The following is a 144,179-nucleotide window of genomic DNA, read 5'->3' on the forward strand; positions in this document are numbered from 1 at the left end:
ATATATCATGTCGTAATTTAACGACCTTTACATGATCAACGCCAATGCGCTGGCTAATCATAGTGTGCCCAGTCAATGGCATGTCGTAAGCTATATGGTAAAGGGCCCGCATGCAGGCGCACATACACACACATACACTACACCTATTGTACCTGTACATATATGTATATGTGCTTAAGCAATTTGGTCACAACACTTCACCACTTCGGCAGGACATTGCTTATTTTGCAGGGAGCACGACGCTCGCGCAGGGGTATGCAGTTCATAATGGTTTCATTGGAACTCATCATATGCTGGCTGCCAACAGTCCAACAAAGCTGGCAGCCTTACTCTACAGTGGTTTATTTTTGAATAGTTTGTTGTTACGTTTTTGAGATGTGAAAATATAATTTGGTCGCATAGACGTCGTCTTGTTTTAGAGACAGCTGTCCTCTTTTTGAGATATTTAGACTAATTTCAATTGAACTTTCGCCGCTCTCAGTGAGCATTCGATGATTGGAAGCTGATTGGGATTTTGTGAAATAATAGCTACATTCAAAGTTTTAACCCATAACGGAATCTTCTTCTTCTTTACTGGCGTAGACACCGCTTACGCGGCTATAGCCAAATTTACAACAGCACGACAGTCGTTCTTCCTTTTTGCTGTTTGGCGCCAATTAGAGATTTCAAGTGTAACCAGGTCCTTCTACAACTGATCTCTCCAACGGAGTAGAGGTCTTCCTCCTCGGTTGTTGAAGCGAGCTGTACACTTTTATAGAAGATTGTATCTTCTCTATTCAGATCTGCAGCTCGAATTATTTTCTCCAGCAGCAGGTTGAAGAAGTCGCACGATAGGGCGTCGCCTTTTCTGAAACTTTGTTTTGGTATCGAATGGCTCGCAGAGATCCTTTCCGATCCTGACGGAGCTTTGGGTATTGGTCATCGACAGTTTACGCAGCGGTATTAGTTTTGCGGGGATACCAAATTCAGGCAGAGCGGCATAAAGGCAGCTCCTTTTCATACTGTCAAAAGAAGCTTAGAAATCGACGTGGAGTTCCGTTAGGAATTATCTCCATCGTAAACTTTTCCAGATTTTGAATTTTATAAAGATTCTCATTTCCCCTTACAGGATTTTCGTAGCGAAAAGCTAATATTCTATAATTAATTTGAGTAAACTATTAATGCACTTCTGGTGGCTTTACAGCGGCTTTTAGTGATGTCATACTATGCGTTAAGGACAAAGATGGGTCTTACAAATGGATAAAAACGAGCTCATAGCATTTATATACAAACCCTCTAGATTTAGTTAATTAAATAACCCGTAGATGTCTCAGTGATGGCGCAGAGGACCATGACTTCACAAAAGATTTCGTTTGTGTCTCTATTCTAGAGCCTCGAAAATCATTGAAGTCAGACTCCTGTTGAATTATTGTTCAATCCCAAGACTCCCAAAGACTCGAATCAGAATACATTAGGGGAAATCATTAGAGTATTAGAGTTGTATTTGTCTTTTTATTGTCCTCTTATCGATAGCCTCTATAATCAATTATTATCGAGTCCATAATAACACTCTATTTTTTCATTGTTTAGAAATTTAAGAGCTAGAGGTCGACGTTAAGCGAAAACTTCAGCGTAACCTGGGTTTTGACGTTGGGTCATCGCTAAGGGACATTAAGAACTGCCAAAGCATAAAGATTCATAAATCTCTCGAACGATTCGCTACTCTGCTCCTTGAAATCAGTCATAGCCGATCATCTGTTGCATAAGTTAGGACGTGTTCGAGACCAAACTCATTCCAAAGTAGAAATAATTGTCTAAGAACGCCGTTCCGTCGTGGTGTCTTAAGCTCCTATATAATTGATCATTGCACCCTCATACATCGGCAATGTGTTTTCAGTCTATCGGAAATTTGTTAAGGCGGTTAATATCAATTTCGCCTATATGTTCTGGTTCTCCACAGTCAAGACTGCCGCGATGTTTTGACTTCAGTCACGCAAAAGCTAGACAATGAAGGAGAAAGTGCTTAAATGTTTCCACTTAACCTTCTTCAGTACAACTTTGTTAACTTGCATTCGATAGAATTTACAGCGCTACGGTATGAATGTCTATTAGAGAATGCCCAGTAAAAATTCTTACGATCTCGGGAAGATGAACTTTGCTAAAAGCAATAAATTCAGTAGATCTCCTGCGTGATACTCTAGGCCAAAAAGATTTCGCATTTGCACAATAGTAGGTCATCAACCAATGGCTGTTAAACTCATGTAAGGTCGAAAGGTTCAGTTGCGGTCTATCCGCGTGGGGATCTATCTTATTGCCACACAGATGTGAGCGGTTCAAAGGTATCCTCTCTTGCTAGCTCATCTAATTGCGATATGACCACAAAGATACTTCCTCACTAAGATTTTGCAAAAAAATTAGCGAGCTCACCCGGCAAGTATTGCCGCTCTGTTGTCGCAATGAATGCTTACTTCCCTGAAGGAGATTGCACTTCGGAGCAATACGTTTACTGTTGCCATAATAGCAGTCACTTTAGTCTAGAAAGCACTACAATGCACCGGTAGTCTAAGCATAAGCCTGACGGAGAGCTATTCACAGAAAATTTCCGTCAACCTTCCCACCTTTGAACCATCTGTGAAAAGGCTCACTGCGCTTTTTCTCCAGCGACTTCTATTTGCAAATATTGCCTTTATCGGTAAGTGAGCAAAGAAAAAGCCACCAGCAGTGGCCTCTGCCACTTGTAATTCGGGATTTTTCATCATGTCTTGATTGGAAGATAAGTTTCTTGTAGTCGCAATGCTTTTTCTCCAGTAACATCAATGTTTAAATAATTTAAGATTTGCATCCTTTAATAAAGGATGGGCCACTCGATTTCTTATACAGATTATCTAGAACTGAAGATTTGGCTATAAATAGTTTAATTAACCTAGAAATCAGTCATTGATAGTTTACTTGTCCACAGTAAACGGAGTCTTCATGCCATTAGGTAAGGTAAGGTTGGGTTAATCTGGTAGGCCAATAAGCCAAGTTTAGATCAGTTTTGGTCCTTTGCGATACCAGATGAAGCTTAGTTTCTAGGTCTATGAGAAGTAATCATCCTTTAAGATGCCTGCACTTGACGCAAATTTTAACAGACTCTACGGCTTCACTATCGAGACTTCTTCCAATGTATCATACAGTGGAGACCGCAGATGCTTACAGCGTAGTCTTGCCAATGCGGGACAAGTGCACAAGAGATGCTCCATTGTTTCCCTTGGTGCCTTGCTCTAGACATTTTCTGCAGTCTTTTCGATCTGTCAGCCCCATCCTGCGGGCGTGTGTCGCCACCAGTTATATTCCGATCATGTTCCTACAGTCTCTTCTATCGAGAGATGACGTTAGAATTGCCAGTATTATTTATTCATTGGAAATACAGACTATAATCTATACTTGGGTGCTATAAGCTAAAAGTTAATCATGTGATATTCTAAATTTTAAATAAATTTATTCGTACATTAACATATGCAGAACCACTGTGCGCAGCAGCTAACCGAATTATTTCTGCTGCCACATACTGTTGCACTCAATGAGATATTTGATGTTTTTGTTCTTGTTGCCAGCAACGTAGGTGCACTATGGTTTACGCGGATCGTGCAAGAATCGTGTTAATGCCATGGTTAGTCCGTCCTGTCGCTGGTTGTTATTGTTGCAAGCTCATTGACGTTTCGCCGTACGTTGCATGTGTGCAATTGCAGTTGTTTAGTTGTATTCTTTTATTATATGTTTTTTTAATGTTTTTTTTGTAATTTTCATAAGAGCAGCCTGTGCTGTTGTTGCTTGCTGGTGATTTCGCCTTGGCGGGCAATGAAAGTGTGCCCTTGAGGGCGTGTCAACAGTCGTGCCAGGCATATTGACGACCACCGCAACAACAACAACAGCAGCAACAACTTGCCATGCAGTCAATGATGATAAGTATTGTTTCTAGTTGTTGTTGGCTGCTGGCTGTTGGCTGTTGTGGCGCACGTAGTGGTTTTTGGCGCGCATGCGTTTCACATTAATGCGATTGGAATGCACATGCTGCAACAACACACACATACCTACGACCGTATGTGATATATAATGTTTCTATGTATGTTTGTATGTGCATATGTGTGTGTGTTTGTGTGTGGCTAGTGAAATTGGAATGTCTCGTTTAGCTTTTATTTTTCGATACTCGTGCGCTGCCGCTTATAAATCTCGACATTTGTTGCTGGATAATCGCTTTTTTTTATTATTATTTTTCCATTGTTGTTATTGTTTTTTTTATTGTTGTCGTTGCTGCCGCGGCTATTAATGATAATCATGATGATTCGTTCCGCTCCTCCAAGTGCTTTTAATGGAGTTTACGTGATTTAGATGATGAGTTGTGAGCGCTTTTCGCGGAACTAATGCACAACAACAGCAGCAACAAGCACTAACAACGCAATTTTATTATAACGCCTTCGCTGCGGCAATCGCCATGTGTTTTTTTTAGCAAATTGTCAGCATATCCCCACCTGGACACAACACTTTTCGGCTCAGCCGCTTTTCAACGCTCCTCAATGCTCCCCAACAACTATTCATGCCTGTCTTCATGCGCTGCTTTATGGCAAAAAATGAAAGTGCTTCGTTGTTGTTGTAAGCTGTATGCAACCTAATTAAGCATTGCAGATTTCCTAATTCACCTGCATGTCAGTTGCAGACTGGTTCCACGTTCACCAAGGCAGCCACAAGCCACAAGTCAACTGTTCGTAAGACCAGCAGCAATCAATATTGCTCAGCAACATATCGGAGGTAGTAAGTACGTACTACATATGTACTATGTATGTATACATATATGTATAGAGTAGTATGTAGTTGCAATAAAATACATTGTATGCTGGCTGTCGTCATCAAAAGCGGTGCTCTCCGATCACCAAGGCAATAAATGTTGCAAATAGAGACATAAATAGTTGACAGCCAACAAGTGTGCAATGTAATTGACTAAATTATGCCAACAACAACATAACAACATTAACAGTGGTATGCTTGTATAATCGCATGTGTGTATGTATGTATGTATGCACCTATTTGCTCTATGCGCTGGTGACAAATTGTCTGGGCAATAATGAAAATAGCGACGATGGTGTCATGATTTCTCGAAACAGCTTTTTCTGTGCATAAATTTTGAAACATGTTGTTGTTTTTACAATTTGTTAAGCTTTTTCCTACTTAAGTTGGATAATATTTTTACTTTGAGGGGTATCTAAATACCTCGATTTAAAAATATGGGTATGGGTAAAATTCAACATTTTTGCCGGCTTTTGATCAATTTTTTAATTTTTTAATTGTTTGTCGCCTTGAAAGTAATCCCACTTGCGAGAACGATTTTTTCAGTACTCGAAAAACTTTTCAAAAGCACTTTTTGGGATTGCCTTCAGCTCCTTCAGCGAATTGTTTTTATCTCTTCGATCAACTGAAAATGATTTCCACGGAACGGCAGTTTCAATTTGGGGAACAAGAAAAACTCACACGAAGCCAAATCTGGTGAATACGGTGGTTGTTCGATGGTATTCATTGCGTTTTTGGCATTAAATTTGCTTACAATCGTAGCTCGATGCGTTGATGCATTATCATCGTGTAAAATCCATGAATTGATCTTCCACAATTCGTCACAAATGTCTCAATATGACCAATGAGACCTCCTTATTGACCGTCTGTCCTCGTTTTTTGCTCTATTCCGATGATTATTTACCTGTTTGGAAGTCAAACTCATAAACTCATGTCTCATCGGCAGTTCTAATGCTCTTCATGAATGCAGGATCGGAATTCGGACTATCGAGCATGTCCACGAGACCTGCTTACGGTACTCTTTTTGAAAAAAGTTCAGCTTTATCGGGACGAGTCGAGCAAGAACGCGTTTCATACCAAAACTATACACCAAAATCATTCGAAGAGACTCGCCAGAGATGTCAAACTCTTTCTAACACTTGCCTGATTTATTTTTTTTTATCAGTTGAAGAGGTCGAAGGTAGTCCAAAAGAGGTGTGTCTTCAATGACCACTCGTAGGATTGTGTTTTCGACGAAGAATCACCGTAAGCCGTTTCCAACATTCGCAACGATTCTGCACATAAAATTTGGTTATGAGGAAATAACCCTAGTATAAATAATTTAGATTAGTTTATACTCTAATTTCATACGTCTCTTTAACTGCCAAGTTCCTAGATAAGGTGGCAGAAGTAGAAGAGGTGTTCCAGCATCTCTCTCATGCCTATTTCCCTGTGTTTTCTATAATTTTCCTCCTTACTGTTGCCCCCATCCCGCTCGCATATTATGTCAGTAAGTTGTCACCTGTGAGTCGACCAACAACCGTCATCCAGTGTTTTCGAGACTTTGTCAATAAAAAGGGTGTATGTTTTCTTCGGTGCCGTTGCATATGATTTTGTAAATTTATAAATAATTTGATTTCAAAAATTTTCAAGAAAACATATTAAGTTCTATACCTATGATCCATTTTTAGTAAGTCAATAGTATGAACCTTTTTCTTATGTCCAAAATTTTCAGTCAAAACCCTTAAAAAAACGTTCTTTTTTAATCAAATATCAGACATATCGTTTCATTGAGTCTTTTTATAGCTCTGTCGTAAACGAAGCCCAAACCCCTCTAAGACTAAAATATGCTCAAACTGTATTTTTGCCTGTAGTTCATAAATTCTACAACACTGTCAATTTTGAGCATACATATGTACCTACTATATATTTCAATTTCAACCATTTGGTCTAAGCTTGTTTAAAATGTTTCAAAATAAATTAATAAATATTCCTTAATATTTTTAAACCCATTCTTACAAGTCAGGTACTTCTCAAACCGCATTGCATTATGTATTTAAATTCAAGTGCGAATTCACGAAAACGAAATTGCATTAAGAGCCCTCAAAAATAATGAAATAATACAAATAAAAAAATAAAATATTTCAATGTCATCACGAGGGGCTTGGAGTTTCGTAATTAGAAGCGAGTAGGAAGCAAAGACAAACAGCAAAGGCAGCTGAAAATATACATTTAATATACTTTATACTATACGCACATAAACACAATTAAGACGAGGGCAGTTAGATAAACCTATAAATTTTTGGTAAAAAATGTGTTTCGAAAACTAAATAATAGTTTCTCGAAATATTCAGCTCTTAGTTTTAGTGCCGAGCTTATGATTCGCATAACTTATTCAATGTTGCAAATAGAAAATACTCTTAGAGGTTAAGTAATATAACTGATCCCAAGTATAAATTGTACTTCGATCGGTTATGGTTATTCCTTTGTGAAGCTAGAAAACGTCAAAAATAATTAGATTTTAAGTGTCGGTTAAAGCCCCTTTTACCCATAAAAATCGGCTAGGCTTTACTTTGTTTTTCCGTATAAAATGCAAAGCAATCAATAAAGAGTTGAAATCTTTTTACCACGTTTTCCTCCAAGAGGCTTCTTCTACTGGCATTCGATATGATTTTTAACATCAATAGAACAATGTTCTTATATGACCCCTACAATGCGTTCCCTTAACACTTATGCACTCGTTGGTTCTCTGGTAACTGACATTCAGTCAGAAGGATCTTTCAATCATACAAGTACCGATAGTTATGCAGTGCTCACCAAGCTCCCGTTAGTCCCAGCTGTCCAATAGTAACCCGCAAGAGGACAGCGAAGCTCCAACTCGTTCCTATTCCAACAACAGCGAGGTTAATGGACTTTTACTTGTCAACTCATCAGCTTTTCAGTGGCTTGCCATTCCGCTATGACTTGGTAACCAAACTAGTTCTTTCCCTTAGGGATTCCTTATTAATCTTCGAACGCATGGTCATTGAGTTCAAGGCTAATACTGCCGCTCTACAATCGAAGCGCATAGTCACTTCCCTTTGTTATTTAATAAGCTAAAGCTAAATGAGCTTTCGAAGAAGGTAGAAGTGGGGTTTGATGTGTATCGTATATATAGAATTATCGAGTCTCATTAGGACAAATATTTAGTTAATGGAGATGAGATCTTATAAAAAATACATGTCCAGATTAAAGTAGACACAAGAAGGAATCAACGCTTGGCTCTTAGTTTTTGGACTTCCAAAAATGCATACAAATTAAGATCGAACATTATCAAACCGTGCATTTAAGTGGTACACTTGCTTCGATATTGGTTCTGGGTTAGGTTAGGTTAGTCTGGTTGGCCAATGAGCCACGCATAGACTAATTTTGGTCCTTTGCGATACCAGACGGAGTTACTAGGTCCATGAGGAATAGTCGTCCTTTAGGATGCCTTCGCTTACACGAATTTTAACAGACTCTGTGGCCTCACTATCGATAGCTCCTTCAATGTATCATACCGTGGACTCCAGATGTTTACAGCGTAGTCTTGCCGATTTGGTTTTAAAGTTAAGGCTTATTGACTCCTTAGTCTTTAAAAAACCGGTATTTGCTGGGCTAAGATGTCACATGTTCCAAGCAACGTCCAAAGTAAGACTCAAATATAGAGCGGTAGACATGAGGAGTGTTGTAATTCTAATTACTACTATGTGGATGGCAATAAAAATCACGAATTATTCAAACGACCCTTTTATATATAATACTCGTATGTATAAGTATATGGTATAAATGAGGCTAAAAGCTTGGACAAAAAAAAACGAACGAAAACCTCGACAAAGGGGATTTTTTCAGAGTTATTAAAATATTTCGCTGCACTAATTTGCGTATTTGCCTTTGAAATGCTTGTAAAGCGGAAGAATTAAAAACAAAATCTACACAAATCCTCAGTTCTCATGCCGCCGACGCAACAACATTTGCAACCCTAAATAAATTTGCAACTTACTGCCTTTTCTAACTGTTAGCACAAAGTCTCATTGTTGTTATCTTTTCCCTTTTTCATTTTAATTCGCAGAACGCCAACAGCAACAACACAGACGTACAAACGCCTGCAGTCAGAGCACCGAGCAAGGGCAAGGACAGCAGCGTCACCATTCGCCTGCACCCGCCAGCTGCGAAGCTGTTACGCTTCGAGTGGCAAATCCTATAGACAACTCGACGACGCGTCAACGTCGCACGCGCGAAGACAACGTGAGTGGGCGGAATCAGTTTGCTAATCGTGTGTTGTGCCGAACGCCGCCGCCGGTCTACGATTCACTGCCAGCTACACCACCGCCCTCGTACACGCCGCACAGCACGGGTGTGGCTGCGGGTGTTGTTGGCGTGCCCACAGCTGAAGGCCGAGCCGTAGTCGGCGCTGACGTGCCCCACAGAGCGGAAGTCTGGCAGCAATGTCAAGCTTTCAGCGCCCCTCATTGTGGCAATAATGTCGCAGATTATGTCGAAGTTTTACTGCCGGCCGGTGGTGTTGGATATCAGCAGCCGCTGGGGCAGCAACGAGCGCAGCAGCAATTAGTGCAACTTGTCGAGAATGTGGCACCAACACTTGGCCAGCAGCAAGAGCAACAGCCTGAGCCAGGGTTTGAAGCACAAGTACAAGTTGGAGAACAACAGCAGCAGCAACTACAGCTACAACAACAACAACAGCAACACTTGCGTCGCCGTAGACGTCTGCATTTGCTGCAGCAACAGCGTTTATCGAATATCAACGCGACGAGTACGGACAGCACGAGCAGCGGCAGCAACTGCAGCCTCAGTAATAGAAACAATAACAACAACAGCAACAATTATCATTTCTACAGCGCCAATCCGATTGTTGGTGTCAGTGGCCCTGGCGTCGGCGGCGGCGGTAGCAGCAGTGATAGTGAAACCTACGCTCGCTTGCCAATCGGAAGCGAACGACGACGTCAGCGTCGCCAACAGCGCATTGGTCGTGGCTTAAGGGGTATGTACGGCATTAAATTTAGTTGCAAAAATTACCTTGGAAATATTTGATAGTTGAAGGATAGTTTAATACATACAAACGAGGTATTCCTTTTTGAACCCGAGATAGTCATTCATAAGATGAGTTTTTGCAGACCTATCCGAACTCAGTTAAAAAGTAATTATGAAAGAAATGCATTCTGTGGCTTTAAAGACACTAGTTGCAGATTAAAACTGGTTCAAAAGCTTGCTAGGTCTATTGAACTTTTCTTGTCCGCTCATAAAGACTATGGATACTAAAGGATGATCAATATCGAGGTTCAATTTTTTTTAAGAAAAAACACAGAAACTTCAATTTTAGTGGAGCTATTATCATTCGAAAGAACATTATTTCGAATATATTTTTTTAAGATTATTTCTCTCAAATGCCGGCCGATGGTTCATTCGTTGAATCCAATTTCCGATGATTCCTTCGAGCATTTGAAACGGTAACTCACGAATTACACGCGTGATGGTTTCCTCTAAGGCCTGAATCGAAGCGAGTTTGTCCGCATAGACTTTAAACTTTACATATCTCTAAAGAAAAAAGTTTAACGGTGTGATATCACACGATCTTGGAGAACAATTGACCGACCTAAAACGTGAAATTATCTGCTCACCGAAGTGTTCGCTCAATAAATGCATTAGTTGTTGCGATGTGTGTTAAGTGGCGCCTTCGGATAGAAACCAAAAGTCGCCGAGGCATCAAATAGTCGGTTATCATGGCGCGATAATGGTAACCATTCACGATTACGTTCTCCCCGGTATCATTTTGAAGAAATATGGCCAATGATTCCACTGGCCCACAAACCACACCAAGCCTTTGTTTTTGTTTTCTGCATGAAATGTCAGCTCTTGATTATCTTCAGGTTGCTCTTCGTCCGAAATCCAGCAATTTTGCTTGTTTACATACCCATTGGATCACATTCTTGCGTTATATCCTTCTGGGATTACGAAATAACTATATTTGGAAGAGCAAACATGAAAATTGCTAAGCGATCTCATATAACATTTTCTCTGTTATGATAGTTGTTCAATAATATTTTATAGGAACTCAGAGGTATTTCATATGTAGACGGAGCTTATATCGAATATTGGATTAGACCTTTGTTGATTTATAGAAAATCCTAGAGGACTTAAACCTGTAGATTCCACGAGTCAATGTAATTATTACATCTTGTCTAGAGCGATGTTCAATTCAGTCAACTCCTACACCAAAAATTACTTTCGAGCGCATTGAGACATAGTGTTTCAAAACTTTTAGGATCCACCATTTAAGAGCTTTCACAATTATTAAAGTTGTGTAGAAGAAGGTGAGAGTAAAAGCTCAAGCGCTTTCTCCCTCAAAGTCCTGCTTTAGCAAGCCTGAGTTTGAAACTTCTCGGCAGTCGTACCTTCGTCGAACTGAAATATAAAGCTGAGACTGATATTAGCCACCCAAACGAATCTGTGATAGGCCCCAAGCACTTTGGTGATTTCTGACTGTCTTTATAATCAATACACAAAAGTTTTAGATATCCCATTGCATCGGCGTTCTTAGCTGTTCAAGTGTGACCGACCTTTTCACCTATCCTAACCTAATCTAACCTGACCTTACATTCACATTAAAACTAACCATCTATCGAATTCGACTTGAAACATTAATGTATTTTTTAGGAACATAAAGTAAGGTTAGGAATTATGAAACAATTTTGATCTAAAAGTTTATAAAACTTTATTAATTATGATCCCATTAATTAAAAAATGTTTTTCATTAAACATTACAGATGCCTATTGTCCCGACTTGCTTCACGCTTGTTCCTTAATCCTACATCAGCAGAACGAACCCACACTTGAACCCAACGAGACCAGCAACGACAGTTCCGTAAGCAATTTCACAGCTACGCCACCACGTCGCACACACAGTCGTTGCTCTACAGAATATGTGGAAATAGATGAAATCCGTCCGGTGGCACGCGATCGAGAGGGCGAACGATTTAGAGATCTACAACCCAGCAATTGGCAACCGCAGGTGGAACGTGCTATTAGCACACCTGAACTCCGACAATGCGCCTATAATGAGGGAGTTGTAGGCGTGTCATTAAACGTGGAGGACACTGCAGGCAGGGAAAACGTCGAGTACCAAAGATTAGCAACGAACTCAACGCAACGGGACATGGGTCAGAACTTAAGCTTACGCCGGCCGCGTATCTCACTGACTTGGGTATTAAGAGAACAGCAACAACAACAGCAGCAACAGCAACAGGAGACACAAAACGAAATACAAACGCCCCTGAATGGCGATGACGAGCCGACTACAACAAATTGCAAGCAGCTCGGCAATGGCTCAGTAGAGACACCAAATAATAATAACGGTTGTGCAAACGGTTTGCTAACGACAAAACAACGCACCGAAGTGGTGCCAACACAGTTGACCACCACCTGCACGACGAATACAGCTACTACCACAACAACAACGACAACGAAACGTTATCGCCTCAAACAGCTGCCTGGCAGCACGGATCCACTCAATGGGTACGCGACCACACCCACCGCACATATGCCAGCCAATGCATTGGCACCGCAGAAATTCTTCAGCAATCAAAATTTATTGGAATATCGAGATAAAACTCGCGCTCCATCACGCGAACTGCTCTTCGTCTGTACGCCACAGCGTTTGCCGAAAAGTTACGACAACAGCGAAGCGCTCTCGTTGGCCAAAAAGCGCAATGAGATACGTAAGCGGCTCGCAGCGAAGATGGCAACACTGCAGGCGAATGGCAGAGCCAATGCGGACGGTGCTGAGGCCAATCAATTGGTCAAAAATGGCTGTGGTGCAACGGTAGCAGTAGGTGGCGTGCTCACGCCCAACGGTATTGTGCTCGAAAAAGATGAACTAAAGTCGCTGAAGGGTACATACTCCGAACCGAGTTTGATCGCCGCCTCGGAAGGGCAACACCGTCGTCATCGGCATCGCAAACGGCGTGAACGTAATCGTGGACCAAAGTTCGGCTATGAGATAAGCAATGTGGATGAGTTTCTGTCGAAGTGTTCGCTGGCAGCGCCCGGCAACATACCAGTGGTGCTCTCTGCCGCAAGCACGTTGTACCAAACGCGTCCGGGTCAGCATCAAATTGAAATTCCACTACCGCTTGGCATGGTCGTAAATGCGGTATTCAAAAATCAAAACTGGTTATATGTACAAACGCCACATGCCGAGGAGGGCTATGTCGTCTACTCGTGTTGTCTGCCGCTCGGCATACTGCCACCGAATGTACGCAGTGGCGCCGCGGTTACCAATAAGCCAGCACCTTGCTGGGAGTCCAACGGTGATATATTTCCACGTCCCGGCGGCAATATGACCGACTCCGAGAAGGAGATACGTCTGCGTGGTGGCACACGTTCCGATGGTGCACGTACGCCACGCGGCAAGCGCGGCGATGCCGTCGGCACCGATGTGGATACGGCGAATGGCAATGCCACGCCCATTATTTCCACAACTGCCTCCACGTGCGGCGAACATCAGGTGGATCGGCTCTATTTGCGTGCGGCCTCACAGCCGCGTCTAGTCGAGAAAGCGTACGCGCAACTCAAGTCCACGAAGCAGGCGTTGGCGCTGCGTAATGCCGGCAATGATGAATACGTCACGCTTCAGCAACAACAACAACATCAACAGCAGCAGCACAAGTCAAAGTTGCACGTGCAGAAACACATGCAACAACAACAGCAACAGCTGCAGCAGCTGCAACACAAGCCGCTCATCAACGGCTCGTACATAACGAACGGCCACAACGGCCAGCATCTTCATCCAAAGAATACCAACAATGCGGCGGCGTTGAGTGTGGCCTCAAATGCCACGCCCAGCGTCACCAGCATGTCACACAGCGCCAGCTTTGCGGCCAACTCAACCGCAAATGGCAGCGTGAAGCACACCAAGTTACAACAACACGCCAGCGTGCTGCACATTGCGAGTCGCAAGCAGCATGGCTTGCGTCAGACGCTCGTCGCCATCAACACCGACTACTCCACCGAGAGCATTGTGCTGCACAAGGGCGAAATTGTGACGCTCTGTGAGTGTCGTGAGTCCAAAGATCATCGCCAGTGGTTCTATGTGCGCACGCGCGACGGTCGCGAGGGTTACATACCCGCCGAGGTGGCCGGTCATGGCTACCTGTAGATCCGCTAAGGGTCTTCAACAACAACACCTACTAATCAGTAACAAAAAAAAACGAAACTTAAATGATTTTTCTAGTTATAAGTTGCACACACACACACATTCCAGTCGCTTAGTTTGTAGCAGCTAAACAAACATATTACTTAAATATAATATTAAAAATAATCTAACAATTTATAATAATGATAATGAAACGAAATATTTGTCTGGTGCCCGGAATGGGAGTGGTATGTATATGAAATACATTTAATTATGCTTAAAAAGTGTTAAACTCTTATGTAATTTAAGTATAGAAACGTTGTTTGTATGTATGTGTATGAACTTAAGATTAATTGCAATGAAAACTGTTTACAAAAATTAAATAAATTATCACTCCATCATCATAACAATTCAAAATCAGTTTACGAAGTTTTTCATTACACCTGGGAGGTAAATCGTGGCACGAGGGGTGTTATAATATGCCTTAGAAGTTGTTTTAGTAATGCCGACTTTTTAAGTGGCAAACAAAAACTCAGCCGGTTATGACCGAATAAATGCGGCAGCCTTTAAAGCGCTCTAGGAAACGAAACCAACATGATCATCAAGTTCTTTAGTGGTATACTTAGACTTTTAAATTTGCTTTCTCGATGAAAATTTGCTGACATAAATTTGATACCGAAGCCTGGTAAACCTGGGCATGTGGTCAATTTATATCGACCGATTAGTCTACTGATAATTATTTCGAAAATATTTGAAAGAATATTATTGCGAAGACTTTTACCTCTGTTGGAGGAGAAACAACTCATTATGGATCACCAGTGTAGCTTCAGAAAGTTACAGGGCACAATTGAGCAATACCACAGCGTTCTTGTGCTTGTGCTCTACATTATCTTCATGACTGTCCTTCCAATGATTAACTCTGACTCCACAATTACGGCAATCTATGCGGATTACACTACACGGCTAACGTCGGGTAGCAATTCTACTGCTGCCTCCAGGCAACTGCAAACGCAATTGACCGTTCTAGAATCGCGGCTTGCCAAAAGGGGCACTGGCAATAATACTGAATCACAAAATTCCTTTTGACAGGAACGCCCGCAGAATGGGGTTGATGGATCGATAATACTGCAGAAATGTCTAATGCAAGAAACCAGCGAAACAATGGGGCAACTCTTGTGCACTTATCCAGCATTGGCAAGACTACGCTGTAAACATCTGGGGTCCCCATGGTATGATACCCTGCAGGAGATAACGATGATGAGGCCGCAGAGTCTTTTAAAATTCGCGTCAAGCGCAGGCATCCCAAAAGTTGACTGCTTCTCACGGACCCAGCAAATGAACTCCATCTGGTATCACAAAGGACCTAAACTGGTCTTTCCGTGGCTTATTGGCCTACCAGAATAACGTAACCTAACCTTATACAAGTGGTGGTCAGGCACGAAATATGTCCTCAAGTGGGCTTGTATGGTCAGTTGCTACCAACAAGCAGAAGTATAAAATTTCTGCTAATCAGATATTGAGAAAAAGGCCTTTAAAGAGATTTAAAAAAGAAGAAACAAATGCGCAGTGAAATCAGAGAGCATTTGGATGTTATACACTATGGCTCCTCTTCTACGATCCTCAAAAAAATTTAATATGAAATCTCATATTGGCAGTCCGTCGATTGAAGATTTACGAGATACTTGATACAAAAGATATCTTAAAAGACGGCGTGTGTCATATCTTGAATAAAATATTGGGTAGTAGATAGCTGTTACCACGTAAGCGGTTTCCAAACGGTAGGAGCAACTATGAGACCGCTTCACATTAACATTTGACGTGGTTTAAACAGAATCCTTAGGAGTTTCTTCACGATTTCTTGACTGTCGACGAAACGTGAATCAACTGTTACACACTAGAGACGAAGGAACAGTCGAATCAGTGGACTTCACGTGGTAAACTGTAACAATTAAGTCGAAGACTATCCATCGACGGACACAAAACGAATACCATGTTCTGGAACAACCTGCCTCTTTCCAGAAGATGTATTTTTCAGAGGGATTAAAGAAGTTGGAATATTAGTAGATGACGTAGATTCTGCTAAAATGGGGCTAGTTTGGGAATTAAATCGCAATTTTTCCAAAACATTCATTTTTTAGTACATCTCGTAATATATGTAATATTCAAACTTTTATGAGATTTTTCTAAAGTAGATATAACCCACTTGTGTGAAATGAATGTACTTGGTGTTCTGAAAGAAGTAAAGGACAGATGTTTACAGCGTAGATCCAGAAGTTTTTGTTATAAAAATTGCATGCTTCTGAATGTTCTTGGCAATTTGAATAATAATCTGTTAGCAAAAGAAAGGTTCGTAAATTTAAATTGGTACAAGGGCCTTACTTAGCCAATCCTGTTGAACATGGTACATGAAATATTTTGAACCGCTTCCCAGGCTACAGTACGATACTAAAAGTGAAGAACAATGCTTTGTTAAAGCCTATAAAACGAAATTGATATCATCCACATATGTATGTATATCCAAAGCTTTATACCCGCAATAGGGTATATTAAATTTGGCATGAAATCTGTAATACCCAGAAGGGAACGTCAGAGATCCTACAAACTAGTATATGTATGTACATTAGGGTGATTCAAAAAAAAATTTTATTTTTTTTTTCAATTGGTACTAGCAAAAATAGGCTCCTAGACACCTCTAAGAAAGCCTCTCCAAATATGAGTTTTTTATTGTAACGGGAAGGTCCTCCGCCTAACGGTTTTCTATTTTTTCTTATTATCAGATAGAAAAATTTATATCTCGCTTCCAACTACTTGAAAAAATATCTTGTTAATTAGGTTTTGTAGGAAATTGAATGCTCTAAAATATGGTCTCTTATGATTTTTTCGTAAACCCAACCGTTTAAAAGATATTAAAGGTTGAAATTTGATTATTTTTGGGAAAATTTTTTATTTCTTAAGAATTTTATAACTCAATGAAAAAAAATTATTACGAATAGATTTTTGGAGAGGCTTTCTTAGAGGTATTTTTCAGAGTACAAAACGAAAAAAAAAATTTTTTTTTGATCCACCTTAATATGCATTGATGTTTGACGATGAATATCTCGTAAACGCTTAACTTAATCGAAATATCATAGTAGACCATTTTTATAGAGCAGTAAATTTCCTACAAAACTATGTGTTTCATCATTCATAATAATTTTTTTTCATTGAGTTATAAAATTAATAAGAAATAAAGAATTTTTCCAAAAATAGTCAAATTTCAACCGTTAATATCTCTTAAACGGTTGGGTTTACGAAAAAATCATTAGAGACCATATTTTAGAGCATTCAATTTCCTACAAAACCTAATTAACAAGATATTTTTTCAAGTAGTTGGAAGCGAGATATAAATTTTTTGATAATAAGAAAAAATAGAAAACCGTTAGGCGGAGGACCTTCCCGTTACAATTAAAAACTCATATTTGGAGAGGCTTTCTTAGAGGTGTCTAGGAACCTATTTTTGCGAGTACCAATTGAAAAAAAAAAAAAATTTTTTTTTGAATCACCCTAATGTACATATATATGCATATAGGGTATAACTACCAACCAAAATGGTTTTATTTTTTTTTTATTATGCAGATAATTTTATGCCATTTATGAACAAAATGTTGCTCAAATTGTCATCAAGGCTCCGTTTCTATAGCTCCATTTTCGATGACCCGGTGCAGCATTTCGGCTATAGTACGTAGAATGTTGTCTTCGAGCTCCTCCCATTTTACTCGGCCATGCAATTGCTATTCTTGAACCAATTTGGTTTGATGACGAAGCCATTAAAATGGGCCTCATAGAGAGGATGATTTTTCGATCAACTTTTTTTTCACGGACGAGAATTTGTGTAATAATCTTGAAGCGTTGTACCAAAGTTAAACCTGACATTGGGGATGTTCGAGTCTCAATCACTGCGGCAGTATAGCAAGGCATCATATTCGACGCAAAAATGTTGCAATATAAGTATCAGCTGAGTATCTGCAGAAAAACAACACTGTCGCAATATTGCTGCAGTTATTTGCTTGCTCGAACATTCCCATTATGATATGGCAAACTTCACAGAATACACGACAAAATTGTACACAAATTCGTATGCAAACTTACCCGCTACGAACTGCCACAATCAAGTCATCCCTATGGGTAACTCATGATTAACGTAATAAGCTGAGCCGATTTAGTCATGCCCTCAGTTTCTGAGATTTCGATCTGAAATTTTGCACAAGTCCATCTCTTTACAAAAAACTGATTATTTGTTAGAATCGTAGAATCGACGATATTGGAACACTATAGGATATACAAGTAGCTGTCATATATTCTATGTGATCAAAATCAAGCCCTTATATGCAAAACTTTTGAGTTTGACGAGATATCTTCATAAAATTTGGCATGGATTATTGCTTAAGACAACGGTACAATCTCCGATAAATTTGTTCAGAGCGGTCCACGCTACCATATAGCTGTCATACAAGCATACAAACCTCTCAACCCCAAGATAAATCTCTTTTTACACCCTTTTAAACCATAATAGATGCACCGTTGAAGAGTATGATAGTTTCGGAGCAGCCGAAGTTAACGTTTTTTCTTTTTTTTTAATCTTTTTTTAAGTGGTCAAAGCGCTCTAACTCATCATATCTACAAAAAATTAGACAAATTTGCATTTATTTAAAAATATTTATTAATTTACAATAAACATATTCTCTATTGTACAATATGTATCTACGAGTACTAATTCGCAATAAACACAATTATTTCGCACACAAATTTATTTATTATAATATAGAAAATATAGTGGGCGCAATGGGGCTTCAATCAGAAAATGCTGCAATATGGCTGCTAAATGTTGTTCAATATTCACACCAAAGTGCTGATTGCTGGTTTTACACTCTTATTCTTCTTCTTCTTCTTCTTTTTCTTCTTATGAATTGTAAATTATTTAATATGCTTTGCATTCTCTTATTGCGTCTCACTCGAATGTTTTTTGTTCTTCTAAGTTACATACATACATATATGTATTTATAGGTATGAAATAACTTAATTTTTTAATATGTAGAAGTATATACCTTACAAAAAATGATTAAATATAAGTTTATTTTTAAAATTTGGCGCATGACAATAATTATGATTTTTTTTTTACTTTGTAAAACTTATGCTAGGGGATTAAAATTTTTACAAATATTGCCCATATTCGTTAAAAATAATATAAATTGTTGGAAATGTTTCACATATGTATTTTTTGTTATTTTTGTATATGTATATTTGTAGGTTTTATAAATTTTAATAAAAATTTGTATATATTTTTCATTTAACACACTAATCATTTAAATTTCAACAAGAATTTTAATACTTTAAACCTGATTGTATGTGTTTTATGTTTTCTATGCCGAATATTTTATAAATGGATTGTTTGAAGTTTCGTTTTGTTCGTTAAAATTGCTTTCAATTTTCAGTTTTATTTTTGTAGTTTAATTTTAATTTTTTTTTTAATTAATTTTTTTTTGTCTAAAACTGTCGAAAATTGCTGTATATCTAGTTTCTATTATTGCTGCCGCTCACTCATTAAATTGCGTACGTATGTATTTATATATAGTCAGCTAAAATGCAGAACAACATATCACCAAAAACACCAAAAAGATCGAAATTGAGTTCTTCACTACATCATATTACATATGTATGTATATGTATGCATCACATTTTACGCTTTCGATATCAGATATAACCAATATATGTATACCATTTCTCATAACTGTGTTATATCCAAAACTCAAAATTTCAATGAGTGCATGATAACCAATATATTACCATTTTATAACCAAAACACGCCTGTAAACTTATGAAAAGTGCTGTCACGTTATTTTGCATTTTAGTTGACGATATGTATGTATGTATATGTATAATTCCTTGTATGCACTTGTATATATTCTTTAAATCTGACAGATATGTGGTGTTATATTTCAATAATTTATATAAACATTACACTATATTATTGTTTATAATTTTTTCCTTCTTTTTTTTTTTTGTTTTGTTGGGAAGAGGTACTCATTATATAACTGACAACATTTATGTACTATATATGTGTTCACAATACAAGTAAGTATATTAATTTTTATAATTATTGCGTTTCGTTTCAAAAGATTGAGCAAAGTATTTCGATTCCAGTTAATATATTATACGAGCAGTTGAGTGTTTTAAATAATTTCAAAAATATTTAGCAAGGAAAATATTGTGAAATTAATGCATACAAATGTTAGTTAAAAAAGTTAAAAGTTTTGAAAATTTTTTTCTGTTAATTTGGTAGGTTGATTAAATGCTTAATTAAGCCAATCAGAAAGCATGATTTAATTGTATAAGCTTGTGTTACTGGAGAGCCGGGCTGCCACTTATGAACACAATTTTTTAATCCATAATGACAAAAAAAATGTTTGTTTTTTTATGAAATTTTTTAATCTATAATGACAAAGAATTTTTTTTGTTTTTTTTTTAATTTTTTTCATGATTTCCTCGCTTATATTTCGTTGATTTCTGCTGTTACACAATTTTTTCGTATTCAATTACAACACAAAAATACATTTTCATTGGCGCGAATTTTCGAAAATTATATTACAGCTAATTTTGACAATTGAATCACAAAAATTGAGCAAAACAGCTGATTTTGACATTATGAGTTAAAACAATTATGACAAATTTCTTTTTTGGCTTCGACACAACTTTATATAATTGAATCATGATCAGAAATTTTTATTTATGTTCGGCTTATTCTTTTATCCAATTTTAATTTTATATTGATTTTGCTGTTTTTTTTTTTAATTTCAATTACATTAAACAGCATTTTTTGTAAACTTTTCAATTTTATTTTAACACCATATAATTTTAATTTTACTTGTTTTGAAAAGAATGCGATTTTTTTTTAAATTTGAATTATTTTATTTCTATTTTGTTTTCCAAATTGTGAATTTCATTGTTTTTACTCTAATTTTTTTTCAAAAGATTTTAGTTTTTAATTACTTTATTTTTTATCTAATTTTGAGTGCAATTATAAATATTGCTGATTTATTTAATTTTGTTTTTTAATTTAACTAATTTTGAACTTTATTTAAATTTTTGATGCTTTTCGAAAATAATTTTTAGGTACAATTTTTTTTCGAATTTACATACATATATTTAACTTTTTGATGCTTTTTGAAATTGTTTTGAGTTTAATTTTTTTTTCGAATCTTAAATTTCCGAATTATTTTAAAAGCTTGTACGTTTTCTTTTAGAAATATTATTGCAAGAAATTTGGTGTAAATTTCATAATTTTTTCAATATTTTTTGGTCATGTACACATTGTATATAATTTGATAATATATACTATAAGTATATGTATGTATGTATGTATGTATGTAAAACAACACACTATCACTAACTATAAAAATATCAACCACACAACAGATGCCGAGGCGAGCATACACACACACCTTACTTTGAAAGATGCATAAGTCTGTTTTTGTTTTCTTAAATTAAAATTGCTAAAATTAATTATTATGTTATATAGAAGGAGCAATAAGCAAAAATTTAAAAAATAGAGACAATAAAAATTTTAAATAAATAAAAATAAACAAAAAATAATTAATAAAAAATTATATATAAAAAGAAAATTATTAAAAAATTTTAAAATATACATATAAACACATTAAAAAATAACATTTAAAAAAATGTAAAACAAATCTAAATAAATTCATAATAATAAAAAGTAACGAATATATTTGTTGCATATACTTTTAGTTACTTTTTCTTTTTCTTAATTTTTAGTTTTTTATAGTTCATTTATATATTTATTTATTTTTTACTTTTAATTTTATTACTTATAATAAAATATTTTGTATAGATTTTGTATTTTTTGTACATATTTTTTAAAATACATATACATATAGAAGAAACAATAAAAAATTAACATCTAATAAAATTAAAAATAGCAAATACTTAAATATTATAAAAATAAATAAAAAAATTTAAAATACAAAATAAATATGTTAAATATGAAAAATATATAAAATATTTTATATAGTTTCATAATAAAAAAAAATAAATAAATAAATAAAAAATTACTAAAAAAAATAACTAAAAACTGGAAATAAATTAAATTTTTGCCTCATATTATAAGCATTTCGCTAATTAGTTGTTCGCTGCATTTTATGGTTTTATATTAGAAATAAAAATATATTTTTTTAATGCTTTAAAAACAATAAAAAGAACTAAAATATAAATAATAAAAAAAAATATAAAAAATAAAAAAAAATAAAAATTTTAAAATACAAAAAAAAATAAAATATAAAAATTACAAAAATTTAGATTATAAAAAATAAATAAGTAATAATTTTATTATTTATATATTTTTTATTTTTATTTTGAAACTGCATAAACTATTTTATATAAATTTTTATATTTTTTTTATTCAAAATATTTATTTTGTATTTTAAATTTTTTTATTTATTTTTATAATACTTTTTATTTTAAGTATTTGTTATTTTTAATTTTAATTTTTAAGGTTTTAATTTTTTATTGTTTCTTCTATACATTTTAAAAAATATGTAAAATATAATAAATTTTAAAATGCAAATAAAATAAAAATAAATAAAAGAAATTATGATATAAATAAACTATAAAAAATTAAAAATAATAAAAAAGTAACTAAAAATATATTTTTTAAAATGTATGAAAAACAATTAAAACAATTTAAATATATAATAGTAAATAAAAAACAAAAAAAAATTAAAATAAATTAAAAAATAAAAATATTTTATATATTGTCAAAAAAATAAAACAAAAAAATAAAAAATAATAATAATTTTTGTCTCAAATTATAAACACTTCGCTAATCAGTTTTTCGCTGCTTTTACTTTTTTTATATTGGAAATAAAAGCTTTAAAAAATATACAAATATTATTCGAGCGTAGAAATATATAAATATAAAGGCGTAATAATATACTCAGCAGTTCCAGATACGTAAATATACAAGTGAATAAATAGGCAAACTAAAAATATCTACATATGTATAAATATGTATGACAGGCGGTGTGATTCGCACATTCACATGTGAAAGCGTACAAACATGAGAGCGTGAATCTTGCATATCCTGAGCGTGGTGAACTCAAAAATTGCCAAAAGAAAGGATTTCATATTGACACAACAACAAGGAAAGCGCTGACAATAACGCAATCAATATAAAAGCAGTAAAAAATCACTAAAATTCATGCATGAATTATTTTTTTCAAAATATGTATTGCTTGCTTGCTTGCAGCTATTACGAATGCACGTACAAGAACTACAAAAAAAAATAATAATAAAATTTCCTTCGCAGTCCTGAGCTATGACAATTTTTAGAGTTCACGTTGCATAAATTACATACATACTTGTATTTCTAGCAAACTTCTTAGCAAATATAATTGCACGCATTCATACACAGCATTTAAAAAATATTTTGTATGTATGTATGCGTGCACAAACAATTTCTACCGTTACGCGTATTTATATAATTTATATAGCTTGACTTGTATTGGAACTGGGTGAGGCAGTCGATGCATTGTCGCAAATGCTATCACTTGTCGTATCCTCCGCACTTGCCAGATATTGCTTGGTAAGCGCAGCCAGAGACGTTGAGGCTGCTTCTTCTTCGGCCGCTTCCTCGAACGCTGTCAGCGCATTGCCATTTGGAGCGTTTGGCTTTTCTAACAGTTGATTCATTGCCTTCAAGTTGCTCGGCTTTTCTTCGTCACTGTTTATATTGAGCGTCGTGTCGTTCATGCGATGATAGTGCGGCTTCTGCGACGTACTCGGCCGCGAGTAATCCAAATGATCGTATTCATCTAAGAATGTAAGTTAATATTTATTATTTATTTATATTTTCAAAAAAACGTAGTGAATAAGACACTAAACAATTAACAAAACGGAGTTATTTAAGAGGTATTTAAAGAACAATGCATTGGTGTGTGTGAACGAAGCGAATAAGCGGTGCTAACTACTTGTAAAACGCTGAATTTGTTGCGAAAAGGTGCTGATGTGAAGTATGTTTCCAAACTACCTTAATTTTTGATAAACATGAGAGTTAGCGGCAGCGGTGAGTTGGATGCCTTTTATATAGCACACACAGAGTACTAGGATAAGCCTGATTTAGTGGCTTTATTTTGTGAAAATATAAAAAAAAATTGTAAAAATTATATTTTGAAATTTAAGGTTAGATCTTGACCTCAAATAATTTGTGAACAAATGGGCAAAAATTGTAAAAAATATATTTTGAAATTCAAGGTTATATTTTGACGTCAAACATCTTTGGAACGAATCGACTTTAAAAATTATTTGATTTTTTTGTAGACCTTTAAATTCTCTATAAGAGTATAAGCTTGAATTTTCACTGCTTAATAATTTCTTCAAATGCATTAAACATCCATACAAAATAAAAAAAATATTCCTGTTTTATTTATGAGGAAATTCAAAAAAAGCGGCCTATGTTAATATTAATGTCAAGAAATCTCATTTTTTTCTACAATTAGAGCAATACTATCAACATATTCTGTTTCTAAGAAAAAGAAAGTTTTTTTATTTTTTGGCCCACCCTAAATATATTTTACAAAAAACGAGAGCAGCTATATATATTTACATATAGCAAAACTTATAGAATTAGAATTAGGATTTTTTAGTTATCCATAACCGTCTGTGCATTCGACAACTCATCTTATTATTTTTTGGCTTAGATACCGCTTACGCGATTTTAGCCGAGGACAGCTCACGTTACTCGGAAAATTTTTCTTGATAAAATTTGAAACAAGATTTTAGCCCATAAAAGTAACGGTTTGCGAAACTAAACGTAATGACAATATTGCCACGCCCACAAAAAGGCAAAAAGTGCGTTATTACATTAAATATTTAAAAGAAAAATTTTATGTAAGACATTAAAAAAAGAGAAATCTTACAGTTTTATAAATTGTGCGTAACTAATACTGCTCTAATGCCACTTCTATGGTAATACCACACCAAATCGGACTTTACCCAGATGGCATTTTTCAAAACTACAAAACTACTAAAGTATGAAGTGACTAATTCATATGATCAAATTTGACCCGGACTGGTATAGAATGCATTTTTTTCTAAATGGGCACTTTTTAAATATTCGTGTGAATATTGTTTTGAAACTGAGTTAAGCTGCAAACTTTTGTCAACTCATATTGCCCTGCAAAGTGTGTACAAAAAAAGTACTGCGCTCTGATTACCCTGGATGTCGAGAAGGCGTTCAACACGGCAAAATTAGCACACATAATCGAAGCTCTGAATGAAATACGCGTCTCTGAACACCTCATGAACAGTATAATGAGTTATTTTAAAAATAGAAGCCTGATTCTTGATATGGACGAAGGCACCAAGAGCATGGTGATAGCAATAGTTAAACAATTAGTCGACACAAGAACCAAATGCAGCTGAAGTACGTGGGAGTAGTATTGGACTCCAAATTAAAATTTAAGGAACAACTAGCGTATACTTCCTGTAAAGCAAACAAAATTTATAATGCTCTATCGAAAATGATGGCCAATAGATGCTCAGTGCGTAATAAGTGCTTTCCGGACTTTATCAACCGACGCTGCTGAAGTATAAGCCAGTATGCCAACCTTTGACATCCGGGAAGATGAACTCGAGCGATTATAATAGTTATCAGCACCTAAAATATTATCGGCAAAGAGGAAAGGAACAGGACATCAAAATCTAAAAGCAGCGGTAGCTGCGCTGGACCCACAGACTTATTCCGGATATCCACTCGTGGATAGACAGACGAGATGGGGATCTGAATTTCAATCTGACCCAATTCGTATGGAACATGTGAGCTTTAGAAGCTACTTATAGAGAATTATTGTCCTCGCTTTTCAAATACAAGGGATAACTAAAAACCACACTCGGTGGTAGTTTCACGGTCGAAATTTTAACGACACTCATGTGTAAGTCGACTGAGAAATGGCTGTTAGCGAAGCATCTGCTTTCGTAATGACAAAACTGCGACTTTTCAACAGATTAAGCTTTCGTCAGTCTACAAAATAGAGGATATTGAAATATCGTGTCCTTCCCACGGAGTAATACTTAACCGGTGGTTCATGGGAAATTCTTGAGTTGCGAAAAGTATTGCACCTACTTGGAAAATAATTACATCGATACATCGTCTTTCTAATCCACCATAAAAAACGTCTAGAACTGTGAGCTTTTAACTTGTGATAACACATGCTACCAAAAGTGTCAACGAGTAAACACTAAAACTACTATAAAACGAGCAATAACAAACTTCTAAAATATATACAAAAAACTAGAGGAAAAATGGACGATATATATGTAGGTATATACGCACACCAGATCACATATTGTTGGCTTGAATTCGTTTTCTTACCCTCAGGAAATAGTTGCTTGCAATAGACTTTGACTACGTAAGCACATACATATGCATGTACGTATGTATGTTTCGCATTAAATTGGCGTTTGCGTTTTTTGCGTATTGAAATTGATGAAATTACAAATGCATTCAAATATGTATGTGTGTGGGCAAATTGAACAGCAAAATACTTACCGGGATTATTGTAACCCTCTTTTTGTTTGATTTCATCGTAGACATGCTCCACTTTCAGCGGATCTTCATACGAATTATAGATATTCGGATTGGTGAGATCAGCAGTTAGATTCTTGGCGGACATATCATGCGAAAAGTTGCCAGAATACGAAGCAGCTGCTAAGTAAGGAGGGAAAATTCGAAAATTATTACAACAACAAACACTTATATATTTCACTTGAAACTCACAGCCGGTGCTGGAATTCGAGTTATAATTGTAAAGATCGCTGCGCCCCAAATTATTGATCTTTGGACGCATATTGTTCAGTAAACGTTGTTGTTGCTGCTGCTCTGGAAAACCGTAAACGGGATTATCGAAATTGTGCCGATCCGCCCAATTCTGACTGGGATCGCTTATATACTGCACATGTTGGATTTCGGTTTTCAAATTCGAGACGCGGCGACGATAGTAGAATACGAGCGCCATAATAATGCCGCACAAGATGAGGAAAATGAATGAACCCCAGACGACGGCTGAACGATTGGCTGTAAAAATGAAATAGGTGCAATTTAGAATTGTTTAACAAAAATATATGTATGTATGTAGATATACTTACATCCCGCCTGCGCCTCTTGTATGCGTTCTTCCGCCAATAGGCGATCACAATTGTCGCCGGTATAACCCTTGCGACAAACGCAGCCGACAGCAATGTGGCAGACGAAGTTCTGTGATGGACATTCGCATTGGGTGATGCAGTGTTTGCCGTAGAAGCCTTCGGGACAGACTGTAAAGAGTAAAGTAAAGTATTGTCGAAGGAAAATAATTGTCAGTTTGAGAGTCGATAATTATTATTCGAGTTAAGATATTCTGTTTAGTATATGTATTTCGAGAGAAAGGTTCTGCGTAAAATTTCTGGTCCTTTGCATATTGGCAACGACGAATACCGCAGTCGATGAAACAATGAGAGTAACGAGATACACGAAGACATTGACATAGTTCAGCGAATTAAGAGACAGCAGCTTTGAGAGTATTCGACGTAGTACCCGCTGGGGGAAGCAGAGGAAGAGGAATACATCCACTCCGTTGGAAAGACCATGTGAAGAAGGACCCAGCTACACTTGAAATTTCGAATTGGTGCCCAACAACGCAAAGAAAGGCACGCTATTGTAAACTCGACTATAACCGCGTAGGCGCTGTCTACGCCAATAAAGAAGAGGATATGTATATTTCAATCTGAGTCACTTGGAGTTCTCGGTAGGTCCGGTGCTCTACAGCAATTAAACCAATAAATTTATGGAGCCCCGCATATTATATTCTCCCCGTCTGACGGTTTTCTTTGCACGTCCCTGTTCATATCAAACTTTTTTTGTAGACTTGGGCAGTTTATACATATAACTCATATCGATCTAAACTTAAAAAATGGACTACCGGAATACAAACTACCTGGAAACAGAATTGATTATCGATGCGATAAATTTATTGGAGGACATAAACACCTGGAAACAGAATTGATTTCGATGTGATGGGGTCTTGGGGTCTTACCTTCTTCACAACGTGTACCCATCCAGCCAGCGGGACAAACACAGAAACCGTCATTCTTGCGACAAGTGCCACCATTTTGACAACGACAATGCTGGGCACAATTGGGACCATAGTATTCATCCGGACAGGAGATGTTACAATTGGCGCCAGTCCAACCCGGCAAGCACAAGCATTGACCGGATACATGATTACACTCGCCGCCATGTTCACAATGACATTTATTCTTGCAGCCAGGACCATAGTAACCGTCCGGACAGGGATGCTTACAGGTCAAACCAATATAGCCGGGGCGGCAGACAATCTCACCGGTAATGTGATCGCAGCTGGTATTATCTGTCAAAGAAAAAATAGTAAAAATTACGTTTTATTTAAAAAAAGAACAAAACTATAATTATATCACTCACTTTGCGCCGTATCGGGGCAACGTTCCTTGCAGCCAACGCCGAAGAAGCCATGCGGACACGGCTCCGAACAGTCGACGCCAGTCCAGCCAGCCGCACATATGCAACGTCCGCTGTCGGGATCGCAGGAAGAGTTGTTCAGGCATCTGCAAACTTGATCACAATTTTCACCATAATAGCCAACGGGACAATTGGTTTCGCAATGTACACCTTTTTTGGTGTCCACAAAAACAAAGTTAACGCAAACGCAAACAACGCAAGGCAAACGTACGAACAATAAATACAGCAACGTAATGGAACGAAAGTTGTGGATAAAAAAAGAGAAATAATTTAAAATAACTGTTTTAAAAAAATGGTGTTATTTTATGTATATTGTTGTGTGTTTATGCGTGAGTTTGTAGAAGGGAGAGGAATTGTGAAGGAGTGTTCATGCTTTTGAGAGTAAAATGTGCTTTGATGAAAGTGAGGTTAGTCTGATGGTAATATAATGTTAATGAATAACCTAAACTAATGCATTAATTATTTAAGAAATGCTTGTTTAACAAATCAAAATCATTTAACAAAAAAAAAAAAAAAAATTGCTTGCTACAATTCTATGAATATAAGGTAAATAAATTTATGTTTAATGTTAGGTTCAAATTTTTAATTACATATTTTAGAAATTTATTAAAAATGAAAAAAATATACAAAAATATGAAATCTTAAAATTTTTACTTTTATACTAAAAAACTCTTATAAGATATGTAGTATATTTTTTATTTTCTTTAACTTTTTAATATTTTTGTTATGTTGTTTTCGAGGAATTTTATGAAGATTTCAGTTGTAATTAAAAAGTTTTTAGATAAAATAAAACAATTAATTTGTAAAAAAAGCATTTAAAATAAAAAAAAAAATATTTTATAAATTAATTAATTTTTATATAAAAAATATTGTAAAATTAAAATTAAAAAAAAGGAAATATTAATGCAGATTTGTTTGAATTTAGGCAATACTTTCCATGATATTAATTTTTTTGTTAACCATTTTTTTAAATTTTTTATTTAAAATTTTAAGTATTGTGAAAGTAAAAAAACTTGAAAATATAATGTAAAAAAATTATTTAATTACTAATTTTACAATTTAATTTTTTTTCTATATAACAAATAATAATGTAAAATTAAAATTTAATAAAAAAAATTTATGCACAAATTTTATAATTTTACACTTTTCATTACCTTAATTTTTGTGTTATATAATTTTTTACAATTTATAATTTAAAATTTTAAGTATTATTTCAACAAATGTAAAAAAAAATTAACTTAAAAAAAATTTAATTATAATTTAAAAAAATTAATATACGAAAATGTGTGTAATAGTTTTTATTTTATTCTGAGTTATATAGCTTTTATAATTTAAAATTTCCTATTTTTATTAATTATTAAAAAAAAAACATATAATAAAAATGCTTTTGAAAAATTGAAAAATATGATTTAATTTTGTTAAATAATTCGTTTTCATATAAAAAATAATAATGTTAAATTAAAATATAAAAAAAATTAAAACATATTTTACGATAATTTTTTATTTAAATATGTAACAAGTCTTTTTTTTGTTGAAATATGAGTTAAATTATGTTTTACAATTTTATATATGTACATACATATGTATGTATAATTAAAAAAAATTATAGAAGATATGCTTTTAAAAAATAAAAAATTAATTACAATTTTGTAAAAAAAATAGTTGAAGCAATATAAGACAAAAATTAAAAAAAAAATATTGTATAAAAATATTATACCCGAATTTTTATTTAAATAAGTAATATTTCCTTTTTTTGTCAAAATATGAGTTATATATTTTTTTATAAATTTTAATTTTATATATCATTTTAAAAAAATTATAGAAGATACATACATATTTTTTTAAAAATTTAAAGAAAAAAAATTATTTAAAATTTTTAAAATAATTTGTTTTTATAAAAAAGTAATAAAGTGAACTTAAAATGTAAATAAAAAATAATTCTAAAAATTGCTGTTTTAAAAAATATGAAATGCTTCCTCTTTTGTTGAAACTTATGTATATAATTTTTTATATTTTCAAATTTCAAAATTAAAAAAAAATTTAATTTTAAAAATGATTTAAATATAATTTTGTAAAATAGTTAGTTTTTAGAAAAAAATAACAATGTAAACTTAAAATATCTAAAAAAAAACTAAATTCCAAATTTATTAATAAAAGTTTTTTTTTAATTTTTCAAAATTATATTTTAAATTTTAAAGCAAAAAACTGTTTGTGTAATATTGCGTTTTTTATACTTGGAGACAATTTTGTTTTTAATTTAAAATTTTAAGCACAATTTCAAAAAGATATACAAAAAGTTATTTTCGAAAACGAATTTAAAAAAAAATATTTAAAAAATATTTTTGGAATCCAATTTCAAAAAATATTAAAAAAAATTATTTTTGAAATAAACTTTCAAAAAATATAGATATAAAAAAATATTTTTGAAATCGAATTTCAAAAAATATATAAAAATTATTTTTGAAATCGAATTTCAAAAAATATACATATAAAAAATTGTTTTTGAAATCGAATTCGATTTTTCAAAATTTATTTTTTTAATTAAATTCGATATTTGAAAAAATTGTATATACATACATACTTTTAAAATCGAAGTCTAAAGCGTTTATTTTGAATAATCTTGCCAAATGTTAGTTTTTAAATGAAAAATGTTAAAAGTGAAGCCATGATAAAATATATGTATAGTATATTCCAAATTTAGAGTCAATACTAGGGCCAAATTTCAATTAAAGTTTCTTACGATGCTTATGTAGTATGAAGGAGTGTCTACTGATGAGGGCGTGTATGGATTAATGGCTTTATATGTGAGATAAGTTATGTATGAATGTACTGTGTATTAACATAGTTTAGACGATGCAGCTGCTCCGACAAACCACACACCCACCCACCCACTGCAGGAAAACCTACCTCCCCAACCCTGCTTGCAGACACACTTCCCGCTCGCCGAATCACAGGCGATCGTATTGTTCGCATCACATTCGCATTGCAACTCGCAGCCGAGACCAAAGGTGAACGGCTCACACTTCTGATCGCACTTCTCACCCATCCAACCGGGCGCGCAAGTGCACAAGCCATTTTGTGGATTACAGCCGGCATTATTGTAGCAATTACATTTGAATTTACAATTTTCACCATAAGAATTCAGATCGCATGGACGATCGCATTTGATATTCCGCCAACCGGCAGTGCAGCTGCATTGACCCGTCTCATGTGAGCACAACGCGCCATTCTGACAATCGCATTTCTGCGCGCAATCCTGCCCGTAACGTCCCTCCGGACAGCGCTCCTCGCAACGCTCACCCTGATAGCCCGGCGCACATATGCACGTGCCATTGACGGGCGAACAACGCGCCGAATTCGCACACTCACAACTCAATTCACAGCTCGGTCCATACTTCAGGAACGGACATGGTCGATTACACTGCGCGCCGCTCCAGCCATTCTGGCAGTAACACTTGCCCGACACCGGATGGCAGTATTGCGTGTTGAGCGCATCACAATCACACGTCTTATTACAATCGTCACCGTACTTGTCGAATGTGCAAATGCGTTCGCTGCAATCGTCACCTTTCCAGCCGGGCGCACATTGACAAGCGCCGGTCGCCTTGTCGCAGGTACCATCATTCTGACACTTGCACTTCTCCGTACAGTTCAAGCCGTAAGTGTTGAGCGGACACTCGTCGTAGCAGAGCTCACCCAAATAGCCGGGCGGACATTCACATTGGCCGCTGATGTGATGACAGGGTCCACCTTTGAAGCATTCGCATTGCTCCTTGCACTGTGCGCCGTAGAAACCAATCGGACATTTATTGGCGCAGACGTCACCCGTCCAACCGGGCGGACACAGGCAAGCGCCACTGCGCGGATCGCATGTGCCGTCGTTCTGACAGCGACAATCTTGTTTGCACTGCACGCCGTGTTTGCCGTCCGGACATAAACTCTCACATCTTGGCGTGGCGTGGAAGACACGAAAAACAAAAAAACAAAACGAAAAACAAAAGAACAATATAAAACAAGTTGGGTGGACAACTAGGCTAGCCATAAAATAGTATATTCATGTGTATATGTATGGCCAGCGGAATTTCATAAACTAGCGTTAGTAAGCCAAAACCCGTGCAAACTTACAATGGCCCCGTATAACCGGGCGCACAACTGCATTCGCCCGAGATGTGATGACAGCTGCCGCCATTCTCACAGCGACACTCCTCCATACACTTGGCACCGTAATGATCTGGCGGACATGTGTCGCCACACTTCTCACCCCGATATCCTTTGGCGCACTCGCATTCGCCGGTGGCCGGGTCGCAGGTGGCATTATTCAAGCAGTCGCATTGCTTGCCGCAATCACGTCCCCAGTAACCCGCCGGACAATCTGTATTGGAATTATCGTTCGATTATTTATGTGCTTACGATAAAAAAAAAACAAATTTTTTTTTTGCTATTTTGCTTTCGTTGCTTTTGGCTCATTTTCAACATAATGCGCTGTGCTTTGCGATTGCAGGCAGTTAGACCCACAGCCTTTTTGGTATTAGTATTGCCACACAGTTACATTTTTTTCAAATTTACTCACATAAAGCGAAGCGTTTGCGGGGATATTGACGTGGAAAAAGGATTATTGGTTTATTCAAAGGATAATGTTAATGGTTTACACTGGTCTGCTGTGCTGTGAGTATACATAGGTAAGTGAGTGGGAGGTGTTCTATGCTTGTGATAAATAAAAATGCCGAAAGTAATAATTAAAAGTGAAAAAAATTAATATGTAAGTATATAAACAAAGGTTATTAGCAGGTAACAAAGCACAACAAAGCATTATTTTCAAATCAAAGCAATTTACAGCACGTTTGTTGTAATAAGAAAACGATGTATGTATATATGTATGTATTATTGGGGTGTCTCTTTCAATTGTTAAAATAATTTTTAAAAAAATTTTATTTGATGTGAAAACAAGAAAAAAGTAAACTTCGATTGCACCGAAGCTGTAATAAACTTCACAAATCAAAAATTTCCATACAAAAACTTAATTTGCATCAGTCAGTTTGTATGGCAGCTATACGCTATAGTGGTCCGATTTGAACAAGATATTCGGGGATAGCAGTGCTGCCTTGGATAATAATCCCTACCGTATTTCATGCCAATATCTCGTCAAATAAAAAAGTTTTCTATACAAGTACTTGATTTTCAACGGTCAGTTTGTATGGCAGCTATACGCTATAGTGGTCCGATTTGAACAAGATATTCGGGGATAGCAGTGCTGCATTGGATAATAATCCCTACCGAATTTCATGCCGATATCTCGTCAAATATAAAAGTTTTCTATACAAGTACTTGATTTCCAACGGTCAGTTTGTATGGCAGCTATAAGCCTTAGTGGTCTGATTTGAACAAGATATTCGGGGATAGCAGTGCTGCATTGGATAATAATCCCTATCGAATTTCATGCCGATATCTCGTCAAATATAAAAGTTTTCTATACAAGTACTTGATTTTCTTCGGTTAGTTTGTATGGCAGCTATATGCTATAGTGGTGCGGTTTAAACAAGATACTCGGAGATTGCAGTGCTACCATGGATAATAATCCATATCAAATTTCGTGCCTTGTGCTTGAAAAATTGATCGATATCTTGAAAAATTAGGCATCGCTTTTTGAAAAAACAACACAAAGCCTTTTTGAAGCACCCTAATGGCGTTTCCACGGCCCGAATTATACTACATTGTTTACGAATTATTTATAAAATATGTACGAATTTAATATAAGAAAAAATATCGAATATTTTTTTTACCAATTTATAATAAAATATATAAAAAATTTAATCGAAGCCAAAAAGTCTACAAGCATATTATCGTTTTTCTATTCAATCGAATTTTACAATTAAAAATATACATCGTGCCTAGGGCCATATGTGCATATCACATATATCAATATATCAAAAAACACAAACAAACGTGCTGTCAACATTCTGCGCAAAAATAGCAAACAAAAATTACAAAAAAAGGCAAAACATATACGAAAAAAGTAAACAACAATTAAGCAATCAAAGTTACAAAAGCAATAAAAAGCACAAATGAACAAAAGCATTAAATATAAAAAATAATTTATATCAACGTAGCGCCGATCATGTCAATTTAGTGTAATTTATATATGATTTATTAATATTTAATAGTTTCTAAATTATTTGGAGAGAATTTTTTCTCTCCGCATGTGTTTCGCACATCGTTTAGAGTCACTGAATCACTCATTGAGATAGTCTTTAAGGAAAAATCAGTTGTCACATTTAATTGACATTGACACAGCGCTATAAATACATACTTATATACACACATGCTGAAGCCACTCGTGCGCACTACAGACGCAGTTAATTTGCGCCATTTTTGAGTGTTTTAAATAAACAATCTCGAAAATTTATTTAACAACAAAGCAATAAAATTATTCCAGCAGCATTAGACGCTGCCAAAATATGTTGAAATTGCTTAATTAAAATGGCAACTTGTACATTTGTACTTAATTAATTAAAAAATGTACCATGCGTCTATAGTGTATGCTTCAGCGTGTGTAAGATTAAGGTGTCTCATTTTGAGGCGATATTTTGTTTTTCACTGTGTTACCTGAAGATAATACATATGTATATATGTGTGTATATACTTATAAAAAATAAAAATATTATACCGCGGGGTAACTTGTTTTGAGTGTAATAACATCTTAGAATATTCGAAAAGTTACTTTCCAATATAAATAACATAGACAAAAATTTTTACGGTTTTAAGACGATTTTTGACGTAAAATTTGTTTTAGTTAAAGTTTTTTTTTCTAGTTAAAGCTTAAAGTTTGCAACACAAAAATTCTGTGCGTAAATCCTTTCCAACTAACAGCTTTGGATAGTGCTCTTTATGGAGCTGACAAAATAAATGTTAATTTTATTTCACTGACTTTTATTAATTAAAATTTATTATTGTTTGATTAATTAATAATTTTTTATAGGCAATAAGAAACTATTGAAATTTGAATATCAGAAACCGCTCTAAAATTTATTGAATATATAACCAATAATTAACTGATAAATAAAGATAATATTTAGCAGTGTAATTCGGTATTAATTTAATTTTTGTAAAATATTTAATATTTTATTTTTAAAGTTTTTAAATATTTAATATTTTATTTTAAAACATATTTTATTGAAAATATTTAATATTTGTTTGAAAATATTTAACTAAAAATATTTAATATCCTATGAAAAACAAGTCTTGTGTATAAAAAAATATGCGAAATTGAATTTTTGCATGTGCTTTTACTCGGCGGCATATTTCAAGAATTTTTGAAAAGTATCAGTTTTTTAAGTAGCAGAGAAAAACAAAATATCGCTTTAAAATAAATGACGCCTATGTAATATAAACATTTTTATAGTTAAATAATTAAGAATCGAATTTAACGAACTCAAATCGCAGGTGTCGCCACCCCAGCCTTGTTCGCATTTGCACTTCTCCGGTGCAATACATTTGCCATGTTCGCAGTCGTGTGTACACTTCGGAATACAGCCATCGCCATTCGGGTTTTCAGTGTAACCATCTGGAAGCGTGAAAGTTATACGTATTAATACAAAAGTTCAAATATAAAAGGCAGAAGGCTTCATAGATACAATTTAAAACGTTTATGTATTTATAGGATTTTTACAGAAATAATTTATAAAATATAGTCACTTTCGTAGAAATAATAAAGGAAATAAGCTGTGTATACTAGAAATAAAATGAATTTCTCTAATTTTTTAAGGAAAATTGCTAAAATATCTGATATTAATTTAACTAAATTGATCTGTTATCCGTAAATTCTGTTGAAATTGCATTATTTGGAAACAGAAAAAGACTGCTAAAACTGTTTTTATATACGATTTTAAAAATCATAGGCAGAACTGTCAAATTCTTGATTTTAACATTATATACATAAATAAGAATATTCTTAATACTATAGCTAATATAGATAAAATAATTTTTTGTTTAATGCAAAGGCATAAAACCTGCCAGCTACAGACCTCTTCGCTGAAAACTGCGAAGTAAAATCGGCGGAACGACTACTGGTTGCAGGAAAATTTACATAAAGAACCTTCGGGCAAAGCTCGCTTGGTAATGTTGGTTGGGCAAACACCGACTACATGACCCCGCTTTTCAACTGGGAAAGAATGTTCAAAGTAAACAAAGAAAAATATGCCTGGCGTAAAGTTATATTAGCTACACGCAAGACTCTAAACAACTTGGCTCGAAAATGGACGATGGAGCTGGTGCGGTTGGTTAAAATGTCAGACCACTGCAGTATATTTTAAGCTGAGGACTTTTCTATTTTGGATAATGGTAATAATTATAGTCAACCTTACGTTTATCGTAAAAAAACGATGAGATACTCTCGATAGTCTTGATAGATCTACTACTAGATAAATAACATAAAGCAAATTACTCAACAAGTAAACAATTCTAATAACAAGAGCGTTAAATTATTTAAATAATCTAAATTGATGACATAAGTACTAAAATAACTGTTGCTTCTCACATGATGTTAGAGGTATTCCCCTGATCAGCAATGGTAGATATTTTAATAATAGAATAGGTAAACTATAATATTCAGAATTTTAGTAATTAGAACTAGGATTTTCCTACCATTTTGAGTAATATTATGAAAGCTAATGAATTGAAAAAGCAAAATTTTATTCTCGCCTTATTTGATTCAAAGACCTGCTCGCAAAAAATTCAGCGAGCAAATTGCCTTACTACTATTTAAAGCTAGGTAACTCGAATTGGTTTAAGTAAGAGAAGATTTAGTAGCTTTAGCGGAAGCTCACATTTTTGAAATTATTAGAAGGAATACTACGGAGTTGAAAAGCCTTTTCCACATATAATAACGAGTTTATTAGATCCGACTGTGAATTGTATAGAATTGTAGCGAAGATCTCTTAATATTTTTATCGTACTTAGAAGCTGCCGTTTCTGAGTTATGATTTGAGGTAAACGAAACCGTTGAGTTTTGAAGAACTTTGTTAGAAAAACTCAAATTGTGCAAATTTACTCGAAAACCGGTTTTTGTTGCATATTTCTAATGTAGACATAACTAGAAATATGTGATAGAAAGTATTTCATCGACAGCATGTTAATTTGCGTGATATCAAGCGCCAAACCCGACTTAGCATTTATCTTTAAAATTTTAGGAATTATAACTAGGATTTTCCTACCATTTTGAGTAATATTATGAAAGCTAATGATTTGAAAAAGCAAAATTATATTCTCGCCTTATTTGGTTCAACGTCTTGCTTGAAAAGTTTCAGCGAATACATTACCCTACATCTATGTACTACTATATATATGTATGTACGCTTATTTATGCTAAATATCTGCGGAAATATCTTGAAGCAAAGTAACTCGAAAGTTAAGATTTAGTAGCTTTAGCGGAAGCTAACATTTTAGAAATTATTATAAGGAATATTACGGAGTTGAAAGTTGAGTTTCGAGAGTTTTTTTCGTATCGTCTATAACTTGGGGTACGATATTTTGTTTAAAATGAGGTGAGCACTTCTTACGATATAAGTGCGTCTAAATCAGAAATTATAAATTAATGTGAAGTTTTAACTATTAAAGTTTTTCAAAATTTCAGCATCTATGAGTCACTTAATCGCCTCTGCACAGCTCATTGAATTATATGGCGTATTTTTGACTTTTCTCTGCAATTCTGAATGGCTCATGGAAACTGACACCTCATGCTATTTTGTGAGGGTCGTTTTCAACTTTGTGTACATTTCTGAATATTTTCAAATATACATATTAATCGAGTGCACCCTTAGTTCTAATATACGCACCACAGCAAGCGCGCACAATGCGCGTTTTCATAAGCGTACGCGTTTTATTCACCGTACGATGTTTGATTTGATATGAGGAGCAACGCGGCGGCACATTGAGACACCAAACCGTTTGACGCTCCTGATATGACTGCAATTCGGTGGTTGTCACTTCGACGGGATAACTGCAAGTGAATAGTTGTAAATATTAGAAAAAATTAATCATTTTTAATTAAAATGTGTGCTATACTCACTTCTCACGCTTCTTGCAGACATTGGGTCCATCCAAGCCCTCAGATAGACTGACTAGCATATCATTCGAATAGACAATGTTGATTATGCTCAAGAGTATGAAGAGTTGCGCAAATAATTTGCAATAAGTTACTGTTATTGCGGACATTTTGCGTTGAGCGTTTGGCGGATGCGCCAATGTTTTAATAGCGAAGAACGAAAAGTAGACTGACGCTGATGCTATATAAATATTATATAGGCGTACATATACATACACGAGTTTATATGCGTATGTATATTTATATATTAACTTAGCAGTGCGGTGATAAAGTCGCAATTGCTCCAGATGATTAAATTATTTGCAGCATAGTTCCAGCTTTTATTTGGCTTTAGAAACGCGTTGATGATTCAATGGGCTGTCGGCAGCACTCACACACTGGCATAACATGCAACTGCAAAGAAAAAGTGAAAATAACACAGCATTAATTTATTTATTGACTACTGTATGTGCATATGTTTGTTAACATGTGTAATTTTATTAAAAAGTACATGGTGATTGCAGATAACAGCAGCGAGTGCTAATCGTGTTAACTGGTAAATTCCCTGTTAATAAAAGTACTTGTTCAGAAGGGATATGACATTTGCTTATTGATGTTAGAAAACCACTCGGAAATCCCGTTAACAACGATTTGATATTTTTTGCGATATAAACAGATGTTCAACTATTCGGACAATCAATTGAGCCTACGTTGCCTACATTTCGGCGCCCGGAGATACATTAAACAAATTAATTTTTATTTAAAAGCTGTTAAATCATTAGTTCTTTATGAAATGGGTACTTTATTTGAAATAATAACCGAATATTTATTCTTTATTTTTAATTTTTTCGAATATACAAGCTTTTTTGTATTTTTTAGATTGGGCGCACTTGTGAAGTAGATAAAAAAAATTGTATCATGCTGTTCTGCCTGGAAACTGGAAATTATGGATACATTTTGACAAAGAAGTATGAAGGAATGTGATGTGTAATCACTTTTTTTCTCCTAAGCTGCCCAGTTTTTCCTAGACTCAGGTTAAAATATCTCAGTAGACACACCTACGGCGAGCATTATGAAGACGCTGCGGTTGATATTAGCGGGCTTAACATATTTGTGGTGAGCTTAAAACTCTTTGTCGAACTAAGAGCATCTGGTAATCCATATCTAAGAGTATTGGGTATAATAAAGGAACTGAGGGAACTGAGCTACCTTTGTTGTGAAAATTAACTCTACGATGTAACCTAATCTGCCTGCAGGTAGGCCGATCTTCATGTGACATCAATTAAAATTCCGGTTTTTAATTGGCAGATATTTCTATTCCGGGGGCTGAAAATCATCGCCCACAGCGAAAACGCGTGAAAAAAATTATCAGGACGATTTTGTTATTTATGTTTCGACGACGAAAATTTAGCTCTACGCGAGGTCTATTGGCTTTTTGGCCCAAATTTCCAAAAATGTGCTTAAAACAAACAATCGATGAAAATTAGTTGAGTTCATCCACCGTTGGTGATATGACACTTAAGAACTTCTAAAGAACTTTTGTTTTCAATAACGTAGGAACCCAAAAGTTAATCAACATCTTCACAAAGTCCATATCATAGGCAAAAAGGTGTCAAAACAGTGTAATTTAAAAAAAAAAAGAAGCTGTTAGGCACTAAAATCTCGTACTCTGTACTCGTTAGAAAACTGCTCGATAAGTGCACTCCCTGGTTTCTATTCGCCAAAATTTGCCGAGTGGCGAATCGAACAAATAACTGACTTAGAAGAGCTAATGCATTCTATGTGATATTCTAGGTACTCTTTTGCGGTTTTAATATACCATCTGAACAAATTCGACTCGGACAGGTCAAACTGAATCGATATGGTATTTTCGGTATTTTGGTACAACTTTTTTATGTTGGTCTGAAATTTGATTTCCATAAGACAATTAAAAGGTTTTTCGGGCGATTTTGTGGATATGAAAAAGTTTAACAACGAGTTTGCTAAAGATTTTGTGTTTCTTATGGAATCTCAGCAAGGGAATCGTTGAAAATGCTGAAGGTGAGTCTAGTTTATCTTGAACACTAAATTTAAGTGCCAGTGAAAGATGAGAAGTCATTAATAATTACATAACAGAGAATCTCAGCATTTCTTACGGATCAACTCTACACTTTTTGTCTAATATTTTGAGTGTGAAGGGTGTCAAAGCTACACTCTTGCCAAAATCTGAATCTTTGGCAAAAACGACGTTGAGTAGTCATCGCAAAAGTGATGTTTGACAACGTAGCTAAGAACTCACACTCAACATACTTTGACGAAGCGTGGATTTATGAATATGAAGTCGAAAATGTTCAACAATTTTGTGAATGGCGCTGAAAAAATAAGCCGAAACCGCAAAAAAAAAAAACAAAATTCACTGAAGACCATCCCAGCCGTGCCTTATAATAAATGTATAGCAAATTAGCATGCTTGTATTGGCTCAAAAGGAGCCTATTTTGAAGGCGATAATGAAGAATTGCATCGAAATACCGAATATGGTGTTTTTTGTCAGTCTAGATAAAATCGATTAGACAGTAAAGGACAGTCAAGGTAATGTCGAAAATAATACCTTTTATATTCACTCAGATTATTATTAACTTCAATATTTTCTAATATTAAATATCCATGCACGGAAACTCTATTTATTCGAGAAATGAAAAAAAAAAAACAAACACAACAAGGCTTGGAGAATACAGTTAAAAACATACACACAATATTTCAAAACAAAAATAATTCGGATATTTAAAAACAAACAAAAGAAACAATATATTTTACTAAAAAAAATAGCAGCTGATTGCTTCATTTTGCATTTGGAGATATCAGCGAAAATTTCGAAGCCTAGGCCTGCAATGCACACATACAACGACGGTTTAAATTACGTGCCACTACTGGCGGCACAAAGCGCCGCACCACACATGAGCAACGGCAGCGGAGTTTGCTTCAACACAGCACGACGGTGATAAGAACAAGCCACTAATTCACAGCACAACACAATAAATAACTTAAATGATTATATGTTTTCAACTAATTTTCCCTTCTATTCGCTTAGTGCCGCACGAGGGATGTCACCGACGACTTTGGGCAGCGTCATCTGTTACAACGGCAACTATGAGGGCGATCTCAGCATGTTCGGCAGCAAGCCAACACTGCAGGCGCTGACACAGCAACGCCGCCTGGAGCTGGTGGAAACCGATTCGGACACCGAGTACCGACGCGAATTGGAAGCTTATCAACCGCCACAGCGTAGTAATGCGCACCAAAGTAGTGGCATTGAGCGACAACTGCGACGGCTGCTCATCTACTATGGCGATCGTTTATTGAGCCCCAAGCGACGCCAACAAGCCACAGCATTCACGAGCAGCATCTATAAGAGTTCATATTATCAGCGCACAAGCGAATTGCTGTACCGAGCCTGCGCCTGGACGCTGTGGCTGTTGCGACTGATGCTCTTCACTCTGCTCCGTTGCACCAACAGCAGCTTTGGTTGTTGGCGTAGTTGTATTTTGATGCGGAATACAGCACGCCGCGTGCTCTGGTGGATGACATTGGCGAAGTGTGGCGATGTGAAACTCTTCGTGATGATATTGCTCGGCACACCGCTCGTATTCGTCATCGGCGTGGTGGGCCTGCTGCTCTCCGTCTATTGTGCGCTGCGTGAATGTTTTAGTAATGCAAATTTTCTACGCCGATTTCATGTCACCTGAATAACACACACACACACATACCGCCCCACCATATAGCGAGATATATTTTTGAGGATTTTCAAGGCGTTGCTAAACTTGCCAGAAAGGATATTAATTATTGATGAGCGAAATTCCATGTGCCTCTTTCATAAAGCGCACTCTACAACAAAAAGATATATTTCTATATATATTTAATATAATCTTTTCACTATTATTAAATTTATTTTGCATAAATTTAGTGCAGCAAATAAATTTTACACAATTTGCCTCGGATAATAAATATTTTTCCTCTGATTCGGTGACGAGTATTTCCGTTTTCAATTAGCGAGCGACTGATCGTTGACACAAGTGGTTTTGTGTATGGGAGCTTATCATTTTGTAAATATATTCCACGATTACGCTACGCATGTGTTTGTGTATCTGCTATGCGATATGTATGACAGTTATGTTGAACGCTACTTGGCGTGGGACACTTTTTGAGTATTCTTTAGTTCTGGTAGATATTTGTCATTGAGGCTATTAATATCAGTTTCAAGGCGTGGTATTTGCAATAATAATAAAAAATCAAGAAAAAACGTTAACTTCGGCTGCACCGAAGCTAATATACCCTTCACAGGTGCAGTTCTTTTAGTAACTATGTGTTCAGTTTGTATGGCAGCGATATGCTATAGTTAACTGATCTGAACAATTTCTTTGGAGATTACATTGTTGCCCTAGAAAATAACCTGTGCCAACTTTTGTGAAGATACATTGTCAAATGTGAAAGCTTTCCATACAAGAACTTGATTCCGATCGTTCAGTTTGTATGGCAGCTATAGGTTATAGTGCTTCGATATCGAGTTCCGACAAATGACGTTTGAAGAAAAAATGACGTTCAAAACGATATCTTAAAAACTGAGGGACTAGTTCGTATATATACAGACGGACAGACAGACGGACAGACATGGCTAAATCGACTCAGCTCAACATACTGATTAATTATATATATATACATTATAGGGTTTCCGACGCTTCCTTCTGAGTGTTACAAAATTCGTGACAAACTTAATATACCCTGTTCAGGGTATAAAAATACCCGATGTAATACAATTATGCCGACGATTTTTCCAGTCCGCGAAACACTTTTCAAAAGCACTAAGCACCTTTAGCTTCTTCAGAGAATTTTGTTCTATCTCTTCGTTCAACTGAGAACTGGTTCCACGGAGCAGCAATTTCAGTTTGTGGAACAAGAAAAAATCGCACGGTGCCGAACCTGGTGAATACACGGTGGTTGATTGACGGTGTTCATTGCGTTTTTGGCTTTAAATTCGGTCACAATTGTGGCTAGATGGGATGGTGCATTATCATCGTGTAAAATCCATGAATTCTTCTTCCCAAATTCCGGGCGCTTTCGATGGAGATGTTCTCGCTCAAACGCCTTAATATGGCCAAATAGAGCTCCTTATTGACCGTCTGTTTCTCCGAAACAAATTCATGATGCACCAAACCACGAATATCGAAAAAAACAATGAACATCACTTTAATTTTTGTGCGGCTGTGTCGTGGTTTGTGTTTTTTTTTTTAGTTTCTCGTTTTTTTCTATTCCGATGACTGTTGACTTGTTTGCATGTCGAATTCATAAAGCCATCTCAACATCCAATGCGGAATTCACACGTTCAAGCATGTCCAAAGAGACATATTTACGTTACTATTTTTGATAAAAAAAATTCAGCTTTATCGGAACGAGTCGAACAAGACGGTGTTTCATACCCAAAATATTCACCAAAATCATACCAACGGACTTCCGAGAGATGTCGAGCTGTCTTGCCGGCATCTTTCTAAGACTTGCCTGACGATTTTCAAACACTACATTTCACACTTTTTTTTTAATATTTTCATGAATTGAAGTGGTTGAAGTTGGTCCAGAACGGAGCATGTCGTCAACGATCCTTCGACCCTCTTTGAAGCCAAGAAATAATTTCTTGATGCTCCTAGGACTTCGCCACTTCGCTCCAAGCAACCTGTTGTTGTATGGAATGCATTTATCTTTATGTTTTATCTTTAAGTGGCTAGTTGGTATTTTTATGAAAATAACGGCTAACTATTTTGTGTGTAAGTGGAACTCCGTTGGGTTTATCCGGACCAATAACCACGTTATAGAACTTATGAACATACATAAATGCAGGCTAAATGAAAGCATTCGTGAACTCCTTAGTTGCCGCTTGTGAGGAAGCTGCAGTAAATTTCAAATCTTCGACAAAAAAGCAAATTACAATGATCTCACTGGAAAAAGATAAAAAACGGTCGTGGTTTGCAATACTCAATTTAATTTAAAAATATTATATTACCATTTGGACATTTTTTTTAATTTGCGAGTTAGTCCTATGTTAAAAATAAAGGCCATAAGAAAGCCGGCTACAAGGTCATGCAAAAAAAGATTTGCCTTTGGCTTGAGCGCGACTCAGCACGCATTTATCGCGCTAGAAATGCGAAGTAAAGCTTTATAACAACTTTGCTGTAAAGGGATTTTCTCAATACGCATTAAACTAAGCCGATAAAATGCGTGTAGGTAATTTCATAATAACAATAATAAAAAAATTTAGCTTATCAAATCGGTTGCTACACAGGAACTTCGACCAAGAGCTAAGGAGAGGCACAAAGTAAACAAAGAGAAATTCACTTAGAAAAAAAAATTAAATATTTATGCGTAATTTGGTGCTAAAATGCTGATATCTGCAACATTTTAGCACTTATGTCTGATATATGTGTGTGTATGTAGGCATTAAAATATGTAGGAGTTTGAAAATGGAAGTGTAATTGCCAGCCAAGTGGCATTGAAGTGAAATTCGAGCATAAAAAATGCTGATATCAAAATTCTTGTTCAGAATTCACACATGAGGAAGCATAGTCACTGTAGCCCACATCGAGTATTGAAACATTCCATATGTGCGCAACTGATATAGGGTTACAAAAAATAACGGTGTGCGTATCGTATACATATGTATGTATGTTCAGTATAAAAAAAATATATATATATGAATAATATTTTGTTAAAGAAATGTGGATGGAAACAAAGTATTATGAAAGTGCATGAGAATATTGAAGTTTTCGTAATATTGCAATTATTTTATTTATTGAGCACCGTCACACCTTCTTCCACGAAAATGTGGAGAAGTCGGACTTTCAAGTTCAATGATCTCAAGAGTTGGTGATATTCTGTGGTAAAATTTTTTTGTAGAACTTTTTTCAAAATTTTTGCGAAATTTATATTTAAATAAAAATAAAATCAGGAAAGAATATAAGGTTTTCGAAAGAAATTAAAATTACAAAAAAATTACTTCTTTCATGCTTTTACCTAACTTGTGTCACCCTGTTTATTGCAATTAACATTAATTTCCTACCCTGCTTTTCACACAAATGTAGTATATCTGAACACCAACACAAATAAATCTCAATAAAATGCCATCCGTTGCTTAACTCAATAGAAATGTTGCACTTTCGTATCGCTTGTCATTTCGTATGACGACATTAAGTTACCTGACGACATTGCATTGCATAATCCCATTAGGCGCTCAGATATCCATCAGCTGTCATCGGAAACCTAATGGTGCATTAGTGGTTATTCTGAAATGCATTTGCATATTGAAAAGTCTAGAAAGCTTGTGGATCACGTACTTTCCATGAATTTCTATTTTCCGTGTGTAGTTTGATTTACAGGTGTCTAAAGTGGGTCAATAACGTATTAACTGCAGAATGTGGCAATGATGGCGGACACTGTACTCAAAGTTATTTCACAAAATCGAATTTTCTAATCACATTTGACGAAGCTTTTCGCAAGACAGAAAGGCGAATACATGACGAGAGAGATTGGAAAATTAAAAATAAAAATTCGATCTCTTGCAGATTCTTAACGACATTTTTAAGCATGAAAAATAGAAGATGTCATTGGCTTTTTACGTTTATATAACAAATGATTTCCATTAACAGACATAACAGTTTGAATTTGAAGATGACATCAGCTGCCAAATCAGATCTGGAACTGCAAGACTACTTTCGATATTTCTGTAAGTAATTTGAAGCAATTTTGAAGCTCGGGAAAATTTTTGTTGAACCTCGAGTGCAGGTTAGTCAGAGGACCCCACGGCAGTCGGGTCTACGTAACCGGAACGGACCCGGATTTTTATCCGGCTAAGGACTGTCTACAAAGAAGAATTCTGCCGCTCCAACAACAACAATATCCTTTAATGTCTAATGTAGATTATGACTACTATATTTCGTCTTCCATTTAGTGGTCCTTTCTAAACAATATGTACGGAAATTTTTCTTTAACAATAATCCATGCTTAATTTCGTGAAGAAATCTTGTCAAATAAAAAGATTTCCACACAAGAACTTAATTTTGATCGGTTTGTATGGCAAATATATGCTTTAGTTGTCTGATATCGGCGGTTCGTGTCCAAAATTTCAGATCTTTATTTCAAAACTGAGGTACCGTATACACAGAAATGTTCAGAGTATAAAATATTCCAGGCATAAATGTCGTAATATTTTTTTTAAACATTATTGTTTAGAACTTATATGGTCGGTTCTGCGTAAGTTGTTCGAAGCTTAACTTCTTTTGGCTTGAGATAGAGTATTAATAGTACGAGAGAGACATATATTTGTACATGGGTTCAATCTGGTTTGGCATTCATGGAACGTTTTTACAACACAAAACATTGAGTTACTCAAACTTCGTTTTATAATGGAATAACAGCTCCAAAATCATTGAAATTTATCAAAAATGCAGTTCCGAGTAACCGATCATTTAGGTGCGAAGTTATTAACGAAAGATCTGAAAATATTATTATCGTTTTTATCTTCACGTTATCACTATAGATAGAAGCAGCTGAGCCTTCAGCAAATCTTCATAACATCGTAGGTATCTTTTAGTTGATATTAAAAGGCATGGAACATGCCTCCGCTAAGCTAAAGACCAGTATTTTCTGCCGAGGATAGTTTGTAAAAGTGATAATTTCCAATGATACGCAAAATTCGTTTGTTATTACTTCGGATTCCCGAAACACAAAGTGTTAGCTACGCGACCATTACGTATGAGTCGTTTGAGATCACAAAAAGCAGTTCGTAGAAAACTTCTAGGCGGAGAATTTTTTTTCATATTTCGATAGGCTCTGTGATCAAAAAATAAATTGAATTGGTTTATAAAATGCAAGTTCCTTACATATTCCAAATGAATTTCATCCCCTATTCGAAAAATATTCAAATTTTTTTCTCCAAACATTTTACTGTGTATTTTTTAAATTTTAAATACCATTAAGATTCTATAACATTCAGTAATTTTTTGTTTCAACTTTCCAAAGAATTGGATTTTTTCAGACTATAACACCAGATGTGCCTACTAAATATTAAAATTTGCTTTCTTTAGTCAAGTTAAAATTAAAAATCGCATTAATGAAATATTTTCCAAGCGACTGCACACTCATAGGCATAATTATCCACAATGCTGTAGTACTTGAGCCCATACGAGTATAACTCTACAAATAAATATAATATATACTCAAATATAATTACCAATAATTGTGGAATGCAACAGCTGTTTTGAAATTGGAACAGCGTTAATAAAAATAAATATTCAAAGGAAGAGGTTAATTCGATCTTACTCATATAAAGCAATTAAAAATACAGACCCTTCGGAGTAACATTCACAACAGTTTGGTACTAATTCACCACTTGACTGTTGATTCAAATGTAAATCACCGAAGAGTCGAAGTAGTACCGCATGGAAACTGCTCTTTATGAAAGTATTCCGGTTTAAACGAAGCAATGTCATTGCGAGCATTTATGAGCGCTGTTTCGTCTAGAAAAAATAAGTGCATAAATGGTGCTGCGGTCAAATCATTCAACAATTCAGATTTTCAAGGCAATATGGCTCCAAAAATATATAATATGTGACCTGGTCTACGGAAAGGGGGCTTAGGTGTCAAAAAAAAGGAGAACAATTAATGAGATAACGAGAAACTGACGATTATTTTTAACAACTTTTCCCAGAAAACTAGTTTTCGCACGTTAGCTCCCTTTTCGTAGACCAGGTCACATATATGTATGTATATTTGTAAGCTACTTGAAAAACTATTTTTTAGAAATTAATTTTTGAGAGAAAACTTTTTTCAGAGAGTGGAACTGGTATAAAATAATTGTTCTGGAAATAAAAGTAGATGTTATATACCATACATACTAAACATAAGAGGATGAGTAAGTATTTTTCAAGGGAACATATTTATATTTCCAGCTATAATAAATGTATTTTGACTGACGACAATGTATATTTAAATGCCCATTAACTGCACGGATGTTTCCAAAAACAATAAACAAACTGTAACATTCACTTTCACATATTCAAAAAAAAAAAGAATCGACTGGAACACAAAAAAATCGTGCAATAGTAATAAGTGGAGTGGTGACCTGTAATTAGGGCTGACCTATAACTATTAACGTCTAAAAAATTAAAATATTAAAATATAATACATGTAAATATGTTTGTGTATGCGTCTATGTAGGTAGACTGAATAATAGAGTGTTGTGCGTACAAATCTGTTCGGTCGGCAATAATGGAACACGTGTAAACATTTGCGTGTTTTAATGTGTTATTTGTATAACAGGAATATATCTATGTATGTATGTAGGTAGGGTGATAATATTAATGCATAATGTGGACTCAGTGTAATGTTGTTAATTCATTGTCAAGGTCGCCTGAAAAGTTAAGTAAATATTTGTACAGTTTGTGCTTACTTTCGTCGAAAGGAGAAATGCAAGCCTATTAACCTGTTTGAGCTGTCACTGGGTCAGAGTGATCCAAAAAATATAGGTATTTATAGTTGCCAGATTTTAAGTTTCTATATCTTTCACAGAAGTGAAGTCAAGCTTCTTTTTTATTTTGGGATAAAAATTGTACGAAAATCACCGCTTTACGATGCAATGATTTTTTGGGTTTTAGAAAGCAGTGCGCACAATGGGTGCCGCATTCGCTAACAATGGAACTAAAACACATTCGAATGCGACTTTCTCAGCAACATTTGAAGCATTTTAAAAAGGATAAAGTGGATTTTGCGCGTCGATTCATCACTAAGGATGAGACTTGGGTCTATCACCATGATCCTGAATTAAAACATGAGGCGAAAGAGTAGTGTAAACCTGGTTGTTCGGCTTCGAAATGAGTTCGAGTCTGCAAATCGACCAAGAAGGTTATGGCATCAGTTTTGAGGGATGCAAGAGAAATTTTGTTTGTGGATTACTTGCAAACTGGTAAAGCCATTAATTCGAAATATTATTGTAACCTTTTGGACCAATTGAAGAAAAAATTCGTGAAAATTACCTTCCGGTTGCAGAAGAAAAAAATCCTTTTTCATCAGGACAATGCACCGTGTCACAAGAGCATTTTGACAATGGCTAAAATCCATGAATTAAAGTTCGAATTGTTGGAGCACCACCGTATTCACCAGATTTGACCCCCAGCGACTTCCATTTGTTTCCAGAACTTAAAAAATTTATGCGCGGCAAGCGTTTTTCATCAAATGAAGAGGTCATAACGGCTGTTGAAGCGTATTTTCAAGACCTCACTTCAGGGATGGGATCCACAGATTGGAGGATCATTGGAGCAAGTATATTAATGTTCAGGGAGATTATACTGAATAATAAAGTGTATTTTGAATCATAAAATTGTGGTTTTCTTATCAAACGACAAAACTTATTAAACAACCTGGTAGGCACCTTTAAGCCGTTAGACCTTCCAGAAAAAAACTTAAAATAGCTGAAAGCAGTAATCTTGTTTTCGTCGATTGACTCGATGTGCGTCAATTTCCAAAGGTTAGGTTATGTAAGTTTATGTAAAGTAATATGGCCGGGCCTTATGGCAAGGAACATGAAAAATACTATCTGAACAGCTAAGAGAACCAGTATTTTCTGATGCTACTGACTTATAATTGGATCAACAGGGCTCGCATAAATCGGCAAAGCGCTTTAAGCGGCTATGTCGACTTCCTAAGTCAAAAAACACGGATTTTTTGTGATTTTTTTCTTGAAAAGGGCATTTTATTTAATATTTAATAAATTTAATAAATAAATCAAAAAGTAATAATAATAATAACAAAAAAATAACTAAATACACAAGTAAAGAATTGGACCCGAGAACATGACCTTTAATAATAAAAAATAATTTTTGAAAAAATTTGGATTCGATGATCTCATGGTAGGCCTCTACGAGGACCTCTGATAAAGCTAAGGAAAGATACCGCTAGGTGAAAGATTTTCTAACTGAAATACAAAAACTAGAAAACATGTTATTACCATAGATGAATAAATGTAATAGTCAAAGAAATGGTAAAATTTTGATTTTTGACAAAATGGAGATTTCTCCAATTGCTCATTGTTAAAAAGTTTAAACTTCATAGTAGCTTAAAAAGTCGAAATTATTAGCCGAAACATTATTGCTGCGATCATTTTTAAGGTCCAAGATCTAAGAAAGTCGTTTAAAAATTTCAAGTCGATCGCTTCAACAGTCGAAGAAATTTTCCTTACCAACTCCGAATATAGCATATCGAGAAAAATGCTTCAGTTTTATCAAAAAAAAAAAGGCTACGTGTGTTATAAAGCCTCCAAAGACGGTCGAGAGATCGTTGAAGACATGCCACGTTCTGGACGACCTTCGACCTCTTTAACAGTACTTGAAATTCGTCAGGAAAGTGTTAGAAAGATGGTCAACAAGAGAGCTCGACATCGATCGCGAGTCCGACCGAATGATTTTGGTGGATATTTTGGTTATGAAATATGTTTTTGCTTGACTCGTCCCGATAAAGCTGATTTTTTTTTTTTAAGTAGCGATTGTGACTGAATTTAAAATCAAAAACGCAATGAATACCGTCAATAAACCACCGTATTCACCAGACTTGGCTCCGAGTGATTTTTTCTTGTTCCTCAAACTGAAATTGCCGCTCCGTGGAATCCGTTTTAAGTCGATCGAAGAGATAAAACAAAATTTGCTGAATGAGCTGAAGGCGATCCCAAAAAGTGCTTGGGAAAAGTTTTTCGGGGACTGGAAAGATCATCTGGTGGGGAGTAATTTCAAGGCGACAAAATAATGAATGATGAATAATTAAATATTTTGCGTTTTATTTACAATTTCCACGTATTTTTTTGTCATAATGTCATTACATACTTCTAATGTAATATGTATCATGGTGGTTTCATAATTGTCCGATCAGCGAATTTGTTAATATTATACTCATCTGTATGAGCAAATTATTTCTGCACGATAATGAACCGCTGGTGTGAACAACTTTTAAAGCCTTCTGGGATTCGGTTATCATTTTAATGACTCTTCGCTAATAATTAAATTGATAATTAACAAGCAATTTGTTATTGCACAGTCGAGTGATTGCAAATAAACATAAGCCATTGGAGAGGAGACACAAATATACATACATACATATGTATGTACACATGTTTGTGCTCTTTATAGCCAGTGGTTAGCTTTGTGATTTTGCGATGTGAGGCTTCAATGGAGAATGACCGCCGCTGACGAATGAGTGGAGTGTGACCACGATTTGTTTATGTAAATAATTATATATACAATATTTTAGCGTAGTGAAGCTGCATACATACATACTAAAGTGTAGTTATTTGAACTGATCGACCGTAAAGCCTGAGTGAAGACATGAACTTTGTGAAGTTTGCGTTCGCGGAAATTTCATTTCAACATAATAAATACATAGGACATAGAAAGGGTTGTGATTGATGAAGCAGCATAATTATATAATTATATTGAATAATCAAGTACTGCACTCACTTTCAGTCGTCAGATCGTAATCTGAAATACATTTATCTGAATGACATTATTTTGAGTGCCTAACTTTAGGTGTCTCAGTTTTACTCAAAACAACGAAAAAGTCTATAAATTTCTCAAATTCAATAAATTTTCGAGACAGCACTGAAAGAGTAGTTGTGAATAAATTGTATGTAAATATATAAAGCCGAAAATGTAGATTTCAAGGCTAAAATCAAATCTCACAAGCTACGTGATGCTTATCAACCAACAATCAAATATTTTTGACGCCTTTTGAAAATGAAGAAAATTGCGCACCAACCACCTTTACTCATACAAATTTATATACATATGTATCGGGTGATTTTTTAAGAGCTTGATAACTTTTTTTAAAAAAAAAACGCATAAAATTTGCAAAATCTCATCGGTTCTTTATTTGAAACGTTAGATTGGTTCATGACATTTACTTTTTGAAGATAATTTCATTTAAATGTTGACTCATGTGGTTTCAACAAGATGGCGCTACATGCCACACAGCTCGCGATTCTATGGCCATTTTGAGGGAAAACTTCGGAGAACAATTCATCTCAAGAAATGGACCCGTAAGTTGGCCACCAAGATCATGCGATTTAACGCCTTTAGACTATTTTTGTGGAGCTACGTCAAGTCTAAAGTCTACAGAAATAAGCCAGCAACTATTCCAGCTTTGGAAGACAACATTTCCGAAGAAATTCGGGCTATTCCGGCCGAAATGCTCGAAAAAGTTGCCCAAAATTGGACTTTCCGAATGGACCACCTAAGACGCAGCCGCGGTCAACATTTAAATGAAATTATCTTCAAAAAGTAAATGTCATGAACCAATCTAACGTTTCAAATAAAGAACCGATGAGATTTTGCAAATTTTATGCGTTTTTTTTTAAAAAAAGTTATCAAGCTCTTAAAAAATCACCCGATACATATGCTCTACTTTGAACGTGACCATTTTATTTGACTCAATAATCGTTTACATTAGCATTGGCAAGAATATCGCAATACAATTTAGCAAATATAGAGTCTCTAATATGTGAAAAAAGTCGAGTGGCTAGATCTGCATGTCTTTTATTAATAGTTACGCTCCACATATTACGCAAAATTTATATCTTTCACTAAACCACCTAAAATTAACACAATTTCTATGCATCCGGTTATATTATCGGGTATATATTAGTTAGTATACCCTGCTTAATCGGTTATCACTTGAAAATTTGCAAAAAAAAAACAAAAACAATGTAACGAAATTTTCAGAAAATCAAATATTTGAATTTAAAATTTTGGTAATTTTGAAATTTTATTCCGATTTGATTATCTCCTTCCATCTCTGTCTATCTGTTCATTAATAACATATACGCCAACTATGTATTCCTTAAGTTTTTAAGATATTGTTTTGAATTTTTGCTCACGTCCTTTTCTCGTCACGAAGCTGTTCATTTCTTGGAATCGCCGTTATCGAACCACTATAACATATAGCTGCCATACAAACTGATGGATAGAAATTAAGTTATTGGTATGAAAAACTTTTTTGTTTTTTTAAAATATGTCTTTATGAAATTCGGTATGAATTACTAATACTAATAGCGCAACAATTTCCAAATATGTATATTTTTTAGATCGAACTACTATATCATATACCTTTCATGCACACCCATCTATCAAACTCAAGTTCTTGTATGGAAAACTTTTTTATTTGACCAGTTAACTTTACGAAATTTGGCACAGTTTATTGCTGAAATCATCGCTACAAATTGCGAAAAAAAATTTCAGATTGTACCACTGTAGCATATAGCTGCCATACGAACTCATCGATCCAAATCAAGTTCTTGTAGGGCAAACTTTTTTATTTGATAAGATATCTTCACGAAATTTGGCACGGGTTATTGTCTAAAGCAATGCTACAATCTACGAACATATCTTTCGAATCGGTCTACAATAGCATACAGCTGCCATACAAACCGGCCTATCAAAATTAAGATAAAGATCTTCTTATACACTTTTACTCAGTAGAAAATAATTTTAGATTGAATAAACTCAAAGTTAACGTTTTTTCCTGTTTTATTTTAATCATTTTTTATTGTTTGTTGTTTTCTCAAAAAAAAAAAAAAAAAAAAAAACAGAAATCATTGAAATTGTATGAATCTTCTTGACATTAGACGGATTAAAAGCTTTAATTTGCCCAATCAAAAGAAAAGGTTCATTAGCATAATTGCAATAGTTGCATATTAAACAAGCAAAAAAGCAATTTCCTGGAAATCGCAGTTATTTTTTACTAATCTGATAAGAACAAACTGATACGAACTTTGGCACTTATTATTTCACAAGAAATAGTATATGCTCTTATTAACTAACAGAGTGTGATTTTTTAAATTAAAAAAAATATTAATAATAATATCCCATACAAAAAAAAAACAAAGAAACAAACACAAGTTCAAAAGGGTTAAAAAAGCTGAGCGTTAGAAAATTCTATGAATGAAACTTACTACACTGTTTAATTAGCATTTGTGCACAAATCAATTATCGACTTATTATTTACTGCACAGATGCGATTCACAACAAACAAATATTAAGAGACAATCAACTGTACATACGAACATGTTTACAGCACAAACGAGTCATCGATTAGTCACCCGCAATTACACTATATATTTAATACTTATGTATATACACTGAAGGCATGTAAACATAAGTAGTTCCTATATACAAAGAAAATTTATTTTCCACATATTGTTAATAATACACTGCTCGGTGCGTAAGTCTATATGTAAACACATTACTAAGTTAATATACATATGTCAGTGTGCGACAAAACTAAAGCACGGAATCTACCTTGTCGGTATTTAACTGGATAAAATCATAAATTAGGCATTACTTGATGTTTTATTGATTTGTATTATTAGTTCATGTATTCTTCTTTTAAACATCGGCTAGGCATGGACTCAATTAATTTATTTGATATGTCCCAGGAAATGCTTTTCCATGCTACCTTCACTTGAATGTATAAAACGGCCTTATTTTTACAATTCTCAAGTCTGATTTTTCGATTTACAATTTACCATTGGTTCTCTATGGGATTGAGATCAGGTGATTGTGCGAGTCGCTTCAAAACCACATTCCTGTTATCAACAAACCACTGTTTTACACAAATAGCAGTGTGTTTCTGGTCGTTGTCATGTTGATAACTCCATTTTAAAGCCATTTCTTCTGCAACATGTGGCAGCATTGATATTCTGAGAAATATTTTTATGCTTATATTTGTCCATTATACTGTTTATATGATGAATTTATCCTATTGCATTCCCTGGAAAACAACCCCACACTAGTACATTGTCTCCACCATGTTTCACCGTGCTTGTTTTATAACGTTGATTTAGGCGTTGTCCCTTCGGTCTGCCTACCAGCTTCAGCCCATCTCAATCTCTGATATTAAACTTCGATTCGCCAGAAAAAAGTACAGTTTGCCATTTGGTAATCGCTCAATTTATGTGCATTCTCACAAATTCCAATCACGCCAGTCTGTTCTTTAAATAAATAATACGGCTTTTTTGCAATAACTTGCTACAGGTAGCATGAAAATTCCCCATCGACAGCTCGACGTTGTATGGATCTCTGTAATATATTTAACCGTAATTGTCTTACAATAGATATTGCCGATATAAAGGGTAATTTTTTATTGCCCGAATGACTCCCTTATCCTCTCGTTCGGTTGCTCTCCACGGCCGTCTACCTCTATGCGCTGTAACCAAAGAGCTTGATTTGCCAAATCAGCTAAATGTTCGGGAAACATTAGGATGATTTATTCCAAACTTTTTTGCAATAGTCATAACCGATTCTCTTTTCTTAAAATCCTTAACAAATTTTTTTCTAAAATGAACAGAATACTTATTTCGAGCCATTGAAATATCTTTCTCTTTAACATACAACCAACCGTACTGAATGACGAACTGCAACTGAATATGCATTAATATTTTTCTAATTAGGTAATAACTACACATATCCAACATTTTTGATCATTAAAAACCGTTTGACAAACAATTAATGTGCAATTAATGTAAATTCTTAGTTATGTGCTTTTGTTTTGTCGCACCAGATTTTTGGAGTTCTTCATATATTTAATTTTATATAATATTTTAGTAAGTTAATTTGTTTAATTTTTACTAAATTTAAAAGAAGAATACATGAACTAATAATACAAATCAATAAAACATCACGTAATGCCTACTTTATGATTTTATTCGGTTAAATACCGACAAGGCAGATTCCGTGCTTTAGTTTTGTCGCACACTGTATATTATAAAGTCTCAAAGCATATGAGCAAAATATTCGGACAAAATTATAAATAACGTATACGCCAGGATGTCCGTTCAGATGGATAGGCGCGTATATAAATAAAAACATACTTATGCAGATATGTGTTTGTAGAGCATATCTTGGCAGAGTGAAACAGATAGTTTTGTCATGCCGCAAGAAGTACAGATATATGCAGACATATGTACATATGAGCGTGTAAAGGTGGCTGTGCATGTATGCTTGTGAGATTTAAGCATTTTTTCCTAGAAACTGCAGAAGTAAATTGTTTCATATTGCAGTTTAGTAGATTATAAAACCACATAAGTTCATACAGATGTATGTAAGTATATATTAGGCTTATGAATGCTGCAGATTTATTGCAGATTAGTCATACGACAGATAGTAAAAGTAAATGATGAATAAGCCATAAGTATTGCTAGGCAATTAACACGCTGCAAAATCATTTCCAGAGTATTTTTTAAAAGCATGCTACATTAACGTAGAAGCATATGCATACATTGTAACAAAAAAGTAACCGGAAATTGTAAATAAATAAAACGCAAAATATTTAATTATTTATCAATATTTATTTTGTCGCCTTCAAGAGCGCGTTTCATGTCAAAATATCCACCAAAATCATTCTGACGGACTCGCGAGAGATGTCGAGCTCTCTTGCCATCTCTCTAACGCTTGTTTGACGATTTTCAAGCACCATATCTTTCACTTTTTTAATATTTTCATCAGTTGAAAAGGTCGGAAATCGTCCAGATCGAAGCATGTCTTCAACGATCTCTCGACCGTCTTTGTACCAACCGTAGGCTTGTGTTTTTGATAAGACTCAATTACCGTAAGCCTTTTCCAATATTCGCAACGATTCCGCACACGAAATTTGGTTACGAAATAAAAAAAAGTGAGTCAAATTCTTTGTTCGATAGTTTTATGCATTTTAAAAAACGCAAGGCACTACTTCAAGTGCACTGAAAAAAATTATGAGACAGATTTTTTTAATGAAGGTGTTTTATCCACTTGTGAATGGCAAAAAAATATTTTCAAAAAAAATTTAAAAAAAATGTACATTTATATATTTTTTTTGCCACGTAAATATATTTGATAATATTCTCCGAAGAAACCCAACATTTTTCGATATGTAAAATATTTTTTTATTTATTGATTAAATGAAATGCTTTTTCTCAAAGAATTCATAAAAAATGCGTTTTTGCTGACTTGCAAGTGGATATAACGTCTCAATAATAAATATATAAAAAAATTTATTCATTCAAAATTAATTGCACTGAAATGGATTTTTAACAGTAAATTAAAATTTTAAGCATTTCAAAAAAAGCTGAGTCATATAGATATGTATGTATGCAAATAAAACTCATTTCATATATGGTAAAATGTCTATTTGTATAAATAATACAACAACAGTAAAATGATTGTTATGTAAACTACAGAATGCTATTTTCAGCATTTTTCTAGAATAAACAGCTTCCAGCTAAGAGAAATTGCAATCAAATATTTTAAGTGAAACAGCAGCGGAGAAAATTTTGAAATATTTTGGAAAACAGGTGGTAAAGAAATCAATTAAAAATTTTTGATTTTTAGAGAGTGTTATCTGCTTGGAAGGATGAGTACTTCTTAAATTAGATTCACACATTTTTTCAATCAGCATACATAGGTACCTCTTTCTAGAGAAATTTGAATTTTTTTCAAAAATGTGGCAACTCTCTTCATTTTTTATAAATTTTCTTCGACGGAAGAGTATTTAACTAAAACTGCTTGATTAGCCACCCATATCATGTTAATTTAATTTACTTTTTAAATTTTAAAAATGTAAACAGGTGGCAAGTTCGGTAAAGAACTCGTTGTTTCTAAATCTGTTTAAAACACCTTAAATTGATTAATATATTATATTGCTTTATATCAATACTGGCAGATTGGATACACATAAATATTTTGTCAATTTCAAAAATGTGGCAACTCTTCTCATTTTCTTTAAATTTTCTTCGACGAAAAAGTATTTAACTAAAGCTGCTTGATTAGCCACCCACATCATGTTAATTTAATTTACATTTCAAATTCTAAAAATTTAATCAGGTGGCAAGTCCGCTAAAAACTCGTTGTTTCTAAATCTGCTTAAAATTCTTTACTTGGATGAACATATTATATAATTTTATATCAATACTGGAAGATTGCATATACATATGTACATACATATGTATGTACATATTTTATCAATTTTAAAATTTTTTCGTTTGAAATATGTGGCAACCCCGCTCAAAAAATATTTTCGAAAAAACTTAACCAACAAAAAAAGCTTCATTTGATATATGTATGTACATATTGTAATCTTTAATTTATTTATCAAATAAATTCGAAAAAAAAAGATACGGGTGGCAAGCTCGCTAAAAAATAGTGCTGATTGTTAATCTTCTTAAAACTACTTTATTTGATGAACATATTACTTAAATTAAAAATTATCATTAAAATTGATATAATTTAAAAAATAATAAAAGATGGCAACTCTGCCAAAAAATATTTTTAGCTGCACGACTTTACTGCAATGGAAATTAATTTTTAATTTTTAAATATAATTTCTGTTTGAAAAAATATTTTTCATTTAACCGGAACAGAGAGGCCAAATGGTCAAATAACAAGTATTATTAATTATATCTAACCTAAAATATTCTCTCTTGGTCGTAACTTCGCAACTTCTTTCTTCCAATTCATTTAAATGTTAGACCCAACCATTGAAACGGAGAGCTTAATAGACCACCATCTCTTAAACTCCAGTGTGAACCAAGAACAGCAGTTCCAGAAAATTCCCTGGATAAAATCATAAGCATATATTAAATGTCAAAGGAGCCACGAACTGTATGAGCTCTACTGCGACATGGATGGATATAGTTAGGCGCATGAAAATTGCTCCAGCGAAAAACTCCTTCGATTCAAGTCCCATAGAGACAAGGCTGCCTACGCATCCAAAGGAAGAACCAAGTGCATAGCGACCTTTCTGGACTTGGAATGTTTAATTGGCGTGAAATCGCGGAGCATAAAGGCAACTGACGAAGTTTTGTGCTCTCCGACTAGGTCGACCCACGGTTGTAGTGCCAAAGATGAAACACCACACACTTGTCTATTAATAAATTTAAAATATTTGCAAGATTGTTTTTTCTCCTTTTCTCAGCTAAAATTGGTTTCGATCATATTCTAATGAATGTATGTACGTACATGTGTATGTATTAAAGTTTTTCTGTAAACAATAAAGCTGTTTGATTAAATTTATTGCAGTTGAATTTCATAAACGATAACAAATTGAGGCATTTCATATACCTATGTACATATGTATGTATTTCTGTATGTGTGTGAGTGAATACTTCTCTGTGTAGCGTTACGTCAAAGTTGAAATTTTAATTAAATTCTCCACAGCGTATTTATTCGTAGCTAGCAATGAATGTATGGCCAATTGTACTTAAACGGTCAATATTGGTAGAGATATCGATGAATTCATTAGAATTCGTATCACCACACAAAGTCCAATAGGAAGTAGAAAACAAAAAACATAGCTGTAAACATATAAAATTATTACCGACTTGCCTTATGGTAATTTAGTGTATAAAAGTTGAACATTTGAGTATAAAAGTAGAAATGTAGACCCATCATAACCTCAAAGGGTCTGTAAAACTATTCATTAAAAAAGGTCAAGTCATTTTGTTCAAAATCGCAACTTCTCTCTCTTCGTATAATATAATTTAACTATAATGCCTGCCTTCATTTGACTTTCGAATATGCCTAACCGAAACATACCCAAATATATAACCAAACAATGAAAGTCAACTTCTAAGCAAACCCTAAAACTGTTTGGAAAATGTTTTACCATACGTCATTACAACAATAATAACAACAGCTTCTGGTGCTACGTTCGCCTTTGGGCTAACATGCAATCACACCGGAAATTATTAACCAATTTTTTAACCACTAATTAAAATTCGCTAAAAGTGCATATAATAATTGTAATTTAAAATGAATTCAATATTTTTCCAACAATACCACTAAATTATTAGTCATTCGTACAAAGCAGCAACAAAGCAACATTTTGCACTCATTTTAATTCGCAAATGCAATTCAATTTTCCTTATTCATAAATACATATACACACATACATACATATGTATATCACTGCATATTCAAAATGTGTGCGTGTGTGTGCGAGTAGTGCATATTTGGTAAAGTTGTGGTGTCGGCACATATGCACGAACATATGTCGGTTCATTTAAAAATAAAATTGCAATCACCAACACACGAAGATATACATACATACTATACATACTTACTATATACATATATATGTACATGTTTATGTATATATAAAGTGTAAATATCAGCACGTTCTCTTGAACAGCTGAGTGAGCGTTTAATCAGCCGATGTTCTGAGCAATGAGTGTGCGTGCGTACTCTCACAAGTCCACTTGCATTTATGGAAGTACATATGTATTACAGACAGATACTGTGCCAAAGGTAAGCAGCACTCTTTCAGCCATTATATTGCTTCATAAACGTGATCAAGTTGTCAATTTCATACTGTCACTTGTGGACAGAATATTCCGTTGAAAATTAGTGAAAGCAAAAATTATTTCTGAAATAATGCTATTGTAGAGATTATGAGAATCAATTCTCCTTATTTCATATTTATTTACCTATTTTATTGTGTGTACTACATAAAAATGGCATTAGTATTTATGTAACATAAAATTGCAATTGAAGTCATAAAGATCATTTGAAAACTTATAGATTTGTAGAATGTAATATTTCAAAGTTATAAGAAATATAGCCATTTTAGTTTCGAAGATGTTCTGAGAACAGAGAGCCAAATTTGAAAAACAGTCTTTTGAGAACTTTTTCAGCCATTTATTGTACGTTCTTTCGGGGTCAGTCAAGGATATAAAAAATTTCTGTCTATTAAACGTTTTTTCAACAGGTAGAAACTTTCCGACTCAAGTTACAGCTTTTGAAGTCAGTTAACTAAGGACGTCTTTTTGAAGTCGCGAAGGATCGCGCGAGGATTTTTTTTAATGTCTGCCAAAAACCAATTTTCATGTTTTTTCCTTCGTCCAAGTTCTAAGTTAAGGTTTCAACTAAAACACGTTCTTTTCACTTTAGATGATCTTGTAACGAGTTTTCCTGCCACTATGGGCTCATATTTTTTCGCAGGGGTCACCGGAAATAGCGTTGCAATGGCCGAGTTTAAAATATTTTTTTCCAAAAATTTCAAAATTTCTTTGTTTATAGTGTATGCTTGGAACAATAAAAAATTCTAATAAAATATTTAATTTTTTATATGAGAAACCTATGAAGAAGTTATGTACATATGTATGTATATCCAGTTCCAAGTCAGAAAAACGCGATTTTTGTAAATTTTTTTGAATAGGCATTTTGTTTTATCAAATAATGTGCATTTAAAGGATTTGTTTTGGTTAATTTTGAAAAAAATTAAACTTCCGAACCGATCTCTGGAAGAACCTTCGAAAGAAGTGTTCTGGTGAGGTAGAATTTTTTACTCAAAATTAACTCGAATGCAAATGATTTAAAAGAAAATGAAATAATTAGCGATAATCTCACACTTTTGATCATTTCCTGACAAATAGTTTTTTTAAAAGAGCTTAGTATGAGCAATTTTCTTCACTGACTCTGAAAACAGAGTTTCAATAACGTGTATAGTTTTGAGAGCCGATTACACGAAGTTAAGAGAATTCTTATAAATACACTCATATATGCGAAACTATTTACCGGATCAACTTCAAATTTACAGGAGAAAACTAAAAAATCTTCTTCTTTATTCAGAAGTGAACATAACCACTTAAATCATTGCTTACGCTTGGAATATGAAGAAAGTGGGCATTGTATTGGTAATGTAGGCTGTAAATTATCTAATCATAAGCCGTACAATAAACAGCTGATTCAACTAACCTTATGGACAATTATCAAATTATGGACTTAATCAAGTCCACTAACGATTAAATCATTGGTTAATTAACTGATAACGCTATTCGCTAAAGTTTCTATGATTATCTTAAGAGGTTATGTGGGTTTTGATGGCCGAAAAAATTCCTTTTTGCACCAATTTTTTTTTTTCAAATAATAAATGAATAAATTTATTAAAACTTTTGAGCATGTCAAAGAGCAACATTTGAATAATACTTTGTGAATTTTTCATTACATGTTTTTAGCCATTGGCAGGTAGTTTCCGGAGGCACCGACCGCGGTGGTCAGTATAACAGACGAAGGATTCATTTAAAATCAAAATTCCAATTTCATCGGTTAGTCGATGAGCATAGATGTTGATTAATCGAAGGATTTGGGAAAATAAGAAAGACCCAAATCAGTCTCTCACACGTCGTTCTCAAGTGTTGGGCATCTCTGTGACGTTGTTGTGACGAATTTTGTGAAAAGATCTTGGACTGGGTCCTTACAAGATCAAATTGACGCAAGAACTGAAGCTGCTTGACCACCAGAATCGTCGTATGTTCGTGAATTGGGGTGAGCAACAATGTGGAATGATCCGAATATTCATCGAAAAATCATCTTCAGCGATGAGGCTCATTTCTGGCTGAATGGCTTCCTAAATATGCGTTATTGGTTAGGTAACAATCCACACGTATGTATGTACATATGTACTCCATGAGTCACCATTGCGTTCCGAAAAAATTATTATGAGCCGTACTTTTTCCGTGATGATCAAGACCGATACGTTACTGTGAATGGGTTCGCTACCGCTTAATGATAACCGAATATTTTTTGCCCGATTTGGATGATATCGACTTGGACAATATGTGGTTCTAACAGGACGGCGACACAAGTCACACAGCGAATGTTACAATTGAGTTATTGAAAACAAGTTTGGTGAGTGTGATCTCATGAAATTTCCCAGTCAAGTGGCTGTCTCGGTCGTGCGATTTGACGCCGTTAGACAATTTTCTGTGGGGCTACGTCAAGTCTACGACGATTGATGAACTTCGTACGAATATCGACCGTGAAATTGCAGCATGATCGGCCGATTTATGATTGGAAACCGAAAATTGGGCTTAGCGTCTGACTTCTGCAAGCGTGCCTGTGGTGGCCATGCAAAAGAAATTGATATCCATACATTATGGCATCGAATGTATTATCACAGAAATAAAGAATTTCAATTTTTGTAACGCTCTTATTGAAAAATCCGTTAAATAGATACGGCTCTGAATGTTTTACTGATTAGAACTCAGAATTGAAACTTTTCCTTATTTTTATAAATGTTAATAGGTTTCTAGATGATTTTGTCAGGTCTATAAACATTTATATTAAGTGTAAGCCTTTTTAAATCATTGTTAACTCTAACTCAATGATTATATCATCCTGTTTATATGTTATTTATTTGTTTATTTACACTACTTTCGCTTATCTCAACACACTGTGCTACAGAGGAGACAGTCACAGTGTAATAAATTCTTGTAAACATAAAAATTGTCAGCAGCGGGAGTAATGACAAAACGCTTACAGAAAGCAGCCAACGAAATGCTGGATTAAAAAGACATTTTTATCTATACAAATATACACAATAAAGAAATAAATAAATGCATATACTCGTGTATACTCATATGTACATATGTACAAATGTGCACAGTGCAAGGCGAGTATGAGTACATTGGTGGGCCGGCGGTGTCAGGTTACAATTCTTAATGACTGATAAATTTCATTTTAATATACATAAGTACATATACACTAAGTACATCAAAAAGTATATGCAAGGCACATTTCAGGAGAAGCAACTTTTTAGTCCATAACAGACTACGAAAAAGTTCAAATATTTCTTTTTTTGTTTCATACTTTTAATGTCGATAAGATTTCAACATTTTATACTCTATAATAAACAACCGAAAGAAATTTCTTGCCTACAATTAGGCGCAATGCAAAACTGGCAATTTGACGAAGTTTGACATCCATAGTTTCAATGATAGTAATATAAAACTTATTTCTAACTAAAAATCGGGAAAGGAAAAATCCCCAGAATCTATTGGAAAGGGATGCAAGCGCTGACTAAGCTGGCGCTGGAAGTGCTTTTAGGCAATTCAGGTCCACGGTCTACCACCGGGTACCAAAATCAATCATTGCTTGTGTTGACTGATGAGTCCACCAGTGATTGCTTGTGTTGAGATCAGTCCACTATATAAATTTGCAAAGTTGGAAAGAGTTCCGGATCCAGGCTAGCAGCGGTAAATAGCAAAGATATCCCATCCCGACCAAGGGCAAGGGTATTAATCCCGTCTACACCATCGCCGCGGAATCAGATAATGCAGCTGATCAGAGCCTGTAACCGGAATATGCAAACTGAGTGATGGAGATTCGTTAATGCTTCGAAGACCCCGCAGCGGTATCCGATGTTGATACTAAAGGAGCCACAATGAAGATTTTGTTGTTGGTAACAAAGGAATTCATAGAACCGCTGACGAAACGTGGCGGGGAGATTAACTATGGGTGCACGAAGGGAAGGATTATGATCTATAAGTCAGAATCCATAGAACCGCGGACGAAACGTGGCGGGGAGATTAACTATGGGTGCACGAAGGTGAAGATCATGATCTATAAGTCAGACGCCGATCCAGTAGGCCACTTGGAGGGGGTTGAGGAATATTTTATGGAGTCCTCGAGTGACCTTGAAAATATTAAGCAAGGTCAGTGTTCTTCGGGGTCTGAGCTTGCAGACAGCGCTCTATTTTTTGTATGCTCCACAATACCAAAGACGCAAAACGTTATAGATCATTTTGTAGAGCATTAAATTTCCTACAAAACTTATGAAACGAAATATTTTTTTTTAGAAACGAGATTTGAATTGTTCTATGAGATAATAAAAAAATAGAAAACTACAAGACAGAGGACTTTCCCGTTGCAATTGGGAGCTCATACTTGGAGAGATTTTCATAAGCTAAGAATCTATTTTACAAAGTTCAAAGCGAAAAAATTTTTTTTTTTTAATATATGTACATATACATATGTACAAGTATATGTACTTGTATATTTAACATTGATTAAAAAATATTTTTTTTTGTTTTTTTGTTTTGATGGTTTATTTGTTTTTTAATTAATTTTTATAATTATTTATGTTATTCTAGTTTACTTTATTTTTTAAACATAATTATAATTTTTTTTTTTATTTTTTGGTTTGTTGTTTTGCATTTCTTAATATTTTTGGGATTATTATTTTTTTATTTTCATAACTTTTATCACTTATAGGTGCGCATAATTTTCTTGCTTAACATTTATCTTTACAAATTTCATTCACTTTGGAATGCACCTCTGTATGTTCATTTGTGCAGACTGCAAGTGAATGCCCGCAGGATAAACAGATAATGAGACGCCACAGTGAGTCTGATTGTCATATTAATCTGCTTGTTTACCACATGCACATGTGCATACATGTACATACGTGTTATCATTTGTAGTGAATATGCCGAGTGATATCCAAACACAAATAAATACAAACTATATACACCGGCAGATACATGCATATGTAGGTATATGTATGCAATGAATGGCAACAGCGAAATGAGAAAATGAGAAGGTGCTGATTCAAGTTCTCCGCTGCGCTTTTAGTTGGTAATCACAAGCTTTTGTTATGCAAATAAAGATTTCAAAATAAAGCGGAGCATGACAACAACAGCACTGTAATTATTATTGCAACAAAGAACGATAACAGACGGATATTTACGAATATGTACGAATGTGTATGAAAGTAGTCACGAAAGAGTAACGTGCCATTGTCACGGGTTGATGAGTATTAAATTCTACTTTTAGACATACTTACTACATATGTATGTAAACACATGTATTTACATTCATATACATATACGTACATATGTATGTAAGTATGTACATAGCATTTATAAATGAAAACTTTCAAATATGAAAAAGTATCGTAAAGTAATTTTGCACAAAACATCCCAGCAGACCTTCCCAAACAGCGGTGCCCGCTGTGTATCTTCCCATGCACTTCTAATGTCGAAAACATGTCTAAATAAACACATGTCAAGCACATGCAACATTTTTCTGCGCTTAGGTGAGTGCTTGACATTTATGTAAACATCTGCGGATAGCTGGATTTCCCGAGTGTGTTGAGCTGCAGCAGTTCGCTTTGGATTATTCTTCGCTAGAGTTTAAAAATGTAGGTAGCAAAATACGAGTATTATCTTCACATCAAATTTGACCCGGACTGACTTAAAAAAACACATTTTTAAGTATTATAACAGAAGTATTTGCTACCGGCTGCAAACTAACTCCAAAACATTAACCAAAAATTTTTCATCTTCTCTAAGTCTAAGATCTCTGAGTTTCGCCGAGATCTACTGCTATTTTTCTGATGCCAAAACGACGATTTTCAAACATTGTTTCTTTATTTTTCGATGTTTTGTTTTGATGCGGACTTCAGCATTAATTTTTTGTGTACATCTTATTACATGGGTTTACGGCTTTCAAAAAATCGATTTTTTTATTGTCTTCTTGAATTCTACAACACCTCTAGAATATTGTCCTAAATTTTCAAGTTGATCCGAGTAATAGTTTCGGAGATACAGCCTTGAGAACTTGTGCGCTCGAGGCTAGCTAGGCTAAGTGCGCCGTCTTTAAACGCGTTTTTCTCGAAACTGTGTTTTTGAAGTCGGTTGGCAAGATTTTTCGAGAACTACTCAACCGATCTTCATGAAATTTTACACACGTCTTTGAAATACAATTCTTAAAGACTTGGACGAAGGTTTTTTTATTACAACTATCTGAAAAAAAGGAATGTCTCGAAATTTTCACTAAAATTTTAACTTTTTTGTAAAAATGTCTGCCAAAAACTCAATTTTCAGTTTTTTTTTCCTTCATCCAAGTACCCGAGGAAACCCATGTAACCTCTTAAGTCTCGGTAAACTTTTTCACAAAAAAAAAAATTATTGGAAAGCCTCCATTTGGCATAAATCCAACTTAACTACTTGTGTTCGTGATAAAGTAGATTACCGAAAACACTTCTGCAACATTTTCATTTATTACGTAGCAGTGATTAAATTGGAAACAAAAATGTTCAGCAAACTCGTTGTTAAATATTTTTTTACAGTGTAAAAATCGACAGAAAAAGTTTTCGCGTCGTTAACAAACACACACTAATTGACACAATGAGATCAAAACTTTACACGTCAACATAAAAAAGGTTTAAACAACCTAGAAAATACCAGTCCGGTCAAATTTGATCATATGCTATTTAGAGTGTTTGGGGGTATTTGGATCAAAACGTCACACGTAAATATAAGAAAGGTTGAAAAAACCTAGAAAATATTTTTTTATTTATTTATACTACCGCAAAAGTGAACCAGTCCGGGTCAAATTTGATCATATGCTATTTAGAGTGTTTGGGGGTATTTGGATCAAAACGTCACTCGTAAATATAACAAAGGTTGAAAAAACCTAGAAAATATTTTTTATTTATTTATACTACCGCATATATACATATGTACATAAGTATGTAAGTGAACCAGTCCGGGTCAATTTTGATCAGATGCTATGTAGTGTGTTTTGGGGTTTTACACTGTAAAAAAATGAAATAAGAAATTACATTATTTTTTATGTGCTAAAAGTATAAATGAACGTTCTAAGGCTTCAAGTGGTTCATCTTCACAATTAATTAAATGCTTTGAAAAAGGAAAAGTTGCTAATGATGTAAGCATTTTTTATTTACTTTTCTCATTACTTCTACATTTAAAATTTTTTCTAACCAAAAATGGTCGTACATTTATGAAGAAAAAATACGAATTTGATAGAGATATGTATGTATGTATGTATATTCCAGACTTTGGCGTCGCCGCGAGTCTTACGCCAGTTGCGGTTAATAAAAAAAAGTATTTTTTCTAACCACAATTTCAAGTGTGGCGTGAGAGTTTTTTGTGCTCAAATAATAGTGTCTAGTTCTCAACACATATAATAGGGAATTTATTGCGAATTTGAAATAAGTGCAAGCTTTCTTTCATAAGTGAAAATTGAAAAAAAAACTATTAAATTAAATTTACGCGCATTTAGTGTGACTAAATTTATAATTAGCAATTCTAAAAATTAATTTAGACTTTAAAAGCGTTTCAAATGCACTATTACATAAGTGCTTACACTATTGCATATATTTCACATACATACGAGTATACAAACAAACATATTGCATTCTATACACTGGCGTTTCGCTGGTGTTCCTCTAAACAGAACTGTGAATATTAATTTTTCTCAATGTCAGGATTCTTGAAAGTGTCAGTTTCATGTAGAGCAAAGCTTTGTGTATTATGAGAAATATGCAAACAAACATAGGAACGCATAAGCGTATGTTCGTATGTAATCACATAGTTCCATTGCCAGTAATTTACATCGTATTTCGCGGCGTCAGCAAAAAATGTTGCCTTACGCCATCTTATTCGCACAAGTTACAATGTTTAGGAGAATACTAGCAGACTGATATATATTATTAGAAATCAGGCACAATGCACTTTGCCGGCGTCGCACATGTTCTAAGCGAGTGTATAGGAGAGCTGTGTACACATGGCAACCAGACTTGAATTGCCATGCAAGAATGGAACTGGATGTAGTACTATATACTAATTAAATGGTTTGATTAAATTTTAACTAAGGTTGCACCGAAACTATAATACCCTTCTCATGTGCATTTTTTATGGCATAAAAGTGTATAAAAAGAGCTTTATATTGATTTCATTCACTCAGTTTGTAAGCCAGCTATATGCTTTAGTGGTCCGATTTGAACTATTTCTTCAGAGATTATACCGTTACTTCGGATAATAATTCACGCCGAATTTCGAAGAGATATCTCAACAAATACAAAAAGTTTTTCATACAAGGACATGATTTAAATTGATTAGTTTGTATGGCAGCTATATGCTATAGTAGTCCGATTTGAAAAATTTGTTGGGAAAATTTAGCGTTGCCTCAGATAAAAATCTATGCTAAATTTCGTGAATATAGTTTGACAAATAAAATAGTTTTTCATACTAGAACTTGATTTCTTCGTACCGTTTGTATGGCAGCTACATGCTATAGTGGTCCGATTTGAAAAATTTCTTCGGATATTGTACCGTTTCTTTCCATAAAGATTCGTGCCAAATTTTGTGAAGATATTTTGACAAAAAAAGAAGTTTTCCATACAAGGACATGACTTTAATTGCTCAGTTTGTATGGCAGCTAATGCTAGAGGACCGCCTATTTTCTATAATATCTGATAAATAATTCTAATTCTTGGAAAGAAAAGGTTGAGTGCAAAATTTTAGATCGATATTTCGAACGCTGAGGCGCCAGTTCGTATATATGTATACAGACGTAAACACAGACAGACGGGCAAGCCTAAATCGACTCAGCTCGCCACACACCATTTCACATTTTTTTAACTTTCATTAAAATTAGAACACGACTATAAATTGTGAATAATACTTATACAACATACTGCCACTTTTTTGCACACAACTGTGTAAAGCAAGCACATAACTTGTAACTTAATTCCACAGCATATACTCGTACTATATGTACTGCACTGCAGTTTCCATTATCATTAGTAAATAAACAGAAGTATCTAGTATATAAAATTGTTTCAAGGAAGCAAGCAGTGGCACTCACTCACTGTTGCAGACGTTTGAAAGTCAGAGTCATGTTGCAGACGAACTGCCGACTGCGGCATTGCTCTTACATGATAAACTAGTATTTCCCGTTTGAATGCATTTCATTTTCTATGCATACGTCTGTCTATATGTGTGGACGAGCGTTCTTCTCTTCTCAATGCCGCAAACGTTTAGACACTCCCCAAGCGCACGATGGAAATGTTCTTTTTAAATAAAAACTATGCGGGCAGACACAATCAATTGAAATCAGCGGCCGCTTGGGCGGTTTGGGAGGGGTGTTTGTTTATTTAATACATCAGCATACATATTTACGTACCAACTTGTACCTACTGCGCACAGCATCTCTATAGAAAATTTTATTGCGGCGGATTCTTGTTTGCATGAAAAACAAGAAATACTCACATGTGTATAGGATTATGATTTATAAGGAAAATAAATAATAAATTTTAATTTTTGGAAATTTTTCTTTGATGAAGTAATTATCTTGTGGTTTAGAAATATTACGAGTGTCGATAATATTATCAAATAAATAAGTTTTTAAATGTTATGGCTTTTAACTTGTACAAGTATATTTTTCACAAATGACGACACATTTTTATGTACAAATAAAAACACGTAGTAATTTCAACATATCTCACAAAAAAGCGCACACAACTAACTAATCTTCTATACGGAGGAAAAATTTAGCTTTTTTCGTTCTTATGGGCTTAATTTTGACAGCAGCATGACATAGAATGCATTAAAAACGTACAGATAAACATACAGAAACACTCACCCACCCTCACATTAATTACGTCTCTGTCCCTTTAAATTCGCCCTATTTTAAGGTCATTATATATTTACATACTTACATGCATACCTACATATGTATATGGTACACACATGCTTGTATGTATTGTTCAAGCATATGTGTAGAAGTATCTTTTAGTCGTGCTTCTAAGCGAAAGCCATGAGATATAGAACACACATACAAACAAATACATTAAACCACTTGTACCCGATAAAGACGTACACAAGTACAGAGTAATTTAAAAAAATAAAGCAAAGAAAAACACTACCTATAGAAATCCAAGCAGAATATAAAGAATAAACAAAATGGAGAAAATACTTTGTTAAACGAATGGAAAAGAAGTGGAATGGCGAAAGCGATTTTTTAATTGACTGGGCTAGAGCAATTACCTAAAGCGTAAACTGTGGAGAAGCAGATAACTCTTTTCGAAACAAATAACTTGATTGTTATACGTGGTTGCAGAAGAAAACTAAAAATTTGCGAATAGTTATGTGACAATGCATATTTTTCGGTTTTAACTTCGATAGGTAACTACTTATTGGCATAAACAAGACACCTACCTTTACTTCATATCACAAGAAATGCTTCTCTAATATGATGATAATGTATTCACTTAGCACTGGTTTGAATGTTTTCATAAAAATATCTTTATTGATATTTTAATATTTCGTTTACTTTTAAAAAATTGCTTTCTCTTTGCATACATTAACACTTTTCACCAATCTTTTATTGACTTATTAGTAATTTCGCATTATTTTTATATATTACAGCATCATCGCAGATTTTTTCCAGCAGTAAAAAAAAAAAAACAATGCGCTAAGCAGACACTAAACCGGTTTTCCACAGCTTTTATATTTGATATATAAAATTCCAACTAGAAAAAAGCAATAAACACAAACCAAATCAATTAAATCGTATTATAAGAATAAATATTTTCACAACACAATTTAGTTATCAGCAACATTCATTAATTTATTAATATTAAAACCACAAATCACTGCCCAATACGCAATTAATTAATAAAATTTGGCGAAACGTAGCGACCAACCTTTTATAGATAGGAGAAAATTTATTTTACCGATGTTTTCGCACACTTACAAGTATAGTCGTTTTACTTCACGCACTCAAATTGAAATTAATTACTCACATCTATTTATTGTACTTGTTAACTTTTGAGTAGTGCGAAATATTGAACAACATTCACTCAACCGATTAAAGAATAAACTGAAAATATATGAAAATGTCCCATTTGACATCACTGTCAATTTATTCTTCGTCTTTCTTTTCTCTATTTTCTCCAGTTCATATAGGTTGCCACATCAATTTCTGTTGAAGCGAATTTTTTAATTATATACCGTGATTCATTTAAAATATTAAAGAAAATTTTTTCGAATATGAGTTTTTACATTTTTATTTATAATGGCCTTTTCTATAAAAACAATTGGCAAACAGTAGAAATTGATTTTAAAATTCGAACACACAACTTTCCAACAACACGCTCAATATCTACGTGTATACGGGCTTTAATAGAACATCTTGAATAATCGAATTTCGAAGTTAGAAAGAATGTAAATGTGGCGGTTGATAAGTAAACAAAGATTTTGCTTAGAATTCATTTGCAGATAAAAAGCTTTAGCCAACAATTTGCCGGTGATGAAAAGTGCGTTAATCAAATAGAACGAAATATAGAGTAGCTTAGAAATGGCGTCGGTTAAAGTGAATAGTAACGGCAGTAAAACATCAACCGACTCCGATAATCCACCTGAATTGCGAATTCTTTGCTTCAATCTTACCTACTACAACCGCACCACACAATTCCTTTTGAGCTGTGCAGGTGTTTTTGTGCTATACCTTATTTATGGGTATCTGCAGGAACTAATTTTTACGGTTGAAGGTTTTAAGCCGTACGGATGGTTTCTCACACTTGTACAATTCGGTTATTACATTTGTTTCGGTGTAATTGAACGTGATCTAGAGACTAGACGTAGAGCTCTATTACTGCCAGGAGGTAGTGTTGAGACATCTGAGCGTCGTATACCAATGCGTACTTATTTTCTACTTGCCGCACTAACACTCGGCACTATGGGACTGTCGAATTCTAGTCTGGGCTATCTTAACTATCCCACGCAGGTGATATTCAAATGTTGCAAATTGATACCAGTGTTGGTGGGCAGCATTTTGATACAAGGAAAGCGTTATGGGCCACTTGATTTTGCTGCTGCTTTCGCCATGTGCATTGGACTGGCCTGGTTCACGCTAGCCGATTCGCAGGTCTCACCGAATTTCGATCTCACCGGTGTCGCCATGATATCAGCGGCACTGCTTTGTGATGCAGCTATCGGAAATGTGCAGGAAAAAGCAATGCGAGAACATAAAGCATCCAGCAGTGAAGTTGTGCTTTATTCTTATGGGTTGGGCTTTATTTACCTTCTGGTTATACTGATGGTAACTGGTAATTTTTTCAGCGGTTTCGCCTTTTGTCTTGAGGTGAGTTTCAGAGAAAATTTCATAAATATTAAGTAAATATATTTTATTCCTGTTTTTTATTCTAGCACATAGTGGAAACTTTCGGCTATGGTTTCTTCTTCAGTTTATCAGGTTATCTGGGCATCCAGTTTGTGTTGGCTTTGGTGCGAAGCAGTGGCGCGCCAGTAGCTGCCACCGTGACGACAGCAAGAAAAGCAGTAACGATCGCATTATCGTTTGTTTTCTTCAGCAAGCCATTTACCTGGCAGTAAGTTATAAAATAAGAGAAAAACGGCATATACATATTAAAAAAATATTATTTTTTGCTTGCAGATATCTTTGGTCAGGTTTAGTGGTAGTATTGGGCATATATTTAAATGTGTACAGCAAAAAACACAAAATGACTATGCGAGATTTTCAACAAAAGTTCAAGTATGCGCTTAACGCCTTCAGAGTTTGGGAGCGTTCTTCAAGCCGCAAGTTCTTAGTAGAAGTTTAAACGTGTAAAAATTTATGAATATCTTTTACGTGAAAAGGTACATTAATTAGTAAATTTGTAAATGTTTGTTACTATAACGATACCAAAATTAGTGTAGTAATTGCGAGTAGTTCGATTTGACAACAAACACTTCTTAGCTGTAGTTTTGACTTTAGCCTGTAGTGAGTAATGTTAATAGTAATTAATATATTTTGTGAGGTAAAAAATGAATCAAATTTAGCAGATACATATGTATTACCAACAAGAAAGCACTTTATTTATTTCGGTGCTTCATTAAATTGATATACCACCTAATTATGTATGAATGTAACATTTTTCTTATAGCTTTAGACTACCATGGGTGTAAATAAAAACAAAAAAATATATAAAAAAAATTAAACTTATTTACTCTACGATATTAAGTAAATTGCTATTGAAACGCAACGTTGCTATTGCTCTAGATCGAATTCCATAACACGTTTGATGAAGTCCTTGCGTTCCTTCGCAGACGCGATTTGACCCACCATTTCGTCCAAAAATCTTTGCTGGTGATTTATTATGAACTTGTTGCAATGTATTATAGTAGCACCGACGTAAAGCGTATGGAATTTTGCACGCACATCTCCGATCTACATATTAGGATAAATATTTATTTTATTTAAGAGTCGCTTATACTCATGTACTTACCATAGTTATCAACGGCAGCGTACTCGTCAACGTACGATGTGATCGATGTAGACATCTCATTATTGCTATTTTCGTGCGTTCATTACAGTATTTCACGCGAAAACCATGCTCTACAGTACCCAGTCCATAGTCGCCGTAGTACTTTTTCACATTGCGCAGCACAGATTTTGCTAGTACGGCATCGTCAATTTTTAAAATATTCGTCGGTTTTTCTGGCACTATCCTGACGACTACATAACTAAAATTAGCTAATATTTAGATGGGTTTATAAGGTATTTCATTAATTATTTACCGATTTTTGATCCTCACCATTTTTGTTAGAATATCACGTTGATTTGTTGATTTTCGAACATAAACATAAATCAGCTGTTCTCGTAATCAGACAATGGGGGTTGCCAGATGTGATATTAGAAGAATCTTCCGAAAAATTTAAATTTTAATTAAAACATGAAAAAACGTTAACTTCGATTGCCTTAGAATACCCTTCACAAATAAAGATATGCAAGATATATACAGAAAGACAGTAGGGCAGACCTACAGACATTGCTAAATCGACTCAGCTCGTCATGTTGATCATTTATATAGATACTTTATAGGGGCTTTGAAGAATATAACTTCAAAAGAAATTTAGTTTTTCAAGCCGAAATTGTTGGCATAGCAGAAGGCGAGAAGTGAGCTTCTGCTCTAACCAGCAAATCCATAAACCTTCAAGTGGACAGCGAAGCAGCAATAAATATCATCTGGTAGGCCAGTCTTACAAGAAAAGAAGGAAACAAAACGGCAGCCGATTTAGCCTGCTCGGACCCCATCTCCTTCAATGGTTGTTTAAAGGAATGTACTCTAGAGGAACACCACAGCCCTTGGAACACTAGCAACACATGGCATACCACAAAGTTACTTTGCGGTGATTTGATGGTGAGCAGAACAAAAAGCTTCTACTTCTACGCAAAACGGAACTTAGTAACATTGTTAAGATCCCACTTTCAGAGAATATGATCTGCAAAAAATACACCATGGTCAAACCCCATAAATCTTTTATTAGTGAACACGGGTTTGTAGGTACCTCGAGACCAAGTGTCAAAATATTCGAGATGTAACTTTACGAAATTAAAAATATTACGCCGTTCCCCCGAGAGTCGAGAAGTGGAATGGAATCCAAATTACTTAAGTGATATTTTCGGCCGTTACAACAACAACTGATGGACTAAAAAAGTTTCCACACAAGGTAAAATACCGTTAGATTTGAAAATTTAAGTGTATCCGCTTTATCCGGAATCGCTACCGACAGTGTCTTTCACCTATACCAACCTGGGCTCATGTAATGGAAGCTGCATTGATATTTTATATGTTCAAATAAAAGCTTTAACATTTTGTACAGATGTCAGAGAACATATATAGGTATAATACACATGTATGTCGGAATAATTGTAATGAAGCTCTTAGGTGCCACTAGTTTCTCAAAGCTGTGTACAATTAAACACTTCTGCCCACATCACTTGCATGGAGAGCAATTTATGAGCTCAAAGTGTGATTAACTAATATTTTCAATTTATTTACGCTCTTGTCTACACTTCATTGATAGCCCCCTACGTAGAGCAGGTGCCACCTGCACATCGCACGAATACACTTTGAGCTCTGTGAGTACTTACTGAGATTACATCAGATTGTGGCAAATTCTGAACTATTCTCTTTCAAGTCAAAATATAGAAACAAAAGCCAATACATAAGCTAGTACGCGATAATTACTAATAAACTTAATAATTAACTTAATAAACTAGTTAGTCCATCTACTTTATCAATATATTTTAGCTTAAATATTTTGACGCAAATTTTTTGACTGATAATGCTTTAAAAAGAAACTACAACACGGCAAAAGGCGTGTAGCAGCAGGTTAATCGAAAGCTAGAAGTTCTCAACAGTTTCAGATTGCTGACGCCAGTCGGGGAGTTAAGTAGTGCATTATCGACGGACATTATTAGTAAAAATTGCGTATATATTTGAAAAAACACTTCGACCGGTTTTTAACGTTCGCTTTGCTTTGCGTCGTCTGAAGAATATTGATAACACGCTTCACTTAGCTCGCCATGACCGAAACGTTCTTTGTAGGTGTTGATATAGGCACGGGCAGTGCCCGTGCTGCACTGGTCGATTTGAAGGGAAAGGTATTGAAGCAGTGTGTGAAACCAATACAGACTTGGAACCCCGAGCGCGATTACTATGAACAATCATCCGAGGATATTTGGAGTGCAGTGTGTCATTGTGTGAAGGTGAGATGAAATTTAGCGATATTTGCAGCAAAAAAAGACGATCCATAAGTCATGTTTAAACATGTACTAACATATTTAATAAAATAGAATTAAAATAATTTCAAAAATTAGCTAGTATAAATGTTGGAAATCCTCTACTTAGTTTAAACAGGATGCGGTTAATATTTGAATTTTTAAACAAAAGATTAAACGCGGGAGGCAAATTTCAACTTTTCTTGAGATTAGATAAATTAGTGTCGTTGGTATATTATATTGTTTTGTGTTTTGCCGATAAAGAGTGAGTTTAACCTTCGTGTATAACCTTTATATTTTGATTAGACCGATTACAAAGTGATTATAGACAAATGTTTACGAATACAATGGAGAAATTGTTGCATTAGTTGGATTTGTTGATAACTTAAAGTGTAATAATAAAATAAAATACATTATGTAAATATAATAAAACATAAACTATAATAAAATAATTTTGATATTAGAAATTAAACAATAGTTTTTTTTTTAATTATAAAACCCAAGAAAATAACCTTAGCTTTGGCAGCACTTTTCACAGCCGCTTTCTTACAGAAAAAACAATTCTTTAACTCGAATTCGATCGGTCAGTTTGTATGCCAGTATATATAGTGGTCCGATCTCAAAATTTGCTCCGAGATTGTGCCGTTGCATTGAGAATTAATTCATGCCAAATTTGTAAAGATACCTTTTCAAATAACAAAGTTTTCTGACTGACCGAAATCAAGAATCCAATAAAAACTTTATATATTTTCCCAGGAAGTCACAAAAGACACTAAGAAGGAAAACATAAAAGCTATTTCTTTTGATGCCACCTGCTCCTTGGTGATATTGGGCAAAAATGGTGAATCTCTCACTGTCAGTCGCACCGGCAAAAGCGAGCAGAATATCATATTGTGGATGGATCATCGTGCACATGCCGAAGCCACACTTATAAATGCGACCAAACACGAGCTGCTGCAGTATGTCGGCGGACAAGTATCACTGGAGATGGAAATACCGAAATTGTTGTGGTTGAAAAAGAATCTACAAAGTACATGGAGTAAAGTCTGGCGCGCCTTTGATCTGCCCGATTTTCTTACATGGCGCAGCACAGGCGTTGACACGCGTTCGCTGTGTTCAGTAGTTTGCAAATGGAATTACGATGCTATGAATATGCGTTGGAGCGCAGATTTTTTAAAGCAGATAGGTTTGGATGATTTATGCGCAAACGATTTCGAAATAATTGGACAGCGCATCTGTGAGCCGGGTTCGGCGGTGGGCGCAGGTAAATAAAAACTGATTTTAAAACACCTATCTAAATAATTCTAAATAAATAACGGAAATTTATATTCATACATAATAGGTTTAACGGCGGAAGCTGCCAAAGAGCTCTCACTACTGCCTGGTACAATCGTTGGCACCTCGCTAATTGACGCACACGCCGGTGCGTTGGGCATGTTTGGTTGTCGTGCCTCATTGGAAGCGAGTGATAAGCCACTGGAAGCAATATTGGAGAATCTACAAGGCAAATTGGCGCTTATATGCGGCACTTCCACCTGCCACATGAGCTTGACACGCGAGCCTTGCCTGGCACATGGTGTGTGGGGTCCTTATCGCGGTGCCATACTGCCGAATTACTACCTCAACGAAGGTGGTCAGAGCGCTGCTGGTATATTATTGGATTTCATTGTAAAAACGCATACAAAATATGCCGACATACAAGCGAAATTAGGCAAAAATGAGTGAGTTCGCATGATTTGACTACTGTGGCAACGTTTTTGATGCCTTTTACATTTCAGGCACATATATCAATATTTAAATAATCTATTGGAGAAGATGCGTTTGGAACGCGGTTACGATGATATTTGCTTTCTGACCAATGAATTGCATGTTTGGCCAGATTTTCATGGCAATCGTTCGCCTATCGCTGATCCCAATTTGAGGGGCATGGTAAGTATTAAATAGCTTTTTGCCTATATAATAAAAGTGCCAATCAAATACGTTTACGTATACAACTTACATCATATAAAAATATTACATTAACTACCGTCATTTAATACAATTTAGATATCGGGCCTCAATATGAACGCCGATGAGGAGTCGTTGGCGCTCTTGTATTTGGCATTTGTACAAGCATTAGCTGTGAGTAACATCATTATTTATTGATAAACAATGAAAGCACTTGAACTCTATTTTTATGCTCATTTTTTTATCAATAGTATGGCACCCGTCACATTATTGATAACCTCGTCGAGAAATTTAAGCGTGTGCCCTACAGCAGTATGCTGTTTTGTGGTGGCTTAGCAAAGAACAGCGTGTATGTGCAAGCACACGCCGATATCTGCCGATTAGCCGCTGTGATACCAGATGAGCAGGAAATGGTATTGGTCGGTGCCGCCATGTTGGGCGCATGTGCCGCAAACGTTTATGGAAATTTAGAGGTGGGTAACCGAATATTTTCGTTTATATAATGAAGAAATTATGTTTTATTCTTATTCTTACTATAATCCTTTATAAATGATATTTCAGGCTACTTCGAAGGAAATGGGCGGCACTGGTGTACTGTTAAAACCGAAAAAGTCCACTGCGGACTATCACAATCGCAAGTATCGAGTTTTTCTGCAAATGCTTGAAGATCAACGCAAATACAAACAAATAATGGAAAACTAAATCCGTTATACTAAAGGCTTAACAATTTAATTTTGTCTTTATGCATTTATTGTACCGTTTTTTGTTTGAAATTGTACCTACATAACGGCATATTGCTACTACACACATTTGTTTGTACCTTAATACCTTCCAAAGATTTTATAAATTGTTACTATGCCATGAACTAATTAATTATTAAATAAATTAAGTTTTGTTACATTTGTTGCAACAAGTCCAAAAGTTGTGCTCGCACTTAATATAACTACTTAACACTTTATTGCAGCGAATGCAATGCAGATTTTATGATGTTTACATACTAGTATGTAAGTATAAGCAACCACTGTTTTGATTTTATATTAAGCGATAAAAGCAGCAGCTTTTGTCGCAATTTTGCCACGGCATACGGGGCAAGTAACACGAATCTTTTCGGAGCAGTCTTCACAGATGCACACATGTCCACATGGCAATATTATGACCTGTAAAAAAAGAAAATTCAAACAAAATGTCATTTCTTGATACAAAAAAATGTAAACAAAAACGCATAACTGACAGTACTGTACAGTAATTTAATTTGTTTACACTCACTCACCTCTTTGGGATTCGTTGAGCATACAACACACAACTGCTCAGTGGTAAGATTGAGTGGGCGTGTACGTGCACGTCTCTCACGTCGCTCCTTCTCTAGAGTTTCTTTGATTTTTCGTTCATCACGTTCTTGCTTCTTTTTGTTGTACAGCTTACGTACTATGTAACCAATGAGTATAGCTGAGATTGTGCCGCAGACAAAGATTTTAACACTACCAAAAAATATATGTATATAATAAAATTACACCAATAAAAAAGAAAAGAAAAGCTGCAGTTGCACCGTAACACTTACAGCATGGATGATTTAGCCTCTTCGAATTTTTTAATCAATGTAGACTTGGTAGCGGTCGTTAAAAAGAGTGGACCCACCGGCGATGGTTGCAAACGTAACGTTTTACCATCCAACTCCAATTCACCAATTGCTGTAATGAAACTACCATCACGCAACACTTCCTCTGTTGTCTGCAGACCTTTTTGTCTGACACCGGAGAAAAAGCCGAAAACATGATCGAAAAACGAAAGCGAGGATGGCTCATAGTTGTCATACACCACATCCAAATCCAGCACAGCAGCGCTTAATGCATCAATGATTTCAACGCCACTTTCGTTGTTGCGCAACTCAAAAGGCATTTCGTTCGATGACACATGTATGAGTTTGCGTTGTTCGGTCCAGAAACCGGCAAAGCCGCGCGTAACGCGATGTTCACTACAAATCAAAACATTGTAAATTGTTGTACAACAAAAAAGCGTTAAAGTAATTGTTATCACCTGAGTTTGATTATTTGTAAGACACCAGTTACGGATGGCGACATAACGCTGCGCATTGGCACACCAATTGGTGTGACCGTGCCGCGCACCACAGCATACGGTATCTTTTTATCCTTTTGTGCACCCACATATTTCTTGAGATCACTATCTATAGCCAGTTGTGGGGCAGCCTGGAAAGCATAAAGCACATGCGATTTAGATGAAATTTGTAGCTCACTATCAGCTGTTGGTTGTTGCACTAACCTTGAGACAGTTCACATTTTTCTTGTAGCTGACATATTCTTTAACACATAGCCCTAATATTAACAAATCAACACCAAGCGCAATTGATTCGTGCAGAAATTCCATGATTACTGCAGAAATTACTTAATTTTTCAAGAGGCTTTGAGGTATATTTACATTTTTTACGTGAGAGTTGATAAAAAAACTGATACGAATGAGGAAATATGTGACAAAAAGTGATAAATGTTTTACATGGGGAAATGTCAACAATTTGACACTTTCGCAAGTGCTGCCAAATCATAATATCATTAACGAATGAAATAATTATTTCTGTTTCCGCCAATTGTTTCCTTTGGTTATTGCTTCGTTTTAATATTATATTTTCAATTTGTCTTTCGCGTAAAACGTGTATTGTGTGTTAAAATGTTTTATTATATAATAAAATCTTTTAAATGTTGCTGTTATCTTAACAGAAATGTTAATGAAAGAATAATGTATAAACATCCATATATAAAGGTAAATAAAGAAAGGTCAGGAAGGAAGATTGGTGATTGCAGCTACCACTTTCGCAACTACAATTCCACATATTTTGGCTAGTTGCTTTTGCAATTCCATTGATAACCCACCATCTTAGAATTTCTGAATAAGTGAGGTATGTGTCTACCTTCAATTTTATGGTAAATTAAAATAATTATCTAATAACAATATTAAGCTCTGAACAATGTACAATGTATTACCGGTGGAATTGTAAAAGACATGTCTTCAGACCATTGCGGGAAAATTAATTATGTGCTTTGGGTTATAATTCAATTAGATCGAATATTATTACCAATAATATTTGAAAGGCTTTTGTAGCTACTTGCTCATCTTAACGTACATATGTATATGTATGTAAAATATATGAAATAGTTCGGAATATGTGGAAAAAGTCTTTCTAGGCCTGTGCTAAAACCTTTAAAAATGGTAAAAGATAAAAAAAATCAGGTCGGATGAAAGCCTTAAAAAGAGTAAGACAAACTAACAGCAATGAAAGAAAAAAAAATATCATAAGAAGCTTAGAAAACAGTTTTTTTGTAAAAAATAAAAATAAAAAAATCTTGATTAGTTGAATTTTTCACATAAAATGTAAGTTTATCACGCAACTTCTAGAATGATCGTTTTTTACCTACAACTTTCGCCATTTAAAATCTTTTTTCATACAACTTTTAGTTTTGCTGGACATAAATCGATATAAACCGGTTGTAACTTTTAAAAATTCAAGCCACCCCAATCCTTTCTCTTCTTGGTCACAGGTCGAGGGTAATATATACATATATATGTATTTTTATATGTTTTTATATTAATTGTTATTTCATCTTCCTTTTCCTTTAGGTTTCGTACTACTATAATTATTTTGCTTTCAAAAATTATCGACTTTGGCAATATAAGGGTCATCACTATAATATCGCACAAAATAGGTTAATATATCATTGGTATTTGGTAAATAATATAGTTTACTTTGTTTAAATATTAACTTTTGCAACATCTTTTACAGAACTCCATTAAAAAACTATTAAATGGTCTATTATAATATTTGCTAAGCAAAGTGAAAAGATTTTTTGCCAAATAAACTTCAGAAATTATTTGGTACGAACAGGCGTTTTCATTAGAGCCATCTTGAAGCGTTTCGGCATTTCGGCAATATAAATATTTACTCCAACTTTCTAAAGATTTCTCACGCCAGCGCTGCTTTGAACTGCTTTGAATTTACTGATAGCGTTTAAAAGACAAACAAACCAAAAGCAGCATGAGTCATTACGCATATCTTCATGCATATTCATACATATATATCTAACTACTTATCGACATGCATATATTTCTCAATAAGAATATGATGGCCTCTAAGTATTTTATCGAGCTTTTATTTGGGATGCTTGCAAGAAGTTGCTTCAGAGTGGTAAAAAACTTCGTAGGCGCAAGATCGTTTTGAAAAAGTTAACTCAGATAACGCGAAGAAGTTCAAAAAGTGTTAAATGTTTGAAATTTACAACGTTTGTAATTAGTGTTACTAAAAGCTAAATATTGTGCGTGCTAAGAAATTGTAAAAAACAGTTTTTATTCGAAAATTCAAATTAATAAAAGTACCTCGATTTAAAATAAAGGAAAATATGAAATTTTCTAATACATATTCAGTGCTCGTGGTAAGATGCATGCGTGGCAAGAAAGTATACGTAGATCTGATATATAAAAAACATGTAAAAATCAGCAGAGGGTAGTCGAACAATTTCCTAAATTCCTAAATTTATTATTCCATTACCATTTTTTTCGAATAATTATTAAATATATAAATATATTCCTTTTTGAAACAATGTTCTGTGCGAGTTTAACTCCGAAATTCCAAGATCGGTAATAGAAGTCAGTGCAGTGACGAATGGAAAAGTGTGACTGAAACAGTTTTCGACCATTGAAAACCGTATTCCAAAAGTTGGTGAACACTTAAATGGATAACCTGAAAGTTTTGTGAAGAATCCATTTATGAATAAACAAACTGAGGAATTTTATTTAAATAAAAAAAATAAATCGTTTTCTAAGATTTTCAGTCTCGAAATATATCGTCATTATTTTGATATTTAGCGATCCAATTTTTAAATAAGAACAACACGAAAATAAAAACGAGTTAGAAACCTCTCTTTAAACCTTTCGTAATTAAAACTGGGAGAAATTTTTTTCGAAAAAGGCAAAGGCTCGCAGTTATTTCCAGAATACGTCGAAGATGGTTGTCGACCTTACTAAATTGTCACTTTCTCTAGAATAGTAGCTCTTTCAACAAACGATACCGTTACATTTTTTTATTGTATCTTTGTTTTTAGAAACACTTATAAGCCTACCCAAAACCAATAATTACCTCACTTTATAACTGAAAATTTATATTTTTTGTCTTCTCCCCAGTTCGGCAGCCTGCTGTTGGCTATGTGGTTCGCGTTGACTGCCTCGCAGATACAACCGCGTGAGACGAATACCTGTGAGGGTCGCCAAACTACCGGAAACATTTGTGAATCATGCGAATTGCTGTCCACATGCGTGCGTAACTCCAGCGGTTGGATGACAATCCCCATTGAGATATGCGACACCGCCAAGGGCTTCTACTGCAACTCACGTGCCGGCATGTGCAGCAATTCGACCGGACCGTGTCATCCCTTCGCCATGGATGGCAATTTTCCATGCACCTCGCAGGGTATCTTCCCCGATCCGTACGATTGTCAGAAATATCACATGTGCTACTTTGCGGGCGTTACTCTGGTGGCGGTAACACTGGAATGTTACGGTAACAAGGCATTCAATGCGGCAAGTGGTCAATGTACGGCAACACTGCAAGATTCCATCTGTTTGTTGCCGCAATTTCAATGTGACAATGTTGGTGATGCGCATCCATGGCCGAATAGTCCGAATGTTTTCTACATTTGTCGTGCGCTTTCGCAGCAAGATGAACGTGTACTCTATCCATCGCTTTATCGGTGTTCTGATGGTGAGGTCTTTAACGGTTATGGCTGTCAACAAGGCAACACACAAGTGGATATCACAACAAGTTCTCCCGCAGCGACCGTAACGGCGGTAACAGCAGTAACAGCGATTAGCGGTTCAGGTACTGGCACTACCACAACGGTGTCTCCTTCCACTGGCAGATGTTCGGTGGCTGGTTTATCGGCCGATCCAGAAGATTGTACCAAGTACTATTACTGTTCGGCGGTGAATGGAGTGCAGCGCCGTCGCAGTTGTCCATCGGGTACTCATTTCAGTACTCAGTACGTGTCTTGTGTCTTGGGTGCATGCGGAAAGTAATTGTTTATACTTGTATATTTTGAGTAGTAAATAAAATAAAGGATTTGCTATAAAATCGTACTTACTTTTTTGTGCGAGGGCTGATTATATACATATATAATGTGGAGATTGGACAGGAAACTTGTGTAGCTTCAAAGCCGCTGTGGACTTTAAACTTGTTGTTGTTATAACGGTTATATAGTCCCTGTTAGGGAGGTAAGGTTCAGATAAATTATCAACGAGGTCATCCAATGGTAGCCCCGTGCCGTTTCCACAGGGACGGATCATAGGGAAAGGACTGTCAGATGTGGGTTAGCTGGTTATATGTTTGATATGTCGGGGTCGATTCGGGATAAGACAATCTCTTTCCGAGATTTAACCTCGCATGGATCAGTAACTTTTAGATTTTAAACCTGTCGTAATTGTCGGTTAAGAGTTTAAGAGTACGAGAATTATCTTCCATCAGTTATTTATATTAATAAAATAAGTATAACGGAAATAATTATAATAAACTTAGAAAAAAAGTTGGCCTGTGGTATAAAAATCGGTGAAAGTGCATGTTTTTCTTCGATAAATAAGGTTAGTTTTTAGATAGGTACACTTATCTTGTGCTGGTGGTGCCCGGATGATGTCGTAGACCCCAGAGTACTCCAAGGCACCGACGACTGCCTGGTAAATGGTGTGGTCATTCCTGATGTTTCGTGACCCAAGCTGTGTCTCCACCTGAATGAACCAGAGCTCGCAATCGTTGGTCCAGAAGTAAGGGAGTTATTAGGCTGGACGTTGCGGTAAGGATAGTGATTGTTGAAGTTGCCTAGTATTATTGATATTTCCTACACCGAAAGCCGTTCTAATGCTAATAATATCGCCGCCATCTACTGAACCGTTATCCTCACCGACATTACTTAAATCGGAACCAACTTCGATGCCAAAATCATAGCACTCATCTTCCCTATCCCCATCCTTTCCAGCATCTACTACACGGGGATCCATCTGGCGTCCATATCACAACAATCTTGTTGTTGTTGCAGTGGCAGAATTCTGCCGAGATGATTCTGGTTACGTAGACCCGACTGCCGTATGAACGCCATCACGTTTCTCTTCTCCATAGTCATCTTCTCCAACATTTCCCTCATTTCTGACTGGATCATAACGCTGTGACATTATACTGCTCAAATTATGTAAGAATACCGGGTTCACTAGAGATATTTTGACAGCTTTTCAATGGTTTGTGACAGATTAGCTGTTTCTCAGGGACCTTCCCAAACTTAATTTCCAATAAAGTCTCAAAGAGGTTATTTTCACGGATTTTTTTTTCGTGGATCTCATGACATTCACATACACTTATCCTTAAACTTGATGTGTACTCCTTTCTTCAACTTTCTAAACTGTAGGTTCCATAAATACTTATTTTACCTACAATCGAATCATGTCGAACGTTGTGGCAATATCTCATCTGACCCTGTATACCCGAATGAGTACAGTCTGAGTTATACAAAATTAATTAATATTTTTAATCACAAAAAAATTGTATAACTGTTAATCTCGACACATGTTCAGATAAATTTGGCAATATAACAATAACTAATTTAATTTAATTTGCCATAAAAGCGAATCAAAATCCACGAACCCATTAATTGGAGAGTTACTAGCTTGAGCTCACACTACTCGTACAGTTGGGATCACGCAAAATGGGTTACACTTTCTTCGCGAAACTCTGGATTTCGGTAAGTGGCTATTTCTCTACGACCATCATTTAAATGTTAAGGCATTTAAACACCTCTTTTTTACAGTTTCTTCTTACAGTCTGCATCACCACTTCAACACAGGCGTGGTTTCTACCTCAAGGCAATGGCGCCGGTGGTTTTGGTTTTGGCTCCAATGGATTTGGTTTCAATGGTTTTAGCTCCAATGGTTTTGGTGTAGCCACCACGTCCGAATTTAAATGCCAAACGACCGGTCGCTTTCCCGATCCATACGACTGCCGAAATTTCTATGATTGCACTAGCAGCGGTACATATACGCGCCGTAGATGCGGTCCCCTTAAACGGTATTCGGTTAATCAGCAAGGCTGTGTGTTCGCCTTCACCGTAGCTTGCAATAATCCGGCTGTTAGTTGCTCTGCCGCCGGTGATAAGGGCGCATGGCCTGGTGATGCCAGTATATACTACGTCTGTGAGCTTAGCGCCACCAGTGGAAAATTAGTACCAACGCTATTTAAATGCCCCCAAGGTTCATTATTCAATGGCGCAACCTGTGCATAATTTGATGGAACATGATTTTTTGTGGCAGGTTTGTTGTAATTGTAGTTAAGTGAAAGTGGATGTGAATAAAATCAGAGACCTTAAAGGAAAATGTCTTAAATTTTTTGCTAATAATCATTTAATCAGTAATAAAGCTATCAGATCCAATTCTTTAAAGCCAGTTGTAGTATTATATGTTTGATTAGGTAAATAGGCTGACATTCGTGAGATCAGGAATGATCCTACTTGGATTGCTAGAGACTCGACGCGGCCATACGAAGCTTGCTAATAGCTCCATGGATCTTTTGAGTTCCATCCTGGGCCAGAAGACTTCCGCAATCCCACAAGTGTTGGTTGCTGACCAACGTTTACTGAACTAGCTGATCGTTCCGTTCCTAATGGGACATGGGTTAGAGTGCCCTTTAAAGCGAGCTTATCGGCTTGGTACTTTCCGAGGATTCCGCTGTGCCCAGACACCCAGAAAAGTTTAATTTGGAAGTAGCATGATGAGACTATGCTAGTGAGGTCATGCACTCCTGGAATAGTTTAAGCTTACTGTCAGCGAGTTAAAGCTTATATAACAGCTCTGCTATCGGAGTGGATGCATAGCTCCCTAGAAGAAGCTGCACTTCTGCTTGAAAGATACAGTCAGAAACAAGAGTTGATTGAGAGCTCCCGACAGAAGAACTTTGATACTGTTTTCTCGGGTTCGGTCGGAACGTACTAAATCCATTTGACATGTTTTTTCTTGCTCTTCCGTTGGTCAGTCGTCAGTCAGTCGTAGATTACATATTTAAAGGTAAGAAAGGGATGAAGGACATTTTTTACTTGATCGTACATTAATTTGCTGGACAATACCACACTCCGCATTACACTACCGTTTTTTGAACCTAACGAGGATTTGATTTGACTTAGCCCAATAGCGACAATTTGCTTGAAGAAAGAGCTCTAATTGTACTCACCGAAGAACGTGAATTTGTCTAATAATCTTGGACAATTTCCAAGCGTTGTACCAAAGTGAAGTTACAACTATTGGAAGATGCGATGCTGTATTCCAAAAGAACAAAAAGTCAATAGGAACCAAAGTTCTTTTTCTGTGTAACGCTATTTCTTAAGTCTAGTCAAAATAATCACTATCTAGAAAATAATTCCAGAAAAAAGTAAAATTTTAACAAGTTTGGACAGGTTAGTTCGTCGGGTTGTTCCTTGCACCAAAGATAACCCAAGATCCCGCTTCGACGTCTGTGAATACAGGTACTTTGTAATACCCAAAACTCCTAGATATGAATCATCAGACCCTTTTACTACAAACTTGTTGAAGCGACTAATATCAATGCGAACCACTAGGTTTGCCGAAGGTGTATCTACATAGGTATTGCAACTTCAGTGTAGCAAAAGCTGGACTATAGAGAAAAATGCATAAATAATTCCATCTTCCTTCATAGTTTTCCCAAAACCCATCTTATAAGAACCCCAAAATGTGCGGCGTGAGGAACTTTGCCAAGAGTAATTAGTTTAGAGGACCTCTTACGGCACTCTGTTCTGGTTGTTGACCAGGGCTTACCGAGCTCAAATCCTAGAGTTCTAGAGGTTAACATAATAGCGCAAGGTTCCCAAATAATGCTACATACTTTCTTCTAAAAGTGATCTAAGTACCTTCATACCTTTCTTAGGCTTTAACTAACGATCTTCCCAGTCGGTGATTATATTTTACTAAAGGTTTCGAAAATATTAAAGTTTTTTGATTAATTTAGATTCTATTTCTTCTATATCTCCATATTAAAACCCAAATATTATTAAATCACATTAAATATTTATTTTAAATAATATTAAAAAATATTTTTTTAAGTAAATATTCTTTAAAAATGTCCAACAGGTCAATAAGAATTGGAAAAAGAAAAGGTAGATAGTGACGACAGTTCGAAAAAATAGCAATAAGAAAACTAAAAATGGATTCAAAAATCAAATTAAAATACCTTGCTTTAAGAAAATCGGACAAAAATGAGATGCTTAATATATAGACGGACATAATTTACAAACTAAAAAAAAAAATATTTCCTTTAAAACTTCAAACAATTCACTTAAAACTACATCCACATTTCGACCCTCAGTCATCACATTCGCGCACTACGGGATGCAGAACAATCGATGCGCCATTACAACCCGTTCGCTCCGAAATGAAATCATGGAAATTACTCTCCAAAACCCACATGAACCGCCTGTGACCGGGTAGCACCTGAAGTTTAAGAAGAAAAGTACAAAATTTAACATTACCGCCCCCAAATCACTATTAAAATTACAACCAACCTGTGTCGACAGACGACAATCACCGCCATGTTGTACATCTTTTAAATTGGCTGCCTTGAAGCAAGTCTCCGAGTTCCACATATATATGTCGTTTTCACCCTTGTAACGGAAGAACAAGTTTGTGCCACCATCGGCGCCGAGCAACACCATTTGCTTGCCATAAGGCTTGGCGCCCACATCGACAATCGAACCGGCACCCTGTCCAACACGCAAATACTGACCGCGTATGGAGTATAGGCGTGGTGAGCTCAGATACGTGAAGTAGAGTGTCGATGTGCCATCCGGTGTGGCGGTGAGCGCCATGTAAAGCACATCGGTGGTGGTTGGGGCAGTGGCTTTGGGTAAAACGATGCGATACGGTTTGCCGCCAGCAATATCGTAGACGAGTATGCTGCGTGCTCCTGCGTCGGCAACATATACGAACGGCTTGTTGTCCTTGGAGTAATCGACCACTATGAACTGCAGGCGGGACTCAGACGTTACGAGATCACTCATGTCGATGATTTTTACTACTTTGTTGTCAGCCGTGTTGATTGCTACGATTTTCGGTCCACAACGGCGTATCGGTTGTTCCAATGTGTTCACAAGTCCTACGTCCAAAGCCCAGAGGAGACCCTGAAATAAGATGAAAATGGGATAAAATTAAATATGTGGAGTTTAAGATCAAAATGAGCTAGCTTGGGAAAAAGGTAGTATTGTATTATATTTTCTCTAGTTAGAAACGTTTCATTATACTATATATTTCAATTTTACCATGTCTTATGACTAAGGCTAAAATACCTTGGATCAAGCACTTTTAGACAACCAGCTGGCGGAAATAGAACTTAAACACCTAAGCAGATCCTGTAGTGGATTAAAGACGTTTTGTCAGTACTTTAAATCTGATTATTGGAGTTATTTTTCTGCCGATCCTTTCTTCGGATGAGCCCTATAACCGGACCACTATAGCACAAGGCTGTCATACAAACTGACCGATCCAAATCAAGTTCATGTATGAACAACTTTTTTATTTGTCGTGGTATCTTCCCCAAATTTGGCACAGATTAATATCCAAAGCATCGCTATAATCTTTGAATAAATTGTTCAGATCGGATCAATATAGCATATAGCTGCCATACAAACTGACCGATCCAAATCAAGTTCTTGTATGAAAAACTTTTTTATTTGTCGAGGTATCTTCCCCAAATTTGGCACAGATTAATATCCAAAGCATCGCTACAATCTCCGAACAAAATGTTCAGATCGAACCAATATAGCATATAGCTGCCATACAAACTGATCGATACAAATCAACTACTAGTAATGAAAACTTTTTTATTTGTCAAGGTATCTTCTCCAAATTTGACACAGATCAATATCCAAAGCATCGCTATAATCTCCGAACAAAATGTTCAGATCAGATTAATATAGCATATATCTGCCATACAAACTGAACGATCCAAATCTACTACTAGTATGGAAAACTTTTTTATTTGTCAAGGTATCTTCTCCAAATTTGGCACATATTAATATCCAAAGCATCGCTACAATCTCCGAACAAAATGTTCAGATCGAACCAATATAGCATATAGCTGCGATACAAACTGATCGATACAAATCAACTACTAGTAATGAAAACTTTTTTATTTGTCAAGGTATCTTCTCCAAATTTGACACAGATTAATATCCAAAGCATCGTTATAATCTTTGAATAAATTGTTCAGATTGGCGCAATATAGCATATAGCTGCCATACGAATTGGCCCATCAAATCCTCTTTTATTCACAATGCTCTCACCTCATAATGTCAAATTCGCTTTCTAATTAACCAATAATTCCATTATCACACTAAAAATCGACAAAAATATTTTCCTTATTATTTTTCTAATATTTAAAGTTATAAATTTTGCAATAATGCTTTAAACGTGTCCAAATACCCACAAGTACACCCCCTCACACAGTTGCATATGTGTGTGCTTGTATAACCCACAATTGCTTGCATTCATACATTTTCGCATATTTTGTAATAAAATGTATATTTGTGTGCACTTGCCACGCTCATATAATAATATTTGTGCATTTTCCACACAGAACAGCGACATTTGGCCGAACGTCAGTCCGTTTGAATGCTGGCTGCCGTTGTCATTGGCGTTGTGGCCAAATGGCTGCATACAGTTAACGAGCAGCGAATTATGAACGCCACACCCACACACCGCGCTATGATTTACGGCCAACGCAGCGTGTCGAAATATAGCGGCATGCTGACATACAAACACACACACACATATATGTAATATATATGTATGCACTTGCAATTGTTTTTGCATGCAATAGCGGGAATATATTGAATATTATGCCATGAAATTGCACATAACTGAATTGAAAATTTCTTGCCTCCGCAATTTCGTTGTCAGCAATCTGAATATTTTACGTAATTGTCAGCGTAGTTGGAGCTATTCTAAATTAGCACAATTTTCGAGCCCAGCGGATTGCGCATTTTTTGCAGGGTAACGCTGTACCCAGTGGTCTATTTTGGGAATTGAATTAAATTTATATACAAAATGAAATTTAAATAGCCAATAAATGTATTTAACAGGTCAATTGAAAAGTTCCGGGCCTGACAAACAGATGACGCTACTAGAATATGATTTTTAGTTAGTCATAACCTTCGAAAGACGCGTGTATAAATTTGACAGCTGCCGGTTCATTAGTTTTTGAATTATATGATTTTGAGGCAAGCAATTTTTGTTATTGTGAAAAAAATTTCGCGTGTTGAATAAAATACTGCATTTTGGAGGAAAAAAATATTGTGGAAGCAAAAACTTGGCTTGATGACGAATTCTTGGGACCTTGACCTAGGAAAATCCACCAACAAGGGTTGGCATTATTTGTTAGATATATAAGTCGATATACAAATACAAATGTATAAGGTCTAGTAAATCGAAATTTATAATTTATCTAGTCAATTTTATACTGAAAAACTTCTTCACTCATGTTTAGTGGGATTCGCAGAGAATCATCTCTTTTCAGATACTTTCTTACGTCTGTCAGCATGAAATTCTACTAGGAGCCTTAGTTGATACGAATTTTGCTGTTAAATCAAATATTTAAAATTTAGAAGTAAGCGACCTCACAAATACAAACACATACAAGTTAATTACACTGAAAAGTTAATATATACTCAGCGTATACAACATAAATATTCTATTTCATTATTAAATAAACTTTCGCTTTCGATTTCAGCCAATCTGTCAATGACTGCTAAAATCTACTTATTGCACTTATTGACTGAAAAGTGGCAGACCGACGATGTGAATGAAATTTGAAGCTTTAAATTCGAGCTGCAACTTTTAACTGTCATTTACCTAACTGTAACTGTAAACATACAGACATACATATTTTTATATCTAAAATATATATGTATAGATACAAATGTATGCTTGTATAAGTGGCCGCGCTTGTAGTGCGTTTGGGTGACTGAACTAAATTGAAATGAAATGGATACAAACAAAAACAAAAGCAAATAATTCGATAAAGTTCAATACGAAGTGTGTTCTACTGAGAAAAGCGTCTAAGGAAACAGAGCATAAAGTAAAATAAAAAGCGCAAATATTTAGCAAAGTAAAATAAATAATATTAATATGTTGGTTTTCAGCTATAAGTATGTGTGTGAATATGTATGCGTGTTAAGGTGTGTTCTTATTGATTTTAATGATAACTGGTACTAGCTGTTGTTTACCGTTATTTTACTGTGTCAGTTACGGCCAAAATGTTTTTGTTATTGCAAAAAATCTTTGTAAAAAGCACGTCGCAACGATTTTATTTATTATTATTATTTTTTAACAAAAAATAATAAAAAATTAAAAATTAAAAAAAAAAAAAAAAAAAAAAAAATAAAAAAAAAAAAAATAAAATAAAATAAAATAAAATAAAATAAAAAAAAATAAAATAAAATAAAATAAAATAAAATAAAATAAAATAAAATAAAATAAAGTAAAATAAAATAAAATAAAATAAAATAAAATAAAATAAAATAAAATAAAATAAAATAAAATAAAATAAAATAAAATAAAATAAAATAAAATAAAATAAAATAAAATAAAATAAAATAAAATAAAATAAAATAAAATAAAATAAAATAAAATAAAATAAATAAAATAAAATAAAGTAAAATAAAATAAAATAAAATGAAATAAAATAAAATAAAATAAAATAAAATAAAATAAAATAAAATAAAATAAAATAAAATAAAATAAAATAAAATAAAATAAAATAAAATAAAATAAAATAAAATAAAATAAAATAAAATAATAAAATCAAAATAAAATAAAATAAATTAAAATAAAATAATAAAAATTAAAAGAAAAAACTAAACGAATTTTGGAGAATTAAACGAATTTAAATAAAATAACATAAAATTAGAAAAAGTACATGAAATCAAATTTCTGCTAGAGTTTATCTCTAACAAGGGTTATAACATCATGAACTGGAAAAAAACGTTGAACGAAGCACACATAATCACAACAAAAAAGTTTCCATAAAAATACTACTTGTTCTTGATCGATTTGTTTATATGACAGCTATATGCTATAATGATCCGATCTGAACAATTTGCTTGAGTATTCTACCTTTTCTTTGGAAAATAAAGCAAGCAAAACTTTGCGAAGATATTTTGCCAGATAAAAAAGTTTTGATTTTGATAGATCAGTTTGTGAGGCAGCTATATGCTATAGTAGACCGATATCGAAGGTTTCTAATAAGCGATTTCTTGGGGAGAAAAGGACGTCTGCAAAATTTAAGATGAAGATTTAAAAAACTCAGGAAATAGTTCTTCTGCGTACATAAAGGTCTTGGCTATAACGCCTCACTCTGTCACGGTGATCATTTATATATATACTTTATATATTCCTTTCTTTAATATACATACATATATATATACTTTATAAATGCTTCGAATTTTCCTTTTGAGTGTTACAAACTTCGTGTACAACTTAATATACTTTGTTCATGATATAAAAACTTTTTGTGTGCTTACCAAAAGCTCCTGGAGGTACTTGACCAAGCTATTAAATATTGAATTCAAAATCGGGAAGCTAAACAAGTTCTAAGCGATCTCTATGAATACCAAGAAATATATTCAATCAAAAGGCGTTGCTAAATATCTTAATATAAAGCTTTTTTGGAAATTTTGTTGTATTTTTTTCGTTTTAGCGAGATATTTATATTTTACGCAATAAAATTTGTGCTTTCATCTTTCACGAAAGCTCATAAGTTGTTTCGAGCTCTTCTTTTGATTCTCGCCTTGGTAAAAGCTTTTTAAGACCGAATTTTTTTAATTCTGAAAGCTTTGCAAAATCGAAAAGCTTTTCAAAATCATATTGAATTGAATATTTTCAAAACTCAAATCGAGTTTTTCTTTTCCATACCGATATTAAAGCTTATCTTCCGAAAAGCTTAAGAGCTTTTTGATTTAGAATGTATGAAGACATGAAACCGTGTGAATTTATCGAAATTTTACAAGGTAAATTTAGACATTCTCCTTCCTTTAAAACTTTTAATTACTTAATTTTGATAAAGCTTTCAAAGAACCAATATATTTTTATAATTTTTACTTGGTTGGTCTCTGGCTTCACCTACGGCTGATGCAAATCTTAAACTGTATAAAATCCTGTTTGTATTGGCGATCGTGGATCAGCAAGTAACGCTAAGGTTTCTCACAAAGGGTGCTTCAGACTTCAATAAATACTTAAGAATTGGTATTCTAAGTTTAGATGTGATAAAATGAATACCCAAGACGGTTATTACCGCCGAAAACGTCAAAAAAGTTCTCAAAATAATTTTGTATGACCGTAAAGTGAGATCGTTCTAGATAGCAGATACTTTGGACATATAAACAGAACATATCACTCACGAATACTTGGGTATGTGGAAGCTTTATGTAAAGTGTTGCCGCGCAAGTTCACTTTTGACCCAAAACAATGACGAGTTGATGATTCGAAGCAGTTTTTGAAGATGTTCAAGCATAATAAATCATTTTTAATATCTGTCAATCGATGAAACATGGCTCCGGTTCACTCCGAAGTCTTTCGAAAGGAAAAAATTCTTGGATTGTGTTTCGAATTGCTTCCGCCTACAACGTTCTCTCCGATCTGGCCCTCTGCGATTATTTCCTGTACTCAGATCTTAAAAGAATGCTGGCTGGGAAGAAATTTTCTCCGAATGAAGAGATGATCACCGAAACTGTGGTCTATTTTGAAGCAAAGGACAAATTGTGCTACAAATATGGTATCGAAAAGTTAGAGAGTTGCTATAAGTAATGTATTAGCTTTGAAAGGAACCATGTTGAATAAATAAAAACGAATTTTGCCCAAACAATATGTTTTAAAAAGGTAAGCTCGGGACTTTTCAATTGACCTGTTATGGAAGACTTTTTTATTTGACAAGATATCTTGACGAAATTTGGCATGAATTATTACGCAAGATAACGGTACAATTTCCAAAGAAATTGTTAGATCGGGCCATTATAGACCAAAGCTGCCATATAAACTGGTCCATCAACCGAAGTTCTTGTTTGGAAACTTTTTTATTTTTGAAGCTTATCACAGCCTCGGTATTGGCGAAGTTTACAGTTCTTCTTCTTTTCCGTTGTTATTGTATTCAAAAAGCAGTTGATTTATGTAAATTGTGATAATGTGAAAGTTTTCCTTTTTCTATGCAAAGCGGTTCGTCTGCGATAGCAGAGCATATGCCTCTTGGCCACTAGACTCAGACACACACGCACACTCATACACACAGAGAACAAAAATAGTTACATGACTGCGATAAGAGCCTATTCTAGTGACAGGCGCATCAGACCTTTTTGCATTAAACTAATTCTCGCACAACTTTTCTACTGAATTTTTCCCCTTTTTCCAGTAGTGGCCGACCGTCGTTCCTCTATACGCATACGCAATGGCTTCCAGCGGCAAAAAAAAAACTTTGCAATTGTAATGTCAGATGCTATCGCCGCATTGTGTGGCATGCTGACTGACCCCGCTCACCGCCATGCCAACGGCTGTGACCTTGTCTGCAACGTCAAGGCGACAACACATAATTTAATATTGGCGGTCAGAGCACGAACACAGACACACATATATGCATGTTGTGAGTTAATACATACATATATATGTATAATGTATGTGTTTGTGTGTTTGTATGTGTTGCATATGCTAGTTATTTGCTATAAATTAAATATTCACTAAATATGGCAGATAAGATAACTAACTAGATTTATTACCCCAAAGGGCCCTCGGCATCGCCGATAGTACGCCGGACACAACCGAGCGACTCCCTTACGATGCATGTACTTACATTGGGATCCACAGCGATGTCGACGACGGACTGCAGTGCCTGACAATTGCCCTCCTCTTGTATGGCCCAGCACGGATATGGCGCAATCTTGGCCACACACTGACCCCGCTTCAATTGCACGCGACCCAATGTGAATGGCACACCCTGTTTGTAGCGCGGCAGCGCCACAAAGACGTCATCGCGTCGCAGTTGGGCGCGCGTCACGATCACATTGCGCGGCACATACCGGCCGGATTGGACGTAAATGCTCTTGGTCGACTCGCAAGGCCAGTGCAGGTTGTTGCCGCTTAGCTGGAAGGTGAGTGCGGCCACTGGATTTTTGTCGCATTTACTGACATACTTGTTGCTGTTGTGGTGGCCGTAGCTGTCATAGTCAGCAGCGGTGTCGGCTACGTCAGCAGGGTCATCGTGCAAGTCGGTGGAGTAGGCAGCGTGGCACGGTGTGGGCCGGAGTAGGCTGGCAAGTGTGGCAGCAAAGAGTATTAACGGTATTTGGTGTTGTTGTTGTGGGGTGTTGTGTAGCTGCAGTTGCATTGTGTCTGTTGGCGTGTGTGCGTGCGACCCTCGAGGGTACTATTTTCAGTTGTTGCTGTTGTTGTTATGTTGTTACACTTGCTCGTTGCAGTGATTTTACTGGTAGTTCTCGCGCTTTAAACGCTTGTTTATCACCGATTTTTATGAACTGCTCACTTAGACTATTCGCACGGGCTCGCACCTTCGCCTTATTTATTCAGTGAAACTGCCGGCAGCGCCAGCACCAGCGCTGCATCTATAGTGTTCGTGCTGCGGAGTTGTTTGTTATGCTCACGTTCTTGCAACGCAAAAATATAGTAATAACAATAAAGTAATAATAACAGTAAAATTTTTCCGCACGCTGGCTGCACGTATTTTCCACAAAAGTTTGTTAAATTTCTTTTTTCGCTTTCTTTCATTCATTCTTGATATTTTTCCTCAAGCATTTGTTTATTTTAAAGTTCTGCGAAATGTGACTTAATTTAGTTTCGCACAGTGGTTAATTGTATGCCAAAGTCTCATCAATTTCGCTCCAACTAACCAAAATACTGGAAGTTTAAGACTATAAACTTTTGAGTTTAGATTATAGCTATTTAATTTAGTCTGATCAAAATTGACCCGGACTGCCCAAAAAACTACATTTTCACGTATTTATATACAAATAATTGCCATCACCTGCAATAAAGGCTCCGAAGTCAATGCAAACATGACAAAAATTTTCAAAACTCTGCTATAATCTTCGGCGGGGAGGGCCTTCAGTGACTTCAGGTGTGTTTTTTTTCGGTTTCGGCTCATTTCTAGAGCTTCATTCGCTAGATGGCTGGGCATTTTAGAAGTCATATTCATAAACCTACGTCTCGTCACCAGTAATGCTGTAGATACTGGGACGAATGTTGGGTCCTCAGCTACATAACCAAGCATCTAATTTGCGACCTATAAAGTTAAGTTAGGTTTGATGGTTGCTCCAGATATCATAATTGGACTACTGTAAGCAGTTCTTTGTGAAGCCATACATTTTCTTTATTCGATCTTATAAGTGAGCAAAGTGGCTTGTGGTCAATAAAAATTTACTCAGGTGTCTAATTTCTATTCCCATCAGTTCGGTGGGATACCTAAAAGTGTGAGCTCCCCAGTGTTTAAGACTTGATCTCGCAAACGCGAACCGATCAAGGAGGACGTGTTGAGATGTTTTTACCTTGTCTCCTTCCATACAACTTCTGCAGCTGGTGTCTGGTTAGACTCTCAACCATGTACGCCGACAGGGCAATTGTCTCTTACAATCTCCACAACTAGGAGAGGTTAGTCTTACTGAGCAAAGAGCTCACTAGTTCTCTTATGATCGATCATGGGGCAGGATGATCTTGAGACAGCTTATGCACCAATGGTAGCCCACCGCTGGATAAGTTTCCGCGTGGCCCAGCTATCTAGTAGTAGAACAGATGAGGAGAGGAACGCACCGACCCGTTTCCTTGCTACTGATAGCGGAGCTAGGGTAAATTTCCCCATTTCTCAGCTCATCAGCTTCACAGTTATCTGCGATTCGGCTATGACCTGGCATCCATGCTAGTCTTTTCACAAAGTGACCTGATGTCATTGACAACGAGGTTAGGCATTCGTTACCCAGCCCTTTCGGCACAGTTAGTGAGCTCAAGTCTACTATCCTCGACCTGATAACACAGTGAATAGCATACTTCTCTAAAGGAGATCTACCCCTATCTTATAGACAGCAGCTTCGGCTTAAAAACTACTGCAATAGTCAAGTAGTCTGAAACAGAAGTAGATTCAGGATTCCTGATAATATATTTCTCCTCTAACCGTCTTCCCAAGCTTCGACCCATACGTAAAGACACTTACTCTCCCTCTTCTTCAACGGCTTCCAACCAACCCCAACTACTTCACAGGTATGTGGGCAGAGAAAAAACCGCAAGAATATGGCTTGAAGACTCCAGAATCCAAAATATTCGCTATAAGTCAAAGCGTTTTTTCGGATGTTCCGACATATATTCATTTAGAAACCCAGATTCTCGGAGCCTGATAGCCACTGTAGCGACCATACACCTTCCGGCGATATCTATGGACACTAGCAAAAAGGCATTAAGTGACATGGTTGGAGTGGAGCTTAGTGCACCATAGGTCTACTTTCTGTGAGATACCCTACCTCATGGTAAAAGTCAATCAATGCCTTAGTTGCTCTCTTGTCTATATAAGGTTTTTCATGAAAGGCTTCATTTGTGCCCTCCAATCGACGTCGTAAAAGATCCAATCTTGTTTGTACATGTCTCAATTTCTTATGAAAGTCAGAAGTGAAAGTTCTTTGCTGCATCACTCTAGAAGTATACACACGCTACAAACTCGAGTTTGAGTGTTAATTTTTATGAGCAACTGAAAAGTTTTCAAAGTGCAGTTAAATCTTTGATTTTAATTCAAAATTTAATTGCTACGAAAGCTACAAAAGCTAGAGTTTAAGTGTTTATATTTATGCGAAACTGTAAAGACTTCTTCTTTATGTATTCTTTGAGGAATTGCCAAAGTGGACAATAAACCAAATCAAATATTTCAACAGTGAGGCTAAATTGGTAGAAACACATTGCTAAACACTAAAAAACCAGTTAATTCTAGTTAAGAGTGAAATATATTTTATTCCCGTTGCGCTTTTAACTCAAGAAAAATTCGATAACGATCTCCAAGAATATCCGAAATCTGCTGTCAACATAACCTTGATTTTTAACCTTCTTTGACGTGGCTTTTTCGGCTTCGACACACTTTTGACACGATCTTCGGCAGATTGATTGTGTGTTTTCGGGTCGTAAGCATAGATCAAGACTCATCGCCAATAGTAATACGTTTCATGATATGCTAGTAGTCAAAAAGCATTATTTCACAGACGTTAAAGTGATGCTGTTTTTCGAAAAAAAGTGAGTGATTTTGGAACCAATCGTGCTTTCACTTTTGTTAGGCCCAAATGATCTTTCAAAATGGTGTTCACTGATCCTCCCGATATTCCAACGATGCCAGTAAGATCTCTGTCTGTTAATCGTTGATTTTTAAGCACCAATTCCTTCACTTTATCGACGTGTTGATCTTCAGTTGATGTTGATGGATGGTTCGACGACAACGCGTTCTGGACCCTCTTTGAATAATTTTTTCAAACAAAAACACTTGCTCGCGACAAAAAATTATCGCCGTAGGCTTTTTCCAACATTCTGAACTTTTCAGCACCATAATTTTGATTCCGCACACAAAATGTAATGGAACCCCTTTCTTGAATAATTTCACTCACCGTAAAAATCGCCGAATGAACTTTATGTACTTCAGAAAGACAAGCGTGTACTGAACACTAATGCCCTTTTTGATGTGAAATTTGTCACAGATGTCATACATGACAGTCATACCAACCTAAAAAATAAATATTTCTCGAAAAAAATTTAAAAATGTCTTACTATTTTTTGCCCACAACATAAAACGATTAAAATCAAGCCCTTGTATGAACAACTTTTTTATTTGATCATATATTTTCACGAAATATGGCATAAAGTATTATCGTAGACATCGTTACCATGTCTGAACAAATTGTTCAGATCGGACCACTATAGCATATAGCTGTCATACAAACTGAACGTTTGGAATGAAGTGCTTATATGGAAAATTCTTTTATTTGTCGAGATATCTTCACGAAATTCGGCATAAATATTTATTCAAAGCAAGGCTAAATTATCCGAAGAAATTTCTCAAATCGGACCACTATAGCATATAGCTGCTATACAAACTGATCAATATAAATCATGTCTCTCTATAGAAAACTTTTTTATTTGTTGAGATATCTCTTCGAAATTTTACACGGATTATTATCTAAGATAACGGTATAATCTTTGAAGAAATTTTTCAAATCGGACCACTATAGCATACAGCTGTCATACAAACTGATCGATATGAACCATGTCTTTCTATAGAAAACTTTTTTATTTGTTGAGATATCTCTTCGAAATTTGACTTGGATTATTATCTAAGATAACGGTATAATCTTTGAAGAAATTTTTCAAATCGGACCACTGTAGCATATAGCTGCTATACAAACTGATCAATATAAATCAAGTCTTTCTATAGAAAACTTTTTTATTTGTTGAGATATCTCTTCAAAATTTGACACAGATTATTATCTAAGATAACGGTATAATCTTTGAAGAAATTTCTCAAATCGGACCACTATAGCATATAGCTGTCATACAAACTGAGCGATCAAAATTTAGATAAAGATCTTTTTATACTATAGAAAAATGCAACTGAGAAGAATATTTTAGCTTCGGGTTGGATTCGGGATGTTAACGTTTTTTCTTGTTTCTTTTTTGCGCTACAGTAGCAGAAAGAACGATTAAGTTATCAATAGAGCTTGGTTCTCGTCGCATACAAGCTAACTTTTTAATATTATAATATCTAATAATAATAAATGTGATTGCAAGTATAATCGTGCTTTACTTTACATTTACCTTAATCATAAAAGGATCCATGCACTGCATCAATGCACTAAAGTTATAAAGCTCGCACTCTCTCTCTCTCTCTCTCTCTCTTGCTCTATTCACTTAAATACACGCGCGCTCGCATTTCTGATGACAAATATAATTTATGGGCTTAACGAAGTGCACGACAAATCGAATAAAATTTTGCACGCATTTATCACAAATCCAACTACGGTACAAAATGTCGTCGTCATGCACAGATTTATTTTCGCAAAAGAACACACACATCTCACAGCCATGCGAGACCCCACTTCATACACATGCTGCATAGAATCACGCAGAGCATGCTCGCTACGAATTCTGTACAAATATGTTTGTATGTACGCATGTAGCATACTAGACGGAGTACAAAAACAAAAAAAAGAGACGTTTGGCACACACTGCAGCCACACGGTCACGCCAGGCGTTGCACATGACCCCGGTACGTGTCGGATGGCTGCCATTGACCCAGCACACGGACGTTGGCGGAGCTGCAATAACGAATATGTTTGTATTACCATGCCTGCGTGTGTGTGTGTGGCAAGCTGTTTACCTTCCGGTCATATAACGGGTGTGCGCGACTGCATATTGCATGCATGTAATCACACGCACACATACATACATACATAAATGTCTGTATTAGCCAGATCATAGCATGCATTGAGGCGCTCATGCACCAATACACTCACCCACATGCACACGGAAAAGCGCATTCACAATTTGTTTATCCTATTTATTTGTCCAGCAAGTTGAGTGATGCTTCTGTTTACTTTGCCTGCTGCAATTCCGAAAATAACTGTGCATATACATATGTATGTGTATGTATGTTTGAAATAAATATTGCCAATAACAGCGTGCCGAAAATAGTTGCAACAACAAAGACGGCGCACTGACGCAGCTGGCGTGTGATGAAATGGTATTTGTACAATGCTTTTGAGCAAAGTAAATTGAAAACTGCCTACCACATCGTTAGCTGCCTTTGTAAGAGATAAGAAAAATAGCTATGAAAGCGTCAAATGATAAGAAAATTAATTTTAAATTTTTTTCAGAAATGCTCATATGCTTCGAAATCTCGCTCGGCGATAGGCAATTCTACTGTCAAATTTATGCTTTAAGTAATACATATATAGATATATTATTTATATATACATACATATATATGAAAACAACACACCACGAATCAAATTCAATAAAAGCATAACACTAAAGCGAAATGAGGAAAGAAAAAGGTAAAAAAATACAAAAATTTGGAGCACCCGCTGTTAGCCAACAAATGCCCGCGCTGCGTGATGCAACGTGTGATAAGTCGGCGTGTACATTCTTATGCGTGTGTGTATGTACACACGTACACACACGTTATGGTGTATGTATGTAGGTATGCATTGTAAGAACGCAGCGGTGAAGCAACCCAGCAGCTATCACATTACATCAGACAATATTGAGTCACCTGCTAGGCGTAAACTGATACCATTTTCATTTTAGTTTTTTGTTTTTCCATTTTTTTTCCATTTTTGTTTGTTTTTTTATATATATATTTTTTTGAATATTTTTTTTTGTTTTTTTCGTTTATGTCATTGACTTCAACATCACTTCAACTATGCTTATCACTAGAGCCAATTGTCATGATTTGGAAAGAAATGATTTTGCTTCAAGTGGTTGTGCCTGAATTTGATATCAACTTGTATTATAACTGTAATATTAGTAAAAATGTTGAAAATGAATTAAAAGAGTAATCGAATTTTGTGCTTAAATCCGAGGAAATTATACAAGATTTCCACTCAGCAGTCGGGCCAATTTAAAATTGAAAATTTCTATAGTACAAGGTGATCTATTTCGAGGTTCCCTATTTTTTTTTTTAAAGAAAAAACGCAGTAACTTAAAATTTAATTTAGAATGTTGACCATCATTCGAAAGAACATTCTCTGGCATTTATTTTCTGAAGACAGTCTCTTTGAAAGGTTGGTTTCAGATGCTCCATCCGTTGAGTCCAATTTTCAATGACACGTTCGAGCATTTCGACTGGTAATTGGCGAATGTTGCGCGTGATGTTTTGCTTGACGGCCTGAATCGAAGCGGGATTGCCACATAGACTTTGAACTTTACATATTCCCACAGGAAAAATTCTAACGGTGTGATATCACACGATCTTGGTGGCCATATGACATATACCTACAGAAAAAAGTCTCATGGTGTGATATCACATGATTCTGGTGACCAATCGACCGTCCCAAAACGTGAAATTTTCTACTCACCAAAGTGTTTTCTCAATAAATTCATTGATTGATGCGATGAGTGGGAAGTGACGTCGTCTTGTTGAAACCAAATGTCGCCGAGATCATGAGCTTCAATTTCAGGCAACAAATAGTTGATTATCATGATGCGATAACGGTCGCCATTTACGGTTGCATTCCCACCGGCATCATTTTTGAAGAAATACAAGTATGAACACAAATCACACAAACCGTCCTTTTTTCAGGCTGAAATGGTAGTTCTTCAATCTCGTCAGGTTGCCCTTCGTCCCAAATATACAAAATTTTGCTTGTTTACAAACCCATTGAGCCAGAAATGAGCCTCATGCTGAACAAAATTTGGCTCGAAAACGTGGGATCTTCTTGGAACTTTTCAATAGCCCATATAGCGTAGCAATGTCGTTTGGGAAGGTCAAGCGGCTTCAGTTCTTGCACAAGCTGTATTTTGTACGCTTTCAATTTAAGACCTCGACGTAAAATGTGCCAAGTCGTTCAATACGTCAATCCGAATTGCTGCGAACAGCGCCGAATCGACTCTTCGCGGTCTTGGTGTAACGTGAATTTTCGTAATAAAGTTGAAAAATAATGGAAAAAAATGACATTTTTTAAAAATAATACGTCTTTCTCTTTTCCAATTATTTACTTGATTGCTTGTACTTTTATTTATCTTTATCTATATATTTCTCTTTCTTTCTCCCTCTCTCTCCTTCCCTATTTTCCTTTATCATACTAATAATCCCTTACTCACTAAGCTGTCTCAAATTTCCCTCTCCTAAAATAAAATCTCTTTTTTTTTTTAAAATTATTCCGTTTCTGATTTTATCGAAAAGAAATAATTTAACTAATAATCTCATAAATTTCAGTGAGCTCCTAACACTGTCTTCGCTTTACATATTCCTTTCACATTCGTTTTATGCCTACGCAGCTATTTTCGAAATGATTTCCATTTATCAAAAAAGGAATATGGGTCCGAGAAGTATGAGCGAATATGACGAATAGTAACGAATATATTTTATGTCACCAAAAATCAATTGTCGTTTTGTCTCTTATAAAAATACTCCAACAAGCGGCATGTGAGTTAAGTGAGATATCTTTTTTGTGCCAACTCAAACCTCCATTATTGCAGCCATCAACAACTAAAAGGGTCAGCGCGATTGCTTACCGCTTTCATGCTCCAAAAATAAAAGACAATAAATGTCATATTTACATTGAATCACATATGAATGTATGTATGTGTGTATGTAAAATAACAATTTCGAATAAAATGTGCACCATAAAGCCATCATCAGGAAAAAATGTTGGTAAAAAGTGGAAAGCGTTGCACGAATGGCCGATGGAGTACCTACTATAAAAAGAATTGGCGGATCAAGCATAAAATAAAATATCAAACAATATCACATACATCTGTACATATATTTATGTATATTATAAACACTCATATATGTATATACTTGTGATTTTTATTCATCACAATGTCAGTTGCGATTTTCATTTATTATCCGCTTCCTGTTTGACTTTTTATTTCAAAACCAAATAACCACAGGCATTTCTGTTGTCAATTTATTTAGATATTGTGTGTATATATGTATATTATTTGTATATGAAAACCAATTATTTGGGCCCAAATATGTAAATCTACTTATATAATACGAGTGCAAAAGTGATTTGTTTTATTGCCGTTTCGATGAGCGCTTCCATTTTGATTTTTACTGGCGGCCAGTATTTACGAAGGATTTTAAGGGGCTCACTTAAAGCAAAATTAAAAAGAAAATACATTTTTCTGAATATTTCGAAAGATTATACCATTAAAGTTAACATAATAAAGTTTTAAATAGATATTTTATTTGTTTTTGTTACAACATTCTTAAATGTTTTCCCTCAGTTCAATCAAGTCAATGAGCACTATCACTTTAATTTTAAACGTATTTTTCTTGAGACAGCATTTTTTGAAATTGCTGCAGCGATTACTCGTAAACAAATAATGCGATCATATATTAAATCCGTTCTGGATATAGTTTACCTACCAGTTTATTTGACGTGTTCAAAAATTCATGCCTTCGACAGTCGGTTCTAAGTAACCGGAACGGACACTGTTTTTTATCCGGCCATGGACTGTCAACTAGGCACAATTCCTCGAAATTACTTCATAACAACAACAAAAACCTCAAGAAAAATCAAATTTCTTTAGGCCAAGAATCACAATATTTTTTGGGTACAATTAAATTTTTTTTTAAACTTCGCAATTTTTAGCTGTGCACTTGAACTTGAAAATATTTTTTTTTTTCAAAATTATATTAAAGTGCAGTGGCGTAGCTAGGAGGGGCGAAGGGGGCCGTCGCCCCGGGCGCAACGTCTTGGGGCGGCAAAACGATCTTCGCTGTTTTTTAATATTCAGAAAAATACTTCAACAAATTTTTTTACAAAATTTATTATAAAAGATAAAGAGTTGTACACTCACAATGTAATAATCGGAATAACAATGAAAAATATTAATTTTTACTCGAATACTCTTCAGTCTTTGAATTTGTCATATATCTTTTGGCTTATATCTTTCTTAAAAATAGTGGTAGAACTTAAAGATGCACTTTTATAGGTTTGATCACTGAAAAATCACATATCATATCATTGTAATTTTAAGTTGAAGCAGTTTCACATTCTATTGAGAGAATCGCAAGATTGGACAGTCTACTCTGACTCATGGTCGATCTCAAGTAAGATTTAAATTGATCAAAGATCTTTCACAAGATGCAACTGATACAAGTATAGTGAGTAGTATTCTTAAAGCTGTCGCTAACCACTTGTAGGCTTCCAGTCCCATTGAAGAAATGTATAATAAAACTTTTTCTGGCGAAAATCCAATTTGTTCTTCGTTTTTCTTCATTCTCTTTAATAAAAGTAGGACGTAGATTTCTTGTAAATTTACTATCAATTTCCTCAAAAACCGTATTGTGAGAATTTTGAAACTTCAGAATTTGCGTGGCTTCTAGTTCCTAAATTTTATATACTTAATATCGAAGATATTTTGTAAAAATTCACTTTTGTTCGAACTACCTCATGAAACTTGTAGGTAGATAGATAAAGGGGGGCGGCAGAACATCCTTGGCCCCGGGCGCCCGAAGTTGTAGCTACGCCACTGTTAAAGTGTCATTGAAGATTGAAAATCCGTTTACCGAAAAAATGCAAGAAGAAACAACAGTGTTGACAAAATGTTATATAAAGAAATGTTGCTAAATAATGAAAGCGTAAAAGAATTACATTCAAATTTGCTATCCTAGTCTTATTATATCTGTATCTTGCTTCATATCCGGGATATTCGTGCTAAGATCGACATATTTAATATATTGGGTAGATGAAGAAAAAATAGACAATTGAAACGGAAACCATTACACTGATTTCTTCATCTTCTTCATCATCTTTTTTTTATTGGCGAAAACACCGCTTACGCAGTTATACGAGTATTCGAGTTTACAACAGCGCGCTAGTCGTTCTTCTTTTTCGATGTTTAGCGCCAATAAGAGATTCCAAGTGTAGCCACTCCACTTGGTCTTTCCAACGGAGTAGATGTCTTCCTCTTTCTCTGTTTCCTTCGGCGGGTAAAGCGTGGTATACTATTAGAGCTGGAGTGTTTTCATTCAATCGAATGACATGACCTAGCCAGCGTAGCCGCTATCTCTTAATTCGTTGAACTATGTCAACGTCGTGGTATAACTTGTACTGTTTTGAACTTTCCATTGGATGTGTTTTTGTACGTGGCGTGTCCCAAACTCAACGCACAACCCTGGATAGGAATGATTCGCCTTCTCACTTTAGCTCGCCTAACTGATGTTTTTTGGTCACCTAAAGAATACTTCGCCTAAAACCGGCCGGTGACGGCAGTTAACGCCCAAAAAAGGTTGTTATCGACGAAAACATCAAAAGAGTACATACAACATAATTTGGGAGGGCCATAAAGAGAAGTGGTTGGAGATAGCAGAAACTCTAAAGATATAAAAAGAATGTGTACATCACATCATTCACGAATATTTGGATATGAGACAGCTCTGTGCAAAGTGGGTGCCGCACGAGCTCACTTTTGATCAAAACCAACGACTAGTTGATGATTCGGAACAGTGTTTGGAGTTGCTCAAGCCCAATAAACCCGAGGTTTTATGTCGATCTGTGGCAAGGGATGAATCATGGCTGTATAATTTCACTTCGACATCCAATCGTTAGTCATCCGAGTGGACTGCACACGATGAAAACGAAACAGTCGGCTGGCAAGGTTATGGCGGTTGTATTTTGGGATGCGCATGGAATACTTTTTATTGACTACCTTGAAAAAGAGAGCATTATCAACACCGACAATTACATAGCGTTAATTGTAAAACGGAAGTAAATATTTGAGGTAAAAGAATGTGCTGTTTCATCAAGGCAATGTAACGATGGAAAAAATCAATGTTTTGGTCTTCGAATTGCTTTCGCATCAACAATTTGAAATTGAATGTAGTTTGCATGTATTTTGCATTTGTGAGCAGGAAAAGAGTCTGGCGTTAATATAAATATCAGAAAAATGTTCAATGCAAAACTGTACACAGAATGTCAACAATTTATAAACAAATGTTGAATTCCCGGTGCCAAATATAAAATTAACATTTTTGTTATGAGCTAAGGAGGCAAAGCGCTCTGCTATAAATGCGGTAAGGATGCCCTTTTATTATTATTAGAATATCGATTTGAAATTATGTCTCGAAAAGAGAGGAGATAATGATTGGTAGTTGTCATATTTTTACAAATTCATGAAGTGAAAAATTATTTTTTTTTTAACATTTTATAAATCAAATGCTTTTTCAAAGAATTGAACAAATTTACAATCATAAATATAAGGTGTTATTTCAGAGGTATAAATTTTTTTTTCAAAAAACACACATAAAAATTCAAGAAATTATCAACAGAGGAGTTGGTTTAGTTGGCAATATCGTTTAAAATTTGAGTACAATTTTTGGTTATGACTTATAACTGACACAATTTTACAGTTTTTCCAGCGAAGCCGTCATTCTGTACAACTGTTATTCAAGAAATTTGCCTCTTCGCTTTCGAAAATAAATTTCCGTCAGATTTGAACCTTGTCTTTCAAGTCTAAATTGTCAAAGTATACTAAGCAAACATTTTTTGACAGCTGGTTTAAAGCTGACTGTCTAGGAAATCGTATACCCCTAAAAGTACACCCTGCGTTACATCCTTCTGTTGGCTTTTGCTTCAACTAACGGCAAGACAGAAATTTGTTTACATTTCAATTGCTGCAGAAATATGCGAAATGAGAACAAATGGCGAGAAAATAAGAATACAAATGCAAGCTAACGGGAAATAGGTGTTTAAAGCTGCACCAAACGTGTTTGACTGCAAATACAAAAACAAAACTAAAGCATTATAAATGAATTTGTAATTTCCTTTGACACAAATTCGCTGACGTGCATACAAATATTCAGTATATACATACATACAATGGATGCATTTAAGACAGTGACATTTGCATTTTGCTTGCTTTGAAAATTTTGCAGAAGAAATACATACTTTCAACGCAACTGCTTGCTCCAATTGTTTGGCGGAATGGTTGCATATACATATATATGGGAATATTTAATATATATATATATGTATATATATATACATACTTGAAAATGTATATCTTTATACTGTAAGGTGCTCGAACCCAGCAAAGATGGACCGATTATCGGCCAGTAGTATTACCAGTTCTAAAGTGATACCCTACTTTGCAGTTTTTTGACATAACCAACTCACTTTTATTATATTTATTTAACTTTTTAAATTAAGCCAAACTAGTTACTTTGAGACTAAGTTGTAACTAGTTCTTTAGGACCAGTTCCAAACTAGTTTGAAAATGAGCAAAAAAAGCTTTAAAAAGATTACTAACTAGTTGTTCTTGCGAAACTTACTAGTACTGCACTAGTTCATAGCCAGAATTTATATGTTCCCTTACAGGGTGCGCCCTACACTTTGCATCGCCCCTCGTTGGCGTTTGTTTATACAGCAAATCATCATTGTTTACAGTGACTCATGGATGCTTGTGTGGATTCAAAGAAATTTATGTGCATTCAATGAGCTTGCTGGTGCGCTTTCCATGTTGTTTGCCTTCGATGGCAGGATATGCAATTGTCGGTGAAATTATTGCACTTGTTTACAGCAATTTTCATTTAAAACGCATAAAAGCGAAGGCAAAACGTTTATTGGCGATGACAATATAAATTGAATGCCAGAATTTATGGGAAATACATTGGTGTTTACCCGAAAGACGACAATGTGCTTTGGCTAGTATGTAAACGAATAATTCATTGTATAAATGTGTTGAGAATTACAGATAAAAATGAGAAAAATTTTGCCATGAAATGAATTTAAAATAATTTAGCAGTTTTAATACATTTGAATAAAAGAAGCATTTACATAAGATATTGTGTAATAATTCGATTTTAAGACACTCTGCTCTGGGTAGCCGGCATTCCCGGGATCAAGAGAAGAGAAAGGTGCAACTACTTTAAATAGTTTGATGATCTGATTGTCTAGTAAGCCCTTGCGATAAGACCTTTGTTTTAATTTTACTGATTGGAAAAGTTCGGATGACTCTCTTGAAGAACTAAATCAACCAAAATTCCGATTGATGCCAAGGTCGACGCACAATATTTGCGATAGATGGAATTTTCAATAAGTCAATTTTTCGTAAGCTGTATGAAACCAGTACTTTTATCTAGCGGGTTGATCGGGAATGGGTTTTATTAGAAGAATATTTATCACTTTTTGAAAAAAATAATAGAGAAAGATAATTTGTAGTTTGCTGATCTTAATAGATCCGTCTGAAGAACAACAAACTGGCAAGGGCCCATGGATTTACGGCCGAGCTATTCAAATAAGGCGGCGAAGAACTGAGAAGGGCATGCATTATCTTCTTTGTAGAATATGGTCGGTCGGAAAGCATGCCGGACGATTGGAATTTAAGTGTGCTTCGCCCAATCCACAAAAAGGGAGACCCCACAATTGAGAAGTATGGCGCAGAGGCCTGGATAATGACAACATCTGATGAGTCGCCTGTACGAAATTTCGAAAGAACGGTTCTGCGGAAGATTAACGGGCCTTTGCGCATTGGCCAGGGCGAATATCGCAGTCGATGGAACTATGCGCTGTACGAAATATACGACGTCTTTGGCATAGTACAGCGAATTAAGAGACAGCGGCTACGCTGGCTAGGTCATCTACATATGACTCCATCCTCCGATTACTAATTTATAGTATTGCTGTTTTGGAAAATTTCTCGCCTAGGTATTCTTTTTTAGAGCATGACCTCGAAAAACTGAAGTGTTAGGTTTACATAAGGTTTTCCCCGTATGTCGGGCTCAAAGTTAACTAAATGTTTGTTCGAAAGTCAACTTTATGGCCTTTAGCGGTTTATGACGGTGGGACAGTTCTAGCACTCCCTTATGCTCAGAGGTCGCACTTGGTCTAAAAATGGCCTTATGAGAATCTCTTTAGCTTTTATGATTTGTTATATGTAGGTTTATATCAAAGTTTTGGTGCTGAGAGGTGGGGTATATACCCAACATTCTTACCCGCATTTCTGGTTCAGTATTTTCATTCTGAAATGAAACACATCAAAATACCAATTGAAAACTGAAGTCATAATTAATTACACGTGTATGTGCAATTATTGCCTTTTAATTATTGTTAAGTGTAATTTGATTACAACAACAAAAAATCACAAAAAATATGGAGTGTGCCATTAAATTATTATTGCGGTGAAATTGTCTACTCGGCATATTAATTTTTGCTAGCTCGTGGTTTCGTTTTTGCCGTTGTTGCATTTACTGTTATTTTTAATAAAGCTAAGTTATTACTCACTGAAAGGTAAACGTCGGCAAGGTGCAAAGGCAAAAGGCAAAAACCACTAAATCGCCTAGAATTGTTTAAATGAATGGAAAAAGGTCAGTGCAAAAACACACAAAGACAAAATACCAAAGCGAAAATGGATTTATGCTTTTCAGGCATCGCTCGTTAAATACAATATGTTGGCGATTAAAATAACGCACTGATTATTTGTTTGTTTACAAGCGCTGGCATCGCCTCCGTGCCCTCTCATTGCTGCCATAAAAGATGAGACAAGCAACGTGGCCATTGTTGCCATTGTTGCCACAGTTGCTTGAGTGCAAAACGCAAGCTCATTGAAGTATGGCATCCATGCGTTTTATATCGACATTAATCGTGCCAATCATTCGTGATTGACCTACAAAAAGGAGGAATATTGCGAGAAATTGCAAACAATAAGATAGACAGCTCGTAATTTATGTGAATGCCCATAATTACAGTGTTTGCCTTTGACTTTCTTCTATGCTTTTGCCATTGTTGTATTATCTTCCTTTTTTACTTTGCTCAGCAATACAGAAATACATTTGCGATTTGTGATTATATTTAAAGCACTCGTCTTTGTGGACTTATGGTATACAATAAGTGTGATCGTAATGCTTGGCGCTGAGCGCTTGCCTTGCCTGCAAGAAAGCCCACTGAGTGGCAGAACGCCTGTAGGGAAGTTGAAACCATAAACAATCTCCACTTTGGTAAGGCATAAAGTAATTAGAGAAAGTTGGGATTGCATCAAGCGTTTTACAGTATTTTTGTTTATTTATTTTAAGTAGAGATTTGATTGCCGAAGTATTGATTTAACACTCCTTTCCCTTAACAAATTCCAAAGTAAGAGTAGGAGGATGGAGCCGTGTGTGGAAGATTACGCAAGTGCGGAAAGTTTTCTGTGTCCCAATCACTTGGAAATGACCAGAAACGATTCTTTTACATATGGCTCACGCAGCTTACGACTTCCGGCCGTAGACCGCTAAAGTAAGAAAACGAATCATCCCTCCCCAGCGTTGTGCGTTGGGTTTGGGACCCGCCAGTTAAAAAAAAAAACGCTCTTAATGAAAAGGAAACAACAGCCTCAGATGAGAGACCCGCCTTTTGATAGTATTTTGAATGTTCGGTCCTTTAATTAGGAAGGTACCGCTGTCCAGCTGGTTGATGTCTTCGTAAGAGTAAAGGCTGACAACATCGCCATCCAAGAAGTGTGATGGACGGGACAAGAACTGAGAAGAGTGGACACTTGAGAGACATTCTGTGGCTGAGTCCAAGATTTCACTCCGGTGAATGAACGTCTAGCCACAATCAGCATTAAGGCGAAGTTTTTCAGCATATCGCCGACTTGCGCCCACGCCACAATGGAGGAGAAGGACGATGTGACCAAAGATGCTTTCTATGAGCGCTTGGAGCGCACCAATGAGAACCCGGAACGGTGTAAAAGTCGTGCTTGGCGACTTTTTGAGGCTGATCGACTTCATCGGCGCCCGAAATATGGTTATCTGTAGTACTAGATTCCAGCAACGACGAGAAGTTGCATTCACAACAGACAGCCGAACGATTTTCTACTCCTTGCACTCCTGCTCTCCGAGAGCACTCATCAAAAATTGGTTTTCGGAAAAGGCATGAAAACAGCTGATATGATGAGGAGTGCCGCGTCGTACCGGAGTGAAAACAAACTGCCTACCTCGCAAGGTTATGATCGACCACAACAATTGCGGGTTGGGATAGATACCGAGAGTTGAAGATGAAAGCTAGACGCATTTGCAGACCATTTGCAGAACTTGACAAGCTGGCCGACAGATGTAATGCTCAGTACCACTTAATCTATTGTGCTATCTCTTAGCAGTAGGTCAAGCACGGAATGCTTCTTTTTAGATTCACTGCGGAGGCTAACTAATTTTTATGATGTTTACAGTTTTGGTAGTGCTGTTCCATGGGAGAAGAGCCAGTGGTGTTTCATCTCTTAAGTCTTCACGACGAGATTACCGTCCTACTGCCAGAGCCTTTTGCTGTATGTTTAGCTGTCTGCTTGATTACTGGGTGGAACAGTGTGAGTTCCAGGTTGACTGCTAGCGCTGCCGTTGGGCATTGAAACCGATTCACAGTCGCTGACAAGTCTTTTGCAGTTTCGATAAAAATCGCTTTTAACTTGAAATAAATATAATTTTTTTCTTCTAAAATTCTACTCCATATTAATAAAGTATATTCCATATATACGGTTTTTGTTTTTTAATTTCCAAAATTCTCATTTTTTAAGTTCTCATATTTGATGTGACCCTTGATGGCATATACACCCATCATGAATATGGCAACCTTTCCAAAAATAATTTTTCAAGCTTTTCAAGAAACTTCCTTAAAAGCTCATAATTCAATTTATTAGAAGACATATTTTTTACACATTGATCTCTTAACACGCTAGCCGTAGCATACTATTTTGCAGTAAGTTTTTTTTCTAAATTTTTTTCTAAATTTTTTTACACCTTCAATTTTCCTGCTTGGCTATTCAATCCAACTCGCATTTCCATTTATTTGCTTCAGCAAACAAAATCACGCAATAATGTAGCATAATTTCTGGCGTTTTAATAATAAAGCCCTTTTATTGGCATTTAAATCTCAACTTTTATATGCACCCATGAAGGGTCATAATAACGCCGCTTATTCGTTATATCGTTCTACCATAATTTTATGCCGACCTACACAATACCGTTACCCCTTCATATGCCCTTTCATGGTGCGCGGAGCTTGCTTGTGCTCGCATTATGTAGGCATGATTTCATTTAAGGCAAAAGTGGCATTAAAATTGAATTAATGCAAGACGATCAACAACAACAAGAAGGGAAATTTTATTTTTTATATATTAATTTGAGTAATTTTGCGTAGTCATTGTATTTTTATATAAATATATCAATTTGTTATGCTGCCGGCGCGTCTGAGCCTGCATAAAGTTGTTTATTCAACAATTTCGGCAATATATACATATTTATATAATCATTTTCTGAACCGCTTGCCCCCGTTGACCCCTTCTTCAATTACCCGTGAATATCAATTTCCATAATAATCTTCATTAATTCCACCAAATTTCATTATTATTTTGAGCTTGCCGTTGATTTGAGGCGAAATTGAAATCAGATCGCTTTGGACAAGGTGAAAATGCTGCGAAATTAATTGCGTAAGTATGTGCGAATTTCCCGTTAACTGCTGAAAATGCTTTCCAGAAAAATCTCAAACGAAATTGCGTAAATAAATTCGAAGAAACCGCTAAACCTTAAGTACAATTGCCGTAGACTGATTGCCAAGGTGTTAAGACGAGCTAATGAACTAGTCGCTTGGAGCTATGACCTTTGATTACCTCGATTTTATGACCCCTAAAAACTTGGTTTTGTGATTTAAAAGTGTGAATTTCAAAAGCGCACAAGCAACGATTGCGCGAAGTCATAGCGAAGCTTTAGATATAAATTCTAAGAAAATTCTGTTTTGAGGTTTGAATGAGCCGAAAGAGTTTCGATGAATAATATACCGTATGTACAGTTGAAATAGATGTTAAATTACTAACTTTCTTGGCAAAGCTATATATATTAAAATTTTCACGACTCAACGAATGTAGGACATACATATGTATACACAAAGTCATAAAGAATACTAGTGAATAAAAAGTCAGAAGCTAAAAAGGAAGTTTTTTAGGAAACAGTTAAGATTTTTAAGCGAGCAGAGCTACAGCTTGAAGATTCTTCAGAAATAAATACCAACCAATAACTTTGGTTTATTTGGAGGACTTAGAGGTTTATCTGTACAGAATTGTAACTTGAATGAACCAGATTTTCATGGAATTAATCACTTTTTACACTTTTACTTCGAGGAACTGTGGAAAAAAAACTGAAAAGTCAGGTGGAGACTTTCGAAATCGCTCCAAATATCTACATAAGTATATCCTAAATTCTAGAATTGTAGACAACACATCCAATAAATCATTGATGGATCAAAAAGTCAAGTGGAGACTTTCGAAATCTCTCCAAATAGTTTAGTATACCCTAAATTCTAAAACAATAAATCATTAATTAACCAAAAAGTCAAGTGGAGACTTTCGAAATCTCTCCAAATGTCTATTTATAACTTAAATTCAAAAGTTATAGATAGTACGTCCAATAAATCATTGAGGTTTTAATAACTTTTTCTGACTTTGCGTCATCTAACCATTTCAAGGAATTGTTAAACCAGACTTTCCGGTTTCTTGCTCATATGTTTGTATAAGGATTAATTAAAATCTAATCTAATATTTTTGGGATTTCTCTCTTAGTTTGATGCCCTGATGACACTTTTATTTATAGGGACTATGAAAAGTCTATTCAGTACCTCAGACAACCGAATAGGAGAAGTGGAGACTTTCGAAATCTCTCCAAGTATTTCCCAAATTCTAGAGCCGCAGATAGCACATCCAATAAATCATTAAGGTTTTAGTAATTATTTCTGACTTTGCGTCATCTAACTAGTGTCAAAGTAGTAAGGGTTTCCATTCACTTTGGGGTCAAAGTACTACACTTCAGCGAATTGAAATTGTGGATTTGGTAAAGTTTCAAAAGTTCTGAATACTTAAAAGAAGTTTGTAATACAAGTATGATTGGAGTGTTAGGGCTCAATTTTAAAAATCTTTGAGAAGGGATATTTCAGCTTTTGATTTGACTAAGTATGTTATGGAGAGATTTCTCTTAACCGAAGTCATGCGCGTTCGATGGATGGGGCGCAAAATACCATACTCCTAGGTGAAGTTCTAACAAATTTTCAGAAGTTAGAAACCTCTAGAAAACACTACATGAAGGTCTATATAGTGAAGCCCAGAAAATTTGAATATTTGTAAATTTGGGTTATGTAATTCATTGTTGGCTTGTTAGAATAATATGTAGGTCAGAGTACCAAAGGCAACATACTATGTTAGAACACGATTCAGGTCTCAAGTCTCTGTTAAGTCAATCAGCTGAAACTACATACATGAGCGGCCAACGAACTGTATCTCGAAAGTTCTCCCCCTTCACTGTCAATTTGGACTTCTTTTGAAATCTTCGGACATTTTTAAAAAATCCGGAAATAGTTTTCAGCCAAGATGAAATAGTTCATTGTTTATAGCTTTACTTTAAGTACATGTGGGAAGTGAAAATGGAAGTGAGTAACATGTACCAGAAGTAGTAAGTGGCTCGTGCCGCAAGAAAGACCTTCGTCTTGCCAAGCTCTTTTGCGCATACATATCGACATATGTCAACTGGTGAAACCATAACAAATCAACATAATAACAAGCCACCAAATACACAATAAACGCCGGCAGACGCGAGGCGGGTGACACTGCTGACGGCGGCATACGACCTTGACAGTGAAATTGTAATGGAAATCCGCAATGCGCATTGACGCGCGTCACGTCTGTCGCCAGCCAATTGCGAACTCGTATGCGCGCCATGCGAAGCCAGCATAATGCAAAACCATATAAAATAGCAATAAATTCATATGAAATAAATATTATTGCTGAAGTTGCAAATAAGCAGGCGCTGGCGCAGAGTGCGGCGAAGTGCAAACAAATTACACATAAAGAGTTCAATAAATAAAATTAAGCAAGTTCGCATAATAATTGCGTAAGACCCTTACTAAATATACGTAAAAGCATGTGGATACGTTGCCTGCTGCTTACAGCCTTCGCACAATGTCTGTGGACTCACGCGCTAGCGGCAAAATACGGGGATAAGCGAAGTAGCGCTGAAACGGTGGTCGCGCCGCCTGCAGTCACCTCGCTACAATGGACCGGCGGACAGTTCGAGTTTCCGGGCTCGTCGCGTTCGCTCTTTCGCAGCTCGGGCAAGTACATCTCGAAGAATGTGATAGCGACGCGTGCGCAAATAGTGGGTGACACCGTCTTTTTGGCATTACCGCGCTATAAGCACGGCGTGCCGGCGACACTTGTGAAGACCACGCTCAAACCGGGCGCTTGCCAAGCCACCTTTGCACCCTTTCCCTGCTGGGATATGCAGGATGATAGCACATGTAAGGGTTTCCAGTCCGTAGTCGATTTGGTTGTCGATCAAAATGACGTGTTGTGGGTATTGGACACGGGCATTGTGAACACGCTTGAGACGCCGGAGCGCAAATGCACCGCCAAAGTGGTAGCGCTTTCCGTGAAGACGGGCAAAGTGTTGAAATCCATTTCGTTAGAGGGTCTGACATCGCCAAACTCGCGCTTGCAATACATTGTGGTGGATTATGCGCCTGATGGCAGCTGCTTCGTGTATGTGAGTGATGCTGCGAATCGCGCCATCATCGTTTATAATTTACAAGCTGATCGTGGCTTCCGTGTGGTGCTGCCGAAAGCTGTAGCTTCGGGTTGTAGAGCGCGTGATGTGCTCTATATCGCGCTGATACGCAAGGATTGTGGCACAACAGAGTTGTACTTTACCTACTTGAGCACGAACAGACTTTTCTCACTACAGTCCGAGTACTTGCGCAGCGGTGTGGCCGATGGTCGTATATTGGGTAAGTTGTGGTTAAAATCACGTTTTGCTTAGCGCTTTGATAACTCATTTGTTAAATTCTATACTTAAAGATTTGGGTAAGAAGCCTTCGCGCATGGTCATTATCGGCACTGACAACGGTTCGGCCATATTCTTCCGCAATGAAGGCGATGCGGAGGTCTATCGCTGGGACACTTCCAGCGCTTTTACGGAGACAAACTTTAAGCCTGTCTACCGCAGCGACACCTGTCAGCTGGCGACGCATGCTGTGCCCGACTACAAGCGCAACACAATGCGTGTGCTGCAGAGCAATTTCCCGGATTATATGCAGAATCGTGTGGGTTGCGGTGCAGTACAGCAATTATCCGTTATGCAGGGCTGTTGGTAACAGTTATTTGTTAAGGCTGCCTTTTGCAGTGGAAGTGGAGTTGGTGAAGGTAGTAATAGTGTTCAAGAAAATGGAAGACCGTTAGAGTGTGTATATAATTTGAAGTTATGAATAAATCTCTTTCTATACAATACCCGGTTTAAGGAAAAGTGTGTTATGCAAATTTTGATAGAAGTTGCCAAATGCAGAAATTGCGCTGATAATATATATTAATTATTATTTAGTTAGTTGTATTGGTTAGTGTGGGTAAATAGTTAAATTAGCATTACGTTGGTGTTGGGTAGTCGTGTAGTTAGTCTTTAAATGTATAAAACGGAACTGAAAATATATTTATCATAGTTAATTTTGTTAAATTTGAATAAATTTACATTTATAGATTTTGTAAAAGAGAATGAATGTATACAGTGTTACCTCAATAAAACGAATTTTGTAAAATAAATAAAAAATATAATGAATTAATTTGCTGTTTTTTAATTCCTTGGTAGACAGAACTCTATTAATCCTATATTTATCATGCGATCAAATTTGACCCGGACTGTCAAAAAGACTAAATTTTCTCGTATTTAAATACAAATCTTTACTATTGATTTTAAAATAGGTTCCTAAGCCAAGTTTTCATACATTTGTTAAAAATGTTTCAGTGCCTTTACTGATTTTTGGTTTTTACGGGCTTGAGTTAAGTTTAGAGAGTCATTCGCTTGATTGTTGGTCAGTTTTGAAGTCATCACTATAATAACACGTCTTGTCATCAGTAATGATACCTTTTGCGGCCTCTACTCGACGTCGTTTTTCTAAAAAAATTCAGGTCTTTGTTACTATATGCTTGATATCCAAAACTTTACCCAAAATGTGTTTAGTGGATCCACAAGAAAGGCTAAGATTCTTTGCTGTCTCTCTGATGTCAACACGGTTTTGAAGTATTGTTTTTATTAACCTTTTCGGAGTTATAGTCGTTACAAGAGGGGAGTGTACGACTTGACTCACACGGTTCAAGTTTTCCATGACTTCGCGATCTTCACTTAATGTTTTGTACCTTTCAAATACTTGTGTTCTTGATTATGTATAACTCCTCAAAACACTTCTAAAAACAGAAAAGCGCAATCTATTGAGAGACCAAACTGATCACATGAACTTAAAAACAGGCTTTTCCTATCTACGATAGACGACTGGGCGCTGTATAAGACAGTATATGCCAGTTTCACGAATCCTCAAAGGTTAAACACATCCTCGTTAAAACCCCTACTTTTATCGCTTATCTCAGGATAAAGAATTGTGATAAGTTTTTGAGCAGCGGAAAGACGTTAAAACTACTTCGAGATACTCACTAAATAAAGAACCAATCCAATGAAGAAGTGCATCTAGGAGGGTCCTGGACGGCGGTACAAACTTCTTAGATCTTCTGAACGAGAGCCAATATAAGTACATAGGCCTTAAATTCGTTGAAAACATAAAGTTACGTGGACCTGATGGCATCATACGTGCACAACGATCACAGCGGACGGTAAAGGTATAATTGCTCCCCTCTAAGCGAACTGTGTTAGATTAGATTACATCCTAAAGCTGAGACGCAGGTAAGGGTGGTCTTCATACCGAAGACTGAAAAGAGTTCTCACCTTTATGCCAATGATTTCAGTCCTATTAACTTTCCTTCGTATTTGATTGAAGATGTTGGAGAAGGTTATGAACCTGCACATCAGGGACAGTATACCAAGAGACATGATATTAAGTAGGAGGCAGATAGTTGCGTTTACTGCTGTGCACGCTGTGGTGTCATGACTAGAAGCCCTCATGTTAAAGGGATATGTGGTAGTGCCATTGCTTAACGTTGAGGGAGTATTCAACAAAGTGCAGCCCGAAGCAGTCAGTATTACCCTGCAGAAGTTGGAGGTGGAATCGGGCTTCAAGCATATTATCTATTGCCTTCTCAGCGATATAACTGTCGTGACGATGTAGGGAAGTGCGCGGGCACTACAAAAGGTCAATGGAAGCAGCCCGCAAAACTAAGGGACTATCAACTTCATCCTGTCTGAAAGGTGCAGTACTTGGACCTCATCCTTGATTGATTGAAAGCTAGCAGTGAAGCTCAATATTGAGGAACGTGATTGTAGAACGCGTTCAACGAACGATTTTCATTGGCATCAGTATTGCATCGTACAACACCAATGCCTGCACTTAATTGGTTCAGGAGCCTATTTGAGGTCGACTTTAAAGACAATCCGGGTCATATTTGATCAGATGTCATAATTATATGGATTTTTTCTAGAAGAAAAAGTTTGAGTTTTTGAACTATAGTATAGTAGTCTCTTTTTGCTAATTTTTAACGCTAAGAGAAATAAAATTTGAGCACTTTTATAAATATATTTGAATACTTTGAACTTTGGGCTCATTGAAGCATATGTATGTATGTATATAGTGCAGTTTGATGAGGAGAAGCCCATAAATTTGCTTAACGCCTTTATTGTATTTGTTACTTTGCTGATAAGCGCAGTGTTAACTTAATTTGTGGCGATGGTATTCATTTCTCTCCATTGTTCACCGAATGCCAAACTTCGTATGAGATATGAGAAGCCGAAAATTTGCGTACAAAGGAAATTATATATGACAGGATCAATAAATTATGAACGAAAAAGTGTATTTCAATGCATGAATTCCTAACGCTTCGAGCAGTCTGGCTGGGCATATGTGTGTGGGTATGTTCAATGAACAAAAAATACACATAAATATGTTTTATGGCAATGAAAAGTGAATGTGTCAATAAAGATATCGAAATATTTATGTATTTATGAAAGAGAGCAATACTCTACAAAGACCAATAATAATAATAATGATGACTTGAAATATGAGAAAAGAGGAGAGAAGCATAGAGTCAAAGTTCATATAAGCCAGTATCCAAAAAAAAGAAGACTTAAAAAATTGCTTTTTTGCGGCGAGACTAATTCAAAGTAAGAGATGATGTAATGCATTCATCACATATTTTTTAAGCAAAAAATATCTATTTGTATGCGCTTTCATCATAAAAATGTCAGCAACAGGTTTTTGCATTCACGTTAACGGTACTTCATAGTACATATATATGTAATATGCGCATATTCCTTTGGCTGCATGCTCTCGTAATATATTCCGTATGCATTTTCGGGTGCTAATAAAATTTCATGCCCCAAAAAAGCGCAAAAATATATGAATTTTTTGAATAAAGGAAAGTTATGTGCACGTGTGCGTAAAGTACTTACCCAATGGGAATTTTTTTCCCAGAGTTGCGGTCACCTCTTTGATGTCCACGTTAATTGGCATGTTGATTTTGCTGCTGTTACGAAAAAAGTAGCATGAAAAGAATTAAAATATGTTAATAAAGCAAACTACAACAAAAAAAAATTATTCTGCAGAGGATAGACAAAAAAAATTAAATCTTATAGAATAAATATCTCTTAGAATATTTTTACACTATAGTAAAAACTAGAAACTGTAAGCTGAACAATAAGTTCGAAGATTTTAGTGTTTCCGTAGGCAATAATCTGTCATAGAAAAATTTGATTTTGACTGGCCTGTTTGTATGACAGTTATATGCTATAAAGGTCCCAACTGAACAATATGATTTGAGATTGTACTGTTACCTTGAAACATCAGCATACATCTATTTATGCCAAATTTCGTGAAGATCTCTTCAAAAAGCTATGTTTATAGTTATGCGGTTACAACAAGTGAGCAGTTTTTGTGAAGAAATTTCAGATCGTTAACTCAAAAAGTGAAGGATTAGTTCACTTACATACATACATATTTGGCAGTGTAAAAAGACTTTGAAAAAGAAAACACTAACAGATTCTTGATTAGTACGAATGTTGCTATCACAGGAAACTGCAAAAGCACTACTCAAAAAGAAAGGTCAATTTTTTCACAAATTTTTGGATTCTTCTCGATTTTTTTTTACAATTTTAATTTTTTTTATTGCTCTGTGTAATATTTCAAGAATTTGATTGAGAATTGAAGCAGAAAAATTAATAGAGAGATATTTCAAGAATATTCATATGATATCTATCGGCTGATTGTATCTTTAGATATTTAGGGAGATATTTTTGAATATCTAAATTATCGAATAATGGAAAAATTTTTTTAGATATTTTCAGTTTCTAGACTACAATATCCCCTTTAGCAAATGTGTCACTTATGGCATCCCAAAATTTTATAGATTATCTAGAGAACTGTCATCCATGCACCCCATGCATATAGTTGAATTTTTGCCGAAAATATCGGTCAATGTGTTTATATGTTCCTTAGACTCGATATACCTAATATAAAGATTTTCGAATATACGGGTGACTTTATACTGTATATATCGACATACGAAATGCTTTCAATAGCGCAAAATGGGAAAATATGATCGGCGCACTAGAAAGTCGCTTCAAAACGCCCCTCTACTTGATGAAAATGGTACGAAGCTATCTTAAAGACAGGAAACTACTATACAATACGAGCGATGGCCCACAAAGTAAGGAAATAACCTCTGGAGCAGCGCAGGGATCAATACTTTTACCAATGCCTGACGATTGCTACCTCGTTGGCTATGCAGACGATATCGCCGCCGTCATAACCGCGCGTAATACCGACATGGCCAGGCGTCGACTGACACAAGTTATGATACGAACACAGACATGGTTGGACTCACACGGCCTCAGCCTAGCTGCTGAAAAAACAGAACTGATCCTGCTCACTAGGAAACATATCCCGCTGGAGGTTAACATGCAAGTTCATTCAGAAACTATTAAAACGACGAAAACCCTAAAATACCTTGGAATAAGAATGGACAACAAATTGACGTACTGGGCTCATGGAAGAAAGACGGAATAGAAATACACATGGCCACAAGACAACAAGCGAGGAAGCAAACTTTCGAACTCTGGAAAGATCGGTGGACAAGGGAGAGCAAAGGAAGATGGACCGCAAAACTGATTAAAGAAATAGAGAAGTGGCACAGTAGAAAACACGGCGAGGTAAATTACTATATAACACAGATGCTGTCCGGTCACGGGTATTTCCGAAAATACCTATACAACGTGGGAAAAGCAGAAAGCCCAGCATGTATTTACGGAGACGAACCATACCATTTTCAAGTGCCACCGGTGGAAAGAAGCACGGAGGACTGTACAAAATAAACTCGGAGAACTAAGTGCGGAAAATATCTTCGAAAAAATGATATCTAGGGGAAAACATTCCATGATAGAAGGGGGAGTGTTTTAGTGGGTACACCACTCACGTAGGATGACGATCCCTATATGGTGCGAACGCATTTTAAACCCTCCTTACGGCTCGCTCTAAAATGCTCGCTTATACCCGAGCTTATCGAGAACTGAGTTGGAAATTTTGAAAAACATTAATGGATGATTAATATACTTTGAGAAACTACTCGTTAATAACTAAATATTATGGTTTGTGTATTGCCGTTTTGATAATAAATTTTGTTTTTTTTTTCCAAAACTAAGCTTTTAACTATATTTTGGCTGCAGTTACTAAATTAGTTATTCGGAAGAATTTTCTCCTTTATCAATTAAAATTTTGATTTCTTGTTAATTTTATGAACATTATTCGATATCAACATAACTAGTGTTAAGATTTGGAAGAGCGAATCTAGTTCGATTTCATTGATTGGCAGAAAAAATACTTTATAACTCACTTATGCGCTTTATTCAGTTTTATTAAGCTAAAGCTCGTGTTCTTGCTGAACGCTATCCAGCCGATCTTTAAATGTATTATTGCATCAACTTATTTTTAAAAGTTTTATTTTTGTGAATAAAAACCGGAAGAATAAGATTAAGAATTTAAGGCACTTAATAGCTTCAAAAATGTGATTTTTGGGTATAGAAAAAATACTATGTCAATTGATTTAAAATTGTTAGGGTATATTTATTCATATTTTTAGCATGCAAGGTAAATGTTTTGAAGAAAAAGAAAGGCACAAAAAACTGGTCCCACAGTGCTGCAGTGATTCCGGCCTCTCCGTGAATGAAACCTAAAAATAATTTCGATTATAAAATATTATCCCGCGGTTGGAAAAAAATCAAATTTTGACAAAAAAGGTTGGGTTTTTTCCAAAATTTTGGATTGTTTTGGACTGTTGAAATTCGATTTTTGATTAGATTAGTATATATATATGTATTAAGATATCATAGTTATTCCGGATTGATGGTTATTGCTATTTATTAAGTGCCATAAGCGCTTCCAAATGGGTAGCTTGATACAGTCACATACTCGTTACATATGTAGCACCTAAATATGTATGTAGATAGATACATATATATATATTTTGGTCTGCTCACATATGGCCAAAAATGTGTTTGATGAGTTGATGACTGTTTGAGCTATTCACTTTTGATTTATGGGTCATCACACTTTCGTCTATATTTTCATCACACTCTTTGAGCCATGTTCATATGTAAATTTGTACCCATCGTATAAATAAAATTTGATGGACTTGTTTGGGTCTGCTATTTTACTACTCAATACTGAATTATTTCTATGAATTTGTTTATTTTTGTTGAGCTAACTGTATTTATATAATATAATCTAACTCTTAGTCGTAAAATCGCTACGAAAAAATGTTTAAAATAGATTTTATTAGATTGCACTTATTTTAGAGATAGTTTTGGCATTGTATAGAAAGGTTATGAGAGCAGTGAGTATTGTTGATAACATAGTTATTCTCGAAATTCTGTCTGAAGATAAAATATAGGTTCTGCTAGAACGAAAAACAAGAATGGTTTCAGAAAACATTACTCAAGAAGAATTAACTTGTGTAGAAATCAATGATAAATGTATGAATAATGGACTTTATAAGTGATATAAGAGAACTTGAATAACGGTTAAGCTTAACTTTAATAACGGTACTTGAAATTTGATTTGGAAATAATGATAATTTGACTTTTCTTCATTCAGATATAAAGACCAATATAAGAAATGAAAGCAGCGAACGAAAAACAAGTCTTTCAATGCCATATTGGAATTTCGAATACAGCCGTTATTTCGAAATTTTCGAATTTAAAAATTTCTCAAAAACTGTATGTGAATGAGATTTTGAATACAACCGTTATTTCGAAATTTTCGAAATTAAATTTTCGAATTTAAAAATTTCTCAAAAACTGTATGTGAATAAGATTTCGAATACAACCGTTATTTCGAAATTTTCGAAATTAAATTTTCGAATTTAAAAATTTCTCAAAAACTGCATGTAAAATTGCGGCATTTTATATATGTATGTACATATTTCTCCTCCCATATTAATTTTATTGCTTTCGCTGCGAAGTCGCGCTCGTCGGCAGTCCCGTTAGTACGAAAATAAATCGGTTAACTTGCGCATCTGCCACTTTTTTGACAAGCCAATTCGATTGCATGGCCCACGCTATCGACGAGGCACTTGAAGCGACAAGCAACAACAACAACAAGTGGGAAAAAGTACCAAAAATGAAAATATCACTTTTATTTCGGGCGATAAAACTTCGGTGTGTTAAGTTACACTTGTCGCAGATAAAATTATTTATCTCCTGCGTACATATGTACATGTGTTTCGTAGACGTGTGCCTGTGGCTGTGTAATGACGTGCAACGTGTGAGTGCGTCTGTTGATGCTTTGCTCTCGTTGAGCAATTCTCCACATCGCCAAAATTGGGCAAGTGTTTGTCGGAATATTTTTATCACTTTGCATTTTTTGTTGCTGTATTGTTTTTTAATAGCAAACATGTTAACAATATGTTGCATTTTTTGGCACTCCAATGAAATATCGAACCAGATAAAGTATGCCGATAAAGAATGGTGATTTATAGAGCAATGCGAAATTTTTGGTGTATCATAGGTTAATATTAGATATTTCCAGTGCATGTGGTGGACATATGTATATACATATATACATATTTATATATCTATATATTTATATGAAACACCTGCCTGTTAAGTTATTGTTTTTGTGTTATTATTTTTAGATAATATATGGTTGCATTTTCTTTTTATAGAAATATTTCCTTGTCTGAGAATTTTAATTTCGTTGCAAAAGTCTTTGTGTGGCAAATTGTGAAAAAAATTAGTGAAAACACTTATTATTTTATTATTCTTCTTTTTCCTTATTGGCGCGAGTTCTGGGTTAACTCACTCTCAGAGCTGGACGACATGACCTAGCCCGCGTGGCCGCTGTCTCTTAATTCGCTGAGCTATGTCGTATCAAACGGTTCGGAAAGGTCCTTCCCGATCCAGACTTTTGGTTTTGTTCAACCTCAGTTTGCACAGCCGTATTAGTTTTGCGGGGATACCAAACTCAGACATAACTCCTCCAGCCAGGAAACAGATAAGAGTGCTCCCGTAGTATGCTAGTGAGGACAGCAGTTAACTTGGCCCGTACCAAGCAAAGTACCCTAACCATAAATATGGAAACCTTCCTGAGTACTGGCCAAAGTACACTACTTACTAAAGGCATAAATCAGAGTAAAAAAGGAGGAAGTCCCTAAATCAAGTGAGGAAAATAATAGGTTGCCGTCTCTTCAGTTGATGAAGAGGAAATAGAACGTCAGTGGTAAATAGTGTAGGAATATGAGAAACATGAACACAAACAATCAGAACTTCTTATCGAAAGCTGTGGATAAAGCGGTTCCCACAAAAGGAATCGCTTACAAAATGAAACGTCGGAAAATTTGTTCAAAAAACCAAGCCAAGGAACAAAGCTGAACAGGATACATCGGCGACGTGACTAGAGATAGCCTGCAGGTGGCTGACATAGACGGAAACTCTTCCTAGTCGAGCACCATACAGGAGAGATGGATAGAGATTGACATCAGATGGCCAAGCCTAGTTTTAAGCTATGTACTCGACAGTTCGATTGGACCCATCCGGAGTTTGACTCTTTAGAAACCCTTAGGGGTCACAGATTCAACAAGTGCGCGAACCAGGCTTATATTTTCTTACAGGTAGTGTCGCTAAAACCAGCTGGTAAGTCTATACCTGGTATAGATTACCAAATACCAACACCTGTGGTCATATGCGAGCAGTCGATATGGATCCCATCGAAAGCTGATAATAAAATCAGCTGCGGTTTTCGCAAGACCAGGATGAAAATATTGCAAGGCGACAAAGCGGCTGACGAAAACAACACAGAAGAGGTGGACGATGACAGTCAACTGCTACGGGATGTGGCAATAAAAAAGCAGCAATATGCCACAAAAACTTGGATGCATGCAGAGAAATCTACAGCTCTCAAAAAGTGCTACATCAAATCTGAAAACCCTCTTATATTTTCAGAATTTTTTAGCACATATTCGTTACAAGTGGTATCAAAATTATGTATACCTACATTGAGTTATTGTAAAGCTACATAAAACAAGAAAAAACGTTAACTTCGGTTGCATCGAAGCTAAATACCCTTCACAAGTGCATTTCTCTTAGTAACTATGTGTTAAGTTTGTATGGAAGCTATATGCTATAGTTAACCGATCTGAACAATTTCTTCGGAGATTACATTGTTCCTTTAGAAAATAATCTATACCAAATTTCGTGAATATATCTTGTCAAATGTGAAAGTTGTCCATACAAGAACTTGATTCCGATCATTCAGTTTGTATGGCAGCTATATGTTATAGTGGTCCGATATCGGCCGTTCCGACAAATGAGCAGCTTCTTGAAGAGAAAATGACGTTTGCAAAATTTCAAAACGATATCTTAAAAACTGAGGGACTAGTTCGTATACATATATACAGACAGACAGAGGGACAGACGGACAGACAGGCGGACATGGCTAAATCGACTCAGCTCGATATACTTAATATACTCTGTTCAGGGTATAAATATACATAAATGCAAAATATCAGTCATATTCTGCACATTTGTCTCACGCTATGACTCATACGTGAATATGTACGAAATTACTGGCACCGTTTCAATTGAAACCCATTTTCCAATTACCCTGCCAATTAACCATTTAATTACATTTCAAAACAAAAATGCTGTCACCATATAGTGCTAACCTACAAGTTCATTTTTAATTATCAGTGGTGCAACTGATTGGAAGGGTAATGTACCCAGCCTGATTGGTGATTACGCTAATGAAACATGATGAACTCTTTGCAGTTTAAATGTGATCACGAGTAATGGGGAAAATTTAAAATTCGGTAAACTTTTTTGAAGGCGTATATGATAAATTCTTATTAGCTATTTCTCTTCCTTTTAAGGACTAATGAGAATGAACTTCTTAAAAATTTTATAAGTAAAGATTTAAGCTCCAATAAATTAAAAGAAGCTTTAGCTCTATTCCCTTAGGTTCCCTCAAGCGCCTACAAACACTATTCTTGGTTTTAATGTTAACCGTTGTGAAGACATAAACCATTAACCGTTTGAGAACTACTCATATAGGAATAGAAAAGAATCAAAAGCAGACGAGTTGGCTCTCTCGTTGGCAGCGATGTAACCCCTTTCAACTTTTCTATATCATTCAGCTTCTTCAATTCTTTGAAGCTTTAATTTTAAGCTAAGAGAGAACTAAGTAACATTTTAGGAATCTTCACAAACCATTTACTAACTGTAAGATCCCACTTTCAGAAATTTTGTTAAGTAGTTTTGGGCGGAATGCAGATCTTGCGCGGAGCATGATGAGGTACTAGAACATTACCTTGACGAATGAATTCTTCGGTGCAGACAGGATATCTTCCACGACTCCTAGTGTTCCAACATAAGAGACATTGTCCAGAATGGGTTGAAAAAATCAGGTACTTTATCAAATCCACTGAGTTGCTGCCTAATGCATAATTAGCTTTTATTGGATAGCACAATGGGTCTATTGATAACTTAAATGAATCCGCCAGCGATCTGGCGCTTCTTTGCCTGGTTTCAATCAACCTCTAGTAAAGTGCCTAAATATTATTAATACTATAATTTGCGCAAGAAATCCATAAAAGATAAAAAGCCACTGCCATAAATCTCTACTTGAAATTCACTAAATTTTCAGTGGTTTTCCAAATCATCCACTGAATTCGACCAATCAATTATTGATGCCAATTGTTAAATTGAAACTATTAAACAATTACCATACAAATTCGGTCCAGCTTTGAGGCAAGTCATACCATAAATTAAGCATGGCTTGTCCTCTGGCCAGAACAAATGGAATTGCAACAGCGAAAGCGCAATTAAAGTTAATGGCAAGAAGAATGAATGCGAACGCGATGAAGCATTCAGTCGTAATTGTTATATATGCGCATAGCGGTACAATTGCATTCGTGGTCATGCTTCGCTTTCCGTGCTCCTTTGCAGCCTTGCTTTGTGGAAATAGTTGCTTCGGTGCAGCGACTACGCTGATTGCTTGCTGTTGCCAGCTATGTTTTTCTCTGCGAAAATGTAAATATTTCGCAAATGAATGAACGTTGGCACTGAGCTGCGCTTAACCCGAAATTACACTGTCGTTAGCTGCATTGCAGTTATAATTGTGGCTCGTGCTGTTAATGACACCTTTTGCAGTTGATTAAGGGCTGGCGACTGCATTTGACTTGGCAATGCGTTTTCTATGAATTTAAAGTGCGAGATGAATGAGACATTGTAACTAGTAGGAAGTATAATAGAATATACCGTTATAAAAATGTATTCGCATGCATTTGAAGAAGTTTCTTTTTTGCTGCAGAGTGAATTCCTGGGGAGATTGTGTCTTCATCGTTGAAGGGATGGAAAAGTTCTCTGGGCTTTGAGGAAAGCTGGACTTGTTGATCGTCTTCACAAAGAAAACCATATATCTTTACTTGTACTTGTAAATATAGTGGAAATCAATTAGAGCAGCTTCATAAATACTTCGCCTACCAAAGAAAATCTAATATTTTTGAAGAATTACGATTTATTTCTCAACACTGTCTATTTATCTGAATATACTTACCTCAGTGATGCTCCGAGCTCTTTAACCTATCTGAAAAATAAGTTTGCCAGAGCTCGGCAAAGCAGATCTCAGTGCTGGTTCCTCAATCAAATCAAATTTTGGTCCGATGAATGAGTTTTTTAAGTTTAGAAAAGAAAAGCAAGCACATCGAGAAACTTATATGGGGCAACAATCTATAGCCTAAATCGACTAATTTTGGCCGTGGTGACGGCGGCGGTGTTAACCGATGAGGTATGATGATGCAAGGGCACTTTTTTGTTCGCCAAATGGGGTATCAAATCACTACAATAATTCGAAATTCTAGAGCCCTGGGACCTTTTGCTCCTTAAGTAGTAAATATGGATTAAATATTGTGTATTCCAGAATACGGACTTGACTTTTTCAGCTGATATCTGGACCTATTCAGCCGATATCTCTGAATCGACAACTCTGGTCCTTTTCAGAACAACTTCGCTGGGTGAAGTTCAGGGGTTTCGGCTGTTTTTTGGCCTCTGGTGTATATCAGTGGATCCATGTTTTATCCACGGTCCCGGAACCATGCAGAAACTCCATCGAATTATGCTTACGTAGAGTCAAAAATTGTTGAGAAGTTCTCTCTCGGTTGCGCTTGTTGTCTGGAGAGCATAAATATCGCACTAAACGCTATCACACGGACTCTAAATCGGCGGTTTGCCAATACGAGATCGTGAACTCTTGTTATAGCTTCTTTCGTGGTAGTCATATTGGCCTGGCTTGTCAAAAAGTTCATAGCATGCAACATTCCCAAGTTCTTTGATTTCCCTACGAGACATCCCTTTCAGGAAGTAGAATCACCGACCTTTAATACTGTATTTCAAACCTTCTATAATCTGCAAACACGCTCGCTTTCGCACGAGCTGAAAACATAACTACGAGTCTGATTCGGTAGAAATTTTAACACTGACTTTCTACGAGAATATGCTACATGACAGCAAATTCGCTCGAGCAGAACTTGCTGATGGCGACAGTCGTGTATATTTCGGTTATAATGGAATTGGCTTCAAGAACTTCTCTTTTTTGTCCCCGGTCTTTATGATCATTCGGAGTTCTAACAGCCCACTACGAAATCAGCTTCATTTTTACTCTCAAAATCTCATAAGCTCTTCTATCTTCTCAGATATTTGTATAAGTTTCCTTAATGAAACTTCTCAGTGTACTACAAGCTCACCTAATAAATATGCATATATTCAAAAAAACTTCTGCTTGAGAAACTCGTTTAGTTTACAAAATCAACATATTTATTTGAGCTTGAATTACCTTCCCCAGTAGTTAGACTTTACCACATCATCACTCAGCTCCAATCAGAAATTCAATTCATTATTTCAAAAAGCAACAGAATACTTGCCGCCAGTCTGCTCACTTTATATGCTTATATGAAAATAGTTCACATTGTGGCGCAAAAATAGACAGGCAGGTCCTTTCCATTCTTCGTAGTCACGCCAACATGATTCCTACTTTATGTCAACCGTGAGTAAATGACACTCTCAGTAAGCGCCAGTGACACTGAATGCGTGACAACAAAAGTTTGAAAAGGAAATACGAAACTGAAAAGTATTGCCGTTTCATACACGCTTATGTCTGTGAGCATGACATAAGTACAGAAACATAGCAGTATTTGCGCAAACCGTTAAAGTGAATTAACAAAGTGAATGCTTGCTGTGACAAACGGGCGTCTGCCGCATTCGCCATTTCGACATTACGAAAATTGTCAATGAAGTGTCATTTTCTATCCGCACTAACACACAAGGATTTAAACGCCTACCAAACAACAACAAAAAAGAAACACAAACTTGACAGTGCGTTAACCCAATGAGCAAAATTGTTCAGTAAAATGTGAAATATGACAGCGAAAGTAAAAAGTAAATTAAATGTAAGTTTGCCCAGCGCCTAACTCAATATGTTTTTTTTTCTGGTTTTCACTCATTACCCTGGTTTTTCAAATTAGGTTTAGAATAGTTGACGAAAATTTGACAGTATAGGTTACATATAAATTCTAATAAATGAACGAAACACTGCTTTCCCTTCTTCAAGAACAGGAAGCTTTGTTAGCTGCCTCTGTGCGGTCATTCCAGTTGTACTTCCCAAGTGCAGCGTGGTCCATACGCACTTGGTTCTTCCATTGGATGCATGAACGTCTTTGCTTCTTTCAAGAAGTTTTACTCAAGATCGTCCTTCTTGAATAGAACTTGGTCTAAACAGCACATTCGTTGGATTTTTATGCGCTTTCCTTTAATAATGTCGCCGTAGCCTCACACAGTTCGTGGTTCCATCTTCATCGGTACACACGGACGGCTCCAAAGACCTTGCAAAGAACAGTTCTCTCGAATGCTCCAAGTGCTTTCTCATATCGGTTGGTCATCGTCCATGTTTCTGCAATGTTTAAAAGGATGGGAATGATAAAAGGCTTATAGAGCGTAATTTTTGTTCGACAAGAGAAGGATTTGCTTCTCAATTGCCATCCAACCACAAAGCAGTAACTAATGGAAAAATTTATTCTGCGCTTGATCTGCAGGCTGAGGTAATTGATAGTATTTCCACTTGTTCTGAGGTACCCAAAGTTCTTCACTTTTTCAAATTTATAGCTGTCAATGGTGACATAGTTTCCAAGATACGAGGACAGGCCCCCGGTTTCTATGAACAATCTTTAAAAGGTTCTCGAAACGTTTTTATTTAAATAGTTCATAAGCCTTATTTTGGCTATTCAGCCCATTAAAGCATGAAATTATTTCTGAAGCTTTTTTAAGATCCCCGATGTCTCTTATAGAACAAAATGTTTAAATAGTTCATAAGCCATTTAGATCTTCTGAATGCCAATGATAAATTAGAATCTCTTCACCTTTCACTCCAATATTTGTGATAGAAACAAAGCCGATTGCAAGTGAGAGAATACTCGTATAACAGGCGATTCCAAAAAAAAAATATATGACCTGTGATGTAGAAAAAGGTTTGTATATTTGAAAGTAAAAATGATCACCTCAGCGGTCGAAGAAATTCATATTTGTGCATAAATTAAGCCTGGAGAACCAAAGCAAGTCTCATAATCTCACGAACCATTCTATTTCGAACTTCATTACAATTTTCAATAAACCAATCATTTTTACTCGCTGTGTCGCTGCTTGTGCAAATATATGTACGTACGAGTACACAAAAGCGCTCATAGATCTGCTTAACACAAAAATTTTCAGCACTTCCGGTGTGTCAGTAGTGCATGAATGCTGAATCCTGAATGGCTGCAGAGCAGCATTGCTTTCAATGCTCTTGTCATAAAATGCACAGTTTCAGAATGTGTTGATTAAATTTACTTCAAATGGCTCTCAACGCGACGCCGACAAATACGCATTGTAGCTGGCAATCGGTTTAAGAGTATAAAGGATGATGACGCCTGTCAGTGTCAACATCGTTCATTTACAGTTATTGTTAACGACAATGGGTGTCGACATATATTACTCCCAGCAGCGCGTGCATGTAATATTGAAGGGATTATTCTTGAAATTGTGTAAACAAATGTTGTCAATTTAATACCGTTTTTGAGTAGTCGAGTTGCCATAGAGAAATATGTGGCCATTTGTTGAGTTCTTTCCGATTTTTAAATTTACCTACTTATGTTGGTTGAGAAAAGAAGTAGGTGAGCAAATAAATTGTGTAAATTATGGATTATTGAAATAGTTATTGTTAGTTCCTTTCAAGGAGTTGATGAGGTGAGTTTAAGTTTTTTTCAGTGTTTTCAACGGTTGAAAGTTCTTAATTAAGATAAAAAAATCTTGAGTAGGGTTGCCACTTGCTTAAATATTTTCGTTTAATACTTTTAATGAAATTAGGGAATAAGAAAATATGATTTTATACCTAAACATATTCGAAAAGGTTTCTGATAAAATAATTGAGTTGCCACCTGTTTTATTTCTATCAGTTAATTTGAAAACTTTATAACATTTTGTGTGCCATATATCTTTAAAGTTTTTGAAAATTTGAAACTAATTATATTTATATATTAAAATATTGGTCGCTTTGAAAATTGCTATAACTGAATTTTTGAGTTGTTAAAAAAATGAGTTACCTGTTCAAAAATTAATACTTTGTATTGATGGATTCGTATGGATTTAAATTTGAAATATTTTTGGACCATTTGATCAAATTTGAACAAAAATATTTTTACATATTTTAATTAAAATACTTTTTATCGCTTTCAAAATAGGCAGCAATTGCTATAACTGAGTTGCCATCTCTTTTATTTATTTTTAGTTTTTAAAAAACTGAGTTGCCATCTCTTCAAAAATTAATACTTTGTATTGAAATTTTCTTATGGATTTATGAATTTGAAAAATTTTTGGAGTTCCATTTGATCAAAATTGAACCGGACTCACAGAAAAAGTACTTTTTCACGTATATTAGTTTTAATCTCTATTATATTTTTCAAAATAGGTAGCAATTGTTATAACTGAGTTGCCACCTGTTCAAAAATTAATACTTTGTATTGCAAATTTCAACCGGACTAACAAAAGAATTACAAAGCTAAATCTTTATTAAAGCTTTCAAAATAGAAAGCAATTGTTATAACAGAGTTACCACCTGTTTGATTTCTATTGGTATGGTGGTATGGCGATATATTTGAAAAATTTTTGAAGTGCTCTATGATCAAATTTGAACCGGACTGACAGAAAAAACTGCATTTTCACGTATTTCAAAGCACATCTTTATTATCGCTTTCAAAATTGGCAGCAATGCTTACAACCGAGTTGCCACGTGTTTTATTTCTATTAGATTTTAAAAAACTGAGTTGCCACGTGTTCAAAAACTAATAATTTGCATTGCAATTTTCGTATGGATTTCTAAATTTGAAAAATTTTTGGAGTACCATTTGATCAAACTTGAACCGGACTGACAGGAAATACTATGTACATTTTAACCTTTTTTAATACTCGAATTTTTTATCGCCTGCAAAGTAGGCTCCAATTCTCCATGCACTTGTTATAAGCCTTAACCTTTGGTTTTCTTGGTTTCTGAATTTGGTTTTCCCGGTTTCGACTAATTTTTGAAGTACAACCCGCTAGATTTTTGCACAGTTACGACGGCATATTCGTAGAATGGGGTCCTCAACTACGTTGTCAAGTAACTATTTTGTAACCTCTTTACGTTTTTGTAAAAAAAATTTTGTAGTTTGGTAGTAGTCTAGCATTGACTTGATTGGTACAGTCAAATGTACCCGCAAGAGATTTTGGAATGGAAAATTCGATTAGAAATGATATATCTTTTAACATCTCAGCGAGCTGAGTAGATTGAACCTTGTTCAATTGTCTGTCTGTCTGTATATACGCGAACTAGTTCCTCAGTTGTTATGATACCGATCTGAAATTTCGCATACTATCTTTTCTTTCTAAGTTCATTTGTTAGAACCGCCTATATAGCAGCACTATAGCTTATAGATGCCATACAAACTGAACGACCGGAAGTGCTTCTATGGAAACTTTTTTATTTGATGAGATTTATTCATGAAATTTGAAATAGACTTTTATGTATAGTATGGCTACAAACTCCCAGCAAATTGTTCGGATCGGAGTTGTCGTATAAACTGATCGATGAAACGCAAGTCCTTGTAGAGAAACTTGTTTTTTTTTGTCGAGGTATCATTTGGAAATTTGGCGTGGATCTTTGTCAAATGATAAATCCCCCTATACTACTACCCTATTTGGAAACATGGCTCCAAGGGCCTTTTGAAGTTAACATTTTACCATGATTTTTTAAATTTTTATTCTCAGTCTGGGTAAAATTTGATCAGATTGCATAAGAAAGTATCTTCAATTGGGCTTATTCTCGGATTTAGTATAATAGGTATCTTTAAGCTTTACTTCTAAGAGTTTAAATCAGAACGTACTAAAGCTTTATCTTTTTTCAGGCCGCATCCAAGCTCATTACTCACCGATTTGTAGTCACGTACTCAATGCATAGCTCGCAGCGCTGGCCTGAGCTGTAAAAACAGCGATTAAATTGTATAAAATCATGACGGTTAAACTAATAGTTACACCGCAAGTTGAGCAAAAGTTTTGCCAGCGCCATATAAAACCAGCAACTGACACTAAATTTAAAGTTGTTGGAAAATAATCCCTAAACTTGCAGCACGCACACGAGCTGAAGGCATATAGTCAAAACAATGAGTTTGAATGCAAAGCGTTTAAAGTTCTGCGTTAAATATTTAACGCGCTCAACGCGTGGAGATAAATATAAGTATATTGCATACGCTATGCATATAAACATAATATATGGTATATAGCGAGAGTAAGAAGCAGCACCAGCAATTTACCCTCAGGTCAGTTTGCCAGCTCTTAGTCGAGCTTAGAAGGGTTTAGCGGCGTAAAAAGTAACAAAAAGTGGAGCGCCGAAATTCCCTCTTTAATCCGACAGGCATCACAAATATGAGTGCTGTAAATTTTCTGCAATCTTCCAAGCCCTCAAAACTGTCGGCCGTCCTCTTTCTTGTTTGTGCATGCATTACTGTCCCACGCGCATTCCTCACATGCTCACTTGATCACTCGCTCGCGCGCATTCTTACTCACTTACTAACTCGCTTGCATACTTACTTGCTTACTAGCTTACGGAGAGTCATGCAGCACACTGACATCTCACCTCGTTATGGCTGCACATCGTTTGCGGCAGCACGTACCGATGATTATTTTATTTTTAGCTGTCCCGCCAATAAGTCCTTGCGCGGCGCAGCGCCATTTCCAGTGGCATGCGAGTCGGAAAATGGCAAAAAATTAACTTTAAAAGAAGTGAGAGATAATTTTTATACAAATTTCACGCGAATTCCATGAGGGCAAGAGCTTTGTGGGCGCTGCAGCACGCAGGGTGAGCGCCGCGCACGTGTCGTGGCCATCAAATGCCTGGCGAGTGTGGGATAAGAGCGTACGTGTGCGCGCGCTCGATGGCCGGAGATGGCACCGTTAATTTGCATAAACGGTTATTCAACACTTTTTCACCGCTGTAAATTGTAATTTAAATGGAAAACTTCAATGACCACATACATATACACATATATATGTAGCTATTGTAGCTTGCGGCAAATGAAGCTGAAAATTCAATTTGCTGGGCAGAAAACCTGTTGCATGCTTCAAATGAAATTGTATACCAATACAAATGCAAATTTTTTCGGCTTTTAAATTTATCAAATAAACTTTTATTTTAAATCACACATAACCGTTAGCAATTGGTTAACATTGAATGATATTGTAAATGATTTTATTGCTTAAATAAATCAGTTCGTTGTATATGTTATTAAAATCACATCATGATATTAAATTTCAGTGAGAGGAAAAAAATTTTCTCTCGCATGTGTGCAAAATAGCCGCCAACGAGCAGTTATGCATAAAGGATGCAAAAACATGAAATTGCTTTCGAAATCATTTATAATTGCCACGAAGAGCACACATACAGACAAACTATAATACACAATTGCCAGGAAGGGCAAACATACATAAAAGTATAATACATACATATATCTACATAAACCGGTAAGTGCATTTTCATTTGCATATATATGAAAGCTTGTTGATACAATAAAGCCACAATTGCAACCGCAATTTGCTTTCATCTTACTTAATTAAGCACACTTAAAATCACCACTTTTCTCTAACTAAATTACCTCACTTAATCTAAGATAAAATATATGCACTACTATGAACAAAAAATAATAAGACTTCTTCATAATTTTAAAATACTCAATTTATTCTTCAAAATCTATGTCTACGCAAAGCAATCCCCCTTGGCCCCAATACACTTGGGCCAACTTTTTTCCAATCCTCGAAACAACTGTTGAAGTCAGCTTTCCAGATTGACCAATAGTTGTCGGCCCATAACTCCAGTCCATTTTTAGGAATAACTTCGCGCATAAAATTCAAATAATATTCCTTGTTGAGGGCTTGGCCACTCAGAAGGAATTCGAAGTGCACCACACCTCGATAATCGAAGAAAACTGTCAACATACCGTGATTTTTGACCAGCTTTTACGTGTTTTTTTACTGCTTTGGTCCACCTTTGCTACGAAATTCCTGTCTCTGGGTCGTGAGCATATATCCATGCCTCATCGCCAGTAATAATACGTTCAATGACATCCTGGGAGTCGGACGGCATTGTTTTACAGACGTTTTCGAAAAAAATAAGTGATTTTGGAACGAATCGTGCTTTCACTTTTCTTAAGCTCTGACTGTTAATTGTCGATTCTCAAACACCAATTGTTTTACTTTATTGAATTGTTGAGCATCGGTTGATATTGATGGCCGTCCTGAACGTGGTTCGTCGTCAACGCGTTGTCCATCCAGAACATTACGGACCCAGAAATTTGATTCCAAACACAAAATTTAGTGGAAGTTTGTATGGCGGCCATTTTTTATAATGGTACCATATCGGCGATTTCAATAAATGAGCAGCTTCTTGAAGTACGTCTGAGGAGGAACTAGTTCGACGCTGTACAAACGAACTGTCAGACTAGCCTTAAGCGCTTATGGCGATCATTTACAGGGTCCGGCACTCGAAGTGTGACCAATTAAAAAAGCCATACATTCGGTTCGGAAAATTATTCTTATTTATTGTAAAGCACAAAATGTGTGAAAATAATCATAATTTCAGGACCAATTAACTTTTGCTCGATATGACCACCTTTTGCCTTAACTATGGCCTTGAGACGGTCAAAAAACGAGTCGCAAGCTGCCCGAATGTGACTTGCCGGTATTTTGGCCCACTCACGGACAATGGCTTTCTTCAGCATCTCGAGACTATTGTATTTTTTACTTCGGACCTTGCTCTCCAAAATGGCCCAGAGAGAATAATCTATTGGATTCGCATCTGGTGAATTCGAGAGCCATTGTGTGGTCGTAATGAAGTTCGGAACGTTGTTTTTCAGCCATTCTTGGTTCACTCGCGCTTTGTGAGACGGTGCTGAGTCTTGTTGAAACGTCCATGGTTTGCGACCGAAATGTTTGTTTGCCCATGGCTTCAAAGCAGCCTCCAAAACACTTTCACGATAATATGTCGTATTTACTTTGACGCCAGGCTCGATGAAAACAATTGGAGAGCGCCCATCTGGGGTGACAGCGGCCCAAACCATTATTTGTGGCGGGTGCTGCCTCCTGGTGGCCCACCGACTTAGATTCTCCTATGAACGGTTGTTCAAGTAAACCTTATCGTTTTGAGAGTTTACGAATTGCTCAATTGATAAAAAAAGAGAGAATTAATTGAAATAAGTTGGACTAAACTAAAACTGTAGTTAAAGAGGTAGAAAGGCAGAAAATGACTGAGATATAGATATATAGGTAGAAAGAGAGAGGTAAAGATAAAAAAGGAGAGAAGAGAGATGTATATATAGTAAGATAGGGAAAGATTGGGATGGAAAAGGAAAGGAAGACCAAGCAAAGATACCCTGAAATACATTGGACTATGCAAAACATCTAAATCTGAAATAAATCAAAATCTGTTGGGTAGTCGTTTAACACCAATCCATGAGTTAAATAGATCACAGACGCTTAGCTTAAGATTACGTATAATATATTGATATAAGTATGTATAATATTTAGACTATTTAAACTACTGAAGTCTCTTTGAGCCCAACCAATATCATACTGTCATTTAAAATAAATCTAAAAATCTCCATTAAATCATCCAATCATTCACATCTGAGTAAAAGCGAGTTCAAATATGGCGTAATTTTCCAAACTATTCGAGCGTTAGTTGAAAATGATTGCAGCAGCGTGTTCACACGACAAAACAGTGAAACAGCAAACTACATATGTGTGTGTTAATTACGCTAGAGTGGCTTTCTATTAGAAGAGGTGGACGTGTGTGGGATTATACGACGAAACGAAATCAAACAAGGAAAATAAAAAGAGAGAAACTGGAGAATTCAAATGAAAACTAAGAAGAAGAGGAAGACTTTGTCTGAAATATTCACACACACACACACACCACGACACATGTACGGTGCACGACAATTTACTGCTGGCTTATGATTGTTGTTGTTTGTCGACGTTTCTACCAAATAATGGGAATAAAGACGGATGGCCATGGCCAAAGGAAGTTGACAGCAGCGTAATATAGTGTCCGCCCGCGCCTCAAATGCCACCGCCAATACTCGCAAAATTGGTGAAGCGAAGTGATATCGAACTTTAGTGAGCTTTGTCGGAAAATGGCAGAAAAGATTGTAGCGAGCAGAGCTAAATGCAGTTGCTGGAGATGCAGTTATTTGCTGCAATTGTGCGATTTTGCAACAATTATCTGAGATATTTTTTAATAGGAACTATTAAGGTTGATGGAGATATAAAACTTGTTGAAGTGAAGAAGAAAGATAGCAGAAAGGTAACAAAGTAGCATATGTGAGCTTAGTTGATATTAGAGCTTCTGATTTTAGATGGTATTTGGACTGGCTGGATTAATGAGTTCGATATTAAGTGTTCGGAAGGTATTATGAGTTTAAATAGCGATATAAAATTAGTGCTTTGAGTTTTGTTAACTTTAGAAGCGAAGTTTTTATCGATATATGATCTGATCAAAAATCTAGCGACTGTTACCATTGAAAAATATTACCAACGAGCTTGCATGAAATGTTCTGTTTCCAATGAAATTAAGGCTACGGAATCGTTAAACATGTGACAGAGGACATATAGTACAACATTTAGTGAAAGGCGTGAAGTCATCGTAAACTTGCTGGATGCGATTTGTCCATCCACCTCTCTTAACGATCGAGAAAGTTCAAGAAACATTGCTTGAAAATTGTCGTTTTGGCATCAGAGAGATAATCCCCTACTACCTCTCTGATGTCAACATCTCTAATGGAATGACTCAAAACATTTTGGTTAAACTTTTGTGTATGAAAAACGTTGTTGAGGTAGAGGTCGAAAATTAGATATTAGGCATCGTAACTGAAGGCCCTACAGTCATCAAAGGCAACATTACCGGCAATGAGAAAAGGTATATTTCAGAAAATTGTCTGACAATCTAGCGACTCGCGTTCCAAATGAACCGAAACCAAAGAAACCAAAATTCGCTACAGCTACTGAAGGTTATACCAGCCGAGAATTACACATACAACAAAAAATTTGGTTTGCGGCCTGCATTGAGCCTATGAAAGCCGTAATACAGTTTTGTATAAAATTGCGTGAAATTCAGACCGATTCAAATTTGATCACATATACAATCGTTTTCGGTTCTTTGAATAGTTATTTTGTTGCTTTTATGGTATTTCTATAGTACAGCTTAAATATAATATAATAATTATTGTTTCCTAACACTGGAAGTTTATTATGCTTTCTTTATTCAGGGATAACTCGGGAATTGATTAACATCAAGTACAGTCAGTTTAAAAGAATCACAATTTTTGAAAAAAAAAGTTCCAACTTAATGTTCAAAAGAAAAGCAATTAGCCGCTTGAAGAAAAACAAAGCGGTTGTGGCCGATGAATTGTCGGCCGAGCTATTCAAATGCGGCGGCAAAGACATGGGCAGAGAAAAGCATGACCGATGATTGGAACCTAAGGGTACTCTGCTCAAAATACAAAAAGGGGGACCACACAATCTGTGACAACTACCATCTTATCGAGCATAGTGTGTGAAGTACTGAAGCCCACCGTCAACAAACTAAATTGCACCTTATCAGTATGGCTTCAGGACTGGAAAGTCAACAACTGACCAGATACTCACCATGCGCCAAATGTATATATCGAAAATAGTCCAATGTCGGAACTTGGTATTCTTGAAAAGCTAATTTGTCTGTGCAAAGTGACGTTGAGCAACATCAAAAGCTCCGTCCGAAAAGATGATTTTTCGGTAAATGACCATCCTTTTTTCAATATTTCCTAGTTTTCTTCTATGAATAGCGGCCCATTTCGTAAATTTTAGACTCTTTACTGAATATCTGTCACTTTCGAAATCCAATTCAAATTTAAAACGCAGAACAATATCTTGCCAACAAAGGTGCTACTATACTTCAGACTGCGTAGGAACAATTGAACAGAAGTACTAAAGTCCGAATGGAAGAAAACACTCCAGCTTTGAAGGATTTCGATTCAGTACCCGCCGGGGGAAGCAGAGAAAGAGGACGATCTCCACTCCGTTGGAGAGATGACTTGGATAAGGACTTGGCTGCGCTTGGAATCTCGACGGAAAGAAGAAACGACTGGCCGCTTTTGTTAGCTCTGCCATAATTGCGTAAGCGTTGTCTAAACCAGTAAAGAAGAAGAAGATTATACAAATGGGTTTCAAGTAGTTTGGAAATGATAACCATAAGACCATAAAGACCGCTTAAGTATATTCACAGATTATGAAAAACAGGTTAGGTGTATTATTTTTAGCTCTTATAAGGTTTTGGAGTACCATAGAGCATTCGAAGGACAAACAATTGTTCGATTATACTGTACTACAGGCCCAGCTTAATCAATAAAGGTTCGAATACTTGCTTTTCTCAGGCTCAACTTCCAAAAATAATAAAAAAAGAGCGTTCCGTAAGATTTATAAAACTTTGGTACGAAATAAATTCGTTTCAATATATAGTAAGTATTCCCGAAAAATCTTTTTATGTTTCTTTGCTAGTTATTCCTGATCAAATTCACTTTACTACCGCTCACTTTAATACAACTTTTTGCTATAAAATTTCAATATTTTTTTGCAAATATATAATTTAAAACTAATCACAAATATTTTACTGCTAATGCCTTTGCAGCCATCAAAGACATTTCAAGGGCAGTAACACTTTCTAAAATATTTTTAACCAAATTTAAGTGCCACACACATACGCATATATATTTATATGCGTATGTGCGACTATTGTAGTTACAATGACCTCTGTTTGCTAGAGAGGAAAGCCCACAGCCACATTTCTCAAGGCATATGCGAATATATTTTAAGCACGTATGGCGAAATTTGCATAAAAGCCACAGTCATTTTAAAACAAAGCAGAAAAAATATAAAAAAATATCAAGAAATACAAAAAATATGAATTTGAACTCACTTTTCCAGCAGCATTTTTGCTTAGCATTTCACGCGTTCAGCCGGAAAGTGAGATAAGAGTACGCGACGCGCCTATTTAGTTGAAATTTTATGCTCATACGATGGAGCCGCGTCTACCGGCGACATATTTATGCCTGGTCTTATGTACTCGAAGTATTTCTGCGGGATTTGCTTGCAATTTCACACATACATATGTACATATATGTGTGAGTGTGTGTGCGATAATGCTGTCTATTGAAAATATAAACGATTTAATAAACCTCAACTAATTCAATTGTAGCTGAAGCGCAAAATCTGAAACTGAAACTGAGCGGGTAAAATGATTTTAACAACGTTGGAAGTGAATGGAGAAGTACTTGTGGTTATATGGAGTGGAATTGAGAAGAAGAAAGATAGCAGCGTTCAGAAATCGGAGCTGAATCGATTTTCTTTTGTGTGAAAAGCTTTTTAAGAAAGTTAAATTTTTGAGTAAAATTTGAATAGTTGTATTATTATTAACTCTTTCTGAGTACTTTAGCGGAATATTGCTGAGAAGTCTAACCTTAATTGGGCATAACTAGGGGTCAGTTTGGGTTATGTAGACCCGGATGTGGTGTGCAAAACTG

At 35.6% G+C, this 144,179-nt stretch overlaps 10 protein-coding genes across 22 annotated transcripts; 6 read left to right on the plus strand and 4 right to left on the minus strand.

Moving 5' to 3' along the window:
• Positions 1–8,423: 8,423 nt before the first annotated feature.
• On the plus strand, positions 8,424–14,373 carry LOC126761773 (uncharacterized). The gene is made up of 3 exons (XM_050478153.1): positions 8,424–8,451; positions 8,873–9,802; positions 11,586–14,373. The coding sequence occupies exons 1-3, from the start codon at positions 8,424–8,426 to the stop codon at positions 13,973–13,975; spliced, it is 3,348 nt and encodes a 1,115-aa protein (XP_050334110.1). The 3' UTR covers positions 13,976–14,373.
• Positions 14,374–22,784: 8,411 nt separating this feature from the next.
• Positions 22,785–72,098, minus strand: LOC126761044 (protein draper). Of its 12 annotated transcripts, none has more exons than XM_050476939.1 (14): positions 72,034–72,098; positions 71,447–71,760; positions 38,599–39,027; positions 38,366–38,529; positions 35,965–36,096; positions 32,661–32,907; positions 31,443–32,482; positions 28,479–28,685; positions 28,075–28,407; positions 27,149–27,316; positions 26,781–27,077; positions 26,553–26,711; positions 26,337–26,408; positions 22,785–23,817 (listed from the first exon to the last, which is right to left on the minus strand). In XM_050476939.1, the coding sequence occupies exons 3-14, from the start codon at positions 38,742–38,744 to the stop codon at positions 23,489–23,491; spliced, it is 3,294 nt and encodes a 1,097-aa protein (XP_050332896.1). In that variant the 5' UTR covers positions 38,745–39,027; positions 71,447–71,760; positions 72,034–72,098; the 3' UTR covers positions 22,785–23,488. The 12 variants fall into 12 exon arrangements, with proteins under 12 accessions (XP_050332896.1, XP_050332895.1, XP_050332900.1 ...); XM_050476938.1 differs by having other exon boundaries at positions 71,985–72,098; XM_050476943.1 differs by having other exon boundaries at positions 26,553–26,708; positions 71,935–72,098.
• Positions 32,897–42,588, plus strand: LOC126761046 (uncharacterized). Of its 2 annotated transcripts, none has more exons than XM_050476952.1 (2): positions 32,897–33,214; positions 41,681–42,588. In XM_050476952.1, the coding sequence occupies exon 2, from the start codon at positions 41,694–41,696 to the stop codon at positions 42,333–42,335; it is 642 nt and encodes a 213-aa protein (XP_050332909.1). In that variant the 5' UTR covers positions 32,897–33,214; positions 41,681–41,693; the 3' UTR covers positions 42,336–42,588. The 2 variants fall into 2 exon arrangements, with proteins under 2 accessions (XP_050332909.1, XP_050332908.1); XM_050476951.1 differs by lacking the exon at positions 32,897–33,214 and adding an exon at positions 39,277–41,587.
• Positions 72,099–72,442: 344 nt separating the features above from the next.
• On the plus strand, positions 72,443–74,145 carry LOC126761146 (adenosine 3'-phospho 5'-phosphosulfate transporter 2). Its single transcript, XM_050477098.1, has 3 exons — positions 72,443–73,373; positions 73,439–73,620; positions 73,686–74,145. The coding sequence occupies exons 1-3, from the start codon at positions 72,588–72,590 to the stop codon at positions 73,849–73,851; spliced, it is 1,134 nt and encodes a 377-aa protein (XP_050333055.1). The 5' UTR covers positions 72,443–72,587; the 3' UTR covers positions 73,852–74,145.
• Positions 74,076–79,348, minus strand: LOC126761148 (ribonuclease P/MRP protein subunit POP5). Its single transcript, XM_050477101.1, has 4 exons — positions 79,278–79,348; positions 74,810–74,934; positions 74,518–74,755; positions 74,076–74,459 (listed from the first exon to the last, which is right to left on the minus strand). The coding sequence occupies exons 2-4, from the start codon at positions 74,827–74,829 to the stop codon at positions 74,280–74,282; spliced, it is 438 nt and encodes a 145-aa protein (XP_050333058.1). The 5' UTR covers positions 74,830–74,934; positions 79,278–79,348; the 3' UTR covers positions 74,076–74,279.
• On the plus strand, positions 76,312–79,664 carry LOC126761145 (FGGY carbohydrate kinase domain-containing protein). The gene is made up of 7 exons (XM_050477097.1): positions 76,312–76,784; positions 77,553–78,060; positions 78,139–78,517; positions 78,575–78,725; positions 78,843–78,917; positions 78,995–79,216; positions 79,305–79,664. Exons 1-7 carry the CDS (start codon positions 76,602–76,604, stop codon positions 79,443–79,445), a joined length of 1,659 nt encoding a protein of 552 aa, XP_050333054.1. The 5' UTR covers positions 76,312–76,601; the 3' UTR covers positions 79,446–79,664.
• Positions 79,471–81,238, minus strand: LOC126761147 (mitochondrial E3 ubiquitin protein ligase 1). The gene is made up of 5 exons (XM_050477100.1): positions 81,021–81,238; positions 80,778–80,947; positions 80,302–80,715; positions 80,014–80,221; positions 79,471–79,900 (listed from the first exon to the last, which is right to left on the minus strand). Exons 1-5 carry the CDS (start codon positions 81,123–81,125, stop codon positions 79,781–79,783), a joined length of 1,017 nt encoding a protein of 338 aa, XP_050333057.1. The 5' UTR covers positions 81,126–81,238; the 3' UTR covers positions 79,471–79,780.
• A 253-nt stretch (positions 81,239–81,491) lies between these two features.
• On the plus strand, positions 81,492–84,818 carry LOC126761774 (uncharacterized). Its single transcript, XM_050478154.1, has 2 exons — positions 81,492–81,515; positions 83,928–84,818. The coding sequence occupies exons 1-2, from the start codon at positions 81,492–81,494 to the stop codon at positions 84,816–84,818; spliced, it is 915 nt and encodes a 304-aa protein (XP_050334111.1).
• Positions 84,819–88,913: 4,095 nt separating this feature from the next.
• LOC126761224 (major royal jelly protein 1) lies at positions 88,914–97,352 on the minus strand. Its single transcript, XM_050477211.1, has 3 exons — positions 96,676–97,352; positions 89,348–89,962; positions 88,914–89,276 (listed from the first exon to the last, which is right to left on the minus strand). The coding sequence occupies exons 1-3, from the start codon at positions 97,207–97,209 to the stop codon at positions 89,148–89,150; spliced, it is 1,278 nt and encodes a 425-aa protein (XP_050333168.1). The 5' UTR covers positions 97,210–97,352; the 3' UTR covers positions 88,914–89,147.
• A 20,052-nt stretch (positions 97,353–117,404) lies between these two features.
• Positions 117,405–118,725, plus strand: LOC126761802 (protein yellow). Its single transcript, XM_050478206.1, has 2 exons — positions 117,405–118,327; positions 118,398–118,725. Exons 1-2 carry the CDS (start codon positions 117,466–117,468, stop codon positions 118,691–118,693), a joined length of 1,158 nt encoding a protein of 385 aa, XP_050334163.1. The 5' UTR covers positions 117,405–117,465; the 3' UTR covers positions 118,694–118,725.
• The last annotated feature ends 25,454 nt before the right edge of the window (positions 118,726–144,179 follow it).

The sequence above is a fragment of the Bactrocera neohumeralis genome, chromosome 6, assembly GCF_024586455.1.
Source record: "Bactrocera neohumeralis isolate Rockhampton chromosome 6, APGP_CSIRO_Bneo_wtdbg2-racon-allhic-juicebox.fasta_v2, whole genome shotgun sequence".
NCBI classification, from domain to species: Eukaryota; Metazoa; Arthropoda; class Insecta; order Diptera; family Tephritidae; genus Bactrocera; species Bactrocera neohumeralis.

Coding starts and splice junctions, on each gene's coding strand:
- LOC126761773 (XM_050478153.1), top strand. CDS start 8,424: ATGTCACATGTTCCAAGCAACGTCCAAA. Junction 8,452..8,872: donor TGTTCCAAGCAACGTCCAAA/GTAAGACTCAAA, acceptor TTTAATTCGCAG/AACGCCAACAGCAACAACAC. Junction 9,803..11,585: donor CATTGGTCGTGGCTTAAGGG/GTATGTACGGCA, acceptor TAAACATTACAG/ATGCCTATTGTCCCGACTTG.
- LOC126761044 (XM_050476939.1), bottom strand. CDS start 38,744: ATGTCCGCAATAACAGTAACTTATTGCAAATTATTTGCGCAACTCTTC. Junction 27,317..28,074: donor GGGTACACGTTGTGAAGAAG/GTAAGACCCCAA, acceptor TACTCTTTACAG/TCTGTCCCGAAGGCTTCTAC. Junction 26,712..26,780: donor CTCGAATTCCAGCACCGGCT/GTGAGTTTCAAG, acceptor CTCCTTACTTAG/CAGCTGCTTCGTATTCTGGC.
- LOC126761046 (XM_050476951.1), top strand. CDS start 41,481: ATGCACACATACAACGACGGTTTAAATTACGTGCCACTACTGGCGGCA. Junction 41,588..41,680: donor TGCTTCAACACAGCACGACG/GTGATAAGAACA, acceptor CTATTCGCTTAG/TGCCGCACGAGGGATGTCAC.
- LOC126761146 (XM_050477098.1), top strand. CDS start 72,588: ATGGCGTCGGTTAAAGTGAATAGTAACGGCAGTAAAACATCAACCGAC. Junction 73,374..73,438: donor GTTTCGCCTTTTGTCTTGAG/GTGAGTTTCAGA, acceptor TTTTTATTCTAG/CACATAGTGGAAACTTTCGG. Junction 73,621..73,685: donor AGCAAGCCATTTACCTGGCA/GTAAGTTATAAA, acceptor TTTTGCTTGCAG/ATATCTTTGGTCAGGTTTAG.
- LOC126761148 (XM_050477101.1), bottom strand. CDS start 74,829: ATGGTGAGGATCAAAAATCG. Junction 74,756..74,809: donor ATGGTGAGGATCAAAAATCG/GTAAATAATTAA, acceptor AGCTAATTTTAG/TTATGTAGTCGTCAGGATAG. Junction 74,460..74,517: donor CGCTGCCGTTGATAACTATG/GTAAGTACATGA, acceptor CCTAATATGTAG/ATCGGAGATGTGCGTGCAAA.
- LOC126761145 (XM_050477097.1), top strand. CDS start 76,602: ATGACCGAAACGTTCTTTGTAGGTGTTGATATAGGCACGGGCAGTGCC. Junction 76,785..77,552: donor CAGTGTGTCATTGTGTGAAG/GTGAGATGAAAT, acceptor ATATTTTCCCAG/GAAGTCACAAAAGACACTAA. Junction 79,217..79,304: donor ACGTTTATGGAAATTTAGAG/GTGGGTAACCGA, acceptor ATGATATTTCAG/GCTACTTCGAAGGAAATGGG.
- LOC126761147 (XM_050477100.1), bottom strand. CDS start 81,125: ATGGAATTTCTGCACGAATCAATTGCGCTTGGTGTTGATTTGTTAATA. Junction 80,948..81,020: donor AAAATGTGAACTGTCTCAAG/GTTAGTGCAACA, acceptor TATGCTTTCCAG/GCTGCCCCACAACTGGCTAT. Junction 80,222..80,301: donor GAGGCTAAATCATCCATGCT/GTAAGTGTTACG, acceptor ATTTTTTGGTAG/TGTTAAAATCTTTGTCTGCG.
- LOC126761774 (XM_050478154.1), top strand. CDS start 81,492: ATGTATAAACATCCATATATAAAG. Junction 81,516..83,927: donor ATAAACATCCATATATAAAG/GTAAATAAAGAA, acceptor TCTTCTCCCCAG/TTCGGCAGCCTGCTGTTGGC.
- LOC126761224 (XM_050477211.1), bottom strand. CDS start 97,209: ATGCAACTGCAGCTACACAACACCCCACAACAACAACACCAAATACCG. Junction 89,963..96,675: donor ACATCGCTGTGGATCCCAAT/GTAAGTACATGC, acceptor ATCTTATTTCAG/GGTCTCCTCTGGGCTTTGGA. Junction 89,277..89,347: donor ATTGTCGTCTGTCGACACAG/GTTGGTTGTAAT, acceptor CTTAAACTTCAG/GTGCTACCCGGTCACAGGCG.
- LOC126761802 (XM_050478206.1), top strand. CDS start 117,466: ATGTGGATACGTTGCCTGCTGCTTACAGCCTTCGCACAATGTCTGTGG. Junction 118,328..118,397: donor GGCCGATGGTCGTATATTGG/GTAAGTTGTGGT, acceptor CTATACTTAAAG/ATTTGGGTAAGAAGCCTTCG.